The 140,359-nt window shown below is 40.9% G+C and overlaps 9 protein-coding genes across 15 annotated transcripts; 5 read left to right on the top strand and 4 right to left on the bottom strand.

Annotated features, from left to right (window-relative positions):
* Positions 1 to 26,314: 26,314 nt before the first annotated feature.
* On the bottom strand, positions 26,315 to 41,248 carry LOC131686070 (probable trafficking protein particle complex subunit 2). Its single transcript, XM_058970202.1, has 2 exons — positions 40,944 to 41,248; positions 26,315 to 26,747 (listed from the first exon to the last, which is right to left on the bottom strand). Exons 1-2 carry the CDS (start codon positions 41,031 to 41,033, stop codon positions 26,415 to 26,417), a joined length of 423 nt encoding a protein of 140 aa, XP_058826185.1. The 5' UTR covers positions 41,034 to 41,248; the 3' UTR covers positions 26,315 to 26,414.
* Positions 41,249 to 43,004: 1,756 nt separating this feature from the next.
* LOC131686062 (protein Daple-like) lies at positions 43,005 to 51,187 on the bottom strand. The gene is made up of 8 exons (XM_058970191.1): positions 50,855 to 51,187; positions 48,781 to 49,778; positions 48,433 to 48,724; positions 46,650 to 48,374; positions 46,350 to 46,588; positions 46,219 to 46,294; positions 45,879 to 46,159; positions 43,005 to 45,822 (listed from the first exon to the last, which is right to left on the bottom strand). Exons 1-8 carry the CDS (start codon positions 50,903 to 50,905, stop codon positions 45,291 to 45,293), a joined length of 4,194 nt encoding a protein of 1,397 aa, XP_058826174.1. The 5' UTR covers positions 50,906 to 51,187; the 3' UTR covers positions 43,005 to 45,290.
* Positions 51,188 to 54,243: 3,056 nt separating this feature from the next.
* On the bottom strand, positions 54,244 to 54,768 carry LOC131681197 (uncharacterized). Its single transcript, XM_058961906.1, has one exon. The coding sequence runs from the start codon at positions 54,766 to 54,768 to the stop codon at positions 54,244 to 54,246; it is 525 nt and encodes a 174-aa protein (XP_058817889.1).
* Positions 54,769 to 60,768: 6,000 nt separating this feature from the next.
* On the top strand, positions 60,769 to 61,272 carry LOC131686072 (small integral membrane protein 8). The gene is made up of 2 exons (XM_058970203.1): positions 60,769 to 60,948; positions 61,013 to 61,272. Exons 1-2 carry the CDS (start codon positions 60,826 to 60,828, stop codon positions 61,166 to 61,168), a joined length of 279 nt encoding a protein of 92 aa, XP_058826186.1. The 5' UTR covers positions 60,769 to 60,825; the 3' UTR covers positions 61,169 to 61,272.
* Positions 61,273 to 61,703: 431 nt separating this feature from the next.
* Positions 61,704 to 64,452, bottom strand: LOC131686063 (eukaryotic translation initiation factor 2A). The gene is made up of 3 exons (XM_058970192.1): positions 64,303 to 64,452; positions 63,427 to 64,079; positions 61,704 to 63,371 (listed from the first exon to the last, which is right to left on the bottom strand). The coding sequence occupies exons 1-3, from the start codon at positions 64,331 to 64,333 to the stop codon at positions 62,154 to 62,156; spliced, it is 1,902 nt and encodes a 633-aa protein (XP_058826175.1). The 5' UTR covers positions 64,334 to 64,452; the 3' UTR covers positions 61,704 to 62,153.
* A 4,439-nt stretch (positions 64,453 to 68,891) lies between these two features.
* LOC131686068 (adipose-secreted signaling protein) lies at positions 68,892 to 70,076 on the top strand. Of its 2 annotated transcripts, none has more exons than XM_058970199.1 (3): positions 68,892 to 68,975; positions 69,296 to 69,339; positions 69,398 to 70,076. In XM_058970199.1, the coding sequence occupies exon 3, from the start codon at positions 69,418 to 69,420 to the stop codon at positions 69,964 to 69,966; it is 549 nt and encodes a 182-aa protein (XP_058826182.1). In that variant the 5' UTR covers positions 68,892 to 68,975; positions 69,296 to 69,339; positions 69,398 to 69,417; the 3' UTR covers positions 69,967 to 70,076. The 2 variants fall into 2 exon arrangements, with proteins under 2 accessions (XP_058826182.1, XP_058826181.1); XM_058970198.1 differs by having other exon boundaries at positions 68,902 to 69,210.
* Positions 70,077 to 77,126: 7,050 nt separating this feature from the next.
* Positions 77,127 to 79,768, top strand: LOC131681196 (uncharacterized). Its single transcript, XM_058961905.1, has 2 exons — positions 77,127 to 79,540; positions 79,596 to 79,768. Exon 1 carries the CDS (start codon positions 77,127 to 77,129, stop codon positions 79,164 to 79,166), a length of 2,040 nt encoding a protein of 679 aa, XP_058817888.1. The 3' UTR covers positions 79,167 to 79,540; positions 79,596 to 79,768.
* A 6,295-nt stretch (positions 79,769 to 86,063) lies between these two features.
* Positions 86,064 to 105,904, top strand: LOC131686060 (mediator of RNA polymerase II transcription subunit 12). Of its 5 annotated transcripts, none has more exons than XM_058970182.1 (10): positions 86,069 to 86,199; positions 86,264 to 86,340; positions 86,397 to 88,154; positions 88,212 to 90,592; positions 90,678 to 90,737; positions 102,225 to 103,020; positions 103,078 to 103,265; positions 103,327 to 103,609; positions 103,666 to 105,544; positions 105,602 to 105,904. In XM_058970182.1, the coding sequence occupies exons 3-10, from the start codon at positions 86,403 to 86,405 to the stop codon at positions 105,760 to 105,762; spliced, it is 7,500 nt and encodes a 2,499-aa protein (XP_058826165.1). In that variant the 5' UTR covers positions 86,069 to 86,199; positions 86,264 to 86,340; positions 86,397 to 86,402; the 3' UTR covers positions 105,763 to 105,904. The 5 variants fall into 5 exon arrangements, with proteins under 5 accessions (XP_058826163.1, XP_058826164.1, XP_058826167.1 ...); XM_058970183.1 differs by having other exon boundaries at positions 86,394 to 88,154; XM_058970180.1 differs by having other exon boundaries at positions 86,064 to 86,340.
* Positions 105,905 to 111,205: 5,301 nt separating this feature from the next.
* Positions 111,206 to 117,161, top strand: LOC131686069 (uncharacterized). 2 transcript variants are annotated; one of them, XM_058970201.1, is made up of 5 exons: positions 111,206 to 111,649; positions 112,945 to 113,153; positions 116,225 to 116,384; positions 116,543 to 116,643; positions 116,867 to 117,161. In XM_058970201.1, exons 2-5 carry the CDS (start codon positions 113,145 to 113,147, stop codon positions 116,987 to 116,989), a joined length of 393 nt encoding a protein of 130 aa, XP_058826184.1. In that variant the 5' UTR covers positions 111,206 to 111,649; positions 112,945 to 113,144; the 3' UTR covers positions 116,990 to 117,161. The 2 variants fall into 2 exon arrangements, with proteins under 2 accessions (XP_058826184.1, XP_058826183.1); XM_058970200.1 differs by lacking the exon at positions 112,945 to 113,153 and having other exon boundaries at positions 111,216 to 111,649.
* The last annotated feature ends 23,198 nt before the right edge of the window (positions 117,162 to 140,359 follow it).

Raw genomic sequence — 140,359 nt, 5'->3', positions numbered from 1 at the left:
GTATTTATGATATTAGAGCGCTGAGTGTTATTAGACCACCTATACAGGCTGGCATGAGTCGCAAATACTATCTGAATAACTATCTGAAGCGAAAACGGACACTTTATACACGAACACTGACTAATGTGGCTACGCCACATCGCTTTCTTGTGCACTGTCCGACTTCGCTGCCGCTCAGTCGGCTTTTAACTAGCTATAGCCCCTATGTTTAAGTAAACCGGGCAAACGAGAGGACCACAGGTTTGCCTGCAATTCCAGATACGGGTTAATCAATGCCTCGTCCAACGGATCCTCAGCGGCTTTGCACCGCTTCGGATCCTTGGCCTCGGATATGCGGCCAAGCCGCATCACACTAGCTCCCAGTATAAGCTCACTTGTTAAAACACTGTCACTGTTATGAGAATTATTAAGCACAACTTATTTTTTAAGTTTACCATAAAATTTCGCATGAATTCATTAAATTTATTTTTTCTAATGCATAAGCACATATTAATGGGTCGTTTTACATTTTCTTTTCTCATGGATCGTTTTGTAAATATCCATGAACCATAATTTCGTTCGATATATGAATCATTTCTAATGTTCATTTTTACATCTTCTATGGACCAAGAAAAATTATTTAGCAAACTTTTTCATCAAATTTATGGAACTTTTTCTGACATTTTATTGCTCCATTTTGTAATACCGTGGAACATTTGTGTCGATATTATGGAACATATCGACGTGTTTTAATGTACATTGTTAATATTCTATGGATCAATGTCAGTTAATTTATGGCGCAAAATGTATCATTTTATGGAACATTTCCAATATTTTTATGGGGCATTGGTTCATTTTAATTGCTCTTTTATTACTATTTTAGTGCTCTTTTGAGACCATTTTATGGTTCAATTTTACATAATCTATGGATCAAATCACCCTTTTTTATGGATCATTCACACAGTTTTATGGATTTTCAGTTTTGTTTTATGGAACATTGACAACTTTTTTATGGATCGTTTTACAATTCTTTATGGATTATTTCAAATATTTTATATGCAAAAGTACATTTTCCCGTGCGGTAGTGTGACAAAAAATCACAGCCACTTTTGTTATGTTTTATCTTTTATGAGTTGGGTGCAGCGCTAAACATAGAACCAAACAAAAACCGGGATCGTCGCCACATCCGGACCAGGTGATGGGAGCGTTTACCGCGGCCCCCCAAAAAACTTAAACCACCCCACGCCCAATATGGACGAGACACCGAGATTGAATAGATTAAGTACAATGAACAATGAAATGTATTCTTACTTGTGTGGGTTTAACGTTCCACTTTTATTTTCAACGAGATCTAGCGACTTTTAAGCATTTTCTGTCCTCGTTAAAGGAGAAGTCCAAGTTGATTTTCCCAAGAATATTGAAGAGGTCTCGAAGAACATAACTCTATCCGGAGAAAGGCAGCTGTTAGCGAGCTAATGGTGGAGATTTCAATGAATTAAATAAACAATACAATTACCGAGAAAGAAAGGTATTAAATATAACCAAAATGGGCTCACCGGTAATAAACGTGGAGTCCATTGTTATACGAATTAACTGGCTTCATTCTATACTTCACTCTTCCATGCTGAGACCATTTCATAGCTGTATCGGCAGATTCTGTCGTATTTTATTTCTCATGTTTTCCCGAAAAAACATTTTCCATTTCCACGAATATCACTTGAATATATTCGAAATTTAAATTTTTCACTGTTTATAAAGAAAGCAAATTGACAACAGCGAAAACTTCTCCTACCCGACGTGCATGGTTACTTCGATCCCTTCATCACATGTTCAGTGTTTAACAAAGTTTTGGAAATTAAATTGCCCGTCTCTTATTATTATTATTATTGTTGTTTATTGGGGCTTTAACCTCCTGATCATACGCCCGGGTAGAATAGTAATTATTATTCATTTATTAAAATTATGTTTCATTGTTTTGCGTCTTGATTGGTATCTTGTTAGATGAGTTGCAGGATATGGTGGTCTCTTGGCGAGTCACGGAAAACCCTCCCATCGTCCACTCCGGATGTGGCGAGGGGCCCGTAGTTGATGAAGTTGAATTTTTAAGATCCAGGAAAATTGCTTGTTCGTTATATGTTGTCGAATAGGTCAGCGTCTTTAATGAAGTTGAGTATAATTTCTTCTCTTACAGGATCGTTTGAGAGAGCATCGCGTATGGAGAGGGGAAGGTCGTGTCTTGAACGGTGCTCTTGAAGTTCCAAGCAGTTCAGTAGAATGTGTTCAACGGTTTTACGTGAGTCACACGAAGTACAGATGGGTGGTGGGACATTTGAAATCGTGTGTTCGTGTGAAGTTTTTGTGTGTCCAGTTCGTAAACGGGAGAGAATTTTTTATTCTTTCCAATCTTGGCGATCATCCCATTTGACGAGGAGACCCTTTATCTTCTGGAGGTGGCCATGGGATGCTTGCCAGTGGGAAACGAAGCGATCGTTGAGGGTTTCTTTGAAGTGGCGAATGATATCTATAGCTGGTATCTCCTTAGTAAAGGGTCCTTCTGGATTTCCGACCTCGAGCTGCCAGGGAGTCAGCTTCCGCGTTACCGAAGATGCCACAATGTTCAGGGATCCAACATAGGGTGGTAAGTGGGTCTGATTCGTTTTCAATGGCCTGGAGAAAAGGATGACGAGATTGGCCATTTTCGAGAGCTCGGAGTACCGAGAATGAATCTGTAAAGATAACGGTTGCAGTGTTTTGTGGTTTTTGAGCCAGGGCCAGGACAATTGCAGCTGCTTCTGCGGAGAATACGGAGTATTCTGCTGGAAGGCGGAGGGCTAAGCTGGTTTCATTGCTGCTGACTCCGACTCCAACTTCGTTGTCTTTTTTTGAGCCGTCCGTGAAAAAGCGGGTATGTCTGGAGGAGCGTCGTTGAATTAGTTGGCTATATGCTGATCGTGCGATCTCGGGGGCTGCCCCGGCCCGGATGGATTGGGCCAGGGAAGTATTGATGTTAGGGGGACGGGAATTCCAGGGGCGAGGCCAAATCCGATGGAGACGGGCAAGTGGAGGAAGTTCAGTTCCGGTAAAGTTTGAATAAATTTCTTTGGCTGCTTTTAATGTTGCATCTCCGGATGTACGTTCGAGAATACTAAGGGCATGCCGGAGGGTTACGAGGGCAATTTCCAACGAAACGGTAAAACGCCGGCTTCAACGCAGGCACTTTCGGCAGGTGTGCTGGGTAGGAGTTTGGAAGCTGTTCGGATGGATCCATGGTAGAGTGGGGCGAGTATCTGGATGATCCCTTGGGTATTTCCTCCGGATATTTCGATCCCATAGTAAATACGGCTGTGGATCAGTGCTTCGCTGATTAGAAGAACAGTGTTTCTGTTGCATTTCGGGTGTCTAGAGCAGATGGTTTGCACCAAGCGTTTGCGGTTGTCACATTCTCTCTGAATTCTCCGGAAGTGAGGGATGAAGGTTATTCCAAGAATGGCCGGTTCCTTTTTGTATGCAATCGGCGTATCTGCGATCCGAATCGGTCGGTCGGTGGTGCGGTGAAAGGAGGAACAAATGTGTGTGTAGAAACTTTTGGATGTAGATAGTTTGAATCCTACGGAGAAGGCCCATTTTAGTATAGCGTTCACAGCAGCTTGAAGCTTGATGCGAGTTCTTCCTTTGGTTCGTCCCAGAACTACTACAACGATGTCGTCAGCATATACTAATATGAACACACTTTTGGGAAGGGAAGCGAAGATGGAATTTATACTGATGAGAAATAACGTAACAGCCAAAACAGAGTGTATATGCTCGATTCGCTTCCGCCAATTCCAACTCGAAATTTTCGATTCTCGAGAAAACGTTGAATAAAGAATCCAAGATTGCCTAGTACTTCCCAGAGGCCGAGTTGTCTGAGGATTCCTTCGCGCCAAACGGTATTATATGCTTTATCGATGTCGAGAGCGCATATATCAGTATGGAGGTTGTCCTTCTTAGCCATTTCGAGAATTTCTCCAAGGGAAGCAAGGTAAGTTCCGGTGCCCTTCCCTTTCCGGAAGCCGTGTTGTCGGTTGTCAAGTAGTTGGCGTTGTTCTAGAATGGTGATTAGTCTACTGTTGACTATGCGTTCGAGAGTTTTGGATATGCATGGTAGAAGGCTTATGGGTCGGAAGTCCTTTGCTGATCTTGTTCCTTGAGTATTTTTGAATTGGTATGATTAATGCCATTTGCCATGAGTCGGGGAGAGGGTCACCGTTCCAAATTTGATTGTAGCATTGCAGTATGGTTTTTTTCCGGATGGTGGTAGTTTTCTAAGAAGAGGGTAGCCGATGTTGTCTGATCCGGTGGCTTTACCCTGCCCTTGACTGAGGGTGTAGGTAAGTTCAGGGCCGGAAAAGGGTTTGTTCCATTCGGATCGGGAGTCAGGGAAAAATGTTATTGGGTTAGCTTCCATCATGGTTTTTTGGGACAGGAACTCGGGAGGAAAAGAAGCAGTTGACGATAGGGAAGAAAAGAATCTTCCGAGTTCTTCAGCAATCTCACGGGGATCAAGGCTAGTGACTCCTCCGATGTCGAGCGAAAAGCCGGTATTTCGTCTTTTTCCGCTGAGAGCGTTCACACGTTGCTATATTTCTTCAGAAGAAGAATCGGGATGAATTCCATCAAGGAATTCGTCCCAGCTGGTGGTAAGTAATAGCTTTTCGGGCTTCGTTGCGTAGTTGTCGAAATTGGTTGGATCAGGATGTCCAGAGTGGGCCTTCTCTTCCATTGCCTTATTCGCCAAATTTTAAATTTCTTTTTCGAACTTACACGGTCATGTTTAATATATAAATTCCTTAACATTTAAATGAATGTATTGTTTCGATGTGTTCTGAGGTGTGCCGAATATTTTAAATATTTTTTTCTTTCAAATTAAGAGATTTTCCATGTATCATATATTTGGGAAATCTTCACGCGTTACACAATTTTCGTAAAACACGACGGCGGTCCGAGTCTTAAAAACCAATGATGTTCAAAGGTACCCTTTTTATTACGATTACCTCTATAAGCTATCTAGCTATTCAGTGAATTGTTAAAACGTGCTCACGCTTTTATCATATAATACCACATAGCGCGAAAGTGAAGCGTAATGTTCACACTGCCCTGATCAAAAGATGTTTTCACTGAGGCACGAAACGTGGTGTGAATGAATGCATAATTTGCAGATAGAGCGTAAATTATTACATTTACCGGTCGACTGTACATTTCGCCAGAGACCATTCTATGAGATTATTGCACGATAAAACTCTTCTAGAGATTTTTGAGCACATCAAACTGTAGATTGTGGTTCAGGAAATATATAAATCGGTACAGTGCTTATTTCAAGAAATTTGATCCTCTTCCTTCAATACTATGATGCTGACATTGTACAAGGAAGTTTCAAAAGTTACACTCACGATGTTTATTTACCAAACGTTCGGTGGTGCAGAAGGTTCACTAAATCACTCCAATAATGGCCCTGCATGCTAAATGAGTGACTGCGAAGTCTGTGGCCTTGGACGCTGTTCTTTGACTATGACTTTTATTTACACATTTTGCTACTAAAATGCCGAAATCTGTATCACTTTTTTAGACTGGAATAATTGATAATTTAAATTCCGAATAGGGTGATGAGCCACTGTATCTTTTGTCACCCTACCCATTTGAGGCCATTGGTTAGAGCAGTGTCTGCCATCTTTGTTCAACGCATTGAGTCAAATGGTATCGCAACAATAGGAGCACTCGATTCGAGTTTTTGTTGCGCTCAAACAAGAAAATTTTGCTGTTTTTAGCGCATTGGTTCTTAACAACGAAGCTAAGCCGTTGATGTCAATTTTTAGGAATTCCATTGATTGTAGGCCAAGAAACTAATGAATTAGTGAGGCACCCTGCTTATGGGGAAAATAGGCACTTTACCCTATATATGGGAATATGATGGAGAGAAAAAAAGAAAAATAGAAAAAAACTAACCCATTAATAGCAACTCAAAAACTTCTAAAAATAAGAGGGATACTTGAAAGACAATTGAAAAATTGACGCAAACAATGAGGGCGAAGTAATGGAAAAGTAAGGTTGTTCATTCTACTATGTAATAAAAGACAGTACGGCTGCTCATGAAAATAAGAATTCTAATTAACAAATTACTGAACAAAAAATCTTTTTTTTTTTCAGATTTTCCAGACGCCACATAGAATCTTCAAGTCCAAGAAATGACTGTAATGATTATCTTGTTTATCATGTCTCCATTTCCATCGGTCTGATTTCAATACGATCTAATGGCCGGACATCGTCGACGAAAGAGGTAGGGGCTCAATGTTCTATCTCAAACTTCTAAATCTAAACCTTATCAAACATATCACCAATCCTATACAAATATTTTTTAAGAGTAGTGTTACTGTGGATCCTTTTCACCAACACTAAAGACTAACCGGTACATTGAAGTGATTCATATCGTATACATTACCCACATTGTACCGTACATGCTTGGAATAATAACAGTTCACTCATTATCACAACTTGTAGGGGAGAGTGTGCTATGATTGACAAAGTCAGCAAGAGGGTCACTTTTAAATCTAAAAATTTGCAACATTCAATTAACTCTTTCATGCCCAACTTTTTTCTAGTGCAGGTAGGGTTTCAAAACTGTTTTTTTTTTAAACGGCGGGGTCAAGAAACACGAAAAGCTTTTTTTTCGTAAAGATAGGTGCTTTTCTCGCAGTGCTAGAAGCTGCTCAATTTTTACCTTCCAATGCTCAATACAATTCTTCTAGAATATTTACAATAATTCACTTGCGCGAAAAACTTATTAAAAATAGTCTAAATTGATATAATTCAATCAGTTTTCAATAATATTACAACATATCGAAGATATATGAAAAATTAATTTTCCGTCATCAACGTAAACGGTCCCTGGCAGCACTGCTCCGTCGGAATCCAATCAGACTAATTGCAATAACTTCAGTTCTAGAGCTGACTGTTAATACTCAAATGAAAGGCAATGGTAAAAAGATAAAAAAAATATGAAAAAGAAAGGCAATAGTCACATTTATTAACCTTACTTGTTTTTGTGAGCAAATCTTGCTTCAATCAAGAGTTATAGCTGTTTAAAAATGTTGTTGTCCACAAAAAACATGGGCATGAATGGGTTAAATTTAAATAATAGTGTAATAGTTTCTAAGAAACTTCAGATACTTCTGAAAGGTTGTTAAAACGCAAATATTAAGTTAACATGTCGTCGCTGTTGTGCTATCTTATGACAAACGCCATTTTGGGGTAAACTGAGTTAGATATGTCACATCACTTGTCTCAATAATCTGTACAAAGTCGCGTTTCCAGAATATTGACAATATGCTTGGGTACTGAGATATAGCGAGAAACGTGCTGAGAAATTTTTAATTTTTTTGCTTCAAGCGACTGTGTCTGGGGATTGGTTCAAGTTATTTTGACTATAAGATGTTTTTATGTGTAAAACTATCTGAGGAACACGATGGCATAATCATTTTCAACAGAAAAATACACGAAGTATGGGAAAAATGCAGTTTGTTTTAAACTAGAAATATAGCATATTTGGCAACATTATAACCAAAAATGACTGTTTTCTACACGGTAAAAAATCCTCACGTTGATGGAAAGTGATTTGCAGTTGATTTCGCACTACTTGCCCAACATTTCAATACGATGTGCTAATCCGTTGGAATGGATCATTTCAACACTACGAAATCAACAGCAAATCACTTCCATTTGAAATGTGTTGCACATTGCTTCTAATAGATGTTGCATTTAACTATATACGTATATCCCATTATGGATTACCTGAGAACAAATAATTACATAATAAATTAACCACAAGTAAAATTTACAATACTCACGTTCTACATTACTTTGGAAATGCAAGTTTTCCATTTTTGCTGCTATTTCCGAGCATACGTTTGTAGTCGATTAAAGTTTTTTGACACTTGTAATTAATAATGGAACCACTCAAATTCAATAGATTAGTACAGTGGTGCGAATTCAACGGATATTTATTTCAATTTAAAGATAATTTCTATTAAATAGCTTTCAAAGACCAGGTCATTCTGATACGAGTTATAAATCCTTAGAAAATCAATGCTAAATCACTTAAATTGTTAGTGATACATGATAAACTGATTCAAGTGCAACATCATTTGAATTAGACGTGACAATTTTTTACCGTGTAGATTCCCTGACTCATTTCCTTCAAAGTGCATCTCACCGATTGTTTATAGACCATATGAAGCCAAAGTTATGAATAAAAGTTAATAATTGATGATTATTTTTTTCTATGGAAAATTTTCCATGCACGATTATGACACGCCATACAAATTTTGTCATCAATTCACACCTATGACACGTGTGAATGCGACTTTTGTTTACATCTATAGTAAAAACTCGCAACATATTCAAACGGTCTCCTTAATACTTGAGAGGTTAGTACAGAATAGATAGAAGCATCAATTGTCTTCTTTGAATTGTTTATACCATTTATAAGTTCCAAGATATTGAATCTCAAACTTTAAAAATTGTTTTTCTCGAAATGTGCTAAATGGCGCTTGTCATAAGATAGCACAACAGCGACGATGTAGCATTAAATTATTTTCCGGGACAGTAAAATAAAACAATATCTCGAAAACCAATGTGGCTAAAGATTATTTTGGCATCTATTGATGCGCATGATTTCACGAATCTGAATACCGGTATATTATATTAGGTTTGAAGCTTATTGAATTTCGGTCAGTTTCACAGAAGCTTCCTATGTGATCAAAACATAGGGGAGCCTGGGGCTAGTTGGGGGTGTTTCCAATTTTCATTTTTTTTTGCCGTATTAGAGAAGGCGGAACTATTCTTTGAACAATTTTTAATAAAGTGAAATTATCTATAACCTTTATCGGAATAAAGCATCAGTGTACAGGTTTTTAAACATCTATATAATATTTATTTAGCAGAAATGTCTCAACGGGAGCGGACATAGCATAGTCGTTTGCTTTGTACGCAGCTTACCTGAGTTCAATTCCCACCCCTGTACATAGGGTTAGAAATTTTTCTAACATTTTTTTGTTGATTATAGAAATTTTAACCTTAAGGACATTCGCCTCTTCGGGTTAGAAAAATCTCTTATGAAAAATTTCTAACCCTATGTGTGGGGTCGGGACACGAACCCAGGTGTGCTGCGTACAAGGTAATCGATTTATCAACTACACTACGCCCACCCCCTAAAAGAGATTTTTCTAAACCGACGCAAGAGGTAAATGACCCGAAGGATAAAACCTCTATCATCAAAAATATGTCTCAATTTTCAGCATAAATGAAATTAACTGTTCTGTTCTGTGCATTAATTTTCACTGCAACAATCCAATTATCGCCATCTTGGTGTGCCAAATTTCCCCACATCGAAATAAAAATTTGGTTGAAGCGCAATGCATTGTACTCTATTGCGCTGAAAAATTTCTAACTAGGTATCCAGATCATGGATGCCATCGCATAATCTAAAAAATTATTCATCCTACCAGATAGTGATTGGATAAAACTTACATCTCAGGTGTATAGCTCGGAAAGGACTGTCCGGAAGTGCTATCAGAATTGTAACATACCATGATTTGGTCCAAATCCAATGGTTCGGGAGTTTTTGAATTTTGATCGTGAAAATGGCATTTTGAAACACTGTGGGCGTAAACGACGAATTTAACAATACTCCGTGACATGCATTTTGTCCGGATCACATAAATCAGGTGATGGGAAATAAGCTTTCCGATCAGAATGCAATAAAAAAAAATATAAAAGAATGCAATTCTCGCTGCAAGCTGTTATTTTTTGTTTTTTTTTTGCCTCTTTTTTAGGTTAGAAAAATCTCTTCTCTATGTCCATGATTGAAAATCAAACCCAGGTGAGCTGCGTACAAGGCAATTGATTTACTAACTATGCTATGTACGCCCCTTGCTGTCTTATACATTTGGTCTCGTTAGTAGTTCAGAGGTTTTTTCTTGGAAAAAGAAACCAGTTGGCGGATCCTGTACTAGCTCATCAGCTATTAAAAAAAAGAGCTCCCAGAAATGCGCTCTTTGGAAATTGCTAAGCGAATGCTAACTGGTAATGACTAGTTTCATATGAAACATTGCATGGCTTTCGTATTTCCGATTCACGTATTATAGCACTAGGCCTATCCTAACGATTAACACGTTCTTTTGTAGTGAATTAATCATAAATGGAGTCTCTAGCTTAAATAAAGTAATGTATCAGTGCAATGTTTAATATATTTATGGCGGAATAACGAGATATGATGCAGTAATTTGTGGTTTTGCCAAGCGGCGTTGTGTCCTGTTTCGGTTCACTCTGTGTAAGAGGCGAATTAGCAGATATTTCAAGAAGGTAATTTTATTTTAACCAAGAGTTGGATTAATCCGATAGTTCTGATAAAAAATGTTCACGACTAATGAAGAACATAAAGTTGAACTTATTCTAGCACACCTTTTTTAGCCAATAGATATTGACATTATCTCATATGCTTGATTTAAAACCAAAAGATTTGAAATGAAATAATTGGCACGAAAACCAAATTAGTTGGTCGTGTTACGTGGTTCACAGTTCCTTTTCCTGTGCCTACACTTACCTGTGCCATCAGTTTCTACATTGATAGATGTGTCATACCGTGGTCGGGTTATATACAATTTACGGAAAATGCCATAATAACCGCGTAGAATTTTACCTCTAGGTGTCCATCTTTACCTACTTTCCCCTACTCATGTATTGAAGCACGTGGCACAGCTCAATTCAGAAGATAGAACAGGGTGCGATTTCCTTCGGCTACAAATATAGCTGCTAATCGGTGCAGCCAACGGACTGGAATAATCGCTCCTTCATGCGGTACCTGCGAAGGTATCTTTTTATGCATAATCTGTAGTGTAACGATGTAGATAACCAATGATCACTTTCACAATGGATGAATGACAAAAAAGGTCCCTCTCTCATTATCCTGCACTCAACTGGGTTATAATTCTTTGATGATTTTAATTGTGGCATAATGAAAGTTTACCAAAGCGATAAATATACACGGCATATGTGAATCTGTTTTGTCATCCGTTGCACCTGGGGCAGTTACGGTTCTGCATTTTTCATCTCATGTGTGAACTGTTGTAAACTAACACGCTTCATTAACATCGCAAATAGCAAAGGAACGTACTCTCGGGGAACCTTTTATGAATCGTTTATTTTGGACACCTGTAGACTCCGACCCATCACAATGGGAAAATAAGAGGGAAATCTACAATTGAATATATAACTTTGAATTCCTGTGTTGAGTAGAAAAATAAGATGGGTAAAAAGAAAAATTTAGCGCAAGCGACTAATAGCGTTTTCGTTTTTTCTTGGTGCTACACCGGTGTAGTGCAAAGAAAGACATAGACTGATTACACCCAAGTTTGAATGAGTGTAGCACCGACTACACCGGTGTAGTGCACTGTCAAAAAACGAAAATTCCATAAGTATTTGACGTCAAAAATGTGTAGTAATATTTTTGATATAAACAATCTCAGTATTCGAATGGATACATTTTTATGTTGGACAAACAAAGGAAATCGGTGAAGGCGAGCATAGCGTAGTTGATAAATCGATTGCCTTGTACCATAAGATTAAAATCTTTATTATCAAAAATATTGTGTGAAGAAAAACAATCCTTTGTTGGCTTTTCTGTTTCAGATACCACAGTCCCGGGATATTTTACTGTATAGACCTGAGCGATAGTTTGACTCAAAAACACTGGCTGATGTTTTGTTGATTTACGCTTACTAAGAAATACACTAGGCCAGTTTTCTCCGTGGAGAATTCGATGCCCAGCTTTATAGCTAATATAGACAAATTTTCCAAGATATTCTACTGGTGCAGCGTCTCAGAAAGAATGTTGATAGAAATCAGTCCAAGTCTAAGAAAACTGATGTAATTTGCTTTTTTGACCGTAGGCCATGGGGACGGGCATAGCGTAGTTGTAAGTCGATAGCCTTGTACGCAGCTCACCTGGGTTCGATTCGCAACCCCGCACATAGGGTTAGAGATTTTTCCAAGAGAGTTTTCTCAAACCCGAAGAGGCGAATGACCCTAAGGTTAAAACCTCTATAATCAAAATAAAAAAATAAAAAACCTGTTTTAAACCACCTAGTGGTGCAATTGTGCCTTTCTCATTTATCCAAACTATGATTTAATGCCTGGTTACGTTCAATAAAACATTGTAGAAATGTCTATTACACTCTTATTACGCATAATAAGTATATATAAGCGCACGACTGTCACCAACTTGAGCAATATGTCGACACTGACACACTGGTAAAAATATAATATTCATATAGCTTAATCAGCGTGTTGTATTCATGTTAACTTTATGATGGAGAAGGGAATTGATATATTTAGTGGGAGGGAGAGGATGCATTGGGAATCATCCAACTTATTTTAGTATACGGGGTGGATGAAGGTAATGCAGGTGGGTGGTTGGTTTGAAAGGGTGGAGGGTAGGAGAGGGGGGAGGGGTTGAGAGGTAGGAGGTGGATGGGTGATCTGTGTAGATATTCCGGCGGCTACACCAGTAGTCCGTCGGTCCACAGGTGTCGCCCATAAGCACAGATTTAATGACATCTTTTCAGCAAAATACCCAGCCACGAACACCAGGTGCTGCTTATGACCATCGGCGGACGATATTCACATGTGTTGATATTCCGGCGGCAACTATAGTAGTCATCGCTCCACGTGTGTCGCCCCCCGGAACGCATCGGAGGAATTCAACACTCGCCGGACGTGCTGCTAATGGTTCGTAAACCCAGCCCATCCATTCAGTCCTTCCCATCAAGTTTAAATAAAATTGCGAGAATGTGTTACTTTGGCCAATTAAACAAATACTTTTCTTCATATGATCAATGAGCTCTTTTCGCTTTACCTTATTGAATCAGTGTCGGTAAGTAACAATTCCTCCTGGTAGTTTGTCCGGGTACACGGGTTAGGTATTTTTTACATAGAATGTGTATGCAAAGTTTGAAAGAAATCGGTTAAGTAATCTTTTGATGGCGCAAATCATGTTTTTCCAAAGATGTTCAACAAAAAGCTTCGCCACTGACTCTTTTGTCGCCAAATTTGCATAGAAAAATTACAGACGCTATTGAAATGATACAGTCTAATGTATAAAAGTTTGGATCAATTCGCTGCACACAAAGTTCTTAAAAAATCGCAAAAAAAGTGTTTTTAATTCACACTAAAACCCTTATCTCCTTATAACTTCCAAATGAGCGAATATATAATACCGAACAAAATTGGCATATCTTTAATAAAGTCTTCAAAATAAAAAATAAGTTGAAACCTTTAGCTTGGAAAATTTTTTTGAACCACGCGCAAAGATTCAGTATAATTTTGATCGTTTATATGATAATATCCCCTTAAGGAACTGCCTGATGGTTTGTATAAAAAGAGCGCGTCAAACTTACCGTATACAGTGACAGATGAGAACTTTAACAATAATAAGATGTAATACGATCATCAAGCCAAGTTTCCGTCAGAACGTAAATATCGTAGTCACCGTCAGCTGCAGCCAAGCACACGTCCTCGATTTTCGTCCGTCGTCCTCTGACGTTTTGGTAGTAAAAATTCACTCTATGGAGGTATTCAATGAGGTATTGATTTGGTATTTGAAAAAATCACTGGGATACATAAATAATACTAAAATAAAGTATTATACCTCATTGAGGTATTAAGCAGGTATTCAAAAATGTTTTTTCAATAACTGCTTAATACCTTAATGAGGTATAATAATCAATTAATACCAAGTTTTGGTATGAATACCAAAAAATAGTATGCTCGGGTTATTGCCCAGTTATTTTATCCTGGTCGGGATATTATCCGAACTTATTGTACTCGATGGCAAGCTAGAAACCAAAAGGTTTTCAGGGAGCGGGTCGTCATGAACAACATCCCGAACAACGGGCGTCCCGATGATGGCGGTACAGCGCGAATTTGTCGAACCAGAGTCGGCAATGACGGTGAAATTGTGCTTGGACTAAATGATGGCATGTACACTGAGAAACTAGTTCGGTGCTCGATAGTGTTTCTTGTACAGCAATTTTCCATTAGCTAATTCCATTAGCTAATTTGTCACAATTGGGCTTTCTAAATTCTCTGTAGGAAGTCGTCGGTTCTGCACGGGTCCGCGAATAGATTTTCTTAACATGTCAATATATTCTCGAAACAGTAGGCCTTCAGGCCAAGTAGAAGGATTAAGAGCTTGCTGCTTCAGTAGTGGGTCGAGGCCAATTTTTAACGATACGTTGGACAGATTTGTAGTGTTCTTCTCCTTTGGAACCAATTTCACGATGTCTGTTGTCACTTCGACGTTCAAACAGCGCAAGAGAATTTTATGAACATCATTATCAATGATCATCGGATGAAAGCCGGACAAATATACCCAGAACTTGGGTGGAGGGGCAACAGGAACAATTGAAGTAACCGACAGGTCACTAAGCACAATATCGTTTGTACCACGGTCAACAATTGCACGAATTGATTCCCACGGCGACGCTTCACTCCCAGTCTAGGCCAAATAGTCGTATTCGAATGGTCGGTGGAACGAACTGGTATGACATTCGTCTGGTCAATATGATATTGACATACCGACAGGCGCTCGAATTTTTCGCTTAGTGGTTCGACGAATGAAGAAAGTTGTTAAGTGGTCGGTGATAAGTCAGACCGGACTAAGTAGCAAAACATCAAAAAATGAGATAATGATGGCACTGGATAAAGAATATCATCAGCTACATTCAACTTTGGCCAGATTTGAAATGTGTAACAATAAACAAGAATTATGGAAAAAAATAATTTCCAATCATAATGTATGCTGCGATTCAAACTTTAAACTCGTTTTACTCGAAATCAATATTTTGTCACTTAGTTCGGTCTGACCTAATACCGACCAAATTTGGCGTAGCAAACTTTCAATATTAGGTGCTCTAAGCGTCGGTTCAACTTGATCAGTAATGAAATATTTAGAACAAATAAAATGAATATAATAAAAATTAAGGATAAATATGTTTAATAAAAGAGGGATTAAACCCCGGTCCGATGTTAATGCATGAAATCCACATCCGACTTCCCCACTCTAATATAATCAAAACGAGTCCTACGAAACAACTCCGAATATATTCAATGGAGTGAATCAACCAAAAAAATGACATCTGCTCAGCCGAAGTCCAACGCCTACTGTGAGAAAAAAGCTATTTTGGTTGTGGCAGTAAAATTGAGTTAAACTGTTTTATTTAACCCATTCATGCCCATGGTGTTTGTGGACAACAACGTTTGTAAACAGTTTTAACTTTTGATTGAGGCAAAATTTGCTCGCAAAAACGAATAAGGCTAATAAATGTGACTATTAACTTTCATTTGAGTAGTAACAGTAACAAGGATCAGCGCTAGAACTGAAGTTATTGCAATTAATCTGATTGGATTCCGCTGGAGCAGTGCTGCCAGGAACAGTTTACGTTGACGACGGAAAATTAATTTTTCATATATCTTTGTTATGGTGCAATATTTTTCAAAACTGATAAAACTTATCAATTAAGTCTGTCTTTGGCTACGTTTTCCATGCAATTGTTGGACTATTGTAAATACTCTAGGAGAATTGTATTGATCATTGGAAGGTAAAAATTGAGCAGCTTCTAGCACTGCAAGGGAGGCACCTATTTTTATGAAAAAAGACTTTTTGTGTTTCTTGATCCCATCTTTTTCAAGAAAAAATAGTTTTGAAACCGTACATGTATTAGAAAAAAGTTGGGCATGAAAGGGTTAACTATTGATTTGTAGTTTATTTTACAACCTGTATTGGTCATCATGGTTTGAAGAAGTGCACTGAGTGCACGCTGCTCTGAAAATCTAGCGAAATCGTCTTAGAGCACCAGCGGCTGCTCGTTGAGTGGCCCATATGCGCGACTTCCGGAGGGTTAATAAGGGCGAATGACCGATCGCGGTTGAAGCCCCAATAAACAATACAATTCAATCACTTAATATGGAACAGTTAAAGTAATCACACATACTGTCAAGAGGATACAATTTATATTTTTATACAACTGTTCATTCAATTTCCATATGATAATTTAATTAATTAATTATCCATTGCAAAATAGTGAAAGTTGTGCGAGTGACGGGGAATCTCTGGAGGAACCTCGCACAACTTTCAGTATTTTGCAGAACCGTGTTTTGCGGAAAGCATAATAACTAAAAATCTAGTTGCACCATATTTTTCCACATAATTCCCCATGTAACGATGAGCGATTTTTCTTTCCTTATTTATGAATTTTTCGTAGAACTTTGAAATAAAAAGTCTCAATTTGGTGTGATTGTCGATATCTCATGCATTACAAAATTTTTCAAAAAGCTTGAAAATGAAAACTTATTTTAAGAAACCAATTAACTGTCAAGCAGTATGGTTGTTATAAAGGCTGGTCAACAACATCAAACAGTTTAGAATTTGTAACCTTTACTGTAAATGCGGCCATGTAAAAACCCTCTACACCGGCTTTAGCGAAGCATTTGACCGTTTTGACATACCTTTATTAGTCTTTAAACTGTAAAAATATGGCATATAATATAGACGCTTGAAATTTCTCGAATCATACTCTGTGCATCAATTTGTGTCACCTCCCACTTAGATCATCTTTTTATTTTGTACGTTGTAAATCAGATTACCTTCATACTCAAACATCTAAAAGTGCTTATATATTCAGACGAAATGATACTTTTGTGGATATAAGAAATGTCAATGACTCCAAAGTATTTCAAAACGAAATCAATCTATTCCATACATGATGTAGCAAAAGTTTACTCCAACTCAACATAATGAAAAGTAACTTAATAACCTTTAGGAGTGGGTATAACGTAGTTGGTAAATCGATTGCTCACCTGGGTTCGATTCCCAACCCCGCACATAGGGTTAGAGATTTTCCTAAAAGAGATTTATCTAACCCGAAAAGAGGCGAATAACCCTAAGGTTAAAACCGCTATAATCAAAATGAAAAACAATCATAGTAAGCTACATCTTCCTAGCAAACGATTGTGTTTTTTTGGCAGCTTTTTTTCGGCTCCAAAAAATATTCCTTTTATCGGTGAAGATTGCGGCACAGCTCATATATAACAGCTTTTCGTGAAGAATTCGTGCCACTTGTGATATAGTGTACTTTTTGTTTTCTTCAACTTTCACATTACGGAATTGAGAAGCTAAGAATTCTGAAGAAAATTTTCCGAACGGCACGGGTCGTCGATGTAACCTCCTTGGTAACAAGCAAACTGTATCCAGTGAAAATCAACAAACGATATTCTTTCACATAAGAACCTCCGCAACGATATATCCAGAAGAATCATATTTCAAGAGACGGATTACTTTCTCCTGCAACGGAATTATCTTCAGAAACATCTGTAAGGACTTCGAACTTCTAACCGATCGCAGATCAGAACATCCCTCTTCCACTCGGAGGCTCCATTCCCGAGTGGAATTCAAGACAATATTCAATCATGGACTTAGACACCCCCCCCCCCCCCAAGCCCCTGGGGTCCCCCGCTCAGCCAAACCCTCCCCCATTACCTTAATACGGGAGACATTAACCACCAAACCTTGCTATTATGTCCCATCAAGGATTCCCAAGGTAATGAACAACCTCGTCCCCACAACCCCTTCACGATCCACTTGTCAATCAAAAATGCCATCGGAGCGGAGCCCAATCTCTACATCAAAGCCAGCAAAGAAGCTAGAGGCACTCAATATATCCTGCGTACTTCCTCCGGAAAGATTTATGACAAATTATTAAATATGAAAACTCTCATCACCGGCCAAGAAGTCGAGATTATTCGCCCTCCACATCTAATCAAATTTCCGGAATTATCTACGATTTGTGCACTAAAAATATTGACGTTAATACTATCCTCGAAGGTCTAAAGAATCAAGGAGTCACAGAAGTCCGAAGAATAACAAAAAAGGTTAGCGGTATTGCCACCAACACTACACTTCTCGTTCTATCTTTTAATGGCCCCCACCTGCCCGAATTCATATTTCTGGGTTTAATGAGGGTCAGCGTCAAGTAGGGTTGTGGTACCGGTAATACCGGTACCGAAAATCCCGGGCATACCGCCCCATTTTTGGTACCGTAATACCGGTTCTGAACAAAAGCCAGTACCGGTATTTGCGGTACCATACAATTTTTTGACAAATATGTAAACTCTGCAGGGGGATCTGTTTCAAAATATTGGTCTGCAAGATAACGTTTAATTATATTAATTTGCCTTCTAGATAAATCGTTGAGATAACACCTTTGTGTGGGAATGAGGTGGGGCCATCATCATAATAATTCTAGAAGTTAAAGTTTTATTAGCGACATTCTGATTGGTTTCCATTATTCACTGAGTGGCGCGTAATAAGACTATGGTCTAAGTCATGTCTGTATTTGGTTTGCTCTTAAACCTTTATCTATAATAGAACGAACAGCGATTTAGTAGCTAACAGTACTTGGTGAACTGCTTCAAATGGGGCGATTTGTAATTATTGGTGATCGGAAAATTCAACAAAACTCCATAGTTTACAGGAAAGCGAAGAGCCTGGATATAGAATAGTAGGCAAACGACATAAAGGTCGAAACCAATTTTCAGAAAAGCAAGAGAGGAAATGCGATTAACCTGCTCGGATTTACTGCCATTCTCGCTTTGATTTACTGTTGTTAATAGGGTTTCATACATTTACCATCTGTTCAAGTCGATGAAAGTCGCACCACTTAGCAGTTATTGATTTTAAGGTGACCTAGATTTCGAAATAAAAGAAGGTGCCCTATACGAAAAATATCTTCTGTGAAATGAGTCTTGCCATTCTGAAGCAATTAAAAATAATAAACATGTTTTTTGATCAGCAAAAATTAATCATCTGAGAATAAGATCATCAGTTTGAGCATTCAATTTCAGTTTGAAGCTTTTATTTATTTAAAATATTCAAGTACCGGTACTTTACCGGTACTGAGGGCTTCAGTACCGTAGTACCGGTTCTCGCCAAAAAGGGTCGGTACTGCGAACCCTAGCGTCAAGAGATACTTCCCAACCCCATGCAGTGTTACCGCTGCGGTCACTTTGGTCACGGTAGCAAAAAATATGACCAGAAGGAAATTTGTCTCAACTGCATCCAGGTTCATGAAGTTCCCTGAGAAAATCCGTGCAATTTCCCTAGCAAATGCATTAATTGTGACGAAGAACATAGTGCCACAAAAATTGTCCCATCTATTCTCAAGAGAAAGAAATAATGAAAATCAAAACAACAAACAATTTATCTTTCTCGGAAGCCCGTAAAATTTTCAAGCAAAACTCTGCAAATAAACCATCCTCTTACGCAAACACCGTGAACAATCGGCTCAACGTTCCCATCGATGATCGTGATCGCACAATCAATCTACTCCGCAAAGAAATCGAAACCCTAAAATCAACCAAAAGTACATCCCAAAATACTAACGAAAACACCATTATTGAAAACCTCAAGGACAACTACTCCATGAAAAAACAACCAACGAAGACCTTCGAAATGAAATTATTTCAATGCGAGATGCAATCGATAACCTCAAAAAACTTATTTCCGAGCAACATCCACACATCCAAAGTCAACCCAAAACAAAAAACAAGCCTAAATCACAACAAACTTCATCATCCCAACCACCTCAGCCAATCTCCCCGCAAATCAATATCATCCATCCAGACCACAACAACCGAAGTCGTTCCAGAAAAGATCCTGATATCAATCAAAAAAACAAACCCCGAACCTCTATGCAAAACACAAACAATCTCCCAGTAGTACCCGAAAAAAGAACCCACTCCTCCCCCACTGATGATAATCTACACCAAACTAAAAGGATTTCCACCAAACACCTGGCTGCTGACATTGATATCTCTGATTAATTCATCTCATCAAATGCATCAACAACAAATCAATAAAACGAACACCATTGCTGATATCCCGAACCCCAAACAACGTTCACCCAGCCCAAACCCCGGATGTTCCTGGTATCCAACAAACTATCAATCATATTTCACACCTTCAAGATGCCCTCAATCTAAAAAAGCCTCTACTCTACACCGACCCCGACCGTGGACGTACCGGCCCCTTTCGATGAACCTTCGGCGGCTGTCGGTGTAGGGGGTCCGGCTTTCCCCCGGGTAAGTCCTGCTATATTACTCCGCTATCCAGAACAAGTCATTCGTTCTGAAATTTTTTTAGAAATTCCAACGCATATACTAAGGATCACCTCAGATACCCAGCACTCAACTATATAATCACAAGCGGACCCCTTGCCATACCTACCACGGTTACTGGAAGGGCACTACGCCAGTCCATCCAACAAAATCAATCCCACCACTAGATGCAACTACCCTCGATCCAGCTCCCCATCGGTATCTGTTTCCAATTCCGATACTCACAACAATAATACTCGAAGCTCACTAGCCCTCCAATGGAACACCAATGGTCTTCGACGAAACCTTGGGGACCTACAGAATATCATCGCTCATCATAATCCCATCGTTCTCGCCATCCAAGAAACTCACATTCCCGTTGATCTTGACATCTCTCGCTGGTTCGGAAGCCATTATACATGGGATCTCCTGACCGGTGGAAACATATTTCAGACTATCGGTCTTGCCATACGTTCTGACATACCTGGAGATGAAATACGCCTTCACACACCTCTCCTTGCGATCGCAAAAAGAATCAAAGTCCCCACTCCCTGCACCGTTGTATACATCTACATCCACTAGAGGTTCAAGAAATCGGTAAAAAACTCGACAACCTAATTCGGCAACTCCCAACTCCTTTCCTCATAATAGGCGATTTTAATGCACATCATCCTGCGTGGGGATCACAGCGATCCAATCGTCGTGGGAATGAAGTCTTGAAAATCATTGAAAACAACGGAGTAATTATTCTAAATGATGGAACATCATCCCAGATCTGTGGGCCACCTCCGTAGGATTCAAACTATCTACATCCAAAAGTTTCTACACACACATTTGTTCCTCCTTTCACCGCACCACCGACCGACTGATTCGGATCGCAGATACGCCGGTTGCATACAAAAAGGAACCGACCATTCTTGGAATAACCTTGGACCGAAAAACCACCTTCATCCCCCACTTCCGGAGAATTAAGAGAGAATGTGACAACCGCAAACGCCTGGTGCAAACCATCTGCTCTAGACACCCGAAATGCAACAGAAACACTGCTCTTCTAATCAGCGAAGCACTGATCCACAGCCGTATTTACTATGGGATCGAAATAACCGGAGGAAATACCCAATTGATCATCCAGATACTCGCCGCACTCTACCATGGATCCATCCGAACAGCTTCCAAACTCCTACCCAGCACACCTGCCGAAAGTGCCTGCGTTGAAACCGGCGTTTTACCGTTTCGTTGGAAAATTGCCCTCGTAACCCTCCAGCGTGCCCTGAATTTTCTGGAACGTACATCCGGAGACGACGATTCCGCAACATTAAAAACAGCCAAAGAAATTTATTCAATCTTTACCGGAACTGAACTTCCTCCACTTGCCCGTCTCCATCGGATTTGGCCTCGCCCCTGGAATTCCCGTCCCCCTAACATCAATACTTCCCTGGCCCAATCAATCCGGGCCGGAACAGCCCCCGAGATCGCACGATCAGCATATAGCCAACTAATTCATCGACGCTTCTCCAGACATACCCGCTTCTTCACGGACGGCTCAAAAAAAGACAACGAAGTTGGAGTCGGAGTCAGCAGCAATGAAACCAGCTCATCCCTCCGCCTTCCAGCAGAATGCTCCGTATTCTCCGCTGAAGCAGCGGCAATTGCCCTGGCCCTGGCTCAAAACCAGAAAACACTGCAACCGTTATCTTTACGGATTCACTCTCGGTACTCCGAACTCTCGAAAATGGCCAATCCCGTCATCCTTTTCTCCAGGCCATTGAAAACGAATCAGACCCTCTTACCACCCTATGTTGGATCCCTGGACATTGTGGCATCTTCGGTAACGCGGAAGCTAACTCCCTGGCAGGTCGAGGTCGGAAATCCAGAAGGACCCTTACTAAGGAGATACCAGCTGTACACACCAAAAAAAATCTGAATTTTATCGTTGACGTAATTGTAAACATGACACAATTCAACAAACCGTAATTTACGAAATGACGGAACATTACCGTGTTCCGTTTAATTTTACATGAAACATATACTTTACATGCGCAATGACATAAAATTACACTTCCTACCATTCAGAACAAACGCTGTATGAGAAGTAAAATTACACGATTTACGAAATTAAACGTCATGTAAAATTAAAATCAAACGTAAAACTAAGTCATTTTTGATGCTCGTATATGTCATGGTTAGGGTTCGCAGTACCGACCCTTTTTGGCGAGAACCGGTACTACGGTACTGAAGCCCTCAGTACCGGTAAAGTACCGGTACTTGAATATTTTAAATAAATAAAAGCTTCAAACTGAAATTGAATGCTCAAACTGATGATCTTATTCTCAGATGATTAATTTTTGCTGATCAAAAAACATGTTTATTATTTTTAATTGCTTCGGAATGGCAAGACTCATTTCACAGAAGATATTTTTCGTATAGGGCACCTTCTTTTATTTCGAAATCTAGGTCACCTTAAAATCAATAACTGCTAAGTGGTGCGACTTTCATCGACTTGAACAGATGGTAAATGTATGAAACCCTATTAACAACAGTAAATCAAAGCGAGAATGGCAGTAAATCCGAGCAGGTTAATCGCATTTCCTCTCTTGCTTTTTTGAAAATTGGTTTCGACCTTTATGTCGTTTGCCTACTATTCTCTAACGCATATCCAGGCTCTTCGCTTTCCTGTAAACTATGGAGTTTTGCTGAATTTTCCGATCACCAATAATTACAAATCGCCCCATTTGAAGCAGTTCACCAAGTCTAAAACTGTTAGCTACAAAATCGCTGTTCGTTCGTATGCATGAATAATGGAAACCAATCAGAATGTCGCTAATAAAACTTTAACTTCTAGAATTATTATGATGATGGCCCCACCTCATTCCCACACAAAGGTGTTATCTCAACGATTTATCTAGAAGGCAAATTAATATAATTAAACGTTATCTTGCAGACCAATATTTTGAAACAGATCCCCCTGCAGAGTTTACATATTTGTCAAAAAAATTGTATGGTACCGCAAATACCGGTACTGGCTTTTGTTCAGTACTGGTATTACGGTACCAAAAATGGGTCGGTATTCCCGGGATTTTCGGTACCGGTATTACCGGTACCACAACCCTAGTCATGGTCAGGAGACGTAAATTTACACTATTTTTTCTAGGCGTGTAGATATCATTCGCCATTTTAAAGAAACCCTCAACGATCGCTTCGTTTCCCACTGGTAAGCATCCCATGGCCACCTCCAGAAGATAAAGGGTCTCCTCGTCAAATGGGAAAAACTTCACACGAACACACGATTTCAAATGTCCCACCACCCATTTGTGCTTCGTGTAACTCCCGTAAAACCGTTGAACATATTCTAATGAACTGCTTGGAACTTCAAGAACTCCGTTCAAGACACGACCTTCCCCTCTCCATACGCGATGCTCTTTCAAACGATCCTGTAAGAGAAGAAATTATACTCAACTTCATTAAAGACGCTAGCCTATTTGACAACATATAACGAACAAACATTTTTCCTGGATATCAAAATTCAACATCATCACCTACGGGCCTTTCGCCACATCCGGACTGGATGATGGGAGGGTTTTCCGCGGCTCATCAAGAAACCACCATTCCTCTGCAACTCATCTAACAAGATACTAATCAAGATGCAAAACAATTAAACAAATATTTAATAAATGAACCTATCATCAATAGCGGGCCCCTCGCCACATCCGGACTGGATGATGGGAGGGATTTCCGCGTTTTTTTTTCTTTCGTTTATACGCATTTAGTAATCTGAAATGGACTATGTATATTTTCATTTACATTGTATAAACAGGTTGCATACCCATCAACAAACGAATGCTCAACGGTCGCCGTAAATTAGTCATACTTTACTTCATCAACATTATTTCTCTACGAGTACAACCCGCTTCATTGCTCTCTCAAATAAAATTTTATGCACTTTGTCGTCATCTAAGAACTCGTAAATTCTTTCAAGAACCATCTTTTAGGACAAATTATGCTAAAAAACTCCGTTAATAGAATGATTGGATTTAATTAAAATTGTTAAATAATTGACCTCTCCATGTCTAGAAAATAAATAACACTAAAACATGACCGTAGAAATAACGCATAATATATAAGTAAATATTGTAATACTATTATAAATAGTCTACATATGCTTGACAAAAAAACATAAAAAATAAATACCAAAACTGGGTAAATTCGTAAGTGTTAAGACGTTGACTTGATGGCGAAATCGTGGGCGTAAGTATGCATGAATGTTCGTGTTTCTGGCCGGGTTTGTACTATCGCAGAAAGCTGGAGCATTTGTGTGTTATTTCACGCGTTCTTTTTATCACATGGCAGTTTGTATGTCGTGAATGCTAGCGCGTTTGTAATTTCACGAGTACTAAAGCCTTTCGATAACCGTGTGGATATTTGCACATTCCCGTGAGCTTTTATGTGTGGCCGAAAACAGAAACAAAAATTCATTCAGTAAAGGTTGGGTGGACGTGTGACTCGAACATTACTATATTTTAGAAAAAGAAGTTGGATATTGTAACAATCATGCGCAGATCGGCAAAAATAACACGGTGCTACAGTGTACTTTTCAAGAGACTTAGTATAGTTTGTAGATCTCATCAAATGCAACACAAAGCAATGTATGAAAAATGTTGTATACCCTCAAAATCTTGATTTATAGCATAAAACGAAACTTACGGCACTAAAAACATTTTTACGCGGTCAATTTTCGACCGATTTTAAATTCTTTAAGTGATCTAATTTGGAATAGAAACCTGCTCGCATGAACTCTTAAGGAGTTAGTGAGGTATTTTTCGCACTATAAGATACTATAATTATATCTTCCGTTATTTTATCCAATTTTATGTTCAAATTTCACACACATACTTTTGAATGTATAGGTAATCGAGTAAAAAAATCGTTTTTTTTAAATTTTATATGAGACCGTCCCCTTAAAAGTTCATGCGAGCAAGTTTCTGATTTGGAACAAAAAATAACTCTGCCTTTTTTAACCGATTTTGATCATAAATAGGTTGTTGGATACGGAATTAATTATTTTCCTTAATTTTTTTTAAACAAAGACGCTTCCCAATAAAAATGTTGAGCGGTTTTCATATTTTTAATAAAAAAAATAGCAAAATAATGGAAACTTTCATATTGTTGTTCCAAAACCGCATAGTACTTTTAACAAAAGAATCATAACATATCGTTGGAAATGTCATTACTTCTTCTTTCCAAAACACTCAAAAAATTTAAAATCGGTTGAAAAATTACCATTTGAAATCGGATTTTTGCTATAAATCAAGATTTTGAGGGTACATTAAATTCATCAAACGTGGTTTTTGTGTTATATTTTCCCGGACATACACCCTTACCATATCACTTTAAAAGTACATTCAATTATTTTTATTTTGTAGCGCAGTGTAATTGATGTACTAATTTTATTCAGACAGATACATGTAATATTGCTTGAAAGTGTTTACAATACCATCAATCCATTCGGTCTATCGGAAGGTAGTAATATGATTATCAAATTATATGACAAAAAATAAAGTTGCACATATTTCTGATGCGCATACTTTCAGAATTTTACTCCTACCCACACTTTACTCGATTTGCTCCACTGAGCTTTGATATAAACATTTATAAGAAGTATCATACTCTTTTTTATTTACTTTTCCATTTTTACAAGATCAACTCGTTCAATAATAATCCAAAATAAATGAAACATTCGAGCGGTGGAATCAAAACATTACAGCTGCACCTGTTGCTCAAAAAAATCCCTTTACTATTCCAACTTACCTGGAGAAAGCCTTTGACCTCCATTTTCACCTTAATCAATTATTAACAAGCATCAAACCACTACGTTAGAGCTATAAATATCCAGCCTTTGGCGTGAAACTCTCTCACAAACTTTCACACTCGGGACGCAGCGAAATTTCGAGTTTGCCATTGCCTCGATAAATTTACCTGGCTACCTTCCGTTCACGTTGCTTAACGGTTTTGGTTACAATCGATTCTAGAATTTTATCGCTTTTCGACTAACATTCTCATGATTAGGATTATTTCTTTCTAGCATATAAAAGAAAAATTTATTTTATATACACATAAGTAAAACTTTCTTATATGAAGCGAAGGAAAACAAACATAGAAACCTAACAGGTCATACTCTATATCACTGAGGTGTTGCTTTACGATCCGAGGAACTTTCGTCCGTACAGCTGAGCTTTTTTCTCGAATGCAGCAGATTTTATCGGAGTGTTTGGAGTGTAGAAAGGATTCATCAAATGTCTGATGTAGGTCTCGTAAATCTCATTAAAAAAGCTCTTGATGCCCTCATCGTTCCGATTATCATGAACCATCACAAAACGCAGATGGGACGCGGTTACGAACCCGGAAACGAACCACTGATTGAATTTGTCGATTGATTTCAAATAGGTATTATTTGTCTTCCATTTGTGCTCGTCTATTAAATCGAGGGCAGCGTGAGCGATAAATTGGTTGAGGTGCCTGTGGTCTTCCTTCTGCAATAAAAACGACAGTTTTTGATGAATTCAATAAACTATTTTTCTCCTTCGAAGAGTAATCCCACCGGTGGCATAACGCTAGGTGCTTCTCAAGGGGGCCTTGTCCGAATTGTGATGTTTAATTTTGAATCATGACATTAAATTAGCGACTTTTGAGCGGTTTTTTTTAGTAATATGCGGTTCAATGTTTATCGTGAATGTGGCGATAAGATAAATAATCCATTCGCATTCATAACAAAGCTGTATTAACAAAAAGGAACAAATAGCTAAATAAAGTTAGTTAACTTCAGAACGATAAATATAAAGGATATGAGCTTGGTTTCGTGGTGTTACTTTACGTTTAGAAAATCAATTTAGTATAAGATTAAATACTGTCAGGTGAATAATAACTAAGTAACGTTTTTTAATAGCAAGTTTTAAAGCAATTAATTTCATCTTCATATGTTTGCTTTAATTGCCTTATAACATTTTCATTTATAACTTCAGTTCTCAATATAATTCATACATCGTACAATAAAACCAAGTTTTACCGTGTTCGTTACATTTCAATCCTGTTGGTATTGAACTTCTCATCCTTGAAGGCCAAAAACTCACCGACTACCATATGAAGGTCTTTATTCCGATCGATCCGTTTCTTTTTAGAAATGACTCCTGCGATTGTAATAGATGATAATGGGGTTGAGCAAGGTTTGGTTTGTATGGTGGAAAAGCCAGTATTTCGAATCCAAAAATTGTTGCCGTGTGACCTTGTATTCTCTTGTTGCTATATAACAAAGTTTACCTCTATTTGATGGCGCTGGGCATTGCTCATGTGCTCTCTCGATTTGATGACCGTACAATTCTACAGTAACAGTTTGGTTTCATCCTGGTATCTCATAGTGTATAGCACCCTTACAATCCAGTGAATATCGCGTTTTGCTACAGGTTCCAGGGCTTCATTTCTGCCTGACCATTGCCGTTTATTCGCAGCATTTTTGTACAACAGCCCATTTCTCATAACAAGTATTTGCTTCAAAAATGCTTCATTTTCGCATCGTATGTTTTCACATGAGTCTGTAGGTTGGATTCGTTTAACCTTTCACTAATTCCTGAACACGAAATTCTAGTCTTCGTTCATTATTTGATGGATCCGACCAAGGATATACCAAAAGACCTGCGTCCCCTTTCCAGTTATTCTTCCGAGCGAAACTTCATAAACCATTGTTGACACTCAAACGTTTAGCTAACTTTCTCGTAACTCATACCTCATCTCTTCCGTTGCTGCTGTCGCGGATAAGTTTTTTATGAATAAAAACAATATCACACTTCGAATTTTGAAATTTTTCATCAATTTTCGAAAAATAACTGCAAGACTCTGAACCTTAAAAGCTTTATGCAATATTTTTCCCATATACAGGGGGACGGGCATAACGTAGATTGCCATGACATGACGCCTAAAGCAACTGTCTAATCCCAAGTGATGTCCACAAAATATCAAAAGTGTTTATTCATACGTTGAAAGCAATGTTTCATGTTAGCTGTAATTTTGTCGATTTGGCGTGGTTGAGAATCAGTGCGAAGATATTACGCATCACACATGCAATGTGATCGTGCGGAATATTCGGGGCATGGCAGTAGAAATTGCAATCAACCGGAAACCTATGTAAACTGCTCCAAGGTGCACGAAATATCCCCTGAGAACCCATGCCAAGGAAGTAGTGGCTGTGTTAACTGCCATGGCGAACTTTCGGCAAGAAACCGCAACAGCCCCACCTACCTGAAGGAGAAAGAAGTAGTCCGATTCAAAACCGACTGAGATTTTTCGGGAAGCACGATCCCTCAACACAAGTGCCACTAGCCATTTTTTGCGCGGATACGCCGAAGGGCAGATTGAACACGTAGAACGGCGGGATCGACCGGATCATCCAGCTGCTCCCATAGGAAATCGCCCACGTGAATGGTAAGAAACGGCAATGTTAGCAAAGACTCCACCAAGCTCAAGGAGCAACTACTTGACAAACAGATCCAAAATAAGAATCTGCGCAACGAAATAGCGGCACCCCGCAAAGCATCGCAAGCGAAACAACAGATGATCCTTTGAACCGCCTCGTTCGGCTTCACGCCCAGCACCTTACAAACCTCAACGACAAAGTACGTAAGTACACCGCAAACGACGGTCCCGTCCGATATCTTGCTCCAGTCCAATACACTCCAACCGATGATAACAAACTGACAACAACCCCTTCAGCACAAAAAGAAACAGCACTTGGCCCGCAAGGCTGAAACCGAAAAAACAAGTCCGAAAACAAATTAAGGATCTAGAAGCCCTCTAAGGAAACCAGTCAACCCAAAAATACAAGTTAAAAAAAGCCATTTCGGATTCAGCACACTGACAAACAACATAATTACAAACACAACTCTACCAAATATGACAACAAAACCCACACCGAAACCGCCCCGACCGAGGAAGTAGCGGCCCTTACCGATAAGCCCCCAGCAACTGTTGGTGTCAGTTCGGTTCTAACAACAGTAGTGGACGATCAAGTAACTGTGTAGCACCGCACGTTTTAGTTGCACTCAGTTGATCACTGAAACATTATATTGAAGTGAAATTCTATCCTATTGATCGAGTAAAAAGTTTCAGCCGCATAACGTATCGTCGATTCCCGGTGCGGGGTGGCTTATGCTCTAGCCTTGTTTTGTGATCGGTAGAAGGCTGCGGAAAATATCGTAGTGACGCGTGTGTGCATAACTCCAATTACCGGAGAAAAAATTAAAGGAAAGAACACTTGTGAGTCGTGACAACTGGGACCAGGACCAGGTTAATTTCTTCTGTCTTTTTCTCATCTCTTCGGGACCGAGCCACATACACATCTAGTAACAATCCAAGAGGGAAAAGTCTCGGACGGCACATTCTCGAACAAACGCAAACCGAACCATCTCACCCGGATGGATACCGATAATCCCCCATTTCTGGAAGGCCACCGTTCAGTCGAAAAATACCGTCATATATGAATAACAGCGACCAAATTGATGAGCAAACGCTAATCATGCGGGCCACCAAGGAAAGTATTGGAAACGAGTAGTCCCTGCCCTGCAACCCCATCCTAATCCACCTGTCGATTAAAAACACCATTGAAAGAGACCCGATAAATGTCGTCAAGGCGAGCAAAGAGGCCAGAGGAACGCAGCATGTCTTCCTTCGAACTTGCTCCAATAAGGTATATAACCAGTTGTTGGCGATGACACAGCTAGCAAGCGGGACAAATATCAGAACTATACGCCACGTCGTGCTTAACAAAACGACTGGCACAATCTAAGACCTCGACACTAAAAATCTATCAACAGATCTGATCTTGGACGGACTTATAGAGCAAGGGGTCATCGAGGTCCGTAGAATTACCAAAAACTTCAGTGGCATTCCAACCAACACCCTGTTACTGGTCATTTACTTTGAGGATTCGTATCTACCCGAAATCGTATACTTGGGACTGTTGCGGGTGAGCGTTAGGAGGTACTATTTCAATCCTATGCAGTGATACAGGTGAGGCCGCTTTCATTTTGCTTACAATTCTTGCACCTGTGTCCGAAGTGCAAGAATTGTAAGCAAAATGAAATCTGATTGAACTGCGGCAACGAACACGAGATCAACAGGGAAAATCCGTGTAAGAAAACCAGCGTATGCGTGAACTGCAAAGGGAGCACTCAGCACGCGACCGCACCGCCCGAATTTTGAAGATTAAAACCGTCAACAATCCCACTTTCAACCCGCAAGCGAAGACAAGGATGCACCGATTTCAAAGCTGAAGGAGCAAATCCTTGAAGAACGTATAAAGAACAGGGACCTTCGAAACAAGATGGCCACTCTACATGGACCAATCCGAGAGCTTCAAAGGAGATCGTCTAAACCACCCCTCGCTCCGGCCCAAAGCACAACACCACAACAACAAAACAAAACGGAAAACCCACAACCGATCAAAACTCCCCAGAAACAATCAACGACAGGAGATACTCATGCAACTATAATCCTATCTAAGACAGGCATCCAGCTACAACCAGGCCTCAACCTCCCAACAACCGAAGTCGGATGGTCCGGTCGGAGTAAGGAGAAACATAACCACGACCCCAAAAAAGAGCAAATCACGGAGTCCGCTGCGCAAAATCAGGATGACCGATGGACCAAACCCTGCGACCCCAACCAGTGAAACGGTATTCCAAAACCGCATGTAACCAACAATCAACAATAAAACAAAAAGTTTGCCCACATTTACCCCGGCCGGGAAAGAACCGAGTCCACCCGACGAGCACCCCGGCGGCTGTTAGTATGGGACCATCAGTACCCACTCAGGCAAGTACTGATTTCACTACAACCCTGAACAGTTCAACTATCCCCCCTTTTTTAACACAGCAAACATCGACCAAAATGGCGAACCACCCGGCAGACTCCAGCGCACCACAAACTCGCGAGCCTCAACGCCGCCCAGCCGACCGCCATAACGCTATTGAACAACCACGGATACAACAACAGAAAAGTGAACAACAATAATTGGAACTACCCCAAATCATTCAACTATACAACCACCAACAATATCGCCTGGCGAACCAGGATCTTCCGGCACACCTCCACCCAGAGAAACGAGCTGACGACAACCGAATCGCCCCTCGTCATACAACTTTCCACCACACGACACACCACTGCCCACTCCCCTGCACCGACCCCAACAGCGAAAATACCGGAGTTTATCGAAAAGCTTTCGGCGGCTACTGGTGCAGGGGGCACTGGTACCCCCTGGATAAGTACACCAACCCCAAATTTCACCAAAAAAAAACAGCGCAGTGCTCCCATCCTCCTTTCAAAAACCAAAGGAAAAGGACCGACGAACCACAACCGGCCTTCACGATCTCCCACCCAATAGTCGCCTCTTCTGGGCGTCCTGTACTACCGCTAGAAGCATAATTGTCCCATGTGTATAGGGATTCCCATAGCACATGGGACAGTTATGCTTCTAGCGGCAGTGTAGCCTTTCACCGGAAAGCAGCGACAATCACCGAGCAGACCAACATCATATTAAATACTGACAGAAGCACTACACAAAGGAACCCTAGAAAAAAGCATTTTACCCTGCACCGGCCCCGACCGCGGACGTGCCGGCATCACCCGACGAACCCTTGGCGGTTGCAGGTGCAAGGGGTTGGACTCCCTACCGGGTAAGTCGTACCATCCGTTGTTTTTTGCCCAAACAGCCGTACGGTCCTGAACCCATTTCAGACAGCACAACAACGGGGCCGCCCGGCCCCTGACCACACAATAGCAACGGCTTCCAGGAACGCTCCGCCGAATCCTTTTTGAACTTGACACAGCCAAACCAACATCCTACTATGGGACCGCAGAACACCGACACATACAGTCACAACGAGTCTCGACCCATCATCCCATCGGGATCTGTCTACAGCACCTGCACCCACGACCACAGTAACCGCAGCGCTCTGGCCCTCCAGTGGAACGCCAACGGTCTTCGACAGAATCTCAGGGATATCCAGGCCACCATCGCTCGCTACAACCCCATATGGGCGACTTTAATGTCCACCACCACGTGGGGTTCGCACCGTCCCAGTCGTCGCGGAAACGAGATACTGAATGCCCCGACGTTTACTAGAGGCCAGGCTTTAACAAAGATCGACCTCTCCATATGCTCCAGCTCTCTAGCACTTGACAGCCTGTGGTGTGTACTTGCGGACTCCCACAGCAGCGACCAGCACCCGATGTTAGACACACACAAAGCAACCCCCAGCCCCAAAGCTGACGCTCTTTGAGAAGACTTTCACTGACCAATTCGACCCACTAAAGTCGTACACCCCCGACGAACTCTCCTACATTATCCACATCGCTGCTGAGTCAAGATCCCCAGAACCAGCGGGGTCGCACAGCAGAGAGCGGTTCACTGGTGGCACACCGAGATGGCTACCGCTACTAAAAACCGCCGTCGAGCTCTTCGAACTCGACCCACAGTGTGCCACCCGGTCAAACCATTTCCGGCAGCTTCGCAACTGAAAGCCATCGCAGAGACCAAAACCGCCAGATGGAACTACTTCCTAGACGGGATCCATTCCGACTTACCAACCGAAGAAATCTGGTACCGAGTCAGTGGAAAGAGGCGCAACACTGGATTCTCGCTCGAAATTGGTAGCGCCGCAAGCATACAACTCCGCGAAAAAGCCGATGAATTGGGAAGATATTTCTCCTCGCTTTCCACAAACGCCTCGCTAGCCCAGACCGCTAGCGCTAGACCGTAAATTTTGGGTCGGAATCAGCGGCAGTGAGTCCGGAATCTACACCGAGAAAAAGGGAGTACCCCAGGGGCGGTCACCCTTTTCCAAATATCCATGAATTCAAAATTCGCCACCGTCCCCAAGTATACGCCGACGACATTGTGGTAGTTGTGACCGGGAGGACCAAGGGCAGAACGCGCATTAAGCTTCAAGCCGCCAGTAATGCCATCCTTAAGTGGGCAACCAAAAATCGGATTCCAGCTTTTCCACCCACCTCTGCGACTCGTTCCATCGGGCCACCGACCGCCGATCCACATAGCAGATACCTCGATCGCGTACAGGAAGGAGCCAACCATCCTCGGAATTACCCTCGATCGCAAAACCTGCTTCGCCTCCCACTTCCGTAGGATGATTTTCGAGTGCGCCAACCGCAGGCGTCTGGTTCAGACAATATTTGCCAGGCACCCGAAGTGCAACAGTGGCACCGCACGGCGTATTGGCGTAGCTCTGATCCACAGCCGAATTTATTATGGGATAGAGATAACGGGGAAAAATTTCGAAGGCGTCAACAACATCCAAACCACGGGTCTAAAAGGAACGCTTCCAAACTTTTACCCAGCGTACCAGCAGAAAGAGCCTGCGTGCTTCCATTCCGCTACAGAATCTCCCTCGTCATTCTTTGGCGGGCACTAGGCGTACTCGTGCGGACCTATGGAAACGACGCGTCCGCAACGCTTCAAACAGCCCGGGAAATGTATACGAAATTCACTGCAGCCGCCCTTCCCCTCAACGCCCGGCTGCAACCGATTTGGCCTCACCCCTAGAATGCCCAGCCCACCTTCCCTCATCGACACATCACTGTTCATGTCTCTCCGGTCCGGAGAAGTCCCCGAAATTGCTCGAGCAACGTACAACCAGCTGGTAGAGCGACGTTTTTCCAACCACAACCACGTCTTTACGGACGGTCCGAAGAAAGACGGGGAGGTGCGGGTCGGTGTTAGCGACGGCCCAACTGGCGGCTTCCGCCCGAGTGTTCGGTGTTTTCGGCTGAAGCAGCTGCCATCGCTCTGACCCTGAGCCAAAAGCCCGAGGACTCAGCAATCACCATATTTACAGGCTCCATCTCGGTGCTTCGCGAACTCGAGAGCGGCCAATCTCACCATCCTTTTATACAGGCCATCAAACGTAAAACTGATCCCTCACTTCATCTCAAGAAAATAAATGGCCTCCCCGTCAAATGGGACGACCGCCAAATGGAGAGACCAGAAAATCCTTTCCAGGCTGCGGACCAGGCACACTAAAGTGTTGCATGCGAACACGGTGTCCAACGTCCCCCCCCCCACCTGCTCTACATTTGCGACCAGAACAACCGTAGAGCATATACTCATATCAACTGTATCGAATACCAGGACCCCCGGACAAGGCTCGATCTCCCGCTTTCTATACGAGATGCCCTCTCTAATGACCCGGTCAGGAAGGAGATCATGATGAGCATTTAAAGCAAACCTATCGATTCCCAGCCCCGCGCATAGAGAGGTTAGCATAGGGTTAGAGATTTTTCCAAAAAATATTGCTCTAACCCGAAAAGAGGCGAATAACCTTAAGGTTAAAAACTATATAATCAAAAAATAAAAAAAAAATATCTCTACATTTCTTTGGAAGGTTGTATTCTCCTATATTTTACCATTAAGGAGATATTTTTTTTTTATTTAAAGGCTTGATCGATCCCCCCTAATTCTGTTTTCCGCAAAATTAAGGGCACTTATCCAGTTCGGTTCTAACCACAGCAGCGATTGGTCGACTAGCTGATTAGCTCCGCGCGATTTTGTTGTTTTTCTATTGCACACAAGTTACTGTGCAAGAAGCGTGCCATTGTAACAAAAAGTGCGGTCGCCGCCATCCGGACGGTTTGGTAAGTCGGGCTCTGCCTCCCGGCAACGTGTGTGAATCACTAAAGTGATCACGAACGCGTATTTTTTGATTAATTGTGTTACTGATTACGAGTGTTGACTAATAGAGTGAAAAGTGCTATCCCAGCCCAAAACCCCGCATAACGGGCCGTCGATTCCCGGTGCGGGGTGGCTTGCAGTCCAGCTTCGCTGGCAAAGTGGCCACAGGCCAAGTAAGTGCTAAAGTTGTGAATTGAATAGTGGTAAAAACAGTGTCATCTCAATACATAACCCTGCATAACGGGCCGTCGACTCTCGGTGCGGGGCGAATATAGCTCAGTTCAGCTGGCCAATTGATCGAAGGCCAAAAAATGTGAAATAGCGAAAAGTTAAGTAGCATAAGAGTCAGGTTAGTTCTATATTATATTTCGTCACATCCTCGGGTCAGAGCCACGTGCGTAGCCAGTGGTAACCCAAGAGGGTAAAGTCCCGTACGGCACATTCCCGAGCAAATAGAACTCAATCCATCTTTCTCGGATGGACACCGATAACCCCCCTCCCCTCGGGAGGCCACCGCTCAGCAGGAGAATTCCAACCTATATGAATAATGGGGATCAAATAGATGAGCAAACCCTAATAATGCGAGCAACCAAAGACGCCATGGGGAATGAGCACTTACAACCCATTCCTTATTCACCTGTCGCTAAAAAACGCCATCGGAAGGGAACCGAACGAAGTTGTCAAGGCGAATAAAGAGGCCAGGGGTACACAGTACATCCTCAAAACCTCCACCCGCAAAGTATACGAACAGCTCATAGAGATGACACAATTAATTAATGGGACCAACATAGAAATTACTCAACATCCAACACTTAACAAAACGGCGGGCGTAATATATGACCTGGATACTAAAAACCTATCCACCGACCTGATACTAAAAGGACTCAAAGCGCAAGGGGTCATCGAAGTGCGCAGAATCACTAAAAAAGTAAGTGGTATTCCGACCAACACTCCACACTCTATTTCGAGGGTTCGTACCTTCCGGATTACGTGTACTGAGGAATGCTGAGGGTAAACGTCAGAAGATACTACTCAAGTCCCATGCAGTGCAACAGGTGCGGCCGATTCGGACACGGTAGCAAGAACTTGAAGGAAAAGGAAATCTGCCTAAACTGCGGAACGGAGCATGAGACAACAATGGAGAATCCATGTACTACTCCAGCTACTGTGTTAACTGTAAAGGGGAACATTCGGCACGAGATCGCGCCTGTTCAGTTTTCGAAGCAGAAAAACACCTCGTCAAGGTCAAAACTGACAACAACATAACTTTCCCCGAGGCCAGAGCATTGCTGAAACAAGACAGAACAGGCAACGAAACATATGCGAGTAAGGTAAACCCCCGGATGAATACTCACGTCGATGATAGAGACCGCATTATCCAACTGCTCAGGCAGGAAGTGGAATCCTTGAAGAAGGCCACCAATAGCCAACCCGCAAGCGATGATAAAGACACCACAATAAAAAAAACTGAAGGAAGAGCTAATCGATGCGACAAAAACCAGTGAAATAACATTACAAAATCGAACAACCCTCGACAACCGGTCGATCGACCTGTCAGACTAAGCCAAATCAAGAAAAATCCAACATGAAACGAACAACCAACAACAAAACAAAAAGCCTACCCACATCGACCCCGACCGGAGAAGTACCGGGTCCCCCCCGACGAGCCCCCGGCGGCTGTTGGTGTGGGACCATCGGTAACCACCCAGGCAAGTACTAATCCCATTACAAACCAGAACAGTTCAACTGCCGTTCCCCTTTTTAACACAGCAAACAACAAGAACAAATCGGCGGACCACCCGGCGGACTCCAGCGACCCGCAAGCTAGCGGGCCTCAACGCAGCCCAACCGACCGTCATAAATCGACCAACCAACCTGCGGATACAACAAACGAAAAGTGGTCAATAACAAATAAAGCCACTTCAAATCAACCAATCATCCAACCACCAACAATATCACCTGGCGAACCCGAATCTCCCAACACATCTCCACTCGGAGGAACTAGCGGACGACGAACGGATCGCCCCCCACCATACGAACTCCCACCACGAAACCCACCAAACAACGAAAAGGAAAAAGCCCACTCCCCTGCACCGGCCTCGATTGCGGAAGTACTGGAGCTGAAGAATATTCGGCGGCCTCTGATACAGGGGGCCTGGATAACCCCCAGGCAAGAACCCAAGGAAAAAAGCTGAGAAACCACAACCGTTATTCACGCTCGCCCAGCCCAATAGCCGGCTGCTCGTGGCACCCTATAACATACCACCAGAAAGCAACGACAAAGTTCGAACAGACCAACACCATCTTATACACCGACAGAATCACTGCAAAGGAGAACGTTAGGGAAAAAGCATCCTCCCCTGCACTGGCCCTGACCGCGGATGTTCCGGTGATCACCGATGAGCCTACGGCGGCTGCTGGTGCAGGGGGCCCGGCTTCCCCCCGGGTAAGTCAAAATACTCCCTATCACCATCGTCCACAGACATACTGCTCCGACCCTTTTTCAGCAAATCAATCGAGCAGCTCCTCCAGTGCGTCTGAGTGTGACCCATTGGACCCTTCCCAGCTATCAGACAATTCATACATAATGGCAATCCAGTGGAATGTAAATGGCCTCAGGAATAACCTGGGAGATCTCCAGCACTTGGTAGCAACAACCAACCCTGTATGCATAGCCCTGCAAGAGACCCACGTAACCCCCCAGACGTACTACTCATCATGGTTTAGCCACGCATACCAGTGGGAAACAGCCAGCGGAGCAAACACACACCAAACCATCGGCCTCGGAATTAGAAATGATGTACCTGCTACCAACTGCCCATTAAACACCGAGCTTATAGCAACCGCCAGGACCATACGCTACCCCATCGAGTGCACCATCGTAGACATCTACCAGCAACAGACACCCGCCTCCACGTGGCAGATCTCCCACTGACGGCAGCTAGAGTCAGCTTCTGTGAACACATCGGTAAAAAATACACCAGCCACCACCACATATACACCGACGGATCCAAGATAGCCACAGGAGTCGGTATAGGAATTTCAAGCCCAGAATCCAACATATCACTGCAGTTGCCGAACAAATGTTCCATATTCTCCGCTGAAGCAGCCGCAATAGCATGGAGCCTGTTTTCTAAGCCACCAAACCAGCCAACGGTGATTTTCTCCGATTCCTTGTCGGTAATCACCGCCCTTCAAGCCGGAAACTGCCGCCATTCATTCATTCAAGCCATCGAACGCTACAGTGACACAGAAGTCACCGTCTGCTGTGTATCAGCCCACTGCGGCCTCCAAGGAAATGAGACAGCTGATCGACTGGCTGCCTTGGGACGATCCAGCACCCGAATACCCCATCAAGAAACCCCAGCACCAGACATAATAAAAAATTTCACCAGCAAAGTAACCCAACACTTTGCCAGACTATGGACAGCATCCTGGGGTCACACACAGAAGATTAAAGCGGACACTGCCAGATGGATCAACCGGAATTCCAGAGAAGAGCAAAGGGTTCTCTCCCGACTGAGGACCGGTCATACCAGGATAACACACGCTCACACCTTCACCAGAACTGACCCACCAACGTGCGAAACCTGCAATGTCAGAAAAACGGTCGAGCACCTTCTAATTAACTGCCTCGAACTCGAAGACCTCCGACGGCAGTACGACCTCCCACTATCACTGAGGGACGTCCTAAGCAACGATCCAGTAAGAGAGGAGATACTACTATCCTTCTTAAGGGACGCTGATCTATATGGTCAGATTTAGAAACAGGCAACTACCAAACGACAGACACTCAGGAAAACACCAAATCGGACAGAGCACACAATGAATTATTAACAATATCTATGATTATTTTTGTAAACATTTTATAATTTATCTGTAAACATTATTTATTTTACGGGTGGTTAAAACCCTAATAAACAAAAAAAAGGGCACTTATTGTAGAGAATCTGTTCACGCAGAAAAATGTATATTAAATTCCAAAATAATTCGCTTAGAAATCAAATTCCTAATTGCAATTTTTTTAGATTCAAAAATATTTGTTATGGCATTCCAAAAAAAATTTTGTTGTTTCTACTAATAACCCCTTAATAGGACTTTGTGTAGATTCAATAATAATTTTGCTTGAATCTATCATTTCTATTTTTGAAACAAAGCATGTTATTTGTTAGTTGAAATATGCTTTTCTTTTTAAAACAAAGAAAAAATCCATTTAAATCAAAAAACTTTCCCTCATTTTCCCTCGTATTTTTCACCGAATCTTCTTAATTTTGCATTAGCTCTACTTCCTCACGTTTTATGAATTTCAAGATTTCGACCGTGTATCAATTTTCTGGAATAATAATAATATTAGGTTCATAGGTATTACCCCACTCACTCAATTCATTCACGACCGCATTGCACAAATAAAGTTATACATTTTTATATCGCCCAAATCGTCTAAACCTAGCGTCTTAAACTCCAATTCTTTACTCTCGACCTCCGATGCGTCCATTTTTTTATTTGTGTGATACAACAAAATGGCGGAGATCGAACCAAACACAGTCAAACCATTTTCAAGCAATATTTTCAAAATCTAAAAGCAGTATTTTTGTTTCAAATATTACTATTGTAGAACCGATAATTTTTTTTTGGTTCAACTAAATGCTTGAATTTGAATCAAAGTTTCAATATATTTGATACGAATATTCCTTGTTTTTTCAGGGATTTCAAAATCAAAATGCAGTTTATTTTATCACTAATGCCAATATTTTTGTACCAACAATATTTGGTATTTGAAAAAAAAAATTATTTGTTTCAGCAAAATCTTTGACTTAGCATCAAAGTCAGAAAATATTTGATTCGGTTATGCCTTATTTCTCTGCGTGTTCGACACAATGTCTAGGGTTATATGTTCTGGATTTTCGACCACAAAATCGATTTGTGGCCCATGGTGCATGGGTGTGATTCCCATGCCCGCCAATAGGGTTAGTGATTTTTCTAACCCGAAAAAAGGCAAATGACCTTAACAGTTGAACCTCAATAATTGAAAAACATAAATGTCGATAAATCCACAGTATGCAGTCGGATCCAGAGCTTAAAACAATTAACATCCCTGCGTGAACATGAAAAAGAAACGAAATTCAATTCATGCCCGCCGCGACGAATGAAATGTTTGGTTCGTTTCCCTCGTCATTCGTAGTCCCGACACAGCGCATACAAGTTTTAGGAGCAAGTTGAATTTTGTTTCTAAGCTAGCTCTGAGGGTTATTGAGCAAAAATGCACAAGATATAAATTACGCAGTTCACTTCTACTCGAAAATGTAGAAGATGCTAACTTAAACTGCCTTTAAACTGTCCACAATGCTTTCAAATCTGCATGAAATTTCAGTTAGTTGAATAGTTAATGAATGAGGGAAGCGAATGTTGGTTTCGGTAAGTACAAGTAGAAATAGGTAACTGATTTTGAAATTTCGCAGCGCTGGTCGGATCTGCTGCGGCGTAGAAGCTACAAGTCTCCGATCTAACCACCTGATTACTATCCTACCTATTGCAGTATCCGTGGAAGTGAGGCAACAAACCAACTGGCTGCCAGGGACCGCTCTAACACACTGCTTACTTCATCATGGTTCTTCTTGGTAACCCCGTAGCCACCATTTCCCTGGCATCCACAGATGTGGAACCGTCTGGCTGACCAGATCCCAACCCCCAACTTGAAGGAAGAAAACTAAAAATGGACACTCAATTCAGACCCACCCGTCAGTGGTGAAGCTACCGTCCTGCCAACTATTTAAAATTTAAACTCATCAAAATTACAAAAAAATCGGACCAAAATTTACTACGACACTATCATTCTCGAAACACCATCGGTTACCACCCTTGCAGTCGGAACACCGAAACTCAAGTTGTTTGTTCTTCCGAACCAAGCAAGTCAAGTGGAAGCCAGAAAAATATTTCTTTACGGGAGATCTTGAGAGCAAACTGATTTTTCATGTAATTTATTATTCATTCTTACCTTTGCTTCCTTATTGGCATTCAGAAATTCCATCTCAAATATAGGATTATCGTTGTGACCGACAATCGCAAAATAGTAGCTGCTGCTCATAGTGTTTGGTTAATCCCGCTGTAGCACAACGAACCAAAAAAACTATCTTCTGATTCTGAACCAAAAACTTCTCTAGCTATCGTCCTCGTGCAGTATACGCCTGTGATCAATTATGAAAAGATTTGAACTATCTAAATTGCTGAAACCGTAATTAATTTGCACTAATCACGGATTATTTCATTTTGAAAATTGAACAGTACTATTTGTTTATAAATAAATTCTACTTGACGGTTCGTGATGAGCTGTTTATTGTGAGAAGGATAGAGGTTTCGAAAATAAAGAGAGCTTTTTCACTCACTTGTCCTGTTTTTCGGAATCACTGGAATCGCTCATTCCATGGATGCCAACATTCTAGATTTATCGGGATTTTCCAAATTATGTTACATGCCACATATTTAACGTATTGTAATTTATTTTTCATCTTATTTCCAGTGAATGACCGTATAGCGGTTAAAGCTGCAATGTATAAATAAAATAATAAGTTTATGTTTGTCTGGTCCAGATTACGAAGTCGCTTGCTTTGTTTATTGAGGGATTTAACCTTAAAGCGAAGACTCCATATCAAGAAGACTGATATCTCTTTCCTTCCCCCATACAAACGAGAAGCGACAGAGGTTACAGCGCCTCTATTGGAAGAAGGGAGGAAGCTTTATGTAAAAATGTATATGTGTGTGTGCATCACTATGGAAAGTACCACCTTTACCCGCAAGTGGCGTTGCTGTTACTGTCTCCGGATTCTGGACAGAGTTGCCAGTCTTCTTGATATGGAGTCTTCGCTTAAAGGTTATTCTCCCAGATTACAGAGTGTGTGTTAAAATTTAAACAGAAAACTTGGAATAATACACGTCAAGTAAACAGCAACAAAATAATTTTCCAAAATGCTTCGCTGTTTCTTTCATCACTTTTTTAAGAATAACTGAAACAGTGAACACAAATGATGGCAAAAACCCTCTTCTGAAATATAAATTTATTTTTTTTTTTAAATATTCTCTAAGCAATTAATTAATCTACTATGATACAGGGTATATTTGTCAAATTTAACTAACATCATTTTTGCTTGAAGTGAAATGAGTCAGTTTTAACCCCAACTGCTGTCAAAATGACAGCGGTTGGGGCTAGAACCTGACTCAGTTTCGGGGTCAAGCAAAAACGCCAAAAGAATACCCCAAAAGGCGTCCATCAATGAAAACGAAGAAGCATTAATTTTGCCAGGGGGTGATATTGCAAGGGGTGTGCAAAAAAATCGTTGTTGGAACAACTTAAGTTGTGATTATTTGTAATAAAATAGAAAGTTATTTGTTCAGACATGGGTTCTGTTCTCTATGGTTTCATCAGATTAGCCGAAGGGACGAATTAAAGTAGATGGTTTACATATTTTGCTGAAAAATAACATAAATTTTATACGAATGCCTTCAGACTATTTTGTTTCGATTATAGAGGTTTTATCCTTAGGGTTATTCGCCTTTTTGGGTTAGAAAAATCTCTTAGAGTTGAGAATCGAATTAAGACGAGCTGCGGATAAAGCAAGCGACTTACCAACCACGCTATGCTCACCTTTTCCTTCAGACTTATTTTTTTGTTTTAATTATAGAGCTTTTAATCTAATTAGTTATTCGTCGTCATTTTACAATTCAAGTTTTTAAGCCTATTCGGGGGGAATGAAAACAGAAATGTCACATGAGATGGTCCTGAAAGAATTGCCTCAAAGTCATAGTTAGGACGAAATATTCATCGAACTAAAAGATTTACTTAGTCATTGATATGATTTTAATGTCAGATCTTCAGTAAAGTTCAGCCGGAATACTAAATAAACCCAGCCAGAGTTCCGGCTCATCATCCTGCTGAGCTTTACTGTGTAGTAGGTTTCTAAGGTTGAACTAGTCCACCCAACGCCAGAAAATAAGCAATGGTTGATGATTCTGAAGTCAACCTTTTATGTGATATATTTAGCATAGAAAACGCAGGGAAATATTACAAATTCTCAACTTCATGATTTATTCAATCAGCAAACGCGTTATCATACCGCAATCGACGTTGCATTTATAAATATTTTAGGCTTGCGTGTGTATTGGTTATCAAGTCTATCACTATCTAGATTTTGGAATTTGATTCTGCATTGAATTTTAAATGTAACCAAAAGGAACCATTTCGATTTAATGTATTTATCTTTGTAGAACTGATTTCAACTGGTTGATTAGTAGTGTAAATAATACTTTATCACATTTATACATAATTAGGAGATTCATTTGATATACCAGTAAAGCATGAATAACTAAGTTTTATTAAGTACAAAGTGTTGTATACATTTGAAAAATTATACTTATTATACTATATTTTACACAAAGGTTTCTCAGAGTATTTATCAAACGTCTGAAAAGCACATTTTAAAACTATTTTATAGGGTTTTCTCGATTTATAATTCGTTGTCTAGTTTTTGATAGTTTGATTTGCACAGAAAAAACAGTAAAACAAGTAATCAACCAAAATAAGTCCAGCCGAATAACGAGCCGCCAATCCGGCTCCAGTGCTACAACCGAGTCTAATTAGAATCAATTATATCACTGAAACCGGAATACTAACTAGAACTCACCAAAATTCCTACTAATTTTCCGGCTGAACTTTCTTGGACTTGAACAGCCCTCGGGCAAGGCTATGGCGATGTGCAGGTTTTTAAATAGCCAACAAACGGTGCTTTCACATTGGGTTGATTTGATTTTTACAAAGGCAGATATTTGCTAGAAAAAAGGCCACCTTGCAGAGTCTTGGACTAGAGCCAATCAGTACTCCGACTGGCCTTACTGGGCCGTTTTCTTTTCCGAATATTCGTTTGGCTGTACTTTTCAACAGTTCATTTGACTGCACAAACAAATCCTGCCAAGTCTGTGTATAGTAACGTTTCTGGAGTGTAAATGGAGCAAGCATTGATGAAATGGAATAGAAGCTAAGTACGAAACTATTTTAGGTCTAACATTAGAATAACTTTTGTAATACTATTTTTAATCATCGCTTTCCTACTAGTTTTTTTTCGAGTTTTTTTTTCTGTGAACATGTCATGGTAGGATCATAGTTTATAAATGCGCTTTTTTCTTTTTAAGTAAGTGTTCAATGGTGAAGATTATAGGAGTGCTTAAACGAGACTGACGTCATTCAAAAAAAATTATCCAGCATTTTACGTGCCATAATGGCGTCCAAAATAATCTTCCTAATACCGAAATTTCAAAACAATTCTTAATTGTTCTACGAAAATGTAAACACGCGCTTGATTTAGCCACATGGGTAAGCATTTATGACAGTTTGCCCAGTGAAGCGATAGGGGTAAAGTGACCAGACGTCCCGGATTAGGCGGGACCGGGAAGTGATTTTTTTTTCTATTCATCGTGTTACAAATAAAAATGCGAAAAAAGTCCGAATACGCATCATTAACTTCAGCAGCATTTGAAACAAAAGCGAGTCAGAATTGGATATGTCATTTTAGCCAGAATTCTCAGTTTCTGTCTGAAGTCCTTTTGGGGTTTGACTTGATGTACAGTATTCATACTCCCAGTAAATCCCAGTGCCACTAGAACCGGATACTAACAGGTGCCATCCAACACGAGTTTAGTAATGTACGTCAGTTGAACTAATTATCCTCATAGGAAGAGATATGCGGAGTTAAAGATCAAACTGGTAACTGGGAAAGATTCCCATTATGAAAAACTATTCGTTCTCTCAAAGAAAGGTTGGTTGGTTTTGAGCTTTCTAGCTATAGTGTACCCAATAATACGAAGAATAATTTTGTAATATATGGACCAACAGGCCCGTGTCACAAAAAAGGAGAAAAAACAAATGTGTTATTCGACGATAAAACTTATATATCATAGAGATATATAGAACGCAGTTCAACGTATACAGTCTAACGAAGAGCATTGATTGGAGGATTTTGAAACATCCATTTCTTAGGAGAACCGTAGCTGAATACGACTATTGCATCTATTGCAATTTTTGAGGCGTTCAATCTAAATAAAGACGCGACATATTAATCTTTTTTTTTCTTCCATTTGTCAGTGACATTCCAATCGAGCACGAAAACTGTCGATGCTCTTGTTCGAGAAGGATTCTAAGAGATTTTTCATGATTCGGATACTGTTAACATCGCGCTTGATTGGAATGCCAGTGACAGACAAACGGTAAACAATAGATTGAGATGTCAAGCTTTTATAGAGATTCAACCTCTTAAGTAAAATACCTTTTCAATTCAAGGTACATCTACTACTACTCTCATACACACCCGTACTCATACCAGATAGTATTTTCACGATTTTTTGCATCATTCTTGGGTTTCTTGCTGGTAGAATCTTTCTTGTTAGCATCATCTGCAATAACGATCACCGTTTCCGTGTTGGTTGTTTGAGGACTTCCAGAAGGGTTGGGATTTACCACTGTCGTTTGCGGGTGTGTGCTGGTTTCCGTTGTTTTTAGAGTTGTCGTTGAGATTCGATTGAGTAGGAGAAATGTATCATTGCTGTTCGTTGTGTTGGGATTATTATCATTACTAGTTGACGTTGTATTAGAAGTATTTGAAGTATTTGCAGCACCACCTGTTGGTTGAGATGGTGAAGGGTTGGCACCGGACGGCGGTGGTGCTGGCGATGTTAGCGACGCTGGAGGCGAAGAGCTTGACAGACCGACACCACCTGTTGGCGTGCTAGAACCAGAATTAGTGGCATTTGTTGCTTTTTCTTCCATCAAATAAACCGTACGGCGTGTTCCGGCAGTTCCTAGATTCAGTGCATCGTTCCCAGTGTCGAATCTGGCAATTGCATAATTGGGAATTAAAAAAATCAATTATAAAATGTACTCACTTACCCTGGAAAGCTGTTCCTATGTGCCTGCGTAGTTTCATCTCTTCGGGACGCTTGCAAGCTGCTTCTTATGCCTCCTCTTAAAAGACTTGTATTCAAAGCTTCATTGTTAGGCTTCCGTTGTAAACTTTGCCTCAATACAGCATTTCTCTGCAGCAGATTCGTATCTGATGCTACCGAATTCGGTTCCTCTATGCTATTATCTGACTCATTTCCCCCAGATTCAGAGCCGAGTGTGAACTGCGATTGTGTTAGTCTCGGTTCATCTACCCAAGAACGACGATTCTGAAGTTGAAGAGGGAAAGTTATAACAAGTGAATTGAGCATGCAAATAATTATCTTACCCGATTAGGAACACGATTCATAAGTTCTGAACCTGCTTTGCGCACTTTTTTGACGAAATTCAATCCAAATGGCTTCCTGTGAAATGTATAAACTTTATATTTGAACTGCTATCGTTGTAGTGAGACCTTACTTTTTCGGCGAACAACTATCTAGTTTCCGATAGTGCTCCATGATCTTTTCTTCTAGCTTTTCCTTTTGGCGGTGCAAATTGTTCACACGATCTGTGAAGTTCTTTTCCTCGTCATGATAGTGCTGTTTATCCTCAAGAGAATGGGCCAAAAGCTCGTGGTACTGAGCTAAAATCTGTGACACGTGATCCATAAGAGTTCGCCTGTCTATATCTAAACTGGAATTCATTTGCAGGAGAATCTAGGAAAAGAAACAATAAAAATGATAAAAAAAAAACATCGGTGTAATTTAGCATACACACCTCGCATCGCTGATGCATCTTGGTATACTCTATTTCGAGATTCGTAATCTGCTCTACTTTATTGCTCAGTTCACCGCTCAACTCTGTATTCTGGAGCTTTAGCCGACTGTTTTCAGTTCTACAAGCCCGGTACTGTTCCTGTCTATTCTTGAATTCTTGCTTGAGCCGTTCACTGTTTGTAAATAAGCATCGGAAGTCATCTTTTAATTTCGAGTGCTCTGCTCTCAAATTAGCTAGATTGGTGATACCGTCCTTCATCGATGCCAACTCCAGCTTGTAGTCTTCCAACTGTTTCTCTAGTGCCAGTGTGTGCTCTTTCAAATCGCGATTTTCCGTCTTAAGATCACGATAGGAATTTTTCAGAATTTCTTTTTCGCTGTTAAGTGAATCATATTCGCTACTAAGCTGCTCGTGAAGACACTGCAACGTTACTTGGTCATGCTGGAGAGATTCATAGGCATGCTTTTTGGCCTCAACTTGCTTAACTAGCATATCTTTTTCGGCAGCCAGCTGTGAATTCGCCAACTGTAAAGCAATATGCTGAGTATTCAAGGAGGTGATTTGAGAACCCAATGTTGCACTTTCTACTTTCTGGCGTGCATTTTCAGCCTGGAGGGATTCGTTGGCCCATTGTAGACCGGCATTTTCAAGCTTCAACTGTTCTAATTTAAGTTCCATATCATTCGGAGTAGATGCCTCATTGTAGTTACTGAATTCAATATCTTTCTCAACCGTGTAAATTTCTTGTTTATGGCAGAGAACACAAATATCTGCCGATTTGGTTATTTCTTTACCCACGTTCAAAACGATCTCTCGGACTGTTTTAAATGATTCTGGATTTTTGCAAAGCTTTTCAACAAAAATTTCAACATTCATATCGGTTTTCTCCATATCGTTTTCATTCAATCCCAACCGTTCCAGATTCTGCTTGACTTTTTTTGTTGCTAAAGTACCATTGTATAGATCTTTCTTTAGTGTCGAAATGGTTTCATCTTTAATATTTTGTTGCGATAGAAGCTCATTGTTTAATTTCTCCATATCTTTAATTTTTTGCTCTATTGCTGCATTCTTTTCTAACTGTTTTACTAGTTGACCAATTTCTTTTTCATTTTGTTCTACCTTCACTAGTGTTTCGTCGAGTTTAACATCTTTTTGTTCCAATATTTCCTTGTATTTTACTAAATCCTTTGCTTGATTACTATTTTCCCTCTCCAATGATGCAACCTTCACATTAAGATCGTACGCTTCTTTTTTAACATCATTAAGCTCTAAGCATCGATCATTGAGCTGAAGGATTTCATTTGTTTTACTTTCTATCGAACGCTCCAAATCTGCCGTTCTTCGCTGGATGCTTTCGCAAAGATTCTGCACTCGTTGTTTATCTTTAGTAAGGCTTTCAATTTGCTTTTCTAAATCTATTTGACGTATCCGATCAAGTTCTCGATCGTGTCCCTGTTTGTCCAGAATCTGCTGCTTGGCATCTAAAGCATCCTGTAGTTTCTTGTTTTCTTCTAATGCATTTTTGAAAACATTTTCAAGCTCCGAATTTTGCTGTACATGTCGGTTACAGTTCTCCTGCACCTGATCAAGTCGGAGAGAAAGCTTCTTTTTGTCCTTCTCCAACTCCAGAATTTTATTCGACGATTCATGGAAGGACGATTCTTTGAGACTATCCAAAGCTGCCAGGAGTCGTCTATTTTCCAGCTCCAACTTAAGGGCACGAGACTAGAAAAGAAGTTAGATCAATACAAAGAACTTAAACTTCGAATAGAATAAGTCTTACCTGAGCATTCGTGGTCAACTGCTCGGACAAACTGTTATCGTTGGATGGTACATCTTCTTCTGTGTCTGATTGACTTTGATTAATCGCTGATTCAGGGCCAGCCATCAAATTCTTGGTAGCCAACTGCAGCTGAACATTTTCTTCCAATAGGTCCTGCAGTTTACTCTTGTCCACGTCTCGCTCAAGTGACATATCATTTAACATTTGTTTAAATTTGATAATTTCTGTCTCTAAAATCATGACCTGGTCGCTTCGCTTCCGGGAACGAAGCAACTGTTCCTCTAACATTTCCCTGTAAAAATAGGTTAATTAACGAATTGAACGATTTTTTATCTCAAACTTTCTCACTTCGTTTCCAACAGCATGCGATTATCCTCTCTCAGTTCCTCCACTCTAGTCCGATAAAATTCGGCATCGGAAAGCTTTTCCCTCATTTTTTGCACTTCCATTTCAAGACGATCCGCTCGTTCTCCACGTTCACGCAACACATCCACCTCGTCTCGATAAGCCGCTGCTCGCCTGGCTTCTGAATACCAATCTTGACTTTCTACTCGCAGTTTTTCATATTGGTTACTTTTGTGGTCAAGCTCTTCCTTAACCTCCATTAGCATTTCGGATTTTTCTTCCAATTCTTGTCGTAACTTTCTGAGTTTGGACTTATAATCCGCTAGTTCCACCGCAAGGTGATTATTTTCTGATGACGTAGATGGAGTATTAGCTGAACTCGTTGTTGCCGAGCAAGAATTGTGTAGGCTCGTTTTTGAGCTCGAGCTGTTCATCGCATCCGCATCGGACATGATTGTTGACATCCATTTGCTGTGATACTGATCACGCTCTTTCGCAAGTCGGATGATGTGTTTGCACATGGTTTCCGATGAAAGCTGATCAAACGCTTCCTGCGTCAATACTAATGTCTGGCTGTCAGTGACCTGCTTGATAACTTCAACTATCGCATGTTGCGTATCTAGATCCAGTTCTTTGATTCGAGCAATGAAGATTTCCTTATTTGGACATTGAACGGCAGCACCCAAGAGTAGGGTTATTAATAGTTTCATCTGTTCCAATCCGGCTCGCGATTCTGGAGATTGACCAAGAATCGAACAGTCTGGTAAAGCCAATATTGTCTGGCCAAGTTCTTCATCGTACAGGTTCCGCAGATTTCGTACTATAGCATCGAAGTTCCGCGAGCGACTTGTAATCAGTGAAAGCCCTTCCACACTCTTCAACTTAACCGGATGATACTGAGGTTCGGGGTCAATTTGAAGGTACACAGTATGTAGGATGGTCCCATCCAGCAGTGATACGTAGCCAGCTATTATCTCGTGCCGCGGGAGGCATGATTCAATCTGAAAATATAAATTTGAACCGAAGGTGAACTAAAGGAAAAATTCGAATAAAGGTGAACTAAAGGAACATATTTTGAATTTTAAATCTAATGCACATTAAAATCGACATTTGAAGACTAAGTGATAGAAATAGCAGTATCTTCACAATACGTTTTTCGTAAATTGTCGCTAGTATTAACTCAAATGAATTGGAAAAAAGTGCATCCCATTCACGATTTTTTTTTTAATTGTTGAACAAATTGGAAGAGTATAGATATTGTTTTTTCCAAGAATTGTAGCTGACATTATTTTATACCGATTGGAGTATAAAAATATTTTGGTCATCGCTCTGGATACCAATTTATAAATAAACATAGTTATTTCTCTGCAGTTCTACATTTTGCCTCCCATTTTTCACAATAGGTGGCTAATTCTATTATTAATGTTTTAGTGAAGGTTTCTCTTAAGAAAGATTTCGATAAACACTAAGTTGGGTTATGGCCATTGGCCATTTGAAAGGAAAATAGCGTAATAAAAAGATGCTGATGCATGCATTAAAAAAAACAATACGAGTATTCGCGTTGATATACTTTATACACATTTGCTGGAGTCTGCTGTTTCTCGGTGCTATCCATATCATCACCTGGCTTGGTAGTCAATCTTTATGTTCGGTAAAACTCCGTCCCATCGTTTTATCTATTTATATAAATACATTTATATGCTTGTTTGTACTTTTAGTTGAATGCTTCATAAGCAATAAACTATTGATAAACACACATTATAAACGATTTAATTGTCGCTGCTCGTATACAACATACTGATAGTAATATAGCAAACAGCTTGTTTTCAACTGAATGCCGATTTAATTAACTTTCTTAATTTTCAACCTCGGTTTTTGCCCCTTTAAGGAAGTATTGTTCTTGCAGATTAGAATGTCGATCAAGGATTGATATAGCCCCATTTTATTCTGTTGAATGTTTGGAAAATAAAATTACAACACCGCATAGTGCAGAAATTGACAAAACTTCCAAAACACAGCCTATTATGCCTTAGCGAAACACATAATTTTGACGGAGAAACATCTACTTATAACTTACCCACGAAATTAGTGCTCCATTTACGAATTCTTCAATCTCGCTGGTCGACATTTTTCTTTGTCTCTCTTTTTCTCACACTCCTAAACTGGAGTGGACACAACCAAAATGCTTTTTATTATTTGATTAGACAGCACTTTTCATACTGACTGGCACGACTCCGTTTTTAAAATTAATTAAATGCATTGGCCACATTAACTACATCCATCAATGTCTGGAATATGCAGTGAGTGCCAAATCAGGAGTTATTTTCTAACACTTATGGAACGGTAAAAAATCACATCCATTCAGAAATCCGTCCGCTTTGCACTTCGACTCCAAAAGCACTATTTTTCGTTTCTTCGGTGCATTCACTAGTGTTGCCAAATACACAGGTATTTCACTACCTATCAGAATGAAATTTTAACAATGCATTTTTCTTTCAACGAACAAAAATTATTCAGTGGAGGGATGATTATTATACCCGTCGATAGTGAACTAAGGTTGAACAGAGAATGGGCAAAAATCGAAAACGAAAAAAGCAGTTTTTTTCCACACCGTGTGTTAGATCTTCATAAAAATCAATCAGCTGTACTGTAACTACATTCTACATAAGCTGATTGATTTTTATAAAGATCTAGCACACGGTGTGGAAAAAACTGCTTTTTTCGTTTTCGATTTTTGCCCATTCTTTGTCCAACCTTAATTCTTCATCAGGTATGGGTAGTTTTTTTTAATTCTCCAACACTGTTGGATGGGGAAAGAGAACGCTTTGATTTGTGACTACCTACTGTTAAGCGATGAATGATTCCTGTACAAGGTTTAAGCACAGATAACAGACGTTTGGGCTAGAACAAAATTTCTTCAAAAACCTGTGTAAACTTTCAAATTGATAAACGTTGGAAATCCGTGTTTCACTATTGCCATCTGCGCAACTGTTTGCTACACGTGTTTGACAGCTGCACTCTAACTGCATTCTATCGATCACTGCGCCATCTACAAACGTTTGCCAAACGTGTTTCAGACGTCTGATTTATTCGGAATTTCAGTAGCGGGTATTTACACACGATTCAAATCGAGCCTAAACGTCTGTTATCTGTGGTTTAAGTGTCAGACATTATCCATGCATTTCATCTGAAATTCTATTTTTTAATTATTTACAGCTGACGGAAGAAGCTTGAGTTTGGCAGTGTTGGTGCGGATTAGTGTTGTGTTGTTAGTATCTCAGCACTTTTTTTTATTTCTAAGAGTAGAACTTTTAAAACATATTGTTACATTTGAAATCGGTAATTAAATAATACTTTTACAAAAATACTTAAGAGATGGCGCTGCTACGGTGGTGACTAACGCGTATGAAAATGTATGGGAAAGATATTAAAAGTTGAGGTTTTGAAGAAACTATAATACTGCTGTTGTAAAATAAAAACACATTTCATTCAGGCAAATATGGTAACAATTTGTAGAAAATTATTAACCCTCAAAAAGGCAAGAGGTCTCTGAGGCCCGGCTAGTTACAGCTCTCTAGTTTCAATGAACTCGTAATTTGAAAAATTTGATCGAGCGTTTTCGGACTTTCGATTCTCTGACTGATAAAATGAAATAAAAGAGGCTTTTGGCTTCATTGAGTCTTAGGAGCGATGCTTCTTGAAGTCACAATTTTAACTTGCCTTTTTGAGGGTTAAAACACTTATTCACTAGCCTATTCGTAAGTTTTCAAATAAAATATATAAAACTGTTTGTGCCCTTTCCATTCAACCCACTAGTTTCCACCAAGAACAAAGTTGAAGCTCATTCACAACTCTGCCTCAGTCGTTTCGGATCCCATTCATCAGTCGGAATGTTTTCTCGAAGAATTTTAGCGCAAATGTAACAACTGATTCGAAAACTGATTCAATGAGAAGGAGCTGTTGTATTGTTTATTGAGAATTAACCGGTCAAACAACCTTAAACAAACTTTACTATCGTATAGGTCCACCGTGATTTGATAAATATTAAGTCTTCCAAAATATAAATTTTGTTGAATGTATGTTATTGTTATTTATTAAGGTGGATTGTGGGTCGGTTGAGTTCAGGTGTTCGAGAGCCACGGGAGTTCTCCTCAGCACCCGGTCCGGGAGTGGCGGAGGCCCTACGGTGGTGGGGTGTCCTGGGTCTTGGCCTATATAATGACATTAATAAAGTTGAGCATAATGCCCTCCCTAACCGGGTCGTTGGATAGAGCATCTGCTCTTTCCAGTCCTAGTGATCGTCCTATTTGACGGGAAGTCCCTTTATTTTCTGAAGGTGTCACCCACCAGTGCCCAACGAAATCGCTGTCGAGAGCCTCGGTAAAGCGCCGGCTGATGTCCGCGGCTGATACTTCCTTAGTCAGGGTCTTTCTAGAAATCCACCCGCTTGCTGCCAGGGCGTCGACTTCGGCGTTCCCCTGTATGCTGCCGTGTCCGGAAATCCATGGCCTGGTTGAAGGGATGACGAGACTGGCCGCTCTAGAGTGCACGGAGCACCGATAGGGGGTCCGTAAAGATAGTAGTTTGCGGTATCCCCGGACTTTTAGGCCAAGGCGATTGCTGCTGTTTCGGCAGAGAACACCGAGCATTTGGGCGAAAGCCGGATAAGAGCCGGTTTGACCGTTGCTGACTCCGACTCCCACTTCTCCGTCCTTCCTCGATCGGTTGGTGTAGATGTGTGTATAATTGGGGAAGCGTCGCTGTACAAACTGATTATAAGTTTCCCGAGCAATTTCAGGGACTGCTTCGGCCCGGAGGGTCTTTGGCAGGGATGTGTCGATGTGGGGGGTTGAACGTTCCCCAGACTGGACCATATCTGGTGTAGCCGGGTGATTGGGGGTAGGGTAGCTCCTGTGAAGTTCTCCTACACTTCCCGGGACGTTTACAATATTGAGGACTCGTTGCTTCCATACGACCGCTCAACAATGCCCAGTGCACGCCGAAGAATTACGAGGGCGATTCTCCAGCGGAACGAAAGTGCGCCGGCCTCCACGCAGGTGCTTTCCGCTGGTGTGCTATGGTCGATCCCTTCGATATTTTTCCGGTGATCTCTATACCGTAGTAGGTCCGGCTTTGGATCAGAGATTCGCTTATCCGAAGTGCGGTGTTCCTGTCGCACTTCGGGTGCTTGGCGATTTTTTTTTGTGCCAGCCATTTGCATTCTATTTTCACCCTCCGGAAGTGGAAGACAAAAGAGATTTTAGTGACCATAGTGATTCCGAGGATGGTCGGCTACTTCGTGTAGACAATCGGCTAGTCGTGTCGGGGGGGGGGGGGGGGGTGTAAGTAGAGCAAAGATGGATGTAGAAAATTTTGGTAGTGAAAAACCGGAAACCTACTGGGGTTGCCCATTTGAGGATGACGTTGACTACAGCTTGAAGTTTGATGCGAGTTCTGCCCTTGGTTCTACCCGTCACAACTACTACTATGGGGGGGATGGGTGGCAAATATCGAGTTCATACTGATAAAGAAGAGAGTGACCGCCAGGACAAATCCCTTGGGCATTCTGTTTTCCTCGGTGTAGAAACCGGATTCGCTGCCGCCGATTCCGGCACAGAATGTTCGGTTTTCAAGGTTTCTTTGGATTCCCCAACGTGCAAATTGCCGGAGCATGCCCTCGCGCCACGCAGTATTGTACGCCTTGTATATATCAAAAGCGGCGATGTCTGTGTACAGATGGTCCCTTTTGGCCTGCTCGAGTGTCTCTCCCAGGGATGCCAGATACGATCCTGTGCCCTTCCCTTTTCGGAACGCGTGTTGCCGGCAGTCCAGCAGCTGGCATTGTTCCAGAATGTTAGCATTCTTAACATTAATCTTCTGTTGGCCATTCACTCGAGTTTTACCAATACAGGAGAGCAAGCGGATGGGCCGGAAATCTTTGGTAGTGAGAGTTCTTTGGACCTTTTTGGGTATCGAGATGATTAGGGCCATCTGCCAGGAATTCGGGAGGGACCCGCCCTCCCAGATTCGGTTGTAGCACTGGAGTAACGCTTTTTTCCGGATGGTGGCAGGTTTTTGAGCAGTGGGTAGCCAACGTTGTCTATTCCGGTGGCTTTTTCTTGCCCCTGGCTGAGGACGTCGGTGAGCTCTGATCTAGGGGCAGATCACTCTAAGAATGTATAACAAATTTGCATCAATTGAAAAAAAAATGCATTTAATTTCCATTTTTGCATCAGCTTTGTTTAACAAACGTCCTACGCTGATCCACTTGGTTCGACGTTTTGTGAAATGTAGGGCTAGTTTTTCTGTATCGTTTTGACGTCTTACACGCAACGCAAAAACATTGCACGCAACGCAAAAACATTGCACGCAACGCAAAATACATTATGAATTTCTATTTTGATGGAAATAAATGCATATAATTTCGCTGATTTTTAAAAATGCATCACAAGGCTCTGATCCGGAGAAGGACTGGTTCTATTCTGGCGAAGAATATGGAGAGAATGTTAGAATTTTTTCTAGAGATTCTTTTAACCCATAAAAGAGACGAATGACCTTAAAGTAAAAACCGCTATAATAAAAAGATTTTTTGTGGCCTGGAACTCGGGAGGGAGCAAGCCGGTTGCGGAAAGTGAGAAATATATTCCCAGTTCATCGGTTATCGCGCGGGGTTCTATGCTTGCGGCGCCTCCAATGTCGGGCGAGAGAATCCAGTGTTGCGTCCGCTATTACTGTGTCGGTGGGTTGTATGGGTCTGCGTTGTTGCTTTGACTTTTGCGCCGTGGGCTTCCTGTGGAAGGTTCGTGAATGTGTGAAGCTGTCAGAACTAACCCGGGGGAAAGCCTGGCCCCCTGCACCGGCAGCCGCCGAAGGCTCATCGATGCAGTCTGGTACATCCGTGGTTAAGACCGGTGCAGAAGGTTTTTACGTTTGTGGACAGTTTTCGATTTTGGCGTTTTTGCGCCGAGATAGAGATGATGGGTATATATATTCTTGTTTTCGATTATTTTCTAGTGTACATCTTGGTTGGGATGTTTGATTCCAGTGTTTCTGCTATGTTTTTGTTTATGTTGTTTTATTAGGAGATTTTCATTGGTTTCATGCCAACAGCAGCTGGGGATCATCAGTATGTACCGGTGCTTCCCCGGACATGGTCAGTGTGGGTGGGCTTAGTTGTTTGGTTTTTTGTTGTTGCATTTTGTTGATGTTGGTTTAGTCTGAAATGTCGATGTCTGGATTTGGATGTTGCGAGGAAGAGTGGGAGATATTGTAACTTCTTTTTTCTGTTACTGTTCCGATTTTTTGTTGGGTGTTAGGTTTTTGCAGTGGACTTGGTGATTTTTCCGTTGGTCCTTGTCTCTGCTGGGTCGGTTTCGACTGGATCGTTTTTCGTGTATTCGTTTCAGTTTGTTTTGATGTTGCTGGTTGTTGTGTTTTGGTTTGGTGTTCTTGGGTGCAGTTGAGGCAGGCTTCATTCTGACTGCATCTTTTGGTCCAATGTCTAAATCGCCCGCAGCGGAATCTCTGCATGTGGTTTTCACGGTAACGTCGGATATTGGCTCGCATCATTCCAAGAAATTTATATTCTGGGAGAAGAGAACCTTCGAAAGAGAACACCAGTAAAGGTGTGTTAATTGGTATACCACTTATCGATTTTGTGATTGGTCTAACATCGGTTAATCCTTGTTCCCGTATCGCTTATAGAATGGTATTGATATCGAGATTCTTTGTGTCCAGGTGGTATATAATCCTTTTGACTCTGTTGAGGTTGGGATACGGTACTACTTCGATATTTTGTCTATTTACAAGTTGCTTCATGTCCAGTAGTTTGTTGTAGACTTTTTTGACGTTGTTAATAGTATGTATTGTGTTCCCTTAACTTTTTTTGTTGTCTGCAAATACTTGTTTTTCTCCTGATCGTTTTTGACCGCACGTAATAGTAACGAATGCTGGTCGTATTGGGTGGCTGAGTGGGGGCCCCAACAGGGTGGAGGGTATCTACGTCCATATATTCTGGGTGTTTTGTTTCGGTATTTGCTCGGAAACTGGTTTTCCGCTTGATAGTGTGTTGGCTGATTCGAAACCTGTTTTTCGGGTGAGAGAATTTGAGGTGACACCTGGTAGTCGCTAGTTGCTGGTGAAGCACCAATTATTTGGAAACACAGATTTTTGTTATTGCCAGCGATGCCAGATGTGAAGACATGTCTTCATTTTGAAGACATTTGAAAGGCTGTGAAGACGGATTTTTCATTTTGAAGACAAATTTGTTTCGGTTGTCTGACCGATTTCTGGCTCAAAATCTAAAACCGATTCAGAATCCTGGTCGGTGAAGACAAATGAAGACATTTTTTCATGAAATGTGAAGACATTTGAAAAATATGCCTAGTATTGCATAGTGACACCTTATTTTTTCCCTTTTTAATGAGGGTATTTTGTTGAGAAAAAACACTTTCCACTAAAATTGAGCTATACACTATTTTTCTTTTTGTTGTTTATGGACTTTTATCGTCCTCGCATCGGGGGTCGATGGCCCCTAATGCGGGAGAATGTTTTTTAACTCTTGCAGAGATTCACTTTATCAGGTTGTCAAAAACTCGCGTATATCACAGAGAATAGACGCCCATCAAAAACTCGGCTATATCACAGAGAACAGATGTCCATCTTCAGCATTCAACTTCTGTAAAAATCTAACGGTTTCGAAGGCACCCGGTCAAACCATTCGGAATTTGATTCGGAATCCTGAATGGAGTCAGTATGGATTCCAAATCAAATGCAACAACCGATTCTGACTCGGAATCGGTTGTTGCATTTGATTTGGAATCCATAATGACTCCATTCAGGATTCCGAACCGGTTCCGGAATGAGTTTAACTGCCCACTGAGACGTCCAAAAAATTGTTTCAAAATCGTTCAACACGGGTCCAACGATGGACGTTCGTTGAACGGTTATTTGGACGATGTCAAAATTGGTCCAACGAATGTCCTTCATTGGACGATTTTGAAACCAACCGTTCTTAGAGGGTGGGTAGTTGGGATATCCAAACCACCCGGTCAAACCATTCGGAATTTGATTCGGAATCCTGAATGGAGTCGGCATGGATTCCAAATGAAATGCAACCACCTATTCTGAGTCGGAATCGGTTGTTGCATTTGATTTGGAATCCATAATGACTCCATTCAGGATTCCGAATCAAATTCCGAATGGTTTGACCGGGTGTTGACCGAATTGACAGCGGTTATTCGTCTATCCAGTCAAGTTAGTCCGGAACCGGTTCGGACTTCCAGTATGAATTCCACCCAGTTAAACTCATTCCGGAACCGGTTCGGATTTCTGAATGCCCACACTACTTTTACAGTGAACGGCAAGTTTCGGCGGGTAGCCTAGAACAACGTTCCAATAGCCTATCGATCACCAGAATCTAGTTTAACCCTCCTAGCCGCCTGATAGTTTACTGGGTGGAGTCAGTATGGATTCCAAATCAAATGCAACAACCGATTCCTACTCAGAATCGGTTATTGCATTTGATTTGGAATCCATACTGACTCCATTCAGGATTCCGAATCAAATTCCGAATGGTTTGACCGGGCAGCTGTATCCAAATGCATCAACCGATTGAGTCGGAATCGGTTGTTGTCTTTGAGCCAGATTCCATACTGAATCCATGCAGGATTTTGAACCGGTTCTGGAATAGATTAGAAGGATAGTTGGAATAAGTTTGTGTGGCGGCGCTAGTGTTTATCGTGAATTAATTCAAATGTTTACACACGTTTTTAATTTTTTTTTGTTCGATCAAGGATATCTGTTCTCTGTGGCTATATCATTAAAACGTCTCAGATCAAAACGTGGTGGAAATCAAGAAAAAAGACGGAAAAAGCAAATGGGATGGTTTTCAACCAAGAAACTGTAGTAGTAGTAGTATCAAACTATTCGGTATTTGATTCGGATTCATGAATGGAGTTTCAGTATAGAATCCAGCTCCAATGCAACCACCGATTCCGAAGTCGATTGACAACAGTATTTGAGCTGGAATTCAGGGAATTCATTCAAGATTCCGGACCGAAATGCATTCAGGATTTCGAACCGTTTCAGGAATGGTTGGACTGGGATCATGTTCGTTTGGTTCAGTGTATGTAAGGAGAGTGAAGATAGCTGTCATGATTATATGTCAGTAATATTCCAAACGAACAAATCGACATAGATCTTTCATTAGGGCTTAAATCGCAAATGTAAACAAACTGCGTTTTCGCTATTATGACATTATGCGACAAAAATACTACAAGATTGAGGTGAAAATTAGTTAAAATGGTTTTTAGTTCGATTTATAATTAAAGAAAACAAAACGGCCAAACATGCATTTTCTTCGAGATTTCGACTTAGGCCCTTCTTATCATATGGAATATAAAGGCTAAACTTACATTTTTTGACAGAACCGGGCGTACGGATGTTATTCACAAAATTATTCTTTAAACGGCGGTTCTATTATATAAATGATAAGCAATATCTACTATGATCATGTCTACTCGATAGTTGTTGCACATAAACATTCGAATATTTCGATATTTTCATGTAATTCGAAAAAAAGATGCACGCGCCCTTTCATTTACATTGGGTTTCTATGCGCCCATTTGCTGAGCCCTATTAAAAAGTATACTGTCAAGCTCGCCCTACCCAGCAAGACAGAGTCAGTTTAGCCCATTTACCGCGCCCTTCTGAAAATTATGTACACAGTTTAGCCCTTCCGCAAATGATGGTTGCTGAAGGGCGAAATCACGACGGGGATGCAAATTGGGCGTAAGCATTTTTTTAGTTTCTACCCACTAAAAGCACATAGGAATTAAATTCTTTGTTATATTGTCATAAGGTTTAACCAAAGATGCTTCCGGAAAAACATGGTCATAAAGTAATTTATACCTACAATAAAAACTACATTTAGAAAAGCATCGCCGAATATTGAAACTGATTTTTCTCCATTTGAGTACATTACGACTTAGGCCCTAATGAAAGATCTGTGTCGAAATTACCTCTCGAAATATATGGATTTGTCTCGTTTGGAAATAATCATTGTTCCAATTTTGACAGTGTCGTCATTCTCCTTAAATGCACTCAGGTTTGGTTGTACTTTTTGAGAGTTAAAGTCAGAATGCTGTCAAAAATCAATCAGAATTCCTGTTCAAATTAGGACTATTTTGACTCAGAGAACAGACGTTCATCTTCAGCATTCAACTTGTGTAAAATCTCTAACCGTTTCGAAGGTAGTTGGGATATCCAAACCAGGTGCGCTACTGTCGTCATGTTTTTGTGGCTGAGTTCGACAGAATTGACAGCGGTTATTCCTCTACCCAGTCAAACTAGTCCGGAAACGGTTCGGACTTCCAGCAGGAATTCCAGCTCAAATTCATCAACCGATAGAGTCGGAATCGGTTGTTTTCTTTGAGCAAGATTCCATACTGATTCCATACAGGATATCGAACCGGTTCCGGAATGGATTTGACGGATAGTTGGGATAGGTTGGTGTGGCGACGCTAGTTTATTAGAAAAACTCTAATAAGAGAACTGCGGAGAGAAAAACAGCATTTTTGGCAACGTATGCCCCGGCATTGTATGGCAACACGTCCAATGTTATAAGGATAGGCAATGTTACATTGGATTCGTTTTTTGACAGCTAAACGCGAATCCAATCGATCCAAAATGGAGTTTATCATATATTAATTCAAATGTTTACACACGTTTTTTAAATATTTTTGTTCGATCATGGATGTCTGTTCTCTGTGATTTTAACGTCAAATCTATCCTAGCGTCAAATTGCAATTCTTCCCAGTAAAGTTCAGCCGGAAATGAGTCGGAATTCCGGCTGATTCCAGCTTACATTCCGGCTCCAGTGACAACCGATTCTAGTTAGAATCGGCTGTGTCACTGGAGCCGGAATACTAGCTGGAACCAGCCGGAATTCCGGCTCATTTCTGACTCAACTTTACTGGGTTTTGTTTACATTCCATTTGTCAATTTATTAGCAAAATTAATCCTAGGATAATTATTGAAAATAATAATATGGAGGATGAACGGAATATAAAATCAAAGGAAAAGCCGACTTCTTCACCTGGTGATGGCATAAGGTCGATGCGTTCAACCAATGTGTTCCGGGCTATCAATTTTGAGCTGTACGCAAAGCCAGTAAGAGTATTATTTATCCCATTTATTGAATTTCAGTTAATTTTTGTACGAAATCGAATTCTAGAATGTCGTAATCATGGGTCTCGGAGTGGTAGCAATTGGAATAACCTTCGGATACATTGCCTACATGCGTTCAAAGTACGAAGGTCTAGGATATTACACGGCTGTTCAGGAAGACGGAAAAGAGCTATTTGTGAAAAGAAAGTCTAAATGGGAATAACAAAATTGTTTTTGATGGAATTAAACTGTAGTACTTATATGCGTTTCAAACATGCATCGTCCTTCGATCTTTACATTCAAAATTAGACTGATTTCAAGAAAAGGGAATGCGAAAATCAGTATTACTGGAATGTCGACGCAGTTAGCATTATGCTGTATTACGACGTATCGCTTTTTCGAATGAACGCATGGATTTTTGACGAAAATGAGTTATCTGTTGGATTGTATTCTGTATTACCACTGAATCACAGTGCACAAGCAAGATTACCAGATTTGTTTAGAAAATATCGAAAAAAATATCAAAACGTGGTTGTCCCATCCACAAGGCTCAATGAAAATGTAAGATTCTTGAACAGCATTTTTCTCGACTTGCTGTTTTTCAATATGGGACTCTTATGCTTTTATGGGCAGCGCATGTGATTTCCATTTTCAATAATGACAGCAAAATCAAACGTAAGTCGAATTTGATCGTCACATTCATTTGAAAACGGTACGACGGTACTGAATAAGACTAATTTTTTTTCTGAAAAATTCGCTTGTGTTCAATGATTTTTATTGATCATCAAAATCTCCATGGCGGCATATAAGTCATGCTAATAAACATTACTTTTCATTGACTGATCTTTCACCTTCTGCTGAGACGTTTGTGCTTGCTCGGTTTGTTTGTGAGAGATATCAAATGTTTGGTTTGAGTAATTCTTGGCACCTATATGGTTCATATATTTCCAGGTGAAAAAAGAATAACCATAGATTTTTGCTATGCACAAAGATATTTTGCATACCTACAGAGGCTAGGTATAAAGCGGAAGTCAAAAAATAGCATACCAAAATTTTTGCCTTTTGTCTAATGTAAAAAGGAATAGTTGATTTGAAGAAAATGTAGATTTTGCGTCACACTAGCGGCAAATAATACATTCCTCAATAAGTCCGTTGTTTAGTGATGACATAGAAAAAAAAACAGAAATTAAACGATACCGCGAGCAGGCTTATGACATTTTTAGAGCTTTCAATTCTTTCATCAGCTCGAGTTCTGAGTTCATTTTGACTATTTGCGTCTGCTCGAGTTTTTCGCCGCGTTGATTTTTTTCCTTCAGCAATCTTATGTCCTTGAGTTTTTTGTTGAGGTTTTTTATCTTTTTATCCTTTTCTGGATCTCCACTATTAGTTGTCTGAGGTCGTTTCGGGGTCCCTTGTGTATTTTCAGTTTTGTCCATTGGAGCTGGTTTCGGATTGGGTGCAGATTTGGGACGATTTTTTTTCTCTTGGACATTAGCTGCACCATCATCGCCCCCCGCGGATGCAGTTCGATTAGTGTTCTGACCATTGGATATGTTGCTATTTCCAGATTGGGTCGGCCCTTGGCTTGTTTTGTTCTTTGATTTGTTTTTTTGCTTCTTATCTTTTGCCTGTTGAACAGAAGAGCGATATCCGGGTGGAAGGCCTGGTATCGGTGCCCGAGTAGCGGCTGACGATGAAGCAGTTTCTCCACTTCCAGTAGTTATACTATTTCGCATACCCGGTGGCACATACTTCTGTTTGCTTGCCTGAGGAGTTTTGGAGGCGATCCCTTCAATTTTTTCGTTGGAAATTGTATTTTCTTTTAATGTACCAGGAGCATACTTTTGCCAGATAACTTCCAACAATTCCTGCTTTTCTGGCCAATGAGTTTCGTGCAAAAGTGCTCCAGTATAATGCCAAACCTTGAATCCGTTCGACATTCGTAATCTTGGAGCTGTCGTGGCCGTTAAAAACTTATCACCCACTGGGCTCCACTCAAGCAGCGTGGTATCGGGCGCTTTATGTTCGGTGATTAGCTTTTTTTGATTTAGATCCCAGACCTCAATGTATCCGGGAAGGTTTCCAAAGCCGCCAAAAACCAGCATATTGCCAAACTCGTTGTAGTAAATTGAGTTTCGGTGCCCAGTTCCAAAGTCGAAAACGGCATCGCACTTCAGATTGAAAAGGGTTGCTTTTGAGGGCATAAAACCGTACACGACGCAGAATTCAGTTGAGCGTGGGCTCCATGATACAGCATGGATGGATCCTTCGGTGTTAAGTTGGACTGCAAACGAATCTCCCTTTGTGGTCATGAAGTGAAGAGCCTGTTTGCCATAGTACGAAACACCAGTTTGATCCACATCAGTACTTGTAAGTAGCAAAAGTCCGTTTCCCTTTTGATTCCACATCATTTCAACCTTGTCGGCCTGTGAATAAAATGGAACAATCAATTTGCTTCGATTAATATAAACTCACACTAACCTGGAAGAAACTTTTGGAAGCAATCGGCTGGTTAGCTTCAAGATTCGGGTAACGAAACAGTCGACACATAGACGGAGCCCCCTTTGTCCCTGGTACATAGAAAGCTACAAACGGTGGGCTTGGCCCTGGAGACACCGAAACACCTCCGTGTCGTGCACCTCCCAAGCGCTTGGTAACTTTTTTCGGGAACTCGGCATCAGACTGAACTTCGTAAAATAGCACCTCACCACCGACCATCAAAGCGAAGAGACTCTCGTCCGCGGCCCAGTGCATTTCCCAGTCAGCATGGCGTTTCTGAATGATTGAAAACATTTCCCGACCACTGGCTACCTCATACAGAAAAAGATTCGGTTTTTCTTTTACTTCATCTTTTGAGTTCTCTGTGTACATCTCCCACGTCATCAAGTAAGTGCTCCGTGGAGAAAACTTGAGGTAGAATGCCTTTGGCCTAGGCAACTTGTGCTGCACAGTCCAATCGGGAACCGTGCTGATCTGGACCGTGGAACCATTTGCCCACGCTAGAAATCGTCCATTAGGGCTATAAACAATAGCACGACATAGTTTGCTCTCGTCCCGAGCAAACCTTACGTCCGGAACGAACGGATCCTTGAATCCGTCCGATTTCCACACCTCGACTCCGGTAGAGGAACGAACTGTTTGAATCGCAAAAAACAGAATTTTATTTACTAAGCGTACTTCATGGAAATTAATGACGTCAACAAGCTGCCAATGATTTGCTATTGCAGTGGCTATAAACTATGAGCCAATATTTTTATGTTATAATATAATCTTCATCATTTGAAACACATATTCCTTGAAATCTTAACATCCGAATCTCTAATTTGAAATACCGATAAGAGGATATGTAAAACTTACTAGCCAAAGTAGGAGATATTCCGGTTGCCATTGTCAACAGTGATCCTAAAGTGCGATTTCGATTTTTTCAACTAACCTCCAAACGTCGCGTCGCTCTCGCTGCACTGATGGGAAGTTTTAAGACAAGAAGTCAAACCCATCCAAAATTTTAGCAGGAATTCTGACGAAAACCAGCCAGAGTTCTGAATCAAATTGAGTAAATTTGACATTACATGGTAAAACCATTCGGAAATCGACTCAGAATCCTGAAGGGAAAATGTGGATTCCCAGTAAAGTTCAGGCGGAAATGAACCGGAATGTTGGCAGGTTCCAGTTCGCATTCCGGCTCCAGTGACACATACCGATTCTAACTGTGTCACTGGAGCCGGGTTGTGAACTGGAACCTGCCAACATTCCGGTTCATTTCCGGCTGAGCTTAACTAGGTTTCAGCTCAAATGCAACAACTGACGCGAGAGCCGGATAACGAGGTGGAATCAGTCAGAATTTCGTCGAAAGCCTACGTGTATCAGCATGACAAATGAATCAAATTTTGTTACATCACAATGAAAACGATGTAAAAAAGTTGGAAAATGTGCAATGAAAATAGAATCAAATTTGTTGTTTCTACAGAACAAAAAATTTCATTGGAAAACCGATTTTTACACCGAAATGAGGGGGTCGTTAAAGGATGTAACAATATTAACGGCGGTAAAACATGATGATGAGTTATGTTCTACCATAGACCATGCGGTGGACTTGGGTGCAACGCTCAACTCGTATTTAGCAGAAGGCAAAGAATTCTTCACATTTTCTTTCGATCATGACCATATGAGCCTGCCTAGTCCTAGTTTTCCGTTCTAAGTTTATAACTGATTCACTCTAGAATACCTATCCGTCTTTCAATTACATTGCTTTCGTTTCTCTTAGTCTCAAATTTGCCGAAAACAGCCAACAAAATCGATACAGTAGAACCTTGCGGCAATTAAAACATTGTAACAATTAGAACTTTTATTAAATGTACAAATGCAGCTTATTCTTACAGAAGTCGTCGTCATTCAAGTGTAATATGGCGGATTCTAAGGTGTGGCAATGCTAGATAGTGCTCTCTCGCTCGATTTCTGTTAAGCAAATGGACAACATGTATATAGAAAGTATATGGAGTCGAAATTTATTACGTAATAAATTTACAGTATTCGAGCGAACGTGCAATACAGCATTGCCACACCTATAGAATCCACTATATTGATTCAATTCCATCACACTCGATAAGGTTGATATGCGTCTGTACGATTTATCGCCGCGTACTAGCAATAATTTCATTGCAACCATATTGTTGAAATGTTTGCAACCTGGAAATTTTTGTCCCAGGCATTTCGAACGTTGTTATTGTTGTGAGAATGCGAATGACAAGACCTATTCCTGCATATCTGAATTTTCAATACGAAATAGAATAATATCAGGGGACGGGCATAGCGTAGTTGGTAACTCGATTGCCTTGTACGCAACTCACCTGGGTTAAAACCTCTATAATCAAAATATAAAAAATAGAATAATATGTCAAATCACGCTGTGCACAAATGAAAAACAGATCCCTAGTTGCCAGTTTTATAACAAGAAGACGCAACATGGAAAACCATGTATAAAAGCCTCTAGCAAAACATCAACTGCTAGGAAACCCAACATACAGCCCTCATTAATGTCAATAAATCACCAACAATCGGAGCTGCTGCTCAGGTACCAACAAATGCTGGCATGTACAGCATGGACGAAAACGACTTATGTCGTTTTTGCTTGAAGCAGAAACTAACTCACTTTCGGACCTAACTGCTGTCAAACCGTTTGTTTGAAGCCAGTTTCGAACCTAGGTTATGCGCCACTGAACTGAAAACCAAGTTGGGTTCCAACCTGAAATATATTCCGGTTTCGCTCACACCACCGCGGTTTTGCGAGAACCCAACTCAGTTCCATTGAAAACGTTTGTTTGAAGCAACTAACCTGGGTTAGTATCTAGGTTCTCAAGGGAAACGACATAAGTGACCACCAAGCAACAGTAGGTGATGCAACTAATATTTCTCCAACAAGAAGATCTTTGTAGGAAGTAACAAATCGCGTACATAAGGTCCGATGGCAATTAGATTTATTTATTTTTATTTACGCATTGTAAATATTAAAAGAGCCACGGCTCAGTTAAGTAAGCGCATTAAAACGTGTCAAACAACCAAAATAAATAAATAAAAAAGCAAACGAAAAAGTCAATCTTACTTTAACGTCATACCTAATAAAAAATAAATTATACGCGAACTTTAACCCGTATAGTGCAACGATACCACATATTGTTTGGATGATACCCTGAACAGGTCGTTAGGCTCTTAAATGATATGATTTTTATTAGGGTATTCATATGTTAGTCGAGAATTGAAACAATTCAAATATGATTTTGGAAAACAGCGAAACTCGCATTTTACCCAAACAGAGAAAATGGCGATGACATTCTCAAAGTTTTGTTTTAAATGCTATTTACAAACCATATCGATTTTTACACCAATTATTCAGTCAAAATGTTCACCAGAGGTGACTTTTCATTGGATGGAACGAACATTCGCGATCAAGATATTCGAAAGAGCGTTATGAAGAAAAAATAAAGTTACGATATTATTAGTATTAAGCTCACAGTTTCATCGTTTTAGTTTCGTTAGTTTTGGCATCTTTGTTGCACTTACGTCATTTCAGTTTCATCTTTCATGATTAGTCGTCATCATTTTTTAATCAATTCTATGACTGAACTGCTTCGCCGAGGCAGTATTCCGATGAGGAGAACCAACATTTGTAGTTTGTCACTTTTGAATAGTGTATTGAAGACAAATAAAAGTTTCGTTATTCTGAACACCACTCTTACACTTTCGACATTTTTCAATTAGTCGGTTTTTGTATTTTATTTCTGCTCGCATTGTCACAAGTATTTAGATTTGATCTACTCTAGGATAGATTTATAGAATCAAATATAAAAATGTGCTGAAAGTGTATCAGTGGTGCTTAGACTAACATGACTTCTCGACAAACATATGATTACGGCCTAAAAGCCAACTGTCAAAATCCACTTTGAATGGAAATTCCAGACAAACCGTTACTAGTCGAACACAGTTCACAACAGTTTATGAAAGAGAAAACTTTTCTCTTTCGTTTATTATCAACATCTGTGATTGGCGTGTAACGGTTTGTCCGGAATTTCCATTCAAAGTGGATTTTGACAGTTGGCTTTTAGGCCGTAATCATATGTTTGTCGAGTCTTGTACTCTTTTTCTCTACAATATTATTCAGGATTAAGAATCTGCGTGATTTTGTTCCCCTTATAGAAACATTACCTATATTGAGCATTTTAGTAGAAGGTTGAAGCTCGGATTGAAATATATTTGAATGATTTAGTTACAAAACTCGTTTAAATTATAATAACGTAAGTGTCACAGCAGTACCAAAACTAACGAAACTAAAATGACGAAACTGTATTTCGACACAGATCTTTCATTAGGGCCTATGTCGCAATGTACTCAAATGGAGAAAAATCAGTTTCAATATTCGGCGAAGCTTTTCTAAATGTAGTTTTTATTGTAGGTATAAATTACTTTATGACCGTGTTTTCCGGAAGCATTTTTCGTTGAACCTTATGACAATATAACAAAGAATTTAATTCCTATGTGCTTTTAGTAGGTAGAAACTAAAAAAATGCTTACGCCCAATTTGCATCCCAGTCGTGATTTCGCCCTTCAGCAACCACCATTTGCGGAAGGGCTAAACCGTGTACATAATTTTCAGAAGGGCGCGGTAAATGGGCTAAACTGACTCTGTCTTGCTGGGTAGGGCTGGATAAATGGGCGAGCTTGACAGTATACTTTTTAATAGGGCTCAGCAAATGGGCGCATAGAAACCCAATGTAAAAGAAAGGGCGCGTGAATCTTTTCTTCAAATTTCATGAAAATATCGAAATATTCGAATGTTATTGTGCAACAACTATCGAGTAGACATGATCATAGTAGATATTGCTTATCATTTATATAATAGAACCGCCGTTTATTCTTTTATTTGTGAATAATAACCGTACGCCCGCTTCTGTCTAAAAATGTAAGTTTGGCCTTTATATTCCATATGAGAAGAAGGGCCTAAGTCGAAATCTCGAAGAAAATGCATGTTTCGCCGTTTTGTTTTCTTTAATTATACATCGAACTAAAAACCATTTTAACTAATTTTCACCTCAATCTTGTAGTAGTTTTGTTGCATAATTTCGTAATAGTGAAAACGCAGTTTGTTTACATTTGCGATTTAAGCCCTAATGAAAAATCTATGTCGATTTATGCGCTGTTGATGCGTCAATTGTTTGTTCGTTATTATTTCGAAAGTGCATTTTTCAACAGCATTAACGAATAATGAAACGAAAGTTCGTCAGTATGTACATTAAGATGCGTAGAATGCGGCGATCTCTAATCTCAGTTTGTTTACATTTGTTAGTTACGTTGTTTTCAAAAATCATGCTTGAATTATTTTTGTTCAAAGATCGATATTGAGTTATATGCAATCTGGCAACCGTGAACACTCTATTCTGAAAAAAAATTCTAGAGGGATACATCATTTACGCACGTTCACGCACCGTTTCAATTTCCTTGCAAAATACGAATGCCGAACAGTCTGATTAAAAGCGTAGGTGTGTATAGAAGGAACATAGCATAACGAAGAATAAGTGATTTCATTCATTCAATTTTTCATTGAGAGTTCACTGGCATATACATCAATTCATGTTTAAAAGCATCTTAGGAATAAGAAAGTAGCTGATTCATATTTTACGCGTTCAATAAGCCTCATTTCGCTAGGCGTAATATCGTAGTTTGGTTAGCGCAGCAAACGTAATATTGAACTTCGTGAGAAAAAAGATTAATCAGGTGATATAATTTTCTTAAAATAGATGCATTCTCGACAAATAAAGTGAAAATTTCAGCAGTAAATATGAATTTTGGTATGTTTCAGCGTTCATACAAACGATTGGTGGCGTGGACGATAAATAGAAAGAAGTACAATTGATGACCACCTTAAAATAGCACCAGATTAAGAGTGCTTATATATTTTCAGACGTGAAGAGCGCGCGAAAAATGGAGGAAAGTCATCACGATCAACATCATGTTCATTTCGATGCGACAGTGATCAATGACGAACTTCACGATAATACCATTATCTATCAAGTAGCACCCGGTGGTCGGTCGCTCATGATTCATCTAGGATTTTTACAGATAAAACATAGATATCGCATTGAACTGAACATTCCTGCGTATGCCCTTATAGAGGCAGGCCTGAAGATTGGGACAAACTCCAGCTATGAAGTCGACGAGTCTATGCCGCTGAACGTCAACTGCAGATTGCTAGAATTCCCAACTACACCAATTGAAAAGGACGACAAAAGCTATTACTGTGCCAAAATTGAATTTTTCCCACATAAGGAGAAGCTTCTAAGAGAACATATTTCGGTTTGTGGGAAGGAGGATCCCTGCGTTAAAATTCATTTGGTGTTCGTAGCACGTGTCCTAGGGCGTGGTAAAGGAACGCCTATGTTACGGGATGGAATCCATTTAATTGGTGTGGAAGATGACGAAGAGTCCGAACTTTCCGATTGGCAAGGATTTCCAACGAAGAGTGAACAGTAAATAGCTATCAATATTTTTAGTGTAGGAGTTTTCCAATTAAGCTGAACATTTTTCTGTCTGTTACTGCCAAGCTGAACCTTTCGCATTTTCCAATAAAACGGTTTCTTCAACCTCGCATTTATCTTATGAAAATGTTTTTTTTTTAGTTTCATCTTAACAGTCATGTTCAAATCAGAATCTGTATACTGTTCAGACGTAGGTACAGAATACGAGGAGATACGGATTGTCACTGGCGTCGTGAGGATTAGAACTTGTTTTTTAGAACGTCCGATTTTTACAAATAATGGATTATGCACAAATCAACTAATTTTCGAAAGCTTGATTAATAACACTAATCGGTTAACTGAAGGTTAACAAAGGTCGCATGTTATTTTATGAAGCACTAGTCCATTAAGGTTGCACAGAGAAAGGGTAAAATTCGCAAACGAAAAAGCAGTTTTTTTCCACACCGTATGTCAGATCTTCATAAAAATCAATCAGCGTATGTAGAATGTTGTTACAGTACTGCTGATTGATTTTTATGAAGATCTGACATACGGTGTGGAAAAAACTGCTTTTTTCGTTTGCGAATTTTACGCTTTCTCTGTGCAACCTTAATTCGGGAAAAAGGCACATTGCTTAAAAAAAATGTGGCGATGCATAGTGTCAATGGGCGAATGATCATTTGGTTAAAGGCCCCAATAAACAAAATTGCAGAGTGCTAGTAAGTTTATTCAATTTCCATATAACCCGATTTTTGTAAAAAAAATCGAGTGACATTTTATTTTAAAAATAAAAATAGGGTTGGATAGTGTCAAACGATGGCTAGAAGGTAAATCCCTAGAAAGGTGCCAATTCGCCTTCTACAACGGAGTCGTAAAGGGAACCTACCCTACCTAGGATCCCTCGGCAAACTAACCAAAAAAGCAAGGCTGAAAACACAAGCGGATATCGCCATCCTAGTTGCTATGAAAGCCTACAATATGGTCTGGCGCGAATGTGTACTGCAAGAGCTCTAGATTGGGTGAATGACCTATAGTTTAAAGCTCGATAAACAAGAAAAAATGCTGCTTCGGTGGGGCATCTGTGAGAACCTCGGCGCCTTCATGGAGAATTTCGTAAAAGGCTGACGCTTCTAGGTTTACATCCGTTCGTGTGTACCCTCGTCCCGTTCAGTTGACTACTAGAGTTTGGGTACTAGTTTAGATACATCGTCCAGCTAGACATCCAGATGGTGCTATTTACTGCCGAGATGAATTCGAAATGCAAAAATTCAAACTTAATTTAAGTATGGTTTTGTGCCGCTAATGCGCAAATTGGTTTAATCGAATTTTTCCTTTTGGGATGATTCCAGGCATTTGGCTCGCTAGCCATAAGACAAGAGTTCGTTTTCGCTTTCTCGTCAGCAAACCAGAGCATCTGCATTTGCTTCACGGGACATCACTCGGGACAAGTCAGTTTCTGATTAACGTTCACATATGTCGTGTGAACTGTTTGGAATTTTCAATTATGTTTAACTAGTGCCATTTGAGCCAGACGCTTCTGATAACTCGTGCTAATATGGGTGCTAGTTTGGATACATCGTCTAGCTAGATACCCAGTTACTGAAGAGATGAATTCGAAATACAAAAATAAAACTTATTCTGTATGAGTTGACCATTTTTCCAACAACGTCAATACCAATAAGCAACAAGACTGCCGAGACAGGAATCGGCACGCTTCGGGAGAAAGCCCTCTTCCTGTACTGGCCACCACCGATGATCCTCCGGCGGCTGCTGGTGCAGGGGGCGTGACTCTTGTCCGGGTAAGTCCAACCACACTTTACCCCCACTACGAACAATCGAACGACTCCGAATCCATTCCAGGTAGCCTCTCTAACACCTAGAAAACCAGCAACCCTGCCACAGGACATTCCTCCCTTGCAGTCCAATGGAACAATAGCGGCCTAAAGAATAACTTCGGGGGCTTATAAAATATAATCGCACGCACCGAATCATTGTTTTGCCGTTTAAAAAACACTGGTGTCCACATCTCTCCATGGTTCGGAAACAAATACGAGTGGTAGATGACGAGAGGCGAAAACAACCATCGAACCATTAGTTTGGATAGAAAGGCGGAGATGCTATCAACGCATTTCTCCTAGATTCATTGAACGCAATCTGGAAAGATGTGTCCTTCCCAGAGGCGTGGAAGCTGGCTTATGTAGAACCCATCCCCAAAAATGCCAGGACATCCAAGCCCCCTCAAATTTCGGCCAATCAGCTTGCTGCCATATACCGCGAAAGCCCTGGAGAGGGTGATTAACGACTGATCACGTGACTGGAAGACAACAAACTCCTTGACCCACGACAAATCGCCTTCCGGAACTCGGACTCGGCTCCTTCAGGGAAGTGCTGGACAAGGCTAAATAGGAAAACCTCCACGCCGACGTGGCCAAAGCCTACAACACAGTGTAGTGCGACGGTGTACTTAATGAGGCGTGACGGTATGATCTCAAATGAGGCGGTTTCAACATCTCCGCCGAAAATGCGCCACATGATCTGTGCGATATATCCCCGCCTACAACGAAATTGATTTGGCTGACTAATTGGCATCCCGGTTGTCACATCTCTTTGTGATGCGACGCACCTTCCTTTTAAACATCTCCGATATATGTGTGCCACAGCCCTGTGAACTGGGCGCACCTTTATATTTCAACCGTCGATCTGTGCGTGACTCAACACAACCCTGAACTGTCATCCTACCAGTCGAGTGTAAGTAGAAGAAAAGTTGCAAGTCAGCAGTCAGTGAAATCATACGGTAGTGGAAGATAAAAAGCTATTTCAGTAAAGCAGTCAGTAAAGGCAAAGTGGAAGATTTCTAAAAGTTAAATTGAGTAGCTTAACACTAAATCCTGCAGTATCGGGTCAGTCAGTACAGTTTATTTATTAAAACTTAAAACTACATACATACAGAAGGTAAAATTAAAAACTGAAATCATGCAATAGCTTAACCTAAAATCTTATGTTATAGAAACTAAATTTAGTACGAAGATAGTACGGGCCGTTGTGTCTGGTACGGATAGAATAGCAGCAGAAGAAACTAAACGTGAGTACTTGCTCTATTTATGTAAAATCAATATTAATTTGCATTTATCCCCGAAGGGATTTTATAACTTCTGTCATCAAATATATTAGCTACAAAACCGGAAAATATTTCTATCTGTCCGATTGCTAGCGCAACATTTTATAAAATCCGTTTATCGATCGGGGGCTCTAGTCGGTATGTCAAAGAAAGGTGACGGTCAGGGAACTTCCCCAGTAAATAATGCTCTACCGCCGGGGGTGAGCTGCGACATATGTAAGAATCCGGATAACAGTCGGATGGTAGCGTGTGATTCGTGCCAGCAGTGGTTTCATTTCGCCTGTGTTAGTGTGGATTCAAATGTTCAGGATGAGGAGTGGAGTTGCAAGAGATGCCTTGAGGCGGCGATTCAACTTCCAGCCGGCGCATCTACACCTAACACAGACACTGGAGTGATACCAAAGCCCGGAACCAGGCTAACGGAATCTAATCTGGAGCAGTACGTGCAGAAACAGTTGGCGGTGATGCAGGCGAGCTTTGAACGTATGTTGAAGGAGAAAGATGATCGGCATCTGAAGGAGCTCAAAGATCAACGGAAAAAGTATGAACAAGTGTTGAAAGATACGGAGCGACGTGTGCTAGAGCGTGTGGAAAAGCAAAACTTAATTAGCTCAAGTGGGGGTGGATTGACGGCGAGTTCAACCGGAAATCAGCCGGTACAGATGGTGTTCAGTGGATCTGGTAGTCAAAACCCGCAATTGTTAGGCAGCAGATTAACAGCGAGTTCTACGGGCTATCAGCCACAGCAGGTGGCCAGCGGAGGATCAACGACAGGGGCGACCGGAAATCAGCCGTTATTGCCATGGCCGTTAGGAACCGGACCGACAGCAAGTTCGACGGAAAATCCACTGCCACAAATTAATGTACACGAGGTGAGCCAGGGCGGTGAGACTCTAGCGTATGAGTTGATGTTGCTGGAGGAGCAGCAGGCATTAGAGAAGAAGCATATGGAGGAGCGAAGCCGCCTTCTACAACGGCATGCGATGTTCGGCGGAGGAGCAGCCGGTGGAATCGGACTGAATCCTCAGGCGACAGCATTCCAACCGATTGGTAGCGGTTTTTTTGGTGTTTCTTCGCTAAGTCAAAGTCAGATTTCAGCGCGTCAAGCTGTCAACAAGGAGCTTCCCATATTTTCCGGGAACCCAGAAGAATGGCCCCTTTTCCTAGCAAGCTACGAGAACTCGACCAGGATTTGTGGATATAGCGACGAAGAAAACATGCTTCGACTTCAACGAAGCCTCAAGGGAAAGGCAATGGAAACGGTACGTTGTCGTCTGTTGCATCCTGCCAACTTACCGGGGGTTATAGCGACGCTAAGAACCCTGTTTGGTAGACCGGAAGTCATCGTCCATTCGCTGGTGAATAAGATCAGGGAGATGCCATCGCCGAAAGCTGAAAAACTGTGCACGCTGATCGATTTCGGAGTTGCAGTTCAAAACATCTGCGCGACCATCACAGCTTCAGGTCTGGACGAGTATATGTGCAACGTGGCGCTACTCCAAGAACTGACGGAGAGATTGCCGCCATCTATTAGACTGAATTGGGCGTACCATCGGCAGGGACTGAACAGAGTCACTCTTTCGGAATTCGGAGACTGGCTCGGGAAGTTGGTTGAAGCAGCGAGCATAGTCACGATGCCATCTCTTAACATCTCGAGACCAGAGAGACGTGGAAAGAAAGACGACAACTACATCAACGTGCACTCAGAAAGCAACTCTAGTTGCGAAGCTGTCTCGTTAGATCGCCCAATTACTGCATCAAAGGGCTGTCTCGTATGTTTGGACGAATGCAGCGGTCTGGACACGTGTGGCAAGTTTCTCGCCATGGACGTTGGGTCCCGTTGGACAGTTGTAAAAGAGCAAAGGTTGTGCAGAAAGTGTCTACGGAGGCATTACGGTGCCTGCCATGTGAAAACACCGTGTGGAAGGAACGGTTGTTTGTTCATGCACAGTAAATTGTTGCACGACGACAAGCGGTATAGCAAACGTTTGACGCCTGAACCAGCGCAGCAGCCTAACGAGAGTTCAACACAGAGCTGCAACACGCATTCGAAGAGGGCGGGTAAGGTTTTATTCCGGTACGTGCCTGTAACGATCTACGGTAAGGGAAAGCAAGTGACAACCTATGCTTTCCTCGACGATGGGTCGTCGGCGACTTTGATGGAGCACAGCCTACTGAGAGAATTAGATCTTAAAGGAACGCCATATCCATTGTGCCTGAATTGGACGGGTGGCCACCAGCGAGAAGAAGCTGAGTCGGTCTTACTGACCTTGAAGATCTCCGGTGTAAATGACACTCGCGAAGTGTTCGACCTCCCAGAGGTTTATACGGTTAGGGATCTTTCCCTTCCGAAACAGTCGGTCTCAGTCTCGCAGTTGGCAACTAAGTACAGCTATCTCAAAGGTTTGCCATTGAAATCCTACGATGATATCTCTCCACGGATCCTTATAGGGATGAACAATTGCCGCCTGGGTCACGCCCTGAGAAGTGTCGAAGGTGGTGAGAACGAACCGGTGGTGTCCAAAACCCGCCTCGGATGGATGATATACGGACCTTGCACCATGGAATCTGGAACGACGAACTCCGGCTATAGCAATTATCACAGTTTCCACATCTGTCCCTGTGTTAGGGAAGAAGAAAGGGATCTGACTGCGGCACTTAAGGAATACTACTCAATTGAGTCGTTGGGAATCTCTGGTTCACAAAAATCACTACATTCAAAAGATGAGGAGCGCGCGATTAAAATTCTGTCAACCGAAACACGACTGGTTGGAAATCGCTACGAGACCGGCCTATTGTGGCGCTATGATCAAGTACAGCTACCCGACAACAAGGGAATGGCTGCAAAGCGCCTAGCTTGTCTACAGAAGCGAATGAGACGGGAACCTCAATTAGCTGCGGCGATGCGATCGAAAATGCTTGAGTACGAGGAGAAGGGTTACATTCGGCGCCTGTCGGCAATGGAGAAGGCGGAGAAACATTCTAACGACTGGTATCTACCAATCTTCCCAGTAACCAACCCGAACAAACCAGGGAAGCTACGAATCGTATTCGACGCGGCCGCCAAGGTCAACGGCGTCTCACTGAACTCGTTCCTCCTAACGGGACCCGATCAATTGGTGTCACTACTTACAGTTCTGTATAAGTTTCGCGAGTTTCGCGTCGCCGTAGTGGGAGACATTCGGGAAATGTTCTTCCAAGTACAGATGAAGAAGCTAGACCAACAAAGCCAGATGATTCTGTGGAACAACGGTAATCCGGAGGATGAACCCGAAGTGTATGCGGTAGCAGTTATGACGTTCGGTGCGGCATGCTCTCCGAGCTGTGCGCACTATGTCAAGAACCGAAACGCTGAAAGATTCGAAGAGCAGTATCCACGAGCGGTAGAGTGCATAAAGTATGAGCATTATGTCGACGACATGTTGATGAGTATTGAGACTGAGGAGGAAGCTGTAAAACTAGCCAGCGAGGTACGATTTATCCACTCTCAGGGAGGATTCGAGATACGCAATTGGTTATCAAATTCCCGTTCAGTCATCGATAACCTGCACGAGGTCAGTACCACGGAAAAGAACATGAGCATCTGCGCGGAGATGACGACAGAAAAGGTGCTCGGAATGTGGTGGGACACCACAACAGACACGTTCACATTCAAACTATCACCGAAGCACGATGCGCAGCTACTTTCCGGCGTCAGGATGCCCACAAAACGAGAAGTTTTGAGAACATTGATGGCAATATATGATCCTATGGGACTCATCGGTAATTTCCTCATCTACCTAAAGATCCTGTTGCAGGAAATCTGGCGTTCCGGGTGTGGCTGGGACGACGAAATCAATGGAAAGCTGGCCGAAAAGTGGCTGACGTGGATTGAAGCACTGCCGAATGTTTACCAAGTCGGGTGAATGACCTATAAGGTTAAAACCCGCTTCAATAAAATCAATCAATCAATCAATGTCTACCAAGTTCGGATTCCTCGCTGCTACAGAATTGTAACATCTGCCAAGCCAACGAACGATGTAGAATTGCACATTTTCTGTGATGCCAGCGAGAACGGGATGGCTGCTGTGGCCTACTTCAGGTTCGAAGAGGAAGGAAAGGTGGAATGTGCGATGATTGGATCTAAAACACGTGTAGCCCCTCTGAAGTTTCTCTCTATCCCTCGTCTTGAGCTGCAAGCTGCCGTTATAGGAGCTCGTCTAGCCGAATGTATCGTCAAATCACATCGAATGAAGATCGTGCGCCGCGTTTTCTGGACCGACTCCCGTGATGTTGTATGCTGGTCACGATCTGACCATCGGCGCTATAGCCAATTCGTTGCCTTCCGGATCAGCGAGCTGCTGGATACAACGCAAGTGGATGAGTGGAGATGGCTACCAACTAAAGCGAACGTAGCGGACGAAGGCACGAAGTGGAAAAGGCTGCCGGACTTTCGGCCTAGTAGTCGCTGGTTTCGCGGACAGGATTTTCTTTGGGAATCGAAGAGCAAATGGCCTGGTGACAATCGAGATCAAGGATCAACCATAGAAGAAATTCGTCCCAGTGTCCTACATCATACAGTCACCGAGCCACTAGTGAGTTTCGAGCGCTTCTCCAAATGGAAACGTCTGCTGAGATCGATGGCATATGTCCATCGTTTCATCATGAACCTTCGTAAGCGTACCGAGGGGACCACCACCGAACTGGGGCCACTAACGCAGGAAGAGCTGAAACTGGCCGAAAGCACCATTTACCGGATGGTTCAAAAGCAAGCGTATCCTGACGAAATGCGACTGATCCGTAAGAATGATTCAAATGCTAATCCGTGGGAACGTACATTGCCAAAAACCAGCCCATTGTACAAACTGAGTCCAGCCATCGATAACCACGGTGTCCTACGGATGCGAGGGCGTATAAACGCATGCGAATGGGTCGACGAGGCGACCAAAAACCCAATCCTGCTTCCAAGACGGAATCTCGTTACCAATCTGGTGCTCGCGGATTACCACGCTTCGTACCGTCATCAGAATCATCATACAGTATTGAACCAGGTTAGATTGAAATTCAACATCCCTCGCCTTCGTTCGGAGTTCGACCGTGTTCGCAGAGACTGCCAGCGCTGTAAGATTCGACAATCAAGACCGCAGCCTCCAGCAATGGGGAACCTCCCACCTGCGCGGTTGGCGGCGTTCCAGCGACCGTTTTCCTACACAGGAGTCGATTATTTTGGGCCGATGTCGGTGCTAGTTGGCAGACGAACAGAGAAAAGATGGGGAGTCCTGCTCACCTGTATGACAACCCGAGGTGTGCACATCGAAATCGCATATTCACTGACGACAGACTCGTGCATTCTAGCACCGCGCAACTTCATTGCGAGAAGGGGCATACCGCTGGAAATTATAAGCGACCGAGGAACGAACTTCGTCGGAGCCTCCCGGGAACTACGCGAGAATCTGGAACGGGTCGATGAAAAGAAGCTCATGATCGAATTCGTCAGTCCTAACACGAAATGGACTTTCAATCCACCGGCCGCTCCACATTTTGGTGGCTGCTGGGAGCGCTTAATCCACTCGGTCAAGAAAACCATGAGTGACTTCGACCTGCCGCGGTTACCATCGGATGAGATTTTGCGATCCACACTAATGGAGATTGAGATGATTTTGAACACAAGACCGCTCACTGACATAACCCTTGAAAACGATGACGAGCCCCCCCTAACACCAAATCACTTTCTGTTAGGGACCTCTGATGGAACCAAGCCCCCGATCGCCTTCAACGACGGACCAATCGAACTGAAGCAATCCTGGAAGATGGCCCAGCTATACGCTGACCATTTCTGGAAGAAGTGGGTGACCGAGTACCTGCCTACATTGACGCGCAGAACTAGATGGTTCCTACCCGTTAAACCCATCCAAGAAGGGGATTTGGTGGTGATCGTGGACTGCAATCTCCCAAGAAACTGTTGGCCACGAGGACGTGTTGTCGAGGCAGTCCAAGCCAAAGACGGACAAGTTCGCCGTGTGACCGTACAGACAGCGAGTGGACTGTTACAGAGACCAGCGTCCAAGGTTGCGGTGCTAGACGTCGGTGCTATCGGTGGTAAGCCACTTAAAAAGTAGTGGCGTACCGGGGGGAGTGTCACATCTCTTTGTGATGCGACGCACCTTCCTTTTAAACATCTCCGATATATGTGTGCCACAGCCCTGTGAACTGGGCGCACCTTTATATTTCAACCGTCGATCTGTGCGTGACTCAACACAACCCTGAACTGTCATCCTACCAGTCGAGTGTAAGTAGAAGAAAAGTTGCAAGTCAGCAGTCAGTGAAATCATACGGTAGTGGAAGATAAAAAGCTATTTCAGTAAAGCAGTCAGTAAAGGCAAAGTGGAAGATTTCTAAAAGTTAAATTGAGTAGCTTAACACTAAATCCTGCAGTATCGGGTCAGTCAGTACAGTTTATTTATTAAAACTTAAAACTACATACATACAGAAGGTAAAATTAAAAACTGAAATCATGCAATAGCTTAACCTAAAATCTTATGTTATAGAAACTAAATTTAGTACGAAGATAGTACGGGCCGTTGTGTCTAGTACGGATAGAATAGCAGCAGAAGAAACTAAACGTGAGTACTTGCTCTATTTATGTAAAATCAATATTAATTTGCATTTATCCCCGAAGGGATTTTATAACTTCTGTCATCAAATATATTAGTTACAAAACCGGAAAATATTTCTATCTGTCCGATTGCTAGCGCAACACCGGTTGTAAGTGGCGTGAGAAAAGTTCTGTTAGATAAAAGTTTCTTGCGCATTGGTTCCACTGAGTAACCTGGTGTGGTACCTACTTCCTCGGAATCCCTTTCAACAGAAAATTAACGATAACACCTCACTTCCGATAACTAAAAAAGGACTGTGAAAACCGAAAGCGGCTCGTCCGCGCTATCTGCTCCTGCCATCCTAAAACAGAACAGCACTGCATGTCAGACGATCCCCAATACGCCCCAATACCTTTACAATATCAAACTGACAGGCCGAAATCTAGAAAGGCTCTTCACTATTCTGGGGCTTTTACACCACGGAGCGGTGCGTTAGCCTTCAGGTTACTACCGAGCACCCCTGCGCAGAGTATGAAGTACTACCCTGCCGCTGGAAAGCAGCCAGGCTAGCTCTCAAAGGGGTACTGAACTTCCTCGAGAAGACTTCGGTTGACGATTGTTCCCTACTTGCAATCGTTGCCAACATACATCAAGAGTTCACCAAAAAGTCCCTCCGAACCATCCCTCGCTGTACCGCGTGAGAACACGTGGCACGACCCCGGGCCTAACATCGACGATAGTCACAACCGCACAATAAAAGTAGGCGACCACTCGAATCGCATATCGACAAAATACAGTGAACTTGTGAACCGTAGATACCATAAACTCACCAAAATCTACACCAATGGATCCAAGGTGGACGACGGCGTCAGAGCGGTAATTAACGAACTGGGGCGCGGGCTCTTCACCCGCTTCCCAGTCACAAATTTTCTGGCAGAGACCGTTCTACTAGATTTCTGTCAGTCTTGGTTTGGCAGCACTGTCAGATTTCTGCGCCCATCCTGTCGGGTTAGTTGAACTAGGGCGAATTCAGTGTTGATCCCGTTTGCTGGCAAATTTTGACAGGAACCGAGCAAAACCCTGGCATAACTCGGAAATAATCCGTGCAAAGATCCTGACAATCCGTATCTGGTAGAATTCAGCAAAACATCTGATAAAGATGTGGCAGGTAGCGTACAGAAATCCTAGTTCTAGTAAAATTAGCGGATCGATATTTTTTAAGGAATTTCCTCATAGTCTGTTAGTCTGTGACGTAAATCCAATGGACCTACGAAATATGGTTTACCTATTCAATGCGCCAACTCGATAAAGACTGGCTGTCGATCCATGTCGCAGCCGCTGTGCTGGCGATCTCGCTCAAGGATGGCGCCAACATTATATTTCAGTGTTATTTACCAACATTATATGGAAGTGTTACTAAGATTCTCTTGGGGAAGGAGAATGAATATCGAGTCCAGCTAGTAGCTCACAGCAGTGGCAATGGCAAAAAGAAACGCCAACTAACAGTCATCTTCACTGCTCCGTCTTGAGAGACACCGCATCCGAAACCTCCACACATTCTTGTACAGGACATCAAAGCCCGCTGATCACACTATGTTGAGTCTCTGGTCACCTAGTCCTACAGGGCAGAAGAGACCGACCCTGACTCCCAGATGAGAAACCAACCATCGATATCTACAGGGATTTCAACACCAATCTGCTGCACGGGTTCACCAACCACTGGAAGAGATCCCAAGGCCACACACAAAAGGTTAAGAGATCAACCGACAGATGGACTGACCGACATAACCAAAAGGAGCAGAAGATATTCTCTCGGTTTCGAATGGGATACACCAGCGTGACAAACGCACACACCATCTCCATCGTCGAACAGTCAACATGGTCAGCTGCCATTATGGCACGTAAAAAGCTGGATTGTCGAAATAAGTACTCTTAACATATTATGAATTATTGACCATCATTATATCACTTAAAAAGCTGGATTGAGCGACGTGGCACTGTGGTCGATATTGTTATCGTGCCAAATAAACAGTTGAGCGATGAGTGTTTAAAAAAACAAGAATAAAACTTTAACCGCTCGTCTAGAAATTATTTTGGGTGTACTATATTTAACTCGACGGTTTTCAGTTGGACCTCTGCTAGCTGGACCGAGAGACCATTATGAAATAACACTTCTAACTTCACTGCAAATATTATATATGGCCCGTTTTTGACATATGACAGTCGTTCCAAGTAACCAATCTAACGGTAAGTCCAGCCGAAAAAGAGTCGGAATTCTGACTGGTTCTAGTTAGTGCTATGGCTCCAGTGATACAATCGATTCTACTTAGAATCGATTGTGTCACTGGAGCCGCTATCCAGCTTTTTGCGTGCCATAATGGCGGTCTAAATTGTTAAGTTCGTAATCCAGCTTTTTACGTGCCATAATGGCGGTCTAAGTTGTTCAGTTCGTAATACCACAGAGAACAGACGTCCATCTTCAGCATTCAGCTTGTGTAAAATCTCTAACGGTTTCGAAGGTAGTTTGGATATCTAAACCAGGTGCGCTACTGTCGTCATGTTTTTTGTGGCTGAGTTCGACAGAATTGACAGCGGTTATTCCTCTACCCAGTCAAACTAGTCCGGAACCGATTCAGACTTCCAGCATGAATTCCAGCTCAAATGCGTAAACCGATAGAGTCGGAATCGGTTGTTTTCTTTGAGCTGGATTCCATGCTGAATCCATCCAGGATTTCGAACCGGTTCCGGAATAGATTTGACGGATGGTTGGGATAGGTTAGTGTGGCGGCGCTAGTGTTTATCGTATATTAATTCAAATGTGTACACACGTTTTTTAAATATTTTTGTTCGATCATGGATGTCTGTTCTCTGTGGTAATACGTTTAATTGCCCCGCCAGGCCTACAGCAACGCCCAGTTGAAGATGTCGGGCGTTCATTGAATAAACATTCAACGCATTGGACTAACGTAGGATGATTTAATCTCACTGGGCGGTTGACATAAACGATTATTGTCAAAAAAGGGCCACTAAACGTATTACAAACTGAACAATTTAGACCACCATTATGGCACGTAAAAAGCTGGATACGTTTAATTCTCGACAAACATATGATTACGGCCTAAAAGCCAACTGTCAAAATCCACTTTGAATAGAAATTCCAGACAAACCGTTACTAATCGAGCACCGTTCACAGCAGTTTATGAAAGAGAAAACTTTTCTCTTTCATTTACTACCAACATCTGTGATTGGCATGTACCTGTTTATCCGGAATTTCCATTCAAAGTGGATTTTGACAGTTGGCTTTTAGGCCGTAATCATATGTTTGTCGAGAATTGCTCTTTTTGGCAATCATCGTTTACGCCAGCTTGACAGCAGCGCCCAGTTGAGGATGTCAGGCGTCCCAGTGTGTCACTGGAGCCGGCCAGAATTCCAGTTCATTTCCGGCTGAGCTTAACTGGGGTGCATTGAATAACATCCAACGCATTGGACTAATGTAGGATGACTTTCTCTTACTGGACGGTTGACGTAAACGGTTATTGTCAAATAAGGGCAATCAAACGTATTACGAACTCAAGCATGATTTTTGAAAACAGCGAAACTCGCACTTGACCCAAACTGAGAAAACGGCTATGACATTTTCGAAGTTTTGTTTTAAATGTTATTTAAAAACCATACCGATTTTTACACCAATTATTCATCCAAAATGCTCACCAAAGACGCCTTTCCATTGAATGGAGCGAACATTCGCGATCAACACATTTATAAGAGCGGATTGAAGAAAAATTAAAGTTACGATGTTATTAGTATCACGCTCACAGTTTCGTCGATTTACTTTCGTTGGTTTGGTATCTTTGTTGCACTTACGTTATTTCAGTTTCGGCAATTGTGGTGACTAATCTTATCATTTTTTAATCAATTCTATAACTGAACTGTTCCGCCGAGGCAGTATGCCAATGAGGACAACCAACATTTGTAGTTTGTCACTTTTGAGCAGTGTGTTGAAGACAAATAAAGGTTACGTTATTCTGAGCATCACTCTTATTCTTTCGACATTTTTCAAATAGTCGATTTTAGTGTCTCATTTTTGCTCGCATTGTCACAAGTATTTAGATTTGATCTACTGTAAGATAGATATAGATAATCAAAAATAAAAATGTGCGGAAAGTGCATTAGTGGTGCTTAGAATAACATTACTTGCATTCTTTTTCTCTAAAATATTGGCTAGAATTAAGGAACTGCGTGCTCTTGTTCCCCTTATACAAACATTACCTATATTGAGCATTTTAGTAGAAAGATTGTAGTATATTTTAATGATTTAGTTACAAAAACCGATTAAATTAAAATAACGTAAGTGTTACAGTAGTACCAAACCTAACGTAACTAACACGACGAAACTGTATTTATGCACTGTTGACGTGTCAGTTGTTTGTTCGTCATTATTTCGATTGCGCATTTTTCAGCTGCATTACCGAATAATGAAACGAATGTTTGTCAGCATGTACATTAAGATGCGTAGAATGCGGGGGAGTGATAATCTCAGTTTGTTTACATTTGTTAGTTACGGTGTTTTCAAAAATCATGCTTGAACTGAACAATTTAGACCACCATTATGGCACGTAAAAAGCTGGATACCCTCTAGATTCCGGCAGAATTCCAGCTGAAATTTATTGGGAATACGTTTGTTGGAACGAGAATGCCTCAACCCGGTCAGCGTGGCAAGCAGAAAGTTAGCAAAAGTTGAGCAAAGCGAAATTGATGCTGGCAGTTTCTGCGAGCATTTTGCGCGATTTGTGCGACAATTCTGGCAACGAATTCGTTCAAATGCAACAACCGTTTCTGACAGAAGCGGTTAAACCAACCGATGCTGCTCACTTTTACCCAGAATCCAGTTAGAAATGTACGACCAAGATCTCTGCACGCTTCCTGCCACATCTTTGTCAGATTCGTGCTAAATTCTGCCAGGTAGGAATTGCCAGGATCTTTGCACAGTTTATGTCCGAGTAATGCCAGGGTTTTGCTCGGTTCCTCTCAAAATTTGCCAGAAAACGCGAGCGAAACCGAGTTCGCCCTAGCTCAACTAACCCGACAGGATTCGCGCAGAAATCTGACAGGGCTGCCAAACCAAGACTTACACAAATCTAGCAGAGCGGTCTCTGCCAGAAAATTTGCTCAATGGGAAGGAGCGCATCGTAACTGCATCTCACAAAGGGTTTAATTAGGTAAAAGTTTAAGTTTATAACTTTTGAGTTGGTCCACTTTTTAACGAAAATTGACCGAATTAAACACGAATTTGGGTACTTCTTGATAAGCGTGTTCAGAAATTTCGGCAAAAACTAGGATAGGATCCGCCAGCTCTGTCTTCTGTTTTTGAACCAATTCTGAACCAGCTCGTGATTGGACGAAAGTGACATAGGCAAACCTTCGGCTTGGAAACTAAAAGTACCAAAGGGCTGCTTGGAAGTGTTGTCATATTCTGATATCAAACATAAAACGACGATTGTTAACCGTGTTGATTTTTTTGTTTTCTCGAGATACCGCTTTCTTTCTATAACATCCGTCTGTAATTATGAAGTGCAGGCATTATTTGGCAGACGAAATCAAACATATTATCCAGAACTGAAATTCCCGAGAGATCCGGTAGCGCGGTTATCGTGGATTCTGTTCTGTGTGCGGAGTAATGCGGAAATGCCTCTTTTCGAAATCAACAGGCTGTGTAGCGTAAGTATGAAAATATTTTGAACATCATGTAAAAATTGTCTTTGTTCCAGTACCGAGTAAATTGGAAGTACTGAGCAAACAGGGAGAAAGTTATCCCGGAAGTCGCTTCTTGTTCTTCCTTTGGTATTATCGATACAGTTGAATTGTACAGTTTTCAACTGAATCGATCATCGGTGTAAATAGGAGAGTGTATTTTCTACTGCTGTTTTCTCCGAAACAATCACATGTAAAAACCTATACATTCCTCCAAAACAAAAATTAAACCTTGCAGAAAAGTAGTTTTAGAATATTTAAAATAAATCCGAACAGAGAAAATTATTCTTGTGACAGAGGTTGCTTGACTCAGAAAGCAACTTACAAAAATGAAGAGGCGTGAAGATATTTTTCGTAATGTCCAACAACGAATATATATTATTTTGTTTTGCTGTATTCCGATGGAAAAAACGTTATGATCGTTTAAATGCGGATATAAAGACTAAATCTTTGATTTTTCCATGAAATTGGTACATAATATAGAATATTTTAATCAGAACAAATATACGACCGAAACAAAACAAATATTTTGGCAACATTGGTCGGTATGTCGTTTTCAACAGGGATTAGTAAAATATAAGAAGAAGCCAGCTGGCGGATCCTATCCTAGGGCAAAAACAAAACGCTCTTAAGTCAACAAACCAATCTGTCAAACAAGACTGTCGTCGGCCATGTTTATATCATCGGTGGACGGTGCAGAAAGTCATGTCGATTAGATTTTTTCGAGAATATTACGGTTATTTTGTTATATTTCCACTTCAAAATATACAAACAAGATAGAGAAGTTTGCCAAGAAAATGTTGTGGTATGTTTAATCTGGTCAAAGTATCGATATAAGAAGTAAATTAATAAAATTTACTGCGTGTCAGATATCAGCTTCTGGCATCTTTTGGATAAAATTGATTCTTAAACCAGAGAATGCACTCTAATGGATACTAAATGAACAGTAAGTTGTAATGACGAATTTTAATAATATACTAACAATTTGTATTTGTCTAGTAGCATTCAATGTGGGAAAATATGAACATGAGACCCCTCAAGAAACCTCGGCTGGGGCCACCAGATGTCTACCCACAAGAGGCAAAACAACGAGAAGATGAATTGACCTCAACTCATGTGAAGCATGGATTTGCCACGGAGCATAAACTGTCGGAAGAATTTGGCACGGCCCGTAACTGCAATGTGACTGCCAGCAAAGTGGGTGCATATTTTAATGCGATTTTGGCGAGAAAGGATGAACTGATGACACTGACGGATTCCGGAAGGAAGAAACAGCAAATCAATCCCAAGGACAACTTTTGGCCTGTGACGGCAAGGAATAAAGCTACATTAGATACGTGGTTTAAAGATTTGGCAGGTACAAAACCATTGAGTAGCTTGGCTAAGAAAGCTCCTAGTTTTAACAAAAAAGAGGAAATTTTTGCTATGCTGTGTGAGAATCAGGTCACAATGCAAAGAGCAGCATGGTTCATCAAGCTAAGTTCTGCGTATACTGTGGCCGTTTCTGAGGCAAAAATTAAAAAACGACAAATGCCGGACCCGGCGACAGAGTGGACTGGGACTTTGATCAAATTTATGAAAGATTTAATTCCCAAACTTCTGGAGCATTACCATCAGGGTCCATCTTCGGACAAATCTTCCAGCAATGTCGGACCAGCAGGAGGAATGACACCCAATTCCAGTTTAAATGCTAATCCGGTAACAATTCCTCCTCCATTATCGAGTCCTGCTGGAAGTCTTCATAGTCCAGCCAGCTCAAGTCTTGGAGGAAGTGTTTCTCAGGGGCAAAATCTGGCACCTCCTTCACCTCAAGAGGAGCAAAAATTAGCTTTAAAACAATGGAATTATTGTACACAGTTGTGTAAGTATATGTACGAGGAAGGCCTGCTTGATAGAGCCGAGTTTCTAAACTGGGTGCTTGATTTGTTGGACAAGATGAAATCGTCTCCATCATCTGACGATGGGATTTTAAGAATATATCTTCCCTTGGCAATGCAGTACTTATCGGATATAGTACAGTCGGAACGCTTCTCTCGTCGGTTGGCCTACGCAGCTTGTAAGAAACTTGCCCATTTGATTAATACAATGGCCGATAGCCATAATTTGAGCTTGGTCAACCATGAACTTAACTCCAGCAAGCAGGATAGCGTTGAAAGAAAGGAAAAACCGACCGATAAATCCTCAAAAGATGCCGATCAGAAACCAGATCCGACTCCAGTTCATGTGAATCCATTCGATACAATATTTTCCGAGTATATGAACTGCTCACATCATCACGACCTGGTACTACAGCTATCTTCAATAATACAGGTCATTACACTCGAATGCCCCACGGCATTGGTTTGGTGTGGGGTTGGAGAAACACGCTCCTCCTCTGTGTTGGCCGGAAGTCCTTTAGATCATTTACCTGTTGCTCCATCGGCTCTGCCGATGCCATCGCGGTGTACCAAATCAAACGAAGAAGTCCGAAAAAGGTTGTCGAAAGTGGAAGAAAGCATAAAGCTGCGATCTCGTCATGCTGAGTCGCGTTGGTGTGTAGATAAGTGGCAAACGGTTACCGGAAATGCTAGTTTGAAGATTCTGGCCGTATTGGACGCTCTCGATGGGCATTGCTTTGATCGAATGGATTCAAACAATTCACTAGATACGTTGTATCAGAAAATTTTCCCCCCATTGCAGCTGCAGAAAGAAGCACCTACTGCAAATGGTACGAATGGTGGGCCGGAGGCGAAGGACGCTTCCAACAAACATCCGGAATATGTGAGTGGTGTTGATGCGATGCGCTAGCACACATTTTATTTATAGTTTTTATTTCAGTTTGCAGAGCAAGACGCATCGATTGTAAATATACTATGTGAGTGGACCGTTTCCTGGCAGCGATGGGGTGAACATCGAGCTATGGCCGTAGCTTGGTTGTTGGATAAAAGACAAAACGAAGTTTTCACCACGTACGAAAATGAAAGCGCAAACAATGGCAACTCGAATGATGATAAGGATTCCGTAATTTCTGGAGGTGGTCCTGGTGGTGGACTACCAATTTTTCAAAGTATTCTGATGAAGTTTCTTGATGAAGATGCTCCGATTTTAGAAGAACATAGTACTCAACAGAATAGAAGTCAATTTACGAATCTTGTACATTTGTTCAGCGAGTTAATCCGTCACGATGTTTTCTCGCATGATGCCTATATGTGCACGTTGATCTCGAGAGGCGATTTATTGACGGGGACTGGGATGTCGTTGCTAGATTCCCACTCTAGCTGCAATGCTGGTCTAGGTACTGGACCGATATCGAACAAGCCAACATCATCATCACCAAATATCAACCAGGGAATCGAAGAGGATGTCATTCAGAATGATTTCAAAGCAAAGCTAGAGGATTTGGATGATTCCAACGTGGATGATGATTTGGATAAATTGTTGCAGCACATCAAAGAAGATCAGCAAAATTCAATGGATGCTCCTGATAGTCCTAAAGATCCGGAACATGCTGCTCCGCAGGTTGATTCAGCAACTAATAAAACAGAATCTTCCAGCAGACACTTTCTTTACACAGAACACTTTCCGTTATGCCAGGACGATCCAATTGCCCAGCATGATTGCAATCAGAGGTACATTTTGCTGTATGGTGTGGGAAAGGAACGGGATGATAAAAAGCATGCCGTCAAAAAGATGACTAAAGAGATTTGCAAGCTATTTTCGAAAAAGTTTAGCATCGATGTCGCTGAGGGAGGAAAAGTCAAAAAACATTCCAGAAATGAATTCAACTTCGAAGCAACTTCAAACAAGTCTCAGTCAATGTCGTATTTTGATCAGCATATGGTGACCTGGCAGTGTGCCGTTCAGGTACAAGAAATGCTTAATAGCTTTGCACTTGGTAATAGCAACTATCTACCGGTGCAGGAACACGTAGCCTTTCTGTTTGATTTGATGGAATCTGCTTTCAACATCTACGGTCTGATCGATACGTGCATACAGATTCTGAAGGAGCTGCCAGAGGTAGAACTACAGCTAATGAGTAAGAACTCGGTGCTGGTCAAAAGTTACACCACATCACTCAGTTTGTATGTTGTTGGAGTGCTTAGACGCTATCACTGCTGTCTGCTTCTTTCGGCAGAACAAACTACGGCAATCTTCGAGGGACTCTGCCGAATTGTTAAGCATGTAACGAATCCCAGCGATTGTAGTTCTGCCGAACGTTGTATTTTGGCATACCTCTACGATCTATACTCGGCTTGTTCGTCTCTGAAGACTCGTCCGCAGCAGGAACCATTCCACAATGCGTATCCAAAAATAAAACAAGCGCTGTACACGCCTCTTCAACCGACGCCTTCAGTGCACACATACAATCCTCAGTTTATGGTCGATGTCATTACTAATCCGCGACGTGGAGGTAAAATCGAACTTTCTTGGGCGCGGCAGTTGAATGAGTCCGCTTCCAACCGGTATAGCTTTGTTTGCAACGCTGTCATTGCCGTTACGAGAGACATCGACAACGACACACTGAATGACATTGCGGCCATGTGTGCCGAATTGACTGCATGTTGTAATGCTCTCAGCACGGAATGGCTGGGTGTTTTGATTGCTTTGTGCGGTTCTAGTAAAGATGCTGGATACTACTTGGATGTAATAACACAGGTGGACATTTTAAATACAAACATCCACAATGCCCTTTCCGTTTTCACCAGTATCCTAGTGGCACGACACTGTTTCTCGTTGGAAAATTTTGTTGCTCACGTAGCTCTACCCGCTTTGGTTCAAGCTTGTAAGGGACGCAGTGAAACTACACCGGAAATAGAGGCAGGGGCTCGCCTCTCTTGCCATCTTTTACTGAGACTGTTCAAAACCATCGAGTATCCTCAACCGGGGCTGTATTCCGTCAGCACATCTCCTAATCCGATCACAACCACAGGACAGGTACATAACATCAAACTGAGCTGCGATCGTCATTTACTAGCGGCTGCTCACAAAAACATCGGTGTCGCGCCTGTTCTGGCCGTACTGAAGGGAATTCTCGTGGTTGGCGACGCCACCGCCCAGAAGGTGCAAACATCCATATTTGGAAGTGGAAAACGAAGCGGCTTGAATACTCCTGTTCATCCTGGTAGTACCCCGAAACACGCCGGAGATCTGAGCCACATTCTGGGCACCAGTGATCTTTCGATTCTGGGAAACACGGACGAATCGATGCTGGATCTGACGTAAGTAAATTTTGCCATTCTTAGCGGGAGCTCTTATCGGTGTACAATTAGTACTTTATTTTCTTATGTTTACTCCCTTTTGTAGGCGGATTGATATGGGGCAGCTTTCACCGACAACCTGTTCGCGATTGATCATGGCTGACAGGTGTGATAAATTACCCACATTACTTATTCAGTTACCTACTTGTGCGTTTTCGTTACGGTTAATGTGGGAAACTATTTTCATAACACGGACATACATGCACTTTTATGTCATTCTGTCACAAATGCTAATCATTTGCGTGTCGGGAGATGAAAGTAGTCGCTAGTTGAGTAGTTGCACTAAAATATGAAAAAAGAAGGTGTTAAACTACGAGATTTTCATGCATAATACTTTTCATAGGCTCTTTTTGTTGCACATCTCAATAGTTTCATATTGGATTATGATCGCTCACCTACTGTTGACCATTTTCGTTTCACTTCAACGATATTTCAAGTACAATGTTTCTTCAATGATATTTATACTTTGAGTGATCTTGATTCTCGGACGTACAAGATTTCACGCAAAGCGTCTTCTTCAGTTCCGAGTAGACTGTCTTCAACCTATTCTTAAAGCTCCATAGACTGTCCTCAGCCATAATTGACTGATCTTCACAGCAATCTGCTGAGTCTTGAAGAGTTCGTACCGCTTTGCTGAGCTCCGCAAAAATTTGCAACGTTATTCGATTGGAGCTACAAACATTTCTGGTCGACGAATCGCTGCATAACTGCCAGAAAAGCTTCCACTGGAAGGCTAGGTGCTACCTCCAAGAATTTATATGGACTCTGGACCTTGCAAACATTGTTATTTGATTATTTGTTGTTCTAAAAGGTATTCGCCATCCACTCTGGTAGACAGTAAATCCGAGGCGAACAGGGCCCGAGAGCATTCCCTCCGGATGCTTAGTGTATCGAGGTGTATTAGCTGGCAACGGTTTTCGTAGCTCGGCAGTTGAAATCTGTTTCGCCATTGGAGATGTCAGACAGCCTCGATTCTGTCAATCCCGTGCGGAGTCTTAACGCGCAATAAAGCAATTTAATACAGTATACTTCCCTGAAGTTCTTTCCTATTCGGAATACGAACCCAAACTGTCTTGATGCCTTTTCCACAATGCATGAAGTATGTGATTTGAACGTTAGTGCCGAGTCCAAGATGACTGCAAGATCCTTGACGTGTGAGTGTATTGGAATGTTCGAATCGAACAAATGATAATTGGATTGGATCGGATGACGTTTCCGCGCAAACGTGTCGATTGACCATTTGCTCGGCCTTAGAATCATTCTGTTCAGATGAAGCTGGCTAGCTCACTAGTTGAGAAATTCGGTATCAGTTGAATCCCGTATCTGTAGGAAAATCTTCATATGGTCGGTGAAGGAGAGGCGGAGCTTTTGCAGTTTGATATTGACGTCATTAAAATCGAGGTGAAACATTACTGGGTCGAGGTTACTTCCTTGTGGGATGCCGGTCTGAGCGAGAAATGGTGCAGATAAATAGTCCTTAATGTTGATTTAGAGCTGGCTTCCATCGAGATAGGAACGAAACCAGCAAAGCAGTTGACCGTGAATACCGAGTTTATCTAGCTTGGTTATTGAGATATCATGATTGATTTTGTCGAAGGTCACGGATAGGTCCATGTAATAAGAGGTTGGTCGTTGTCGGTCCATTAGGCCTAAAACCAGTCTTCCCATGAACATCGACATGGTGTCTACTCACTGGAAAAACCGGGAAAAACATGGAAAACCGGGAATTCTCAGGGAAATTAATTTTACCTGGAAAAACCCGGAATCCTCAGGGAATTTTGAAAGTTGACTATGATGATATCAAAATTGTATCAATTGTCACGAGCAACGCCATACGCAAAATACATTTGTTCCTTCAATACCATCGAAATTTTTCTGAATTTCGATAGAATAAAATATTTATTTCGAAAAGTGAGAAAATGTAGATTTATAAATTCAAACATTTCTTTAATCCGCTATTATTTCACTTTACTTGTATCGACTGCTACGAATAACAATTATTTGGGTTTACTTGCCAATAAAACAATCATTCAATTGAATAGTAATATTAGTTTTTTCTTACATTTTAATACTGTCAGTGGGAGAGATGAACGTCATAACAATCCAACCGACCGTATCAAATAATAAACAAGTGGAAGAAGATTGCAATAATCAAATGCAAATGCAATTTCCGTTTACACTTTTTGTTGAAATACTTTTTAGTTTTCCAGTTTATTCTGAATCTTTTGACATCAGTTAGAGTATCTACTGATTTCAAAAAATATAGACCTCCTACACTAATGAAAATTGATATTTACAAATTTCCTTTGGTGTTGGGCTATATAAAAAATCACTTATTCGTCTGATAGCTCTGGAATGCTGCCCATGGTACCATCCATTGACGAGGTTTCCATCATCGTGGATTCCTAAATTTACGCGGTTTTCATTTACGCAGATTTTGAAATTAATGCCGTTTTTCATTTACGCGGCCTGTATTCCCCGCGTAAAAAATCCTGGGTGTATTAAATTAACATTGCATTCAAATTTCTGTTGCGATTCAAGTTTCTCGCAAAAAGTTCTATCTTCGTTTTGCTTCCTGATTCGTTGCTCAGTTTACCTCTCTGACTAGTTGTTCTGATACCACGTTTGTTGTTTTTCGTTAACGTATTTCCTGCAATCTTGGACCAAGTGTCGTACATGATACTCCACCGCATTCACAGTTCACTGGTGATTCTTTTTTCAACAGAAAGGTGTTTTTCATTTGTGTCGCTAATCTTTACCCGTGTCAGTGCATATTGGTCGACAGCGTTGCTTCGCTCCGTCCAATTGTGTGTTTTATTTCTCCCGGGAACAAAACCACTGCTTATCCTACTGTCATCGTTACGCATATAGATCTTCTCTTTAAACATCTTCTGCTGGGTTCGGCATATCAATGACCATCAGTGTTCTGGCTTCCTTCGGAAATCGATCTGCCCCTTTGTTACCGGTTATGCCGTCCTGGAATCCAAACGGAATCTCGTTGTGGTTTCTTTGCACCTCTTTCTTTTGCTCACGAGTTTTCCGCAGCTATCTCGGAGCCACACTTGATATATGAAATAACCTTTGAGCCATTCAGCTCTGAACTCTTCCCTTGCTGTTCGTCTTCATCTATTACATTGCCATTTAATTCTTTAATTCTCTCAGTGATTGGTTTAGCTGCTGATTTCCTGAACCATGTAGCTCCTATTTCCGCGAGTCATTCATCTTCCAGCCTTATCACTATTTACACGGATAGCCCCCAGCAATGAACTCACCCTACTCCGATGGAGAATTCCCTGACACAAGAATTTCTTCCGACATCGATATCCGCATTCTGGAGCCATTTACTCCCAGCTTTATCGAGACCTACTCGGACATCATCCGGCGGTGAAACTACCCTACTCCGACTGAGAACTCCCCGGCGGCGGCGTTTCTGTCGGTATCGATGTCTGTTTCGTAGGCCAATTAGCTTCCAGACAATTAGAATTTACCCAACTGTAAATTCATCGGCGGTGGATTTATTCCGATACCGATGCTTGTTTTCGTGATCCATTTTGCTCCCCGCTTCGTACCGATCTGCTCGATCTAGTCCCCGGCGCTGAAACTAGCCTACTCAACGGACCAACCAGTAGGTGCCGAGGTCAGTTCAGCGATTCCGGGTGGAGCATAGCATCCGGTGCATTGGCGCCCCAACGACTCGCTGCTTGCTGTTCGATGCGAAAGTGTGTCGAGGTAGGTCCGGTCTAGTCTACTTCGACGGAGTGTTCCTTTCTCCGCGTTGTCTCACTCTTGCTGCCCCATTAGCCAAAGAGTTCGCTCTGACTCTCCTGGCATTTCGTGTATTACTCGGTTGATAGAATTCCATGTACTCAGCGAGATCTCTGTACGCACCCACGACACAAATAGCAATTAGGCGAAACGTGTTAGTTAACTTCATCAGCGCCGCAGCTCAGGCTGTTACGCCATACCTCAGTATGTAAGATGAGACACCCACCAAAAGAGGTATCGTTCTGCATCTTGCAGTTCCGATGTTCGGCATGATCCTTACCAATGCGTTAGTGGTCTTCGCAGTCTTCCCACATACATAGCCGACGTCGCTGTTAATGCCGTATGTTAAATTCCAAGTGATCATAGCCGACCCAACTTGAAGCATTGTCGTACGTTTACAACGCTGTAGTTTGGTACCTATCATTTTTAGAAATCGTTGTCTGGACTCGTAGGATTTCTTCACCATCTTGCAATGCGCCTCTCAGCTCAATGTCTGGTCTAACCTTACACAGTCGGTTTATTTTTGGAACAGCTACACGATCGATGGTAACGTTACACACAGGATCTTGATTTGCATTAGGATTACAATAGAATATCTTCGATGGTGGTATTCCATGCTACCAGGCTGTGTCGTATGCCTTGGAGATGTGTAACGAAGCAATGTTCATCGGTTATCGGGAACGATCTCTAGTTCTGTAAAGTACGTATTATTGCCGCGTCCAGAACGAAAAGCGTTTTGCCGTTCATCGAGTCGTCTATTTACGATGCGCTTGAACAGACTTGCCATACAGCTAGTGAGCGAAATCGGTCGGAAAGCAGTAAGTCCAAAGTCGTTGTAATTGGGTTATGGAATTGAAATAACTATAGCAATCCACCAGCCGAACAGCGTTGAAAATCTCAAAGCGTGTTATCTTTACAGATAGCGGGAGTCGTTGGAGAAGAGGCTAGCCGATCACGTCAGTCCCTGCTAAGACACTTCGCCCTTTGGCGATTTCACAAAAGCTCAACATGTTGTAAAATCGATGTTGTATACATCATCGGTATCGGGTGAGTGATGCATAAATTGCAGTTCCACTCGTACTTTCTCTTGAAAGTATGGAAGGTAGTCCGAGCTCGCCGATCTTTCGCAGTAGAGTATTGCGGAGCGGTATGTGGTTTATTTTCCACGGTGATAAAATTCGTGACACTGCACTATTTGATGCTCATTCTGAATCATTGATATCTATTGCAGCGATGGCACAACTGTCGTAATTGTGATTCTCGGCTATTTCAACTTCTATTCAATAAAGTGGCGATCTGCTCTTCTACATTCTGAACCCGAAGAACCTATGTTTCATCCAGGCAGCATGACTCTTTTGGATAGCTACGGCCACCCTCCTACAGATTAGCAGCATGCTGAACGAAAATGGTCGGATTTTGGATCTATGCTTAGTTTAAAGTAAAGTATGTTCGTCTCCATCCGACCTTGCATCTTTCATTCGAAGACCAAGACCACAAGCTGGTCGACTACAGCAGAATTTTGAAGATTTTCCAAAGCAATAACTGGGATTCTGTGATAAGCAAAGATGAGAATTCCGCTACTGAAAACTTCTGCCATAGCTGAGCTACCTCATTGATCGTCATATCCCTAAGGTAAACCATCGATGAACTAACTACTTTCCCTGGTAGAAAGCAGAGCTGCGTCGATTAAAAACGGCGAAAAGATTAGCATTACGAACGTCTAGCAAACGCCGTACCTTGTCGATGAGAACTCTTTTCAGACTCAATCACGATTTCAATAAACTGAATAGTTGTTGTTTTGCAAAATGCAACATAGGGTTGATTCCCAAATCGTTTTGGAGACGTTTTGCCTAGAAGATGCTTTCTACGTTGGTGAACGACCTGTTTCATGTATCTTATGCTGTTTTTGTGTGACCTCGATACTCAATCAGGTTGCAATCCCAACCACTGTCTATTCATATAGCAGTTTGAGCTAGAACCTGACTCATTTTCGCTCCAAGCAAAAACGACATTAATTATTAACGCTTCATACCTTGCAATCCCTTGCCTATTGAATGTCGTTACAACACATAAAAAGAACAATGTGACGCACTCATTGTTAGTAAACAGGAAAAAATAATGTTTTGGATGAAATTTTCTTTCTTTTTGAACCTGGAATTTTTTTAGAAAACCCTGGAAAAACCTGGAATACTCAGGGAATTTTTTTCTTCAGATTGAGTAGACACCATGATCGATAAGTTTGCACCTGTGTACAAAATTGCGTGTACGCGTTCAACCTCAAACTTGCTTTGCCTTTGTGTACAGGTTCACCTCGAACACCGAACCCAAGCGAACGATGTGCAAACTTATGTTTAAACACCGTGTACGTACACCGTGTGCGTACACAAGAAAGGCACACACAAAACAGAATGAGTCAACACTAGTGATGATGATAGAAAGAGAAGACTAGTGTCAAGAACCTGTGTGTACGAATACCGTGTACGCACATGGGGTTCAGTTGTGCAGACGAACATGTGTACGTGTTTTGGTACGCATTAGCGCGTTCGAGTTTTCACACGAAATGTGGGTTTAAGATGAGCACATAACTAGAGCGAACATGGTGTTCGATGTTCATTTGGGAAGTCTGCCTAAAACCATGTTGGTCGTCTGCGATGTAGTGCTTACAGTGAAAGAAAATAGTATCCAAAACAACCAGCTCGAATAGTTTAGATAGCATACTTAAACACGAAGTTCCTCGACAATTATCGATGTTCGATTTATCTCCCTTTTCATGACCCGGCAACATGCGGGTCGCTTTTCAATAAGTAGAAAAAATTCCAGTAGCAACAGATAGCTCGAAGACTGGTTGAAGCGGCTGATGCCTTTTTTGACAAAAATCGACTAAAGGAGACGGAATTGTGGAACAATAGGTAGCATCATTGTTTGCTTGATACCATGTCAAGCCAAGCAATTTTAAGTCGCCCAGAATAACGATATCATCATTGGGGCGGCAGTCACGAAAGATACGGAGGAAATATGTATATCGATCAGGCTGAAATAGCGAATCCTATCAGGTGGGAAATACACGACACACAAGAACAGCGAGCGATCGGCAAGTTTCACTGATAATCACACTTGCTCGGAGCTCGTCCATCGGTCATCGTTGATCAATCGGCTTATGTTTCATGGCGAGCAGTGGTAAGCACACCACCACTCGACGTCTTATGGCTGTTGAGCGTGTTATCGTCTTAGCGGGTATCATTTAGTTTACACTTTCATCACTTTTGAGATAACTTCGCAAAAAAAACAACCATTTTCTGCTAGATCTACCAATAAATTCACTACGAATCAGAAATTTGAGCGAAATCTCATTAAAACTGCTCGGACAGGGAAATCACTCCAGTTATCACCTAAGGATTTCTCGCGTGGGTTGACTTCATACCGCCAACGGCTAGGCGTAAGCATCGGTATTTGATCATTTCTATTTGCTATTAATTATTGGTCTGAGAATGGCCTGTTGAAACCCTGGTGAAGCACCGATCAACCCAATGGGACCCTTGCATACGAAAAAGACCCGGCGATTGACATTTCGGATTAAGCAACCGGACAATCAACAGACCATGAATACAACAAAATACAAAATTCAGTAACAACAACAAGCAAGCTGGTGCCCACCAACGAGCCCACAGCGACTGTGTGGGGTCATCGGTACCCCCCGATGGACTCGGAGGCCCCACAGCTCTCAACCGACATCCCCAAAACTACTTAACCTGAACCTAAATATAACGGGGACGTAGGCATTTCGTTTCGACTCTTCTCCACCCGGATTTGTCAATCATCTACAACGTCCACTAGCCCCACCACTGACGAATCTGGCTCCGGGCATCCGATTAGTTTTTACTTGATACTGCATCAAAACTACACACTTGAGCCAAATTTTGAGGGCTCCCCGCTAGTACCGTCATTAAGATCAGTAGCTCGGTCTTAACCTACCGAGAACCGACTGTAATCGATAATTCCGCATAAGCAAAAATGCGCTCACATTGTTCCAATCTCTAAGAAGTGTCAATGCAGTCGTCGTGGGAATGAAGTCTTGAAAATCATTGAAAACAACGGAGCAATTATTCTAAATGATGGAAGCACAACGTTTACCAGAGGCTCTACATCGTCCCAGATTGATCTATCTTTTTGCTCAAATCCATTAGCAACCGATTGTCTCTGGTCCGTACTCACCGATCCCTGCAGCAGTGACCACTACCCAATTCTCATCACTCACAGGGCATCTCCCCCCACTACCACCCGTCGACGTCGATGGATTTACAACGAAGCCGACTGGACACTTTTCGAGGAAACCTTCTCCAACCTATTCGACCCACAAAAACCATACACCCCCGATGAGTTTGCTGACCTTGCAGCCGAAACTAGCATACCCAGAACCAATGGAATTCCTCGCCGAAGATCAGTTCACTGGTGGTGTACAGAAGTTGCCACTGTCATTAAAAACCGCCGACGAGCTCTTCGTATCCTCCGGAAAACTCCAACCAGCAGCCCACTCTGGACATCCAGATCCAACCAATTTCGACACCTACGCAACGAAGCCCGAAAAGCTATTACTTTGGCTAAATCCACCAGCTGGAACGAATTCCTCGATGGAATTCATCCCGATTCTTCTTCTGGAGAAATATGGCGACGTGTGAACGCTCTCAGCGGAAAAAGATGAAATACCGGCTTTTCGCTCGACATCGGAGGAGTCACTAGCCTTGATCCCCGTGAGATTGCTGAAGAACTCGGAAGATTCTTTTCTTCCCTCTCTTCAACTGCTTCTTTTCCTCCCGAGTTCCTGTCCAAAAAAACCATGATGGAAGCTAACCCAATAAAATTTTTCCTTGACTCCCGATCCGAATGGAACAAACCCTTTTCCGGCCCCGAACTCATCTACGCCCTCAGTCAAGGACAGGGAAAAGCCACCGGATTAGACAACGCCGGCTACCCTCTTCTTAGAAAACTACCACCATCCGGAAAAAAGCCATACTGCAATGCTACAATCAAATTTGGAACGGTGATCCTCTCCCCGACTCGTGGCAAATGGCATTAATCATACCAATTCCCAAAAAGACTCAAGGAACAAGACCAGCAAAGGATTTCCGACCCATAAGCCTTCTACCATGCATATCCAAAACTTTCGAACGCATGGTCAACAGTCGACTAATCACAGTTCTAGAACAACGCCAACTACTTGACAACCGACAACACGCCTTCCGGAAAGGGAAGGGCACCGGAACTTACCTTGCTTCCCTTGGAGAAATTCTCGAAATAGCTAAGAAGGACAACCTCCATACTGATATATGCGCTCTCGACATCGAAAAAGCATATTATACCGTTTGGCGCGAAAGAATCCTCAGACAACTCGACCTCTGGGAAATACGAGGCAACCTTGAATTCTTTATTCAACGTTTTCTCGAGAATCGTAAACTTCGAGTTGGAATTGGCGGAAGCGAATCGATCATATACACCGAGGAAAATGGTGATCCTCAGGGATCTGTTTTGGCTGTTACGTTATTTCTTACGCTTCTCCAGACATACCCGTCCGTGAAGAAGGACGGCTCAAAAAAAGACAACGAAGTTGGAGTCGGAGTCAGCAGCAATGAAACCAGCTCAGCCCTCCGCCTTCCAGCAGAATGCTCCGTATTCTCCGCTGAAGCAGCTGAAATTGCCCTGGCCCTGGCTCAAAAACCAGAAAACACTGCAACCGTTATCTTTACAGACTCACTCTCGGTACTCCGAGCTCTCGAAAGTGGCCAATTCCGTCATCCTTTTCTCCAGGCCATTGAAAACGAATCAGACCCACTCACCACCCTATGTTGGATCCCTGGACATTGTGGCATCCTGGGTAACGCGGAAGCTGACTCCCTGCCAGCTCGAGGTCGGAAATCCAGAAGGACCCTTACTAAGGAGATACCAGGTGTAGATATCATTCGCTACTTCAAAGAAACCCTCAACGATCACTTCGTTTCCCATGGCCACCTCCAGAAGATAAAGGGTCTCCTCGTCAAATGGGATGATCGCCAAGATTGGAAAGAACAAAAAATACTCTCCCGTTTACGAACTGGACACACAAAAACTTCACCCGAACACACGATTTCAAATGTCCCACCACTCATCTGTACTTCGTGTGACTTCCGTAAAACCGCTGAACACATTCTACTGAACTGCTTGGAACTTCAAGAACTCCGTTCAAGACACTACCTTCCCCTCTCCATACGCGATGCTCTCTCAAACGATCCTGTAAATAAGAGAAGAAATTATACTCAACTTCATTAAAGACGCTAACCTATTTGACAACATATAACGAACAAACAATTTTCCTGGATATCAAAAATTCAATATCATCAACTACGGGCCCCTCGCCACATCCGGACTGGATGATGGAGGGTTTTCCGCGGCTCACCAAGACACCACCATATCTTGCGGCTCACCTAACAAGATACCAATCTAGACGCAAAACAATGAAACATAATTTTAATAAATGAATTATAAATACTATTCTACCCGGGCGAATGACCAGGAGGTTAAAGCCCCAATAAACAATAATAATAATAATTGCACACCCGTTCGCATGACATTTCATTTCGACGGCTGTTCCGAACGAATCTTCAATAATTTCGAAATAATCGCGAATATTATAAGCTTTTCATAGTGAAAACCAATTACCTCATTGTGATTGTCTCTGTAGTGACTGTGCAAAACGAAATGTATACTCATTTTATGAATTCGTGGCTGGCACATTTCATGGGTATCTTCAAAATATGGTGAGGAGCCATAGATAACATTTCTGCATTGTCGCGATTTTTAAGAGAGTCTATCGAATGTTCATCGATTTCAGTAGCCTACTTGATTGTAAAATTCTTTACTACATCATCATCAGGGCAAAAAGTGTCGGAGCATTGAATAAGCCTACCCGACACTACATTAGTACTTGTCAGCACGGTTTCTACCCCGGTCGGTGAAGACGAACTTGGTCTCATCCTTATGTACAGAACAAATGTGCAAATGTTTCGCTCTCGCTCAATTTCTGCGGATTTATAACAAAATAAACAGCTATTCTAGTTGTGGCCCTTACACGTTCAATATTTTTGTCAATACTAGAGAAAATTGACGAAAGTATTGATGGTGTAATGGATAAAAAGCTGGATTTTTTACAATGTGTATTGGAATGAGATCGACGTATTGACGGGAGTTCCATCAGTCCGTCAATATACTGAACGGTAAAACTTTGTAATATACTTTCTTCGATTTTTCGGTTAACAATTCATTGACGTTCACCCATAGCTGTTAAATACATCACGTTGATACTACCTAAACGAGCGACATTTTAAAACGAGACTCATAATGTATTCTACATTAGAATTCTTTCCGGTTCGGGGTTGTGCATGTGGCCAGTGCGTATTGATGATGCTATAATTGACGAAATAGCCTTTGTTGGGTATATTTCTCCGTTGCCCGTTATAGGGTTAGAGTGGATGGTAGAAGGCGATGGCCCGTGAACAAGTATTAAATATCATCAATAGATTCATGAGATGGTTTGAATTTGGACCTCGAGAGCACTAATTTATAACATCATTTTACGACAGTCCAAAAAATTAAATTTTAGAGCTATCACCCCTTTTGTCCACGATGTCATCATCTTCTCTGCGCTGGTTCATTAGGGGCTTTATCTTTGTTTTTAATCCTGTCGTTGTGTGTTCATTTTACCATTGAAATCCCATTCGAACATTTCGTAATTAATCATTTGAATTGGTTGGTAGAACAGATTAACCTATAGTATTTTGTTTCATTACTAATTGTGCAGGCAAACCAACACCAACCAGGACAGTACAACCAGTTTGTCAGACTTTGCTCAGCACGTTCTGCGTCAAATATGTTCCCAGGAATGGGTTCTTGAGCGGTGTCTTCAGAATGCCGATGAACTCTGTCAACAGGGGATGTTGATAGACAATATGCTGACGGCAAAGCAAGCCCAGCGTCTTCTTCATATGATTTGCTATCCAGAAAACGAATCGAATCTTATTGCCGACATGGATCAGAAGGCCATTATTGTGCGAATTCTAGAAAACTTAGAGCAATGGTCGCTACGAATTTCTTGGCTAGATTTGCAACTTATGTTCAAACAGACTAACTGCAGTTCACCGGAATTGTCCAACTGGTTGGATATGGTGGCTCGGGCGGCAATAGATGTCTTCCAGGTGCATGAGTGTAACAGCATGGAACATTTCGGAGGCAATGGTAAAAATGAAAAATTGAAGCCGTCGATTTGGTTGGTGGCTCCGTTGGTTGCGAAGCTACCCAGTGCAGTACAAGGACGGATCCTAAAAGTGGCCGGACAGGTTCTAGAGAGTACTAATATGTTCAGCAAATCAAAGGACAGTGGAGGAGGCAACAACAGCAGCATTGGAAGCCAAGGTGGAAATAGCAATAGTTCAATTAGCTCGAATGGCAGTGTAATGGCGGCTAAGCAAAGTGCACAGTTGAATCATCAGCCGTTCTTGGGGCTGGTTCTAACCTGTTTGAAAGGACAAGATGAACAGAAGGAGGGATTATTGCAGAGTCTGTACACGCAACTGTCGCAGTTTCTTCAGAATCGTGATGTGCGTAGGAATCGGGGTTACGTAAAATATTAAATTATCTAAAAATTATTCTTTCAGTTGGAGACAGTCGGTGGGATAGAAGACCCCCTAGGCTTTGAAAAAATGTTGGATGCCTTGCAGTTGCGTTATTCTCTGGTAGGTGGATTATTTGATGCAATTCAGAAAAACTCAACTTCCACTAGCGATTGGGCAATTCTGTTTGCTCAACTAATCAGCCAAGGAGTCATTGATCTGAGCAACAATTCGTAAGTATCAATGGTTATGTCGCTCGTTGTTGGAATACGATAATACGATTGCAAATTTTAGTGAATTGTTCACAACTACGTTGGATATGCTCGCAACATTAATCCACTCGACACTAGTTTCGGACAGTCAATCGGAGCGCGATGAAACCAAGAAACAGTATACCAATTTGATGAAGAAGCTCCGGAAAGAGTTGGGGGAGAGAAATAACTCGTCGATCAAATATGTTCGACAGTTGCTTCCGCTCGCGAAGCAGACCTGTGAGGTGATTGCTTGTGAACCGGCTGGAAGTTCAACCGATGCCAAGGGTAATAAAATTAACATCGACAGTATTGAGAAAAAGCATGTAAGTTTTTTATAACAATGTTTGGCGATCTTACCAACGCTTATTTTATTCTACAGGGTCTACGATTGACAGACAAACAGCGAGTCAGTGTGTGGGATTTACTAGAAGGGCACAAGAATCCAGCCCCACTTTCATGGGCATGGTTCGGGGCTGTTAAAATTGAACGCAAACCGTTAGCTTACGAAGAAACTCATCGGTTATTGAAATTCCACACGCACAGTCTGGTGAAACCAAGCAGCTATTACTATGAACCACTCCCCCTACCACCGGAAGATCTAGAACCATTACCAGACAAACTTAAAGATGATATGAAGGCAGATACTCCAACGTCAGATCAATCGCCAGCACCGACCGGTAAGAAGGGCAAATCTCAAACGAGAAAACGCAAGCCTAAAGGAGCTACCACGCCACAAAATCAGCAATCGGTACAAGGCATACCAGGTCAACAACATTTGGGAGGCCAACAAACTATGCAGCCAGGTCAACAGCAACCAAATCAGGTAACAGGCCAACAACAGCAGCAGCAGCAGGTCACAATGACACCCCAACAAACGATGCAACAGTTGCAGAATGCTAACCTCGGTCAGATGACAATGGGAGGACAAATGGGTCAACTAAATTTACAGCATATGCAGCAACAGTATCAACAGCAAAACCAAGGCCAAATGATGGTTCAGCAGATGGCTCAACAGCAGGGAATTGGTCAACAGCAAGCAATGGGCCAGAATCAGGTTGGTGGCATTGGTGCAATGATGGGTGGACCACAACAGCAACAACAACCAGGTCCGAATCAGATGGGATTCGTTGGTGCAGGGTCTGGCGGGGGAGTCAATGCGATGGCTGCTCAGATGGCTGGCCAGGGAGCAGGTGCTGGTGGCAATCAACAATGGGGTGGCTATAATCCGATGCAACAACAGCAGCAGCAGCAGCAACAGCAACAAATGTTTTATAACCAGGGAATGGGACAGCCTGGTATGAATCGGTTTGATCGTCCACAATTGAACACCAATCCGAAACAAGTTTTGTCCAATATGCTACGTGCTCGAATTCCAATGGGAGGGGCCAATCCTGGTGCAGCTAATTTTATACAACAACCGGTTCGTTCTCAACAACCATTCATGCGTGGTCCTTCTCGACCAGGGATACCTAATCCAATGGTAGGATCTGGTATGGGAGCTGGAGCAGGAGGCTCATTGATGGGACAATCTGGTGGAAACATAATTCAGACGAATCTGTTAAATCAACAGAATGCTGGATTGGGACAAGGAATGAATGCTAACCTGGGAAATGCTGGAATGGGTGGTAATGCAATGATGTCACAAGCAGCTGGAAATGCCAACGCTGGTGGTATGGGCAATCCTGGTATGATGGGAATGCAGAACATGCCACAGAGTGGTAATATGAACCCAGGTATGGTTAATCAAGGTATGAACCCGACGATGGGTGGCACCGGTATTGCTGGGTCGGGAATGATTGGTCAAAATGGAGGCAATGCAAACAGTGCTGCAATGGGTAATCCGGGAATGATGGGAATGCAAAGTATGCAACAAGGTGGAATGCAGACCGGTATGTTTCAAGGGCAAGGAGGACCCTATCAGAGCATGAATCAAAATTACCCGAATTATGGCACGCAAGGTATGGGTCAGCAGGGTGGTCAGGGGATGATTGGCAATTTCAATCAGTTGGGACAACAACAGAGGAATACACAGGCTGAATATATAGCCCAACAGAGGGCTCTGGCTGCTCGAGGTGGCCAATATGGGCAGCATGCTCCAAATGTAACAATGAATAATATGGTCAATCAGGGCGCTGTTCCTCCGTATCCTAGACAAGGTGGTAAACCAGGGGCAACAGCTGCTCAGACCCATCAATTCCAGCAACAGCAGCGACTTCGACAACAAATGATGATGCAACAGCAACAGCAGCAGCAACAAGGTCAGTACTCATTTTCGACCTGAAGCTATCGAGATTAATGTAAATATTGTTTCTCAGGAATGGCACAGCAAGGTAATGCCCAAAGTATGGTATCGAATCAAGGACAGGGTATAAGCCAACAACAAACACCGAACTTGGTTGCTCAGTTACAAAGACAGATGCCCAATCAAGGCAGCATGATGGGCCAACAGTACTCGCATCAGCCTCCACCGTATTGATAAGCTCAACATATTCACATACAATTCTATTACTGTATTATTTATTCATTTTTATTTAGCATGTCTCTACATTGTATAGCAAATTTAGAGCTTCAAGTGTATCATGTCAGCCTCTAACAAAGTTTAGCAAATCATCCGAAAACTGGTTTTTCCTATATCTTGCGTTTAATTGAGAATTTTCCGCGCGGCATTTACATGATTGGTTAGGGCGAATGAGGTTGAAGTTCCAATAATCATGATTTTCTATATGTTGTTGATATTAGTTTACATGGTAATTCATCTATTTTCTATTATAGCGTTTTTTAGTAAAGATTTAAACAGATTGGCTTTCAAACATATTTCGATGTAATATGTTATTACTGAAAGTTTCATATATACCCCTAAACTAAATTTGCGTCGACGATTATCTTTCTCATATTGATGATGGGGCAGTGGGTACAAGGCTAAGTTCCATATGGTGGTGCTAAAATTATAAGTTATTGGCCAATTGGGGTTTTCTACGTCAGATTTAGAAAACCCATTTTTCTTGCACTCTGGCGAAAACTAGTCAACACCCACACGTCTATATTTTTTAAATATAAGTTGGGTTGCCGATCAGGCGTGGAATTACCCCTACATTTTCATTTTGTCAGTTAAATTTTGATTAGCGCAGGTAGGGATTAGCACCTGGGAAGTAAAAAATGCAGGAGATATACGCATAATTTAGTCTGAGTGGGTTGATGGGTGATATTACATGTTTGAAAAAATGGTCATTTTTCAGCTCATGCGGGGTCTATTAATTAAATGGAGCCTACAAAGAGTTGGGAAATGGAACACATGTTTTATAAAATTGAAATTTTTTAACGAGTTAGTGAACCCGGAGGTGTTTCGGTGTCGACGGTATTGTAGGAATATTTCTTCGGTGAGTCAATTCGGTTTTTCTTTTATTTGACGGTGTTTTGTAGTGATAATATTTCAATACTAGAACGATAATTTTCGAAAGTGCTTTTATTTATATAAAATGGCGAATGTTGGGGGGCGAGGAAAAATTTTTGTTACCGTTAACAAAATAAAGAATGACGGTGATAAAAAGGTTCACCATGGGAGGACCTGTGATGTTTTTCAACTAAAACTATTGTTCCCTGTTTGAATTGTGACAATATTACGTATGAGGTATCAATTTCTTAATTAAATGGTTGACTGGAGAGAACTGAATCCAATAAGATTCAACGTCTTAGATTCAATATCCGTAACCAGCAGCCGCGTGAATCTTTAAAAGATTATCAGTCTTGTTCAGTATTACAACAGATCGCTTTTTCAAACAAATATGGTTCGATCGAATCCGACACCCGTTTGATTTTACTGCCGTTATTGAGAATACAATTCTCATTCGTGGGGCGGGCATAGCGTAGTTGGTAAATCTATTGCCTTGTACGCAGCTCACCTGAGTTCGACTCCCCACGCCGATATGGTTAGAGATTTTTGCAACCCGAAAAAAGAGGCAAGTGACCCTAAGATTAAAAGTTCTATAATCTTTTATTATCTTTTATGAACATTATAAGCGGTGGCTGGCGGAATTCATACATCCTTGACCTGGCGGACGAAGCTATGGTTGAACACAGACAACACAGATCCAAGGCCATCATTGACATAAGTTCTGCGCTTGAAATGTACTTCCCCTGGTTGCCAGACGAATACCTGTAATTATTGCGTGTAACTTTGTAGATGTATATGATACAGTAAGATTCCGTTTTTTGCACGTTCCGTTTTTTGCATGCAAGTTCCATCATTGAAATGATAAGTTCTGCGTTTGAGATGTACTTCCCCTGGTTGCCGGCAGAATACCTGTAATTAGTGCGTGTGACTTTGTATGTGTATGTGATATTTGATTTCTTCCATATCAATAGACTCCCCGGTTATGTCGGCATGGAACGTATTATCTAGTAAATGAGCGTCATGTTTATTAGTCGAACTGAACACGTGGACCTAAGCTTCTAGGGCCGAGTAGAGACTTCCGGACGTAACCGATTCATGATCGTGTGAACACTGGCGTTTGTAGGTTAACTCTTGGTACCGCGTTTGTATATTTATAAGTGCTAAACCTTTCACTTATTCTCCGGGGTGTATTCATGTTTGCGAGATCGTGCGTGTATGTGTGCGTGGATAATCGCGAAGGGCTCGAGCGTTTGGAATGTGTTGTCTAGTGAATATGAGCATCATTTTTTACTGGTCCAACTGAAGGTGTGAGTCTAGGCTGCTAGGATCTAGGGACGTGGCCAATTCACGATCGTGCGAGTGGTGCTTGAGATCGCATTTGTAAATTTATAGTTGCTACAACGTTCACTTAATTACCGGGGTGTTTTAATGTTGGCAACATCGTGGGCGTAAGTATATGAAGATGTTTGCAATTGCATGCTCGTGTTTGTGACCGTTTGTTTTATCGTGAAGGTCGCGAGCGTTTGGAATGGGAGAGATTGTGTGTATTTGTGAGAATATGCAATTAATTCTCAAAAAGGCAAGCTAAAATTGTGACATCAATAAGCATCGCTATGCATCTATTCCCTGACCCAACTGTCACAAATACTCATACGAACACATACACACAAACACAACACATAAAAAGGGCATAAAGCCCTATCGGTCTCCCAGATGCTCCACTATTGAGGCGTAATGCAATAACCACTGTAATGCAATTGTCTGTCATAGTTATTTAGCACTGATGCACAAAATATGCTTAACTTATTCATGCCCATGTTGTTTGTGGACAACAATGTTTTTAAACAGCTATAACTTTTGATTGAGGCAAGATTTGTTCGCAAAAACAAGTAAGGCTAATAAATCTGCCTTTCATATGAGCATTAACAGCTACAAGGATCAGCTCAAGAGCTAAAGTTATTGCAATTACTCTGATTGGAATCCAACGAAGCAGTGCTTCCAGGGACAGTTTATGTTGACGACGGAAACTGAATTTTTCATATATCTTCGTTATTGTGCAATATTTTTATAAACTGATAAAACATCAATTTAGACTGTCTTTGGCTACGTTTTCCATGCAATTGAACTATTGTAAATATTCTTGTAGAATTGTATTGAGCATTGAAAGGTAAAAATTGAGCAGCTTCTAGCACTGCAAGGGAAGCACCTATCTTTATAAAAAAAACTTTTCGACTAATTTTGAGGTTATACAAAAAAATTACGCATGAGTGTTATACAAAAAAATTACGCATGGTTCTTTTAGTGTTTCGGATTCTCCTCGTCAGTAACTAACAACAACTTAATGCTAGTTAGATACGTCTAAATTGACGCTAGTTAGACACAAATCCAAAAAGGCATACGTCTTGCGTGAACGCTAATCAACCAGCTTGTGCTGAATGATGTCTCGATAGTAAGCACAGAGGTTCCGTTTACCGACGAGGAATGTGAATCGAAACCGTCTTTTGGTATAAGAACCAAACGCCTGGTACCAAGAAATATTCCCGAATGGATAAGACCAAATTTTTGTGCATACGGACACAGGAGAGAAATTCCACGAAGATCCGTCCGAAAATAATTAAAATCCTGATCGACCATCTTACATTCCTATGAAACTGTACACATTTCACCGGCATGGAAGACTAAACATTTTCCACAATCAGTAAGATTATTTTGACTCAAGAGCAATTTTTTAAAAGGGCGTAAATATTTCTACGTGCATTAATTTCAAATATTTTATACAGCAAAACTTTCTGAGGACGAGTTTGAGAGAATGAATATTAATGTGCGAAAAAAATATGCACTGAAAAAATTTTTGTGTCATGTCATAGCTTTCAAATGATTTACAATATCACCTTGATGTCAAAGAGAAAGTTACAGGAAATGTTATGGGCCTTTTGAAAAAGTTATTATTGTTGGTGGAGAAACGAGAATAACTTCTGAAAAGGTCGTAATAGAACAAAAAATTATGTTGTTAAAACAAAATTTGCAATATCTCGAGAACTACACATTTCGGAAAATTTTTGTTTATAGCATTTTGATTTAAAATAACGTTTAGAATCATTTAAAGAGAAAATTGTATTTTTGACTCGAAATAGTAAGAATTATAAAAATATGTCAAAAGTTGTTGTTAGGAATATTTTTTAATTGAAAGCTTCTCCATGATCCAAATACACTGAAAACGTCTCTTTTACGTCTTTAAAACGATAAACATTAAATTTTTGACATTTTATAATTGGGTAACGCGAATAACTTTTAAAAAGGGCCTAATCACACGAATTAACCGTTTTGTTGGAACAAAATTCAAAATATTTCGAAAACTATTGCATTTTGAAATATTTTTATTTAAAATAGGACTGAGAATTATATTCTGTAATAAAATTACAGTTTTGTATGTCAATTAGTATGAAATTTAAAAACATGTATAAAGTTATTGTTAGAAAAACTTTTTTACCGATAAGTTCTCCATCATACAATCACATTCAAAATATTTCTTTTCTCTTAAGGTTTTTGTTTCTAAAATATAAAAAAAATAGAAAAAAAGTGTTTTTTTGCAATTTGTATTTTTAACACATATTTTTTTCACACATAAATATTCATTTCCTGAAACTCGTTCACAGCAAGTTTTGCTGTATAAAATACAGTGATCGAACAAAAAAATTGAAATTAATACACGTACAAATGTTTACGCCTTTTTGAAAAATTGCTCTTGTATCAAAATATTGCAATTGCCAGAGAAAACATTGGAGATTCATAAACCGAACACAACTTCAAAGATTCGTTCGAATCAACGATGGTCATAGTTTGTGGTCGGCCGGTTTCTCATGGAGTCCCTCAAGACCTAACATAGAGTATGGTTTTTTTCCTGTTTCGGATTCTCCTCGTCAGTAACTTATCTAACTAGCATTAAGTTGATGTTAATTACTGACAAGGAGAGTCCAAAACACTAAAAAACCATTCTCCATGTTATGTCTGTGTCCCTATGCACAAAAATTTGGTCTAATCCATTCGGGAGTATTTCTTAGTACCAGATATTTAGTTCTTATATCAAAAGACCGTTTCGGTCCCCATTCCTCGTTAGCAAACGGAACCTCTGTGTTTACTATCGAGACATCACAGAGCATAAGCCGGTTATTTAGCGTTCACGCAAGGTGTGTGACTTTTTGGATTTTGATGCCTTTTTTATTTCAATAATAGAGGTTTTAACCTTAAGGTCTATCGCCTCTTAAGCATTTTGATGTCTAATTAGCGACAATTTGGCGCTGGTTTGGACTCATCTAACTAGCATTAAGTTGGTGTTAGTTACTGACTAGGAGAATCCGAAACACTAAAAAAACGTCTTTATGTTAGGTCTTCTGTCCTTATGCAAAAAAATTGGTCCTATCAAAAAATTTTTCCCATTTAGGAATTTCGCATTAATATATGACACCGCACCCACTTATAGAAACATATTTCCACCTTTCTGTTTTTCATCTTGATTACTGAGAGCTGCAATGAGCTCTATTTAACAGGTGCTGGTAAACGTCATATTAGAATGGATTAGTAACCAAAACAATCGAAGAAAGTGTATGGTAATAGCAATTCATTGCGTCATAAATTTACAGAACCCAAGCGCGTGAGCCTTCTCTTTATTGGTACAGTCTTATCCAGCTGCCTTTATATTGTGCCGTTTTGACGTTTTAACTTGGAGGAAAACAAATCGTTTACACAGGGAGTTTGGAGCCAAACAAAAAACTTCGCGTCTAAAGTAGAGAGCAGTAGTGTTAAAATGTGTTTAAAATATTTGGTCCTAATTTAAATGGCAGAATTTTTAATAGCAGTGAATAATTGGTGATTGATGGTTAATTGGTTCAACACTAAAATGGATCAGAAATCCCCCAACATAGTTCCAGGAGAGGCGTCCGAAACTGACGAAGACGACTATGATTGTGGACAGGTTAGTGCAAGATATTCAGTTTTATTCTGCATTACGACGCGTTGATTATTAAAACAATGCAAACAACATTCGTTCTGAATATCAATTCACATTTTTTTTCTACGTTTGTTATGGAGTGTATCGCAAATTGGGTTTACGGCTTCTAAGTACATGAAGAACCGCGAATCACGATTTCTCGTTCAAAGTTAGGGTTGCTACATGTGCTGAGATTTTGAGCCGCAGATTTTTACTGTCCTGGGGGTAGGCTCTAAAAAACTCCAGCCACTCTCACTGTGAAAGAGGGCAAAATAAATCAACTAAAACAGTGGTAGAAGCCCTACTTATATTGCAAAAGGAAAAATAAATTCCGGGTCAAACTCGGCTAGGTGGCAATCCTAATCGAAGTTAAGCCGTGCGAATTTTATTCAACCTAGTGTCGCAACTGGGCAATGTTTTGCTGTGACCAGACACCTCTAAGGCCTAAGGCCGTTGCACTGCTGTGCATTGCCATTATAAAGTGCGTTTGCAGTTACTCTGTTCTCGAACATAGGGCTCGCTTACTCAAACACTCATCAACTGGCCCAGGGCACTTTTCCAATGGCTGCTGCTAGTCGTCCTTCCTTCTCTGTGTCTGAATAGCAAATGACTGCTTTGTCCGTCGTGCACGCCCTCTATAGCGGCAGTGCTCGCTATCGTTCGGGTTTTTGGGAGATGGCTAGTAATTGGGCCATGAAGACTAAAATTCTCTTTTTATTTTATAAACCGATAGACCTAATCTGTTTAAATATAACAAATATAAATATATGTTCAACCTTTAAAACTTCAGAATGATTTTTAATTGATTTTCTAATTCTAAAAGAATGTAAACACGCCCTCCTTTGACACTATCAATCTTCCTTGACAGTGAATTTAGCCACATGGGTTAGTATTTTTGACAATTAGTTTAGAGTAGTAGGCCTTGCCTAGAAAGTGTCAATAATCGAAAGATATTTAATTTTCTCGCGTGAAAAATACTGGACAATCGATGGAACAAGTTTATACAGAAGCAGAGAAAAATGGACAGAAGAGCAGTCTAGCCGGAACAACATTGTCTCCAGCGACCGGAGTTCATGAAGATTTGACAACGTTCATCCCTAAGAAGTGGCATAAAAGCCTTTAAGCAGGAACGAATTTCAAGTTTTGGATTCCGGTGAGATCGTTTCTAATATTTTCTTTGCGTTTTCTTTTTAAATAACATCACTAAATATATTAAATATATACAGAATTACATAATCCGCAGCTCCTTTTTTTCGCCTTTTTACATCTCCGTCATCTAGAAAACTGTTTCGGTTCCGAGCGTTTTCCGTAAGTAGATGATAGGACTATTATGAAATAAAAACGCTCGTAAGGACGTGGCGAGGTGTTTGGAGTTGAGCGGGTCTACGTCATATTAGATTGTTGTGAAGTCTTATATGACAATGGTTATGCTCAATTCTGCAACTCCATCTACGATTTGTGCAGGTGTTCATGCTATGCTATGCTATGGGTTAGTATTTTTGACAGTTATCCCAGCAAAAGGGTAGGTATCAAGGTAGTTCAATAGAAGGTGTAGTTGCGATAAATCAATTTTAAAAAATAAGTTTTATTTGTTATTTTGTGTACAAAGATATGAAAAAAGACCTCGATTATGTATCTTTAACGTTAGCTGCATCGAAAAAAACAGCATATGGCTTAATGATCCAATTTGGGAGGAGGCGACGAATTAGAAGAGAGGTACACAGAATAAGTTATTTATTTCCTTTTTTTGGAAAAAATAGTATTAGTATTTCTGTTTTAGCGTTAAGTATTTTGTCCTTTTTATCTCATTGAAAGACAGCTCTTTGGTATAATGGGACATTTGCCTGCTCCGTGCTTCATTTTGGGAGATATTAAATCCCACAGAGGTTTTTAGTAATAATAGAGTATCTGATAATCACTACGTTTATCTCTGTACGACTACGCTACGGTAAGAGGGAAACTGGAAAACAATCCCATATATTATTACACTTTTCATAAAACATTACCTGGCATCCCTGCTCCAGAAACAGTTTTTTATTCAACTGAACATCAACTAAGCAATTAGTTGTATTAGCAATTTCTAGTGGAAACAGCTAAGATAAAATCAACAAAGGAAATATTGTGATAGTGGGATTTCCCTGCCATTCGTGTCTGTACTCTCGTCGCGTTCGGTTGACTCTACCAGAGCTGGCAGTCCCTCGTCAACGAATGACCGCCAGGTGTCGTACCACCTTTTTTGACTAAAAAGCAGATCGCAAACCGCCTTCGCAGTATCCTATTGGACGAGCCGTCCCCGAGTGAGGTTACGTTGCCAACATTCCTTAATTTCGGTGACGATATTGACTACACGCAGAGAAATGTATATTGAATTCCAAAATAATCCGCTTTGAATTCAAAAATATATTTTTTTGAACCACGGCCTAATTGCAATTTTTTTAGATTCAAAAATATTTATTTTTACCTTCAAAAAAAAGTTGTTTCTATTATAGGACTATTTTAGATTTAATAATGTTTTTATTTAAATCTATCATATGTTTATTTTTGAAACAACGCATTTTTTTTTTTTGCTTGAAATGCGATTTTCATTTGAAAACAATGAAAAAATATATTTAATCCAAAAAACATTTTTCTTTTGTTTTAAAAAAAAGGTTTTATTAATATTAATATTCTGATTATCATATTTTTTTGGAATCCGTATGTGCTCATATTTTGCGTCGATTCCTAATTTCGCTCATTGTGATCTAAACCAAGATTTTCAAAAAATGTCATAACTTACAGAAAATAAGTAATTTTTGAATTTTTGTTTTGAATTTTGCGATTAGATCGTGAACAGAATTAGAAACCCGCGCAAAATATTGCAGCATCTCGTTATAGATTAAACGCAGGTCTGAGATTTTCGGCTTTTATGCTATATATATTATATTTACATAATTACAGTTTCTAAGGAACAACTTTCATGGATGCATTTCGTCCTTTCCGACAGAAAAAGGTGTTGTGTTAGTCCCTCAATATCCTTACGTTCGATGAATTTTAGGGCATCAATAGTGTCTCCGTTTTCTGAAATATTTATATATATTAGGTTTATATTACATTATTAACAATTAATTTACTCACCTATAAAAGCACTCACTATCACATCGCAATAATCAAACGATTTTAATATTTTAAAAATATCCATATCTTCTAATACTAGTGTCTCGACCGCAATATCTGCCCGATGCGTTCATTTTTTCGTTTGCGTAATGTAACAAAATGGCGGAGATCTAACCATACACGGACATTATTTTAAGCAATATTTTTAAATCTAAAGCAAGTATTTTTGTTTCAAATGGTATTATTTTAAAACCAATAAAATTTTCTTTTGGCTCAACTAATTCCTTGAATTTGAATCAAAGTTTCAATATATTTGATACGAATATTCCTTTTTTCCCTAAAAGATTTTTGAATCAAATTGCAGTATTTTTGTTTCTAATATGAATATTTTAGAACCAACACTGTCCGGTATTTGAAAAAAAATATTTTTATTTCCGCTTCAATTTTTTTTTTTGAATTTGATTCGAAGTCGCAAAATATTTGAATCCAATATGCCTTATTTCTCTGCGTGTAGCAAACTCTGGTCCTACGCGCAGTCAAAAACGACAAAGGGAATGAACAGCATCTACCCTACAACCCATTCTTAATCCATTTGTCAATCAAAAACGCCATCGGAAATAATTCGAATATATCCGAAGATCCATTTAAACTTGGCTATTATTTGACCTATTTTTCAACGAGATCATAGGGTCCGAAGTAAGCAGCAATCTTTTTAACCCCTTCGTGCCCATGTTGTTTGTGGACAACAAAGTTTTTAAACAGCTATAACTTTTGATTAAGGCAAGATTTGCTCACAAAAACAAGTAAGGCTAATAAATGTGACTATTACCTTTCATTTGGGTACTAACAGTTACAAGGATCAGCTCCAGAGCCGAAGTTATAGAAGTACAATTAGTCTGATTTAATTCCAAATAGAACCCAAGACGACCAGAACTGAGTTAGTTTAATAAATTTCTGCATTTGGACCGAACTATAAGTTTTAAAATCGTCATAACTATTTTTTGAAAACTCGTAGTAAGTTACCGTCTTCGACAAAGTTGTTAACCAAAGTTGGAACTATGGCTATATAAAGCTGGTTTTTCATATTGAGTGAAATAGTGATCTTTATTAACGTAAATGCAAAATAATTGATTTTCCCATATAAAATCCCATACAAACTTTGAATACAATGCGCAAACCTTGAAAGCAACCAACCGCTACCAAATTTTGCATATGTATTTGGGACCACAAAAGGAACTCAAAAAGTGCGGTGCCCTCTAGTTTATATAATTTTGAATTTTTTCCATGCAACCGCGAGCCACTCTAGTGTATATAGCTACTTGAATATAGGCGCGTTATGTAAATAAAAAAAAATTAAAAATATTCTTACTAATCATACACATTTTAAAGATCTTTTGATTTAAAAAAAATGATCTAGGGCCTAAATATGTTTTTGACAAATTCCTTTATTTATTCGTTAATATCCAGATAATACAGATCGAGAGCGGTCCTGATGCTCCACCTCCTATCACCATCAGTACATCCCCTCAGCGACGATCTTCTTTTACGTACGCTGAAGAAGCAGTGGATCAATCCGACGGCCTCTCGGATAGTGATTTTCAACAGTTGCAGTTCCAAAGACTAATCAGTAAGTATGATGCGTTTCACACTCTACAATCGTGAGGCTAACTAATTGTGATTCGTTGCTATTTTTAACGGTTAAGGTATGCATGAGTCAGTATCTCTGTATTGCTAGTTTTGTATAATGTCAAAAAAAACTTAAAAAGTACGAAATTGTAATTGCAGACGAACGATGCGTTTCTCTTTTGAACGAGTTCATCCACACGATGGCCGTTTCCGTCTCGAGGCAACTGGCCGAAACCGACAATTTGCTGATGAAATCACAGGTGAGAGACGTATATGTATTTCGTATCATTACAGATCGCGAAAACAACGGAATAATAGAAAACGAACGGTTCACTTGCTAGTGTGTCGTTTGCTGGCGCCTTTCTACGATGTTTTATTCATATGGATTTATGTCCCTCCCTGGTGGTGTCCGAACAACCAATAGTGGAAATTGGTAGGTGCGCTTTACTAATATGTTTCTCTGATCTTTTCCCTCTTTTACAGATGATATTGCAAAACACAACAACCGCTGTTAGGAAGATCAATGAATCGACAGAACAAGTGGCCTCCAAATTACAGGATACACTTTCGTCAAATTTTATTCCAAATATTAAAATTCAACGATAACATATTTAGGAATTTAAATTGAGTAAATACTGTCATGTTTATGAAAGGGCTAAGCACTAAACCTTTTATAGGTCAAAGCGCCAAAAATTTTTTATTGATTATTATATATTAAGTATCAACAACAATTTAGAAGTACTAGACAATCTAAATACAAAAGAGTTGTTAAATATTATGGATTCGTGTTTTGACTACCCTGAATATTTTAAATACTGCATATACTGCCGCTAGAAGCATAATTGTCCCATGTGCTATGGGAATCCCTATACACATGGGACAATTATGCTTCTAGCGGCAGTATATGTGCTTCACAAACTTTAAGTGTTTCACACTTAATTTCATTAAGTACCAATATTTCTTACCTATAACATATAACAGCATTATCCAAAATATATGGGTATTTCTAATACGATTCTTTTATTATGTTTTTTTCTGATCCGAAATCCAGAGATCAACCTGCTCCAGCTCAATATGTTACGCGGACAAAGATCGACGCATTCTGTGACGCAACGCAACGTGTATAGGATACCGTTGAGTTCCCAGCCAAAGTCGACCCACTGCAGTTAGCGATCGTAGGTCGTTTCTATCCTACATGTGAGAATGATGAATGGACCTCCCAACCCCAAATGGCAAAATTCTCCGCTACGGCTCGTACAGACGACGCCACTCCTCCCCAACATAACCAGTCGGTGGCCTGAATTCGTTAGCAGACAGTTATTTGTTCGCAAACACAGGCTTCTGTTATGGCGTCATCGTATTGATTGAGACGTGGCTCGATAATCGTATTCACCTATTTTAGCATTTAACGACATTCAATTAGCTAGAGATTACTGGGTAGGGAAAATTATGAAAATTAGAGCCATAGTACTCAAGTGTGAGCAAGGATGTGAAGTAAGCAGATCGGAAAACTAGAAGTGGCAGAGTCATTAGAACAGGCTTAATATCGTACGGGCTTAATCTTTGTCTTCTGTTAATGAGGGTCGAGCTTAGGCAGTATAACTACAAATCACCCGAGTTCACTAACATGTGTCCTGGTATCGATAGACGTGTCCATCTTTACCAGGACAACCGACTATTAAAATTCAACCTATTTCGTCAATTAACTTTGATGTTTGGCACTGTATCGCACTGTCTGGGACAAGAGCTTTATTTGCCAAACGCATGTCCCCGCAGAGTCGCACGCTCCTTACACCATCTTTTGGAGTCACTACGAGAAGAGATGCCTCTGCCGTAGAAGATCTTGCAGTTTATACTCAAATAGTTTCAGCAAAGGAATAGGTAGCCGCCTACAAGGTTGTTGTACCGGAATGACGCGTTTGTCTACCTGAATCTCTACTCGAAGATCACAAACTTTGTCGATTGGCGAGTCCATCTTTATGCGACGGCAAGTAGCGTATGGATTTCAAGAATCCTCTGATCCATTTGGTTTACTCCGTCTTGTTCATTCGTAACGTGAATTTTATTATACACAACTTTGGAACGTTTTGCAGTGTCTACTTTAATCACATCGTGGATCTTCTAAATCCCACTGACCGGAAGTGGTATTACGAAAAAAAAGTTTTATGCATGTGGTCCAATTACCCATGCAAACAACTTAATCTCGGGATTTGCTAGGTTTTAGCTCTGCCGATTTTCTAATGACCCATTTCAGAATGATAGAGACCTAGCGGTACATTCCGAGGCCCCGCTCAGTTATAATACGTGTATCATTGTTATACTAGTATTATAATCAAACTTTCAAATACTTGCCACGAATACGTGTGTAAGGAATTGATGCGTAAACTAGTTTACACATTTTGGGGTGATTGCATGAAGTTAAGAAAAAAGGTATTTTCTAAGTAAATTTTGGGTTGATACGAACACGATAATCATGGTTTTTGTGATTTTTTGAAAACGTGTTTTTGAGCACTTTTTACAGTTATTGGTCAATATCTCAGGACCAAATCTTCCGATTATCACAATCGACTCACATTTCGAAAGATATGAAAGATATTGATTGATGTGTCCATTCCAAAAATGTATAACATTTTTGGATTAAATTTGAACAATTTAGGGTTAGCAACCAAAGTAAAAAAAGTATTTTTTAGCAAAATTACTCATTTTAGTTGATTTTTTATAAAACAATAATTCAGCAAAAAAATGAAATTTAAGCTTAAAATCACAACAATCTGATAAAAACTGTTGATGTTTATATCTCTCTTGGTCTTAAATAAGATTACACTAGTTTACAAGAGAAATTAAGTTGCGAGGAAAAGATTAATTTTGGGTCGTTGAACACGAAAATCATACTCAATTTCTCTTTCAAACAAGTTCGGGTTTTTCTTCAAAAAAAAATTTTTTTTTTACAGAAAAATTAATTTTTCATGTGTTCAGAAACTAATGCTTTTTAACCCATTCATGCCCATGTTGTTTGTGGACAACAACGTTTTTAAACAGCTATAACTTTTGATTGAGGCAAGATTTGCTCACAAAAACAAGTAAGGCTAATAAATGTGTTGGCTTTCATTTGAGTATTAACAGTTTCAAGGATCAGCTCTAGAACTGAAGTTATTGCAATTAGTCTGGTTGAATTCCGATGGAGCAGTGCTGCCAGGGACAGTTTAAATTGACGACGGAAAATGAATTTTTCATATCACTTCGTTATGACGCAATATTAGTGGAAACTGATAAAACTTATCAATTTAGACTATTTTTGGCTACGTTTTCCAAGCAATTGAACTATTGTGAATATTCTAGGCGAATTGTAGTGACCATTAGAAGGTAAATTTTGAGCAGCTTCTAGCACTGCAAGAAAAGCACCTACCTTTATGAAATTTTTTTTTCGAGTTTCCTGACCCCACCGTTTTCAAGAAAAAATAGTTTTGAAACCCTACATGCACTAGAAAAAAGTTGGGCATGAAAGGGTTAAGTCAATTTTGGGACGCTGAATACGAAAACAAACTTCATTTTTTTTTCAAAGAAGCATTTCCGAGATTTCTTTGAAAAAGGTGTTTTTGCTCGTTCTCGTTCAAAAATGATCTGATCGAAACGAACAACTCACATTTCGAGGTATTGATGAGCCCTTTCCAAAAATGTATAATATGCACATTTATTAATCTTCGACTTTTTTAAAAGAAATGCATACTTCCAGTTAATTTTTAAAAACAAATCAAGAGCAGAAGAAAATTCTTTTAGAATCTAATGTGATATATAATCATTTTACAAATTTTAAGCCAAAGGTCACAAAAATCGTCACAAAAATAGATGGTATGAAACACAGAGTGAAAATTGTACTTTGCATTTTTCGCAAAATCAATCATACTTTCGGCTGATTTTTTTAATTATAGATTTTAACCTTAGTCATTCGCCTCTTTTCGGGTTAGGGAAATCTCTGTTGGAAAAATCTCTAAACTTATGTTTGGAGCTGCGTTCAAAGCAATCGATTTACCAACTACACTTGATAGTTATCGTTTGTGTTGGGTAGTCTTCTCGAGCTTGCATCAAGCAGTAGTCACCTACCTTGTCACCGTCCCCAAAACCCTGATATCGCACTTCATTAACTGCTGGACCCTAATGGAATTTAACTTTTACAAAAAATACGCACAGATTTCTCGTGATGTTGCATTTTTTTGTCCCTGGCACAACAATATTTCCACAAGCAAATCAATATCACTGATGTACTCACTATCTGGAAACTTGCTTCTATTTTAAACGTGACAAGCTTTGAATTGTTTTTCCCAAGGTTCTAGAAGTTTTTTAATATGAAATAATAATCTATGTTTATATACACATGGAACTCGTTCATATGTCGATATATGAAACTAATTTTTTTTTAAATTGATGAATAATTAGTATCAGAAAATGATTTCTTAGTTAATGATTTATTTGTGTTCTTTGAATTCAATTAGTTAATTCTATGTATTGTTTAATACTTAAATTTAGAGCATTTTTCACAAACGTGGATCCCTTTGAGCGAGAAGTCATTTTGATGTGTAATTTCAATCATTACAGTGTTTGTTAGTACACTTATTATAAGTACATTGGCCTAATATCTGCTTCCTATTTACTTATATCTGCTTCGTACATCCATGGTAAGTGAGATGAAACTGCCTTTGTAGATAAATCTTCTGAAATTTTGAATACTTTCTTTTTGGATTTGCGATCAGTGCACTAAATATTACTATATTTTGCCTTTAAAATGATACCATATATAAAACGTAACAATTTTTCGCATCTACCAAGTTGTGAAAATTCTATTTTGAGTTTTTGGGCCAACATAGGGTTTAAACCTGTTAAAATAACTTTTTAGAATTTCTTCAAATCCGCAATACCCTTTTGTTTATATTTTATGATAATAGAATTTTTTTTGCTCAGGATTCTTTTCCGACCCTTTTCTTGCTCAAAATTATATCATTTTCGTATTCCTCAGAACATTTTACTCAAATCAAAATACTTGATAAAGTGCACTTTCAAATTTAAATTTTCCCATATTTGCTATAATAGAATTGCTACTTTGAACCAAGAAACCATCCCTAAAAACACCCTACTGCTTTCAAACATTTTCTTGCCCCCTCCAAATCAGATTGTATGTAATGATTTTGCGGAAAATATAATTTTCTGCTACAATGTAGACCACTGCTCCTACGTGTTTTAAAGGGAGAGTCTGTCGATCGTGTTTAAGCTCGTAATTTTCAAGGAAACTGAAAGCTCAAACAAATCAAATTGAGCTAAAATTGTTCGAAGAAATCATAGAACAATGATATAATTTTGAATGTAACATTAGTTACAAAGCAAACCCGAGCAAAAATATATTTCGAAGAAAAATAAATTGAAGGAAACGATTTGTTTTGCAAATTTCAAGACCCCTTAATACCAATGCGAAGCTGGCTAAATGGTGTCTTCGGAGCATTTCATTGACGTTACAAGTCCGTTCCTCTGACAGTGTGTGCTCACTGATTTAACCTCCTAAAAGGGAGATGTATGTTTTGAGCTACTCATTGAAAAATGTCCTAAAAAATTCATCAAAATGTTGAAAAAAAAAAGTTCTAGACCCTCCGATAGAACATTTCAAAGTTATGCTCAGCTGAAAGAAAAGCATCTAAGCTTTCGATTAGTGAGTATTTTGGCGTTACTGATTTTTTTTGTTTAAATATTTTTTACCAGAGACACCGTGATTAGGCTTAAAATTAACGTTAACATATTATCTGTCATCTTAGATTCTAGATTAAATTTCTTCTTTGCCGTAAAAAATCTTGTAAACTAGTGGTATTTAGTGTATTATAATTTTATTTTACGATGCGACCTGTAAAGAATATTTTATTATGTCGTTGTTTAGTTAGTTTTCGAGTGCACGATCACTCGAAAAAGAAAAGGTCTTGTTTAGTTATGGATTCTTTTTAAAATCTGGGCAGCCGGCTACCGAGAGTATGCTATGTTTCCTAAACAAAAGTAATTTGAACTCCACACAGCCGACCGTGGGAGTATAGCCTAGAAAAGCTAATCTTATCTGCGTAATGGGCCGGATCACTATCTATTGTAGCAGTATTTAGACAGGATTCGCTACTTCTTCTCTTCGGTATATTTATTTGGTTGAAAACTACCGAGTGATAACACGTTATACAGACAAAAAGTTATGATAGCGCGAGATGTTATAAATCAAGGTATGTATTTCCTATTTTACGTATCGGATGATATATAAAATACACGTATACAAGCGATAATAACGACCATTGATGAGAAATACAAAAAAATGTTAACCTGATACACGGGCCGGTTAGCAATAACGGAACTTGAAATTAGATTCATAAAATTAAAGGGTTGTGCACAGGACACGACCACGGTGACATTAAAAATGAAGCTTTTTTCAAGAGCGTGCAAATGAATTTTATCTATCACACATATCGACTCAAGTTCTTGATCACTCGCTTGTTTTTCTTGTTACAATTTGCTATATACCCTCCCCATTAAAACATAATTTATTGAAGGTCTTTTAATGGTAATCTATTAATTAATCAAGTATCTCACTAAGTGATTGGCATTATTTGGCTGATCCATCTAGTAAAAATAGGCTGGTCTGTCCAGAAAATATATTTAAAAGAAAAGTTCCATATTTAGAACTGTGACGAGGAAGCCCACGCCCACCAACGGAAATATACAGATTCTTCATGAAATATGAAATTTCATTTTCCATTTAAATTTTCAATAATGTACTAATGAACTTAAGTAAACAATCTTAAGGTTAAGTATTTCTTGATCGATTAGTGGTGAAAAAAAAATGAAATTATTTGATAAATTACATTGTTATACAACGTTCGCACTACCAGTTAAAACGCTATCTTGGTGACACTTTTCTTGTTGCTAATTATTATAACGTGTTATAACTCTGTAGTGTAAACATTGTATTATTAAACCAATTCTGCAGCATTTTATGTTATATAGGTGTTTTATGTGGTAATAGGACTGACATAATTATATCTCCAGTACAGCGGTTTGTTTCATAATTTAAAACAGATTTATTTTAAAATTTAAGTTGGTGTACCCAACCGTTCTATTTGTTGTATACTTTAAAACGCGATTAGAACTGTGTTTTAAATATATAGGGCAGGACAGATACTCTGACTGGATAAACTGGGAAAACAATGTTAAGTCCAGTAACGATTAAGACATTAAGCTTGAATTTGAATCGAAAAAGAACACCCGCCTAAACTGATGCTGGGACGGCAAGTTCTGTTTTAAAATTTTCCGTTGTGTGCAGTACGAAACAAAAGTGTTTGAAATTAGAAAACAAAAAGTTCTGCTGGGAATGTGATTGTTTCCGATGCAATTACACTCAGGTTTTTTTACGCAGGGGATACAGGCCGTGTAAATGAAAACCGCGTAAATTTCAAAATTCGCGTAAAAAATACCGCGTAATAAAACCTGAGTGTACTCTCCTATATAAAATACTACGCTGCTGAACAGTGCAATAACTACAGAAGCACGTTGTCAGATGCCTTACTGATAAAAAACATATAATCGAAATATGAAACATATGAAAACCAATAGGCTCTTTACCCTACGCAGCTACAAAGCGCCGTAAACATGGATTAACAAGTTACAACGCACACGCATGCATAAAAATAAATATATTTTATTCAAACGCAACACTCTTAAGCAGCACACACCGTATTGAATTAAATCCAAACCACCCCACCCACCCACTTTGCAAATCATTCTGTGACACCGTGCTGGTACCCGAAAAATCCGCACACGGCCACCGCTGCCGAAAATGCATAGCGTCTATCGCTTATTGTAGTGCCCAGACGCTGCAGCCATGATCTTACCCGTTCGACATAAGAACAAAAACTGATTCAAACGGGTACGCGTCACCTCTATTTATAAACTAACCGTATATGGTTTAGTCACTTAGGTGCGAGTGTGTGCGAATGCCAACGTTGCCGAAAATCGATAGCGCTTATTGCATCGCCCGGAGACGATGTTGCTCGTATGGGATAAGAGCAACAACTGATTTAAACGGACATGCGTTGCTTCTATTTATGACTTTTCGTCTTTCATTGAGTCACTAAGCTGCCCTCTTTTGACGGCTGTGTCTGAGAAATCTGCCTCACGAATGGTAATTTTCCCGTTTTTTGTGAACTTGTTAATTTTACCAATTTCCAAAAGTCTCCTTTTATTGGGGAGATATTAAATTATTACCAATATTTAAGTTAGGTGTTTCTGAATCGGTTGGTGTATGAATGATTAAAATCCATCTAGTAATATCGGAGTTATAAGCGTGCAAACCTTACATAGTTTCGTTACATGGGAGATAGTTTAGATTTTAGAATGACACCTAGCCCCAGATAGTGGAGTAAGACCTTTTTAATGTCAAAAACAGACGCGGCGAATTTTCAGTACGTATTGACCCGCGATCATCGATACTAGTCAGATTAATGTCTTGTTGCGGCTGATTTTCGATCAGATATTCATTTTTACGGTAGTGTTTCCTTGATTAGATCTGTTCGCACCCTCTCATTCTGTTTATATCGGCAGAAGGCTGATAGCACCCAGTCGTCGCCAGTCTAAGGACCAAATGTCATCAATAGACTTAGACTCGCGTGGAGGCATGAGATAGAAGACTTGTGAGAACTAAAGAGATTAAAAAAAAAAACAAAGAAACGACATGCTCCGTCCTGAATCCGAATTCAGCTATAAGCTTCTACAGCTGAATTGAAACTTCAAACGGAACATGGCGTATCCTTGTCATTCTAATACCTTTAGTGAAGACTATGTTATCTCACCGTTTGACGACCAAATCAGGGACAGTGTAGGATAGCAATGGAAAAGTGAAAAATGAAGACTTGTCTTTTCATGGATGCATGCAAACACAGTCCAGCAGTCTTGATTTCTTTCGCACAAAGTATTGCGAATCTTTTCTAAAATCCACATCGAGACATTTCAGCCATGCGCCACCAAGCCGTGCGCCGAATTACGCGCATGTTGACTTTGCATTAGTGCAAGCGAAAAAACGGTTTGAACAAGGGTTTGAATCACTTCCACCGTTTGCGATCCACTTAAACTTCCGTTGATACTGGTAATCTGAGGTAAAATTATCACAATTTTTATACAATCAGAATTTTTACGTCAGATTTAGGCAAGGTCTACAGTGAGAATAATGGATCTTCAACTTCCTGTTCTCGTAAACTCGAAGGAACTTCTGTGACTGTTGTATCGATGAGTTATCGTGTTAAAATGTTAATCTTGTAGAAAGAAAACGTCGAATGTAGGGGGAGATGTTCCTATTGGAATTGTCCGACAAATTTCGTTGTTTATTTTGTGAAATATGAAAGCTATGCTTATAACTCCGCAATTGACAGGAATATTTCAATGCCAAAACCAAACTTGTCTTTCCAAAGCATATTCGAACAGAGAAATTATCGAATTTGAGCAGGGACACTTTTTAATCGATTGCCGATATTTACTGAAATGTCAGGATAGCATCAATACATTTCTTTGACCGTTTGGAGTCTGAATCTTTGTGAATTTATTCGCAAAATCAGCTAGAATTTCTCAATAGGATAAAGTTGTTCTAAATAGAAAGTCGAGAACAACCGATGTATGCAATAAAAGAAGTGGTAAAAGAATATATAAAGCTGCTAAAATATTCTTGAAAGAGGAGCGCTTTCTACAGTTTTTTGATACGAAAGCTAAATTGATCTGTCTAACACGCGCCGCGTAGTTAGGTGAAAGCAGATGTCCAATTCCGCTTTGCTAGTGCTCATTAGTGATGAATTATATGGATTGGGCGTTGTTGGATTGGTCATGTTGGAGAGCCATACCCATCGCGTCGGATCAGCATCAGCCGTGTGTAATCAGTAGTGATTAGTGGGGCCCAAATTTCTAAGTGTGAACTGCCGGGTACGACCCCATTGAGGGTTGTTATTTTCTTACCCGAGACGACGTGATTGCGGGTTATATAAATTATACGAATGGTGGAGGGATAAGAATGCAGTACAACTGGGTCTGATCAAAGTCCAAAAGTAGGTTTACTTTTTTGCTTTCTTTCGCCTTGTCATGCGCTTTAGTCAAGCTGGGTGGGGTTTTCTTCATAAAATGCGCGCTATACATAGTTTGTAGAAAAAAAAAGTAAGTTACAATGGGGGGTAGTCGTTAAATTATACTGTTAAACTGCATAATTTCATAATTGGAGCAGTGTATGCTGTATAGTTTCGTCTCAATACTGCACTTCACTTTGAACATCTTCACTTCGTATTCCGGGTCACTGGATTGCCTTTTTAACCCTGCTAGCCACGACTAGCTTTTTGATCGTTAGGTCAAAGCCTGAGATTATATAACCATATATAACTGTAGTCGCTATATTTTGCTAAGCGAAGACAATTACGGGTGGGAATCTGACCTGAAATATGTCGGAATTAATCGACCACAACCCACAGTAGTGGGTCTGGTCTTCGAACAAAAACTGGATAAATCCTAAAACGTTGCTTGAATATATGAAAAGAGCGAGTAAGGGCGCTATAACCCTGGTTCATTAGCCAGGGCAGGGCTAAATACTTCTGTCCCATCCCAGGAACCTAGGACCAAAGGAGTGACATTAACCCTCTTAGCAAAGTCACTCACAAAGATTTATCAAACCCCCATCAAATTGAAACGGTTGTGTACGGTTGTCCACGTTTCTTCCTTACTCAAGGTTCAAAATAATCCGTTGATTAAATTATTCATTGAATGAATAATTTGATTGCCGTATAATTTTGATTCATCTTTATTTTGTACGCTGCACAGTTGACCTGGCCGTTTTAATGATTGTGTCATATTCAATATGTACCACAAACATTAATAATGACAAGAAAAATTGTGGACGAACGTCTGCAATTTTCCAGGACTGTAGACTAGACTAGAACCGGTGCTTGAATATGTGAAAAACATCTTATTATGATCATTTAGGTAGGTGAATGTAATTATAATGATTTGCTTTTTTGATGCGATGCAAAACATCGAAGATGGCAGATTCTACAATTTCTAAAAACAAAACTTCTTGAGCGATTTAGTGAAATGTCACAATTAACCATTTGAAGACCCCTTGCGTTAAATTCCACTATAATAATAATAAAATGCACTTGCAGGGTTTCCTTTTTAAGTAATTTGCTAACGCGAACGTTGTCGCTAATTTCTCTCTTCGATGGCAAATCCAACTTGTTGTGCCATCCTTCGAGAACATTAGAAGTTCTTGGGATATTATTTATCGCATTTCCAAAAAAAGTGGATAGGGTAGACGAGCCCTTATTCATCTCATTAGTCAGGATGTCACTCTATTTCGTTGATAACTCGGCCAAATGTCACTGGATTGCGCTTAAATAGGTTTCAACATCTTTGCTTCGTTCCTAAGAAGAAATATAATGAAAAATCTTGCCTGGAATATGTAAAATACTCGCGTTTGAGCAAAGTGAAAAGTCGAGTACAACGCACCCTTATTCATCTTTCCATTTAAGCTAATGCGTTGAATAGAGATAGCAGACACTGCTCTAACTAATGTGTTCAAATGGGTGGGATGAATAGAGGTGCTATGATGAATTAGGGAACTGTTACCCTACATTGATTTCGATCCGTGGCTCAATTTTCACGGTTTTAGTTTGCCAAAAAATCGCTGATCGTAATTTAAGAACTGTCATTTTTTAGACGCGGATGATGATTGTTTGGAGTAGTCCAATACAAGTCCACACTTGTGGATCATTTTCAAAAAAAGTCCATCAGAATAATTTAAATAAATGTCGATATCGAAAGCCAGCTTTTTAAAGAGCTTCAGTGCCTCCGTGTACGTCCAACCGATTCGTGAATAGTAAAGATTTGTCGGAATCCTTTAGAAGGCGATTTGAAAATTACAACGGTATTCCACACGTGTGATTGTTTTAGATGTCTCATCAGCGAACAGAACGTATCTCTTCCCTTACGGGACATCGTAAATTTGGAGTCGTTTAGTGTGTTCACGAGTAGTGTTCTCAACTTTTGAGTACGTTCAGCATTGTGCAGTAGTCAAGTGCCATGGTGCTGGAGAGACAAAGTCGAAAAGACAACCACTGGACTTGTATCCATTATCTCTGCCGCTGATGATTCCTTTTTTTTGTTTATTTGTGGCTTTAACCTTTTTAGGTCATTCGCCAGGTAAAAAATTTAATTATATTTCATTTCAAGTTACTGGAATTTGGGTTGGATTATATTTGGTATGACTCTTCTTAGTGGCGGGAGCCACCTGATCTGGATGGGCCGCGGTAGTCCCTCCCATCACCCGGTCCGGTTGTGAGCGGTAGATAGGTTTGGGGCTGGATGCTGTTGTCGTGGGGGCGGCGGAGTACCCTTCCATCACCCATTCCGGGTGTGGCAAGGGGCCCGCAGTTGCTGGTGTGATGTTGGATGGGCCGCGGTGAGCCCTCCCGGCATCCTGTCCGGATGTGGCGAGGGGCCCGCGGTTGTGGATGGGTAGTCTGTTGGTTGCATTCCGCTGTTGAAGGTGTTGTAGGTGGTTGATGGCTTTTACGTGGGGGGCCGCGGGGAACCCTCTCTACACCCAGTCCGAGTGTGACGAGGGGCCCGCTGTCTTCTTATAATACTTGCTGAAACAAGTCGGCATCCTTTAGGAAGGACAGTAGGACCTCCTTCCTTACTGGGTCGTTGCAGAGAATGTCCCTCAGGGATGGTGGAGGGTCATGCTGTCTCCGGAGATCAGCAAGCTCGAGGCAGTTTACCAGTAGATGTTCCACTGTCTTTCTGGTGTTGCATGTCTCGCATGTTGGTGGGTCTGCTCTGGAGATGGTGTGCGTGTGGGTTGTTTTGGTGTGACCGACTCTTAGGCGTGATAGTATTCTTTGTTCAGCTCTGGAGCTCCGGTCGGTCCACTTGGTGGTGTCGCCCTTGATTTTTTGGGTGTGACCCCAAGATGATCTCCAGTGCCTGGTGAAGTGGGTGGCTACTTGGTTGGTGAAAGACTTTGTTATGTCAGCAGCTGGTGTTTCTGGGTATTGTATTAGCGCGCTGGATCGTCCCAGTGCTGCCAGACGGTCTGCTGTTTCGTTTCCTTGGTTGCCACAGTGGGCGGGTATCCAGCAGATGGTGACTCCCGCGTCGCTGTGGTTTTCTATTGCCTGGATGAAAGGGTGGCGGCAGTTGCCGGATTGGAGGGCGGTGATGACTGAAAGTGATTCTAAGAAAACCACCGTTGGTTGGTTGGACGGTTTGGTGATTAGGCTCCACGCGATCGCTGCTGCTGGAGCAGGTGGCTGGTAACTGTAGCGATGTATTTGTTGCTGGTTCTGGACCTGATATACCGATGCCAACTCCAGTGGCTGTCTTGGAGCCGTCGGTGTAGAGATGGTAGTGGTTTTTGTACTTGCTGTTGGTATTATCGTGGAACCTGGCTCTGGCAGCGACGGGTGGGAGGTCTGCCAGGTGAAGGCTAGTATCAATTGCTGGTATGTTGGTGCTATACCACGGCTTATTTTTCGCGGAGTGGAGCCGGGCCAGCTGGAGCTGTTCTTTGCCGGTGTAGAGTTGGTGGAGTTCTTTAGCTAGGTCAAGAAGCATGCAGTCTTGGCCGGATGTTTTCTCTAGGTAGCCAAGGGCTCGACGAAAGATGACAATGGCGGTTTGCCAGCGGAAGGGGAGCTGACCGGCTTCCACACATGCCGCATTGACAAGGGTGCTGGGCAGGTGGTTGGATGCTATCTTTATGGAGCGGTTATATATTGGGACCAGGGTGGTAATGAGGTTGTTACGGCGGAGTCCGGTGGCTTCGATACCGTAATATATTCTGCTCCATATTAGTGCCTTGCTGACGTTAATCGCTGTAGATCTATTCCACTTGGGGTGGCCGTTGCTGATCGTTCGTATCAGTCTTAACCGACTTTCGCAGTCACTTTTTACATTGCGAAAGTGGGGGAGGAACGTTAGTTTGTTGTCGAACGTGACGCCAAGGATCCTGGGTTCCTTCGCGTAGGGTATGATGGTGCCGGAAAGAGAGACGGGGGTCCCGGTTGGTCGGTGGGAGCCATTGCAGCATTGCGTAATAGAGCATTTGGTGGGTGAGAGAGAGTGAATCCAACGGAGGTAGCCCATTTTTCGATGGCGAACACGTAGATGTAGATGTTTTTGGGAAGTTTTTGGAAGAGTTCATGCTTATGAGGAAAAGCGTCACTGCAAGGACAGAGCCCTGGGGGACCCCGTTGGCTTCTGTGAAGATGTTTGATGTTGTGCCACCGATGCAGACACGGAAAGTCCGGTCCTGCAGGTAATTTTGTAGAAATGCATATTTCCGGTGATCCCCCAGTCGGCCAGTTGCCTCAGAACGCCGCCCCTCCAGACGGTGTTGAATGCCTTGGCGATGTCAATGGTGAGTATGTCGACGTGCAGTCCGTCTTCAACCGCTCGATGGATGGTTTCTGTGAGCGCCGTCAGGTGGGATCCAGTGCCTGTTGTTCCACAGACGGTTGAAGATGTTGAGGAGGCATCTCTTGCCGATAGGCGGGAGGTGCCGCAGGAGCGTATAGTTGATGCCGTCGGGTCCGGTGGATTTACCTTTGCCAGCGGAGAGTTCCTGTCCCGTGAAAGGGCGGTTGTAAGCCGCCGATGATTCGCATTTCGCTAGTCTAATCATTTTTTTTCGGTGATTCTTTGCCATCATGTTTTCCATTTAAATTATTTCTGTAGCGGATTGTTTCTACGAGCACAGCATTTGGTGAGTGGTTGTGGTTGTGAAATGAATGTAATTAAGTGGTTTACATACACTGGTCTTAAGAAAAATAATTCATACCAATTTGTCGAAGTAATAAACAAATACATCGGCCAACATTTTTTTGCCATTTTTGTTTGATTCCCCAATCTAACAGAATTCAATTTCTTTGGGTAAATTTCTCTCTTATTTTTCTTATCTGAAATAGTATCAAGGGTAACGGATGTATGTGGTTAACTTTAACGTTCAAAATATGAGACTTTTATAGTAGGCAGCATTACTAACAATCCGCTAGAGATTTTAAGCTGAGTTTACAGGAATAATCTAACAAATTACACGTTTTTCACTTTCTAAGCTGTTTGTGGTCCTGCCTACGTGTGGCATGGTTACATAAAAAGAATTCACATTTCTAAAAGATTGAAATATCACGAGCGGCGGCAAAAACGAATACAATCCACGCTCATATTTTGATTGTGAAGCGCCCCTGCACGCAATTAGTTTGAGTCTACAAATTATCATTTGTAGATCCCTAAAATCCTGAAGCACAGCGCGTCCATGCATGAATGGTAGCAGTTGCCAGACGCCCCCAAAGTACTAAAAAAGATTTTCATCATGATCGATTTTATCACGTCTGATTCATTGAGACGCACCACATTTGAGTTGACTACTTCTTGATCATTAAACCCTACACGTCAGCCGACGTCCAGTTATTCAACATACCAATTCACGTAACCGAGGGTAATGCTTCATCTCCTTTCACCTATGTAATGGGCCCATTGGTGTGCGCATTAGCGTACCTCGGCTAAATGAATAATTAAAAATTTCCCCTAGCGCAAAAAAAATGGATTTCTTTCAGTTTGACTTGATCGCATCTTCTGTTTCGTTCCATTCACGGATACGCTATTTGCATGGGGTAGTATTGGCAAGTTTGACTGACGAACGAATTTTTTCACTACAACTTAGTGAAGCATTAAACGAAAATTTCAATTCATTTTGAATCCGTACATTTTCATGTTAAAATAATACTCCTATACAAAATAACATATTACTGGAATTCATGTAAGAAATATTACACGATATAAAAAACAATAATACTTCTCGATCGCAGTTGGCTGAGGTAAAAAAAAATTTGGGCAAGACAATATTGTATATCAAAAACTCATTGATTCCAGTCGAACGTTTACCTTAAAACACTCACCAGGTAAGCCAAAGAGCCAAAAAGGGGCTTAATTGTGACCATTATGTTATAGCTGGACTTCATCCGGCATGCTCATCTTTTTGTGTGGCCTGCTATTGCTTTCTTCCGGCGTTCCAGTGCTAATTAACACTCTTGCGAACGATCGACGATGACAGTGAAAAGGAAGGCGATCGCCCATCGCACCGTAATATATTTGGATGATCAAGGTGCGCGTGGCGGTATAGATTTCAGAATTCTGTATTTATACTCTGAGCACGTATAGCGAAACATTACTTTCGCGCTCGATTGATACGCACTAACCAAACTCTATAGTGTAATACGGAGTGAAACGTTCATCCGGGTAATATTTTCCTTGCAATGTTTAAAACTTATTTAAAGTATAAATAGGTTAATTTTTCTTGAGATGACAAATTAAGTCAATATTATTTAATATTCGAAGTTTATGTTGCCTTATAGTGGTGCATATCATCCTAACGGAATATGACAAGGAAAAATCGATCGCGGCTGTAGCTGCCCGCGTGGATCATCTGCTTTTATGTTCGCGTTCGTGTATTTGAAAGGTCACCGTCTCTTTGTGTACATAATCGTTAATCACGGACCATGGAGAAAGTGTTTCACATTTTTTTATTGCCACTTATAAATATATGTTCGTCGTCAGTGTCATTGTTGTTGTATCCACGTAATAATGAATTGGTCGTTGACTTGAGTGGGGTCTAATGGCGATCAGGTTTTTTTTCTCAACGTAGACTTCCTGCCTCTTCGTTAGAGAAAATAAATATCGCAGCTAGACGGATTATGACCGTTCCGTATGCTGGGTAATACACATAAGATGTGGATTGTGTAATAGTACTAGACCTAGCCCTGAGCTACGACAACAACAATAAAAATCCAACTCTTCTTGGTGATAGTTCCGGTTTCGAAAAATATTTCTTCACCACTTTCGACTCGGTCATCCCAGTTATACAGTTCGCACCCGGCTCGTCTAAATGGCCAGTGGTTGAAGCTATTGTCGTCGTCGCCAGCCGATTGGAAATTTCACTTTCTTCAATCACCGACATGTCGATGAATATTTTCGTTTTTAAAGAGGTAAGAAGTTGGTCAGACCGTTCGCCTTTTTTATTCCGTTTCCTTTGCATATTTGCGGATGTTTGCGGTATGTGAGTAGAATGTGAAATGCTGCATTCGAAGCGGTATTTTTGAAAAAAGTTACAAAATTTTGCCATGGCTGTTATGCATGGAATTTCAAACTTGAAATTTTGAGGCTTCCAGCAGGCATAAAGTTAGGCGATATCTATGTAGATTTTGACCCTTTTAAATGGTTGATTAAAAATTATTTACACACAGTCTTTTTTGAAAAGGATTTTTCATTGGTGGGATCATCCCATTCGTAGTCGGTTCCCTATACATCTTGAACTAGTATATCCCCAAAAGAAATTTATTGGTATTTGAAACACAATTTTGGATTTTCTAATCCTCCCCGTGCGTGAACTAGGCTCACCTCATTCGCTGCGCGTTCACAAAGAAGAGAATGCCAAAACCAAGAAAAAATACTGCTAATTTTCCTTGGTTTTGATATATTTTTCTATATGAAAATCCAGTTAACAAATTTTCTATTGCGATTAGAGCTATGTTCACCTTTTAAAACATGTTAAGATATGTGTACGCAACAACCTTTGATGATATTTGGGCATGTAGGACCTATCAAATTAGAGTGTAAGTAATCTTCCTATAGAAACATAGCAAAAACACGATTTTTGATTGGAGACACCTCTAAATCATGTCCAAACTAAGCCATTTTTGGCGAAAGTTCTTAAATTCACACCTAGAACAAAAATTTGAGCTGACCCATGTATATTTCAAAACTTTTTCAAAATGTGGAGAGGTCTAATGTTCATGGCATAGATATTCGGTGGCTTCACGGAATGGAACCAATTGAGGAATCGCTGCGACTGTCTATCTTCATGTCTTATTCGTAGCTGATAATACATCTCCATGATATCTCCACCGAACCCGACACACCGTTTCCGAATACGCTGAATCACTGCTGGCAGACCGTGTCGAGTCCTTTCGGTAGCTCCGAATTCGGGGATATATCGTTTATGCAGTAGCATCCCACATCACTCTTTGCCGGCTTTCGTGGATCAGGTACTACGTACAATAGGAGAGAAACGGATGGGTTAGGTACAGCAAACTCTTCAATTGTGATTTTGTGAGCATAACCCTTATGAACGTCATCTTGTTTATTACCAATTTGCTGTGGCTCTCGATTCTTCACCAGTTTTCGATCAAACTCTTTCAATTGACTCCTTGAAATCGGATAAGTATCGGGGAAGTGACACGATGGGGTGACGGATCGCAGTACACGCCCTAGAGCTGCTTAGACCGTACTATGCAAAAAAGGGCGATGGCTGCCTTGCCAGCCACCGAAATTGATGCGAAGCCTTAAGCTACTCTTACTACAGTTTTTAAAGTAGAGAATGTAAAGCTTGTATCTCTTCGCCGTCTTAAATCTATCCGAAACTAAGGTGTTTCTCATTTTTGGTCTCGCAAATTCATGATTGCATTCGGTACTGAGTAGAACGAGTCGACTTCCAATGGTATTTAGAGTTTCTCCTTCCAGGCGGTCTCGTAAGCGCTTCATGTTGTCTAGATTCGAACAGCTACAGGTTTGTGTTGTATATTCAAAGCTGCTGATCAGAGTTTAAAATAATCGAAGCTCTTTTTTGACGGCCGAAAATGAACCTGAAGCGACTCGCAGTGAACAGAAAAAATATTCATTCAAATATCCATGTTATTCATTCAATTGTATATTGTATATTCATTTCACTAATTATCTAGGAAAATGTTTTCAAATGCCGGTAAAGCATATGAAACAATCATCATCGCCTACATTGTGCCAGGGCCTACTTTGATGCGTTTGATTCTTTGCTGCTCGGTCGCTTCGTGTAATAATCGGAGACGAATGAAAATCTGCATGGATGAATGGGTGGTTTGTTCGTTTGACGTTTTCAGCTGCGTCACTGAATATTGAAAATGAGTGCGGCTGAATATGATCAATTTTCATTCAATGAATTTGAATATTTTTAACTCTGCTGCTAATAGATAATGGTCAAATCTATGGCTTGTCCCTGAATAACGACAGACACTACGTGGCGAGGGGGGCTGGTACCCCGATCAGAATAAAGTAACAAGATTATAACAGAAGACAATTTCTGTAACATATTTTGTTATAAATTTGGTCTCGTTAGTAGTTAAAATAGCAGAAATTGATAACAAGCAACAACGCAAGATATATTTTTGAAATATTTCTGTTATGTGTTTCTGATTGGGACAGCTGATGTGCTCCCCGGCCTGTTTCCCCTGCGATTTTCCAATACTCTGGCTTTAATATCCAATTGCTCACTACTGAACTCTCTCAAATCTTCATACTGTTCCTACTCGTTCGTGAGATTCAATCAGATTCAGCTTCTTTGAAATCGAATGCCTGTTCGTGGCTTTTCATACAAATGGGCACGCTTTGTTGTTTTAGGGTACGCCCCTATTAATTCCGCCAGCCTCGTAAATTACTCGTGTTATAGGGAGGACCAAAACGCGAGCCGCGAACAAAAAGGTAACGAAGCAGTTCATGCTAAAGCGTTATTAACTCTCAAATATCAAAACAATCAAACAATTATAAAGGGCGAACACAAAATTATTGCGACACATTCAACAGGGCATAACTTTTTTACCATTGGGTAAAAATCAACCAAATGCACACTTTCTCATTGATGTGTATTGTTTCCATGCTGTCTAACTCGAAGTCGTGTTTTTCGATTTAACGAAAATGTAGGTGAACCAACGCGAGTCGAGAAAACAAATTCTTTCCAAACACCTGGAATTTCCTGACCTGTCGCACCGGCTGTTGGGAAAAATGTTGAACATTCACCATTCAACCGTCTCCAGAGTGTTGAAGCGGTTCCAGGAGCGGTTGACGTTGGACCACGGCAAAGGAGCTGGAAGAAAACCGGGACCGGAGAACAAAAAGACGGAGGGAAAGGTGAAGCGGATGATTAAAGCAAATCCCAACGTCTCAAGCCGTGATTTGGCTAAAAAGATCAGCATGTCGCAGAGCTACGTCCAGAATGCAAAGAAGAGAGCTGGACTACATACATACAAGGTACAGTACTTCCCAAACCGCGATGAGCGGCAACAATCGACGGCTAAAACTCGGGCACGGAAGCTCTACGAGAAGATACTGACAAAATATGGCTGCTGTGTGATGGACGACGAAACGTATATAAAAGCCGATTTTAAGCAAATTCCGGGGTTGGAGTTTTTCACCGGCAAGAGCAAGTTCTATGTGGACGACAATTTTAAGAAGCAGAAAATGTCGAAGTTCGCAGGCCAACTGCTCTTGCGGACTGAGGAGTGAGCCTTTCGTGACAAAAGGCACAGTAAATGGCGAGATCTACAAATCTGAGTGCCTCGAGAAGTGCCTTTTGCCGTTCTTGCAGCATCACGACGAAGCTCCGCTATTTTGGCCAGATTTGGCATCATGCCACTATTCTAAACGTGTCCTGGAGTGGTATGAGACCAATTCTGTCCATTTTGTTCCAAAGGACATGAATCCGCCAAACTGTCTGGAGCTGCGCCCGGTGGAGCAGTACTGGGCAATGATAAAGCGGGAACTTCGGAAGAGCAAGAAGACAGTCAAAGACGAGAAGGACATGTTAAGAAAATGGAAAAAAACTGAGAAACTGGTACCGGATGACACTGTACAGCCTTTGATGGAGGGCATCAAGCGAAAATGCGTTCAATTTTACACTCAAGGCTCCATCGATTAACTTTTCTTTTGATTTTTGAAGTAAATATATGTATAAAACTACCCTAAAATTTTGGTTTGACTTTAAACATTATAAGAAAATTGGCATGACATTTTCGGTGTCGCAATAATTTCGTGTTCGCCCTTTACTACGCTGACCAGGAATGCATGATTCACGTGCGTCAGTAAATTAATCGTAGCTTATTTTATCTTATCCGATCTTCTCAAATGAATCGAATTGTATGCACGAATTGAACACCGGTAAAAAGTAATCAACGAATCTTAGGAAAGGTTACCCGCTAATCTATCACATACGCCAGTTCTGCATCTATTCCCTGACTCAGCTGTCACAAATACTCAAACGAACATAAAATATACATACGAATAGCACATAACAATTGAGCACTAGTACTAAAAACAACGATTATTACAACACAATCACTAATAGGTTTCTACACTTTTTTTTTAAATTAGCATGTGCATGATAACGCAGTCAACCGATAAATCGGCACACAATGACCCCCACTGCGAGCCGTGACCACAAACACTGCCATTAAGCGATTGAACAATGTTTGCAAACACAGTTAAAACGTTAGTCCACGGCGACCCGCCAGTCAGCCACGCCAGTGTACACAGACTGTTGCCTGACCGTTAGTTTGGGCTGGTGCGGAGTATAAAAACACAAAACATAAAAAATGCCCATAAGCCCTCTCGGTGGGGACGGGCATAGCGTATTTGGTAAATCGATTGCCTTGTATGCAGATCACTCGGGTTCGATTCCCAACCCCGCACATAGGGTTAGAGATTTTTCAAAAGGGATTTTTCTAACCCGAAAAGAGGTGAATGACCATAAGGTTGAAACCTCCATAATCAAAATAAAAGCCCTCTAGGTTTCCTCGATGCATCACTATCTAGGCGTAATGCAATAAGCAATTTAAAGCAATTGTATGTCAGAGGTTATTTAAAACTGATGCAGAGATATGCTTGATGATGTTTGCAATACCGTCAAACCTGTCAACCCAGTGGAGTAATCTCAGAATATTTTCTCAGATGCGAGCACAAAATATTTCAGAATATTTTCTAGAAGTGAATATTAAGCTAAGGTTTACGCTGGTCACATTTCTACAGTTTCAGAACTTATGCAATGCTGTACTGATATCATGCAATATGTTAAACCAAGCAGAAACATTCGTTTTGCCTTTCTCATATAGAAAGGTTATGCAATCACTCTGAAAAACGTCAACCTAATCCCGGCCCGGAGGGCCGAGTGTCATATCCCATTCGACTCAGTTCGTCGAGATCGGAAAAAGTCTGTATGTGTGTGTGTATGTGTGTATGTATGTGTGTGTGTATGTGTGTGTATGTGTGTGTGTGTGTATGTATGTGCGTATGTGTCAAATAATGTCACTTATTTTTCTCAGAGATGGCTGGACCGATTTGCCCAAACTTAGTCTCAAATGAAAGGTGCAACCTTCCCATCGGCTGCTATTGAATTTTGGATAGATCGGAATTCTGGTTCCGGAATTACGGGTTTCAGAGTGCGGCCACACAGAAATTTCGCATAAAAACTATAGGAAAAATTAAAAATAGAATTTTTATTTTTGATGCTAAATGTATTCAAGGTGCATAAAACGTCGAGATTTGATGCAAACACGAAAAAAATTTGACGAAGATTCACGTTTTTGGATTTTGCACATTTTTGCCTTTCTCATATAGAAAGGTTATGCAATCACTCTGAAAAACGTCAACCTAATCCCGGCCCGGAGGGCCGAGTGTCATATCCCATTCGACTCAGTTCGTCGAGATCGGAAAAAGTCTGTATGTGTGTGTGTATGTGTGTATGTATGTGTGTGTGTATGTGTGTGTATGTGTGTGTGTGTGTATGTATGTACGTATGTGTCAAATAATGTCACTCATTTTTCTCAGAGATGGCTGGACCGATTTGCCCAAACTTAGTCTGAAATGAAAGGTGCAACCTTCCTATCGGCTGCTATTGAATTTTGGATAGATCGGAATTCTGGTTCCGGAATTACGGGTTTCAGAGTGCGGCCACACAGAAATTTCGCATAAAAACTATAGGAAAAATTAAAAATAGAATTTTTATTTTTGATGCTAAATGTATTCAAGGTGCATAAAACGTCGAGATTTGATGCAAACACGAAAAAAATTTGACGAAGATTCACGTTTTTGGATTTTGCACATTTTTGCCTTTCTCATATAGAAAGGTTATGCAATCACTCTGAAAAACGTCAACCTAATCCCGGCCCGGAGGGCCGAGTGTCATATCCCATTCGACTCAGTTCGTCGAGATCGGAAAAAGTCTGTATGTGTGTGTGTATGTGTGTATGTATGTGTGTGTATGTGTGTGTGTATGTGTGTGTGTGTATGTATGTGCGTATGTGTCAAATAATGTCACTCATTTTTCTCAGAGATGGCTGGACCGATTTGCCCAAACTTAGTCTCAAATGAAAGGTGCAACCTTCCCATCGGCTGCTATTGAATTTTGGATAGATCGGAATTCTGGTTCCGGAATTACGGGTTTCAGAGTGCGGCCACACAGAAATTTCGCATAAAAACTATAGGAAAAATTAAAAATAGAATTTTTATTTTTGATGCTAAATGTATTCAAGGTGCATAAAACGTCGAGATTTGATGCAAACACGAAAAAAATTTGACGAAGATTCACGTTTTTGGATTTTGCACATTTTTGCCTTTCTCATATAGAAAGGTTATGCAATCACTCTGAAAAACGTCAACCTAATCCCGGCCAAATTTTTTTTTCAACTCGCATAAGGTTTCTGGATTTTAACAGGGGCGTAGTTGATGGTTTACGGAGAGGGGTTACACCCCCCCCCCCCTCTACTGTTCACTCCCCTCCTTTAAAAATCTCCTTAAATCACCGCTCAGACCACCACCTCATACCCCTCCCTTTCAACCCCATCATCTTTAAACCACCACTATATTACAAAGCATACCAATTTAAGCTGGGGAGTCGTTCATTCATGGGACTTTCGCCCTCTTCACATACCCATCCCCGCATGACAAAATGAGTTAGCAAGCAGATAACATTGATCTAATGCTGATTAGGCTAATGGAGTATGATATTTTTTTGTTTCAAGTGTTTCACCGTCGACACGTAGCTCATCAAGTTCGTGGCTGGCATGCCATTGTGTATAAGTG

Source organism: Topomyia yanbarensis, chromosome 2 (assembly GCF_030247195.1).
Source record: "Topomyia yanbarensis strain Yona2022 chromosome 2, ASM3024719v1, whole genome shotgun sequence".
In the NCBI taxonomy this organism is placed as follows: Eukaryota; Metazoa; Arthropoda; class Insecta; order Diptera; family Culicidae; genus Topomyia; species Topomyia yanbarensis.
Note: the sequence above shows the minus strand (reverse complement) of the source record. Positions and strands in the feature narration are given on the sequence as shown.

What these genes read in the sequence shown, in the direction of transcription:
- LOC131686070 (XM_058970202.1), bottom strand. Translation starts at nt 41,033, where the DNA reads ATGAGCAGCAGCTACTATTTTGCGATTGTCGGTCACAACGATAATCCT. An exon ending in ATGCCAATAAGGAAGCAAAG is followed by an intron (nt 26,748 to 40,943) that starts GTAAGAATGAAT and finishes TTTTTATTGCAG; the next exon opens with AAGGAAGACCACAGGCACCT.
- LOC131686062 (XM_058970191.1), bottom strand. Translation starts at nt 50,905, where the DNA reads ATGTCGACCAGCGAGATTGAAGAATTCGTAAATGGAGCACTAATTTCG. An exon ending in AGTTGACCACGAATGCTCAG is followed by an intron (nt 48,375 to 48,432) that starts GTAAGACTTATT and finishes CTTCTTTTCTAG; the next exon opens with TCTCGTGCCCTTAAGTTGGA. An exon ending in TGAATCGTGTTCCTAATCGG is followed by an intron (nt 46,160 to 46,218) that starts GTAAGATAATTA and finishes CTTCAACTTCAG; the next exon opens with AATCGTCGTTCTTGGGTAGA.
- LOC131681197 (XM_058961906.1), bottom strand. Translation starts at nt 54,768, where the DNA reads ATGGCCCTAATCATCTCGATACCCAAAAAGGTCCAAAGAACTCTCACT.
- LOC131686072 (XM_058970203.1), top strand. Translation starts at nt 60,826, where the DNA reads ATGGAGGATGAACGGAATATAAAATCAAAGGAAAAGCCGACTTCTTCA. An exon ending in TTGAGCTGTACGCAAAGCCA is followed by an intron (nt 60,949 to 61,012) that starts GTAAGAGTATTA and finishes ATCGAATTCTAG; the next exon opens with AATGTCGTAATCATGGGTCT.
- LOC131686063 (XM_058970192.1), bottom strand. Translation starts at nt 64,333, where the DNA reads ATGGCAACCGGAATATCTCCTACTTTGGCTA. An exon ending in AATATCTCCTACTTTGGCTA is followed by an intron (nt 64,080 to 64,302) that starts GTAAGTTTTACA and finishes CGATTCAAACAG; the next exon opens with TTCGTTCCTCTACCGGAGTC. An exon ending in CTTCCAAAAGTTTCTTCCAG is followed by an intron (nt 63,372 to 63,426) that starts GTTAGTGTGAGT and finishes TTTTATTCACAG; the next exon opens with GCCGACAAGGTTGAAATGAT.
- LOC131686068 (XM_058970199.1), top strand. Translation starts at nt 69,418, where the DNA reads ATGGAGGAAAGTCATCACGATCAACATCATGTTCATTTCGATGCGACA.
- LOC131681196 (XM_058961905.1), top strand. Translation starts at nt 77,127, where the DNA reads ATGGCTGCTGTGGCCTACTTCAGGTTCGAAGAGGAAGGAAAGGTGGAA.
- LOC131686060 (XM_058970180.1), top strand. Translation starts at nt 86,403, where the DNA reads ATGTGGGAAAATATGAACATGAGACCCCTCAAGAAACCTCGGCTGGGG. An exon ending in GAATCGATGCTGGATCTGAC is followed by an intron (nt 90,593 to 90,677) that starts GTAAGTAAATTT and finishes TCCCTTTTGTAG; the next exon opens with GCGGATTGATATGGGGCAGC. An exon ending in GCAACAGCAGCAGCAACAAG is followed by an intron (nt 105,545 to 105,601) that starts GTCAGTACTCAT and finishes ATTGTTTCTCAG; the next exon opens with GAATGGCACAGCAAGGTAAT.
- LOC131686069 (XM_058970200.1), top strand. Translation starts at nt 111,551, where the DNA reads ATGGTTAATTGGTTCAACACTAAAATGGATCAGAAATCCCCCAACATA. An exon ending in GCAGTTCCAAAGACTAATCA is followed by an intron (nt 116,385 to 116,542) that starts GTAAGTATGATG and finishes TTGTAATTGCAG; the next exon opens with ACGAACGATGCGTTTCTCTT. An exon ending in ATTTGCTGATGAAATCACAG is followed by an intron (nt 116,644 to 116,866) that starts GTGAGAGACGTA and finishes CCTCTTTTACAG; the next exon opens with ATGATATTGCAAAACACAAC.